Below are 142,130 nucleotides of genomic sequence, written 5' to 3'. Positions count from 1 at the left end.
CAGCTACCTGCTGATAAATGGTCAGGGGAGCCAGAGAGAGTCCAAAAGGCTAAGCACACGCTTTGCATGTGGGAGCCCCAGGTTCAGTCCTGAATACCACATGGTCCACTAAGCCTTCATCCCCACTTTGGAGGCATCCCTCCTCCACCAAAAAAAGAACAAGAAAAAAAAGAAAAAGAAAAGAGCAAAGGCAAATTTTGAAGGAAAAGAAATTTGCTTCTTTGAAACAAACTGAAATAAAAAATAATTAATAGAATTAATTAATAAAAATAATTAATAGAATAAATTAATTAATAGAATAAAATAATTAATAGAATTCCTTCTATTTTCCATCCCCCACATGGTGCATGATGAGAATGTACATCTGCTGATAAATGTTCTTCACGTTCTTCTGGGAGTGATGAGGTACACTAGGCTTAGCCCTGGTCCTGAGCTCAGGGATCATTCCTGGCAGGACTCAGGGACCACAGGAAGCACTGGGGGTACAAGCTGGTCAGCCACTTGCAAGACAAGGCCCTGCCTCCATCTCTGGTCCCTGGTGAACAAAAGCAATCTTAGATTCAGTTCATATACATAGTACAGTGGGTAGGTCATTTGTCTTGCATGCAGCCAACTGGGTTCGATCTCCGGCATCCCATATGGTCCCCCAGGCGCCACCAGGAGTAATTCCTGAGTGCACAGCCAGGAGTAAGCCCTGAACATCGCTGGGTGTGACCCAAAAAGAAGAAAAAGAAAAAAATCTGAGTTCATCCAGACTGAGTTAAAGTGTCAATGCCAGCACTGTGATTTGAGTTAAGCCAGGAGTAATTCCTGAGTGCACAGCCAGGAGTAACCCTTGAGCATCGCTGGGTGTGACCCAAAAAGAAGAAAAAGAAAAAAAATCTTCTGTGTTCATCCAGACTGAGTTAACATGTCAATGCCAGTACTGTGATTTGAGTTAAGCCACATCCAAGGGAGCCGCCAGCGGCGCACGCCAGCATGAATGCGCTAAATCTTCTGCTTCTGTTGATTCCCAATCCCCCAGGCCCAGAGGCCCCCAGCACCTCTCCTTCCCCACCCCCAAAAGTCATGTCACCAAAGGGGAAAGTTTCAGTTGTCCAGTTGTCAAACGGAGCCATCTGCATCAGAGGCCTCCGTGATGAGTCCAGTTCGAGGTCACAAGAATTCTCTTCCCTGTGGCTTTAGGTGATGGAAAAACCCCAAGCGATGGAGAATTTCTGAGGATTCCGTTCAGAAACGAGAACCCCACCCCCTCCCTCATCTCCAGGAGGGCGGGCTGGGCGCGGGGAGAGTGCTGGACCGGAAGGCCCGACGTGGGCAAGCACGCGCTGTCCCTGAGTCCTGGGCACCCTGCACCTGCCAGCCCAGCAGGTCCGGAGCAGCCCGAGAGTGTCCACAGTTCAAACCAGAGTCTAGGGGCCGCTGATGGGGAGTGGGGTTCGGAGCCGGAGTCCTCTGCGGGTTCTCCCTAGCGAGGTGCACCAAGGTGGGGAGGGTGGGAAAGCAGAGCAGTGTCAAGACTTAAAATATAAAGAGTACAGGGGCAGGGAGGTGGAAGGTGCAGAGCGATAGTACAGCGGGGGGGGGGGGGGTGCGTTTGCCTTGTACGCGGCTACCTGGGTTCAATCCCCACCATCCCATATGGTCCCCTGAGCACCGCCAGGAGTAATTCCTGAGTGCAGGGCCAGGTATAACCCCTGAGCATCTCCAGGTGTAACCCAAAAAGTAAAAAACAAACAAACAAACAAAAATAACTCTCCAGGGCCGGGAGGCAGCTCTCAGACCAAGCCTTGGCTGGCATCCATAAGACCCTGGTCAAGGGGCTAGAGCAATAGCACAGCAGGTAGGGTGTTTGCCTTGCACGCGGCAGACCCAGGTTCGATTCCCAGCATCCCATATGGTCCCCTGAGCACTGCCACGAGTGATTCCTGAGTGCATGAGACAGGAGTGACCCCTGAGCATCGCCGGGTGTGATCCAAAAAGAAAAAAAAAATACCAAGACCCTGGTCAAGTGTCACTCTCGAGTATCCCAGCACCGACCTGGAGAGTCCCTTCAAAAGCTTCCAAAAAAGATGCATCAGTTTTACAGGGGTGTTTTGGGCAACACCCAGCAGTGCTCCAAGGCTATTCCTGACTGTGGGCTCAGGGGTCACTCCTGGCAGTGCTCAGGGAACCATAACCAGTGCCCAGAATCAAAATTAGGGTCCCCCGAGCACTGCCAGGAGTAATTCCCGAGTGCAGAGCCCCGAGTAACCCCTGGGCAACAACAGGTGTGACCCAAGAAGCAAAAAGACACAGAAAACAAAATGGGGCCCACGGCATGTAAGGCAAGGATTTTAAACCCCTGTATGTTCTCTCTGGCCCCTGTGGGACTCATTTTTTGTTATGATAATTTATATTAATTAGAGCCCAGCAAGCTACCGAGAGTATCACCCCTGCACGGCAGAGCCTGGCAAGCTCCCTGTGGCATATTGGATATGCCAAAAACAGTAACAAATAAGTCTCACAATGGGAGACGTTACTGGTGCCCGCTCGAACAAATCGATGAGCAGCGGGATGACAGTTATATTAACTATAAATTTATTTGATTTTGAAGCCACACCTGGCACTGCTCTGGGTTCATTCCTGGTGGTGCTCACGGGGTCATATACGGTTCTGGGCATCAAACCCACATACAAGGCAAGTGCCTTTCCCTGGACTATCTCCCGGGGCCCCTCATTTCATTTGTTGTGATGCCGGGGACCCAACCCAGGGCTGCACACATCACTCATCACTTGTAACCTCTTGAAGCCTTATGGGCGAAGACCTAAAGGACCGCCACGCTGAGCTTGCCTCTGTCCCCACCACGAGCGCTCGAAGCTTCCTCTCCCCCAACTGCAGTCTTGTGCCCCCTAACCACCCCCTGTCTTGCCACCAGCAGCCACCATGTGCCACCAGGTGAATACCGACACTTTAAATTGTCCAATCAGGTTGGTCCTTCTGTGATGGGCTGATTCTCCGGCTACAAGGACCTGAAGCTCATCCGCACTGGAACACGTGTCAGTATATCCTTCCTTTCATTCTGTATATTCATTTTAGATGGGGGGAACCACACACAGCAATGCTTGGGGGCTGTTCCCAGTGGGTGTTGAGGGGAATGAACGTGAATCCAGGGTTCCCGCATGCAGAGCCGGGGCGTCAACCTCTTAATCTATCTCCCCAGCCCAGAGTTTCTTTCCTTTTTTTTTTTTTTTTGCTTTTTGGGTCACACCCAGCAATGCTCAGGGGTTACTCCTGGCTTTGCTCTCAGGAATTGCTTCTGGCAGTGCTTGGGGGACCATATGGGATGCCGGGGATTGAACCCGGGTCAGCCGCGTGCAAGGCAAACGCCCTACCCACTGTGCTATCACTCCGGCCCCTCCTTCCTTTTTTTTTTTTTTTTTGCTTTTTGGGTCACACCTGGCAATGCAGAGGTGTTACTCCTGGCTCAGGAATCACCCCTGACAGTGCTCAGAGGACCACATGGGATGCTGGGAATTGAACCTGGGTCAGCCGTATGCAAGGCAAACGCCCTACCTGCTGTGCTATCGCTCCAACCCCAAGAGTTTCCTTCCTTTTAAAGGCTGAATCCTGGCGCATTGTTACACACACGTTATTTTTAGGGAATTTATCTCTGTAGGACATTGCCCAGGATCAGCAGTTTCGGGGCACAGATGAGGGTCAGAGCAACTGAGAACGCAAGGGATGGCTTAAATAGGGCAAAAGTCACTCCCTTAATGAGACTCTCCTTTTCACCTGGAAATGACCCAGTGCCCAGCGGCCCTGACGGAACCAGTCTTTTCCCATTTTATACTGGTTAGGAAATCCCCGGCTTGAAGCGGCATCATTAATGACACTACGTTGCCAGCTGCCCTGATGACGAAGCTCAGGGCTGCTGGGCCGGGCCCAGAGGGGTGAGGTCCCCTGGGAGCCGCTCACGTGCTCCACGGCCACGTCAGGGTGATGGAGAGGCTTTCGGTGGAAATGCCTTAGTGACACCCCTAAAAAGGCGTGTAACCGGTTTTGTTTTGTTAGACTTTTTTTTTTCCTGGTAGAACTGTACACCTTCCTTAAATAAAAATAATTTATTTCCCGAAGGAAATGAATAGTGAATTCCTCTCTGGACCCAGAAAAAAGGTTGACATCACAAAATAAAACAATGCAAGAAAATTCCAAAGGAAATACTCTGTCTCTGTTCGGAAATATGAACCCTGGCTTGAAGCGAACCAGTAAGAAACAAACTGACAACTTAGGAGCGCTAGGAAGGGGCAGGTTTTCTTGTGGCATTTTTTTTTTATGGGTTTCAAATGTCAGGAAGCAGTGGTAGGTCCCTGCTCTCATCCCCTGCGCTCTGAAGCCTAGGTTCATGCTTTTCCAGCAGTGTGGATGTGGACTGGAGGTTCTTTCTGTGCTTTGTTAGCATTTGTCAACTCTTGAGGCAATGCAATTTGTGCTCTTGCTTCTAGAAAATATCCTGTCTTCGTGGAAATAGCTTAAAACCGTGAATTCAATAAGCGTGGGATAGAATTCTCCTCTGTCATTTACCAGCTTTGGACAAATTATTTATTTATAATGGCTCAGTGTCATCGATCTCATTGGTAGAATGAAGCTGACATTACACAGCCGCAGAGGATTCTTGTGAGGATTCCCTGCGAGAGCGTCTGTCAAAGTAGCTGTTTAGAGGGACACCGTACGTGCCGATCCCTCCAGCCTTTCTCCGTGTCTAGCCCAGGGTCTTAGGGAGCCCCGGGAGACCCAATACAAGACGGAGGCTCACCCTCAAAGAGCTTCTTGTCTCTGTACAACTGCAAATGTCTAGTTGACCCCTGTCAACCTGTACGGAGGAAGCAACAGGATGTGGTGAGAATGAGTGGGGTGTGGAGGTAGCTGCTGGGGTGACCTTCTCTTGGCGGGGCTGGGCTGGGATCTGCAGGACAACCACAGTCAGTAATATGGGCTCTTGCTGGAAGAGCGTCTCAGGCCAGGATGGTGAAGCGGGAGGGAGCACTGCCCCAGTGGGCAGCCAACAGGAAGATGCTGTTGACCACACCCAGTGCTTTTCTCTTTATTCTGAGGGAGAAGGAGGCCATGGGAGATGAGCAGGGTGCGGCAGGCTACCATTTCCCTGGAGGAAAATTCCCTGGTCGAGCACACGTGGCAGACTTAGCACGAAGTGGGATGAAGATGGACACATGGAAATGAACTGGAAAGTTTTTTTGGGAGGGACATAAGACTCAAGACATCCCAGGATTTTCCCCACATGTTTGTAGAGCAACTCAATGAGCTGGTGGTGTTTTCAATGCTGCCAGCCTGAAGCAAGTGTGGAGTGGCCTGTGTGCACAATTTGGAAAGAGGCTTCAAGGGGCTGGCAGGCAGGGCACAGGGCGGGTGACCTTGGAACCAGCGGAGAAGTAGGTGCCGCAGGAGACCACTGGGGTTCCATGAGGAAATGCGGAGAACAAGAAGAAATCTGTGGACCAAAGCTAGTAAAGGGCAGCAGGGCCAGAGAAGAGAGACATTGGTGGCCGGCAGCTGCCGTACATGGGGTTTCTATGGGAGAGTGGGGGAAAGTTCTAATAGAATGATGAGGTGCTTGTCAATTAGGTGACTATCAGAGAACCTCTGAAATTTCACCTTTCAATGGGTGAGTCCAGTGGTCTGTAAACCATAAATCAGTAATGCTGTATTGCATATAGATGGTGCGCAGAGGGTGGGGGCGCAGGGGGTGTTAAGAAATTGAGGTATGGCATCTTTGGGAAGAAATGCATCTGGACTGAACATTAAACTATGGTCCCGTGCCACCCAGGGTGGGGAAAGGTGTTTGTCCCTTCCGCCTTTTCTCCTTGGTGGCATGGTGGCTGCCACCTTTTCAGAGCATATTGGACAGCCAGGTATGAGACTGCAGTGATGTGACACGTGGGGCCTCACAGGATGGGGGCTGGAACCGGCCCCTCCCCTTGCCCCAAAGAGGCCCCGAGTTGCCGCCCCCAAAAGGCTCCTGGCTCCTGAACGGCCGTGATCCCAGAGGCACACAAACCAATCTTGGAACCCGGAGGCTTTTGACAGAAATCCTTCCAGACTTATTACTAAAATATCAGAAATCCAAAATCGCGTGGCCGCTTTGTGGCTGCATGACATCATATGCTCTTCATAATCAGCAACAGAAAACAAATTATATAATGATGCCTTTTCGGCAGGTCTGATTGTTGGGAGAAATTCCAAATAATAATGGTAGGTCAGGGATGGAGCAATAGCACAGTGGGTAGGGCGTTTGCCTTGCACGCGGCCGACCCGGGTTCGATTCCCAGCATCCCATATGGTCCCCCAAGCACCGCCAGGAGTAATAATTCCTGAGTGAAGAGCCAGGAGTAACCCCTGTGCATTGCCAGGTGTGACCCAAAAAACAAACAAACAAAAAATAATGGTGGGTCTTTTGTCGAAATATTGAATGTGATCAACATGGAGAGAGAGTAAAGTGGCAGTGGGGAGGGATGGAATGAGGGGTATACTGGGGTTCTTGGTGGTGGAAAATGTGTACTGGTGAAGGGATGGATGTTTGATCATTGTATGACTGAGACTTAAACTGGAAAGCTTTGTAACTGTTCTCACGGTGATTCAAAAAATAAAAATTTTAAAAAAAGGAAAAAGAAATTGAGGTATGATACTTACACAGGACACATGCATCCCCCTATAATTTCAGGCTTATAATGAGTGAGAAAGTAGAGATTTGACAATGTCTGGGCAATTGAACTCAAACGAGTTCAAATGACACTGTAGGTAAAACAATGTTCCCCTTTGGGTTGTGCTGGTAACACCCATCCTTATGTTCTTCAACTCTGGTGGTTCTCTGGTTCCAGAATAAAGGACCTCTATGAAGGAAACAACATCAAGAGTACAAGGACCTTTGACTTGTACCTCGACCTTGGACTTGACTGCAGTCACTGCTCTGATTTCACCACTAGTGAGTTACACCACTCACTGAGAGAAAAAACACTAATTTCTATTTATTTTTAACTTATTTAATTTTTGTAATTGAATATCCATGAGATCATTACAAAGCTTGTCATGACTGGGTTTCAGTCATAAGAAGATCCAGCACCCATCTATCCACCAGTGTATATTTTCCACCACCAATGTCTCCAGTTTCCCCCCATCACCCCCATCACCTCCGTCCCACCCCCACCCTCTATGGCAGGCACTTGTCTTCTTTCTCTCTCTCCTTTTGTGCTTTATGGTTTGCAGTACAGGTACTAAGAGGTCATTGTGTTTGTTCAGGGCATTAAGTATTTTTATCAGGAAGATAAGGCTGAAGTATTTTTTTTAACTGGGTGGCAGATTTGGGGTATATTTGGGACATAATTGCAGAGGCTTCCAGAAGTACAGGGAGGTGGGGGGAGGTGGCCCACCCCATGCCCGAGAAAGCCTGGAAATTTCAGTTGCAAAACCCACATTTTTCAGCAGATAAATATCTCCCTGAGGTCCTTCCCCAAATGGTGGAGTCCAGCTGGGGGCATGGTAGTGATTTCGGGCTGTGGAAGTAAGCAGCTACCAGGAAGTAAGCAGCTACTTGGGCAGGCACCAGGCTGACCCACCCCACTCCGATTCACCCCAGTCTATTCAGCCTTGCATGGGTCCAAGATTAACTGCAGCTTTTAATCTCTTTTGAGATTTATTTGTGGGTCTCTGAAGCAAGGCTGATAAATGAGTTTGTATAGCTGAGCTGGTGGTGGCTTGTGGGAATGGCTCCCACATTACCTAACTTTTGGGTGTTTAATTTCTCAGGAAACTTGGTCCCAAGTTGTTGGGGTCCGGTCAAAGGCACAGTGGCAATTTTTGGGTATCTGGAAGCCTGAAGGCACCAGTAGGCTGCTAATGCACTCATTTTGCGGGTACAGATTAACCTGCTGATGGCACCATACCCCCCCCATTCATTTCTATTTAAAATGCAGGTATTCTTGGAAGGGTTGGCACAGAGAAATTCCCTTCATTTCTGTCACAACTGAGAAGAGCGAATGGTGACGAGATAAGAGAGCAGTTCCCTGAGTGACGGGAGAGGAGTTGATCCTTCACTCCCCTCAGGATCTCGCCATGTGATGGGGCTGGGTCCAGGATGTCAGAGAAGTCAGTAGTGTGAGATTTTACAGCACCTCAGCCAGGAAGAACATGCAGGAAGGGAAGTTCTAGTGAGAGAATATTGGAGGAGACCCCAGCAAACTTTGAAAGGGATCTCGTGGACCATCTGGTCACAGCCTTAAAGCTGAAGAAACCAAGTCTGAGGAAGGTCAACCGGCTTGGTCAAGGCGACAGACTGTTGGTCACAGGCTCTGGCCTCAGGTCTCCCTTCCCGACTCCTCATCTAGAAATTGTGCCAGTGTAGACATCGGTTTCTGTTCATTTTGTTTTTGTTGTATCCGAGATCGAACCCAGGGCCTCCTGGGTTTTACTACTGAGTCACATCGCTGTCCAAATGAGTTGCTTTTTGATAAAGAAATCCTTTCCCATCAGGACTGGGGTTCCCTCTCAGTATCTGTATTGCAAACCATAATGCCAGAAGTAGAGAGAGGGGTTGGAGCAATAGCATAGTGAGTAGGTGTTTGCCTCGCACGCGGATTCCCAGCATCCCATACGGTCCCCTGAGCACTGCCAGGAGTAATTCCTGAATACAGAGCCAGGAGTAACCCCTGGGCATCGCTGGGTGTGACGGGGGAAAAAAAAGAAATAAAAGTAGAGAAAGAGTATGGAGGAAATTGTCTGCCATGGAGGCAGGGGGAGGGTTGGAAAGGGGGGGTATACTGGGGACATTGGTGGTAGAGAATGTGCAGTGGTGGAGGGATGGGTGTTTGATCATTGTATGATTGAAATTAAAACATGAAATCTTGTAACTGATGATTCCATAATAAATAAGTAAATAATTTTTTAAAGGTCATCTGTCACTGTCATACTATTGCTCATTGATTTGCTTGAGCGGGCACCAATAACGTCTCCATTATGAGACTTGTTGTTACGTCTTTGGCATATAGAATACATCATGGGTAGCTTGCCAGACTGCGGTGTGGGCAAGATACTCTCGGTAGTTTGCCAGGCTCTCTGAGAGGGGCAGAGGAATCAAACCTGGGTCGGCTGCATGCAAGGCGAACGCCCTACCCGCTTCGCTATCGCTCTAGCCCTAAAAATTTTTTTAAAAAAGGATTGGGGTTCCTTGGAGAAGATGTGAAGAGGGAGAGGTGCTGGGATAGAACCAGGAATTATGGGACTGGAGCTAGTACAACAAGTGGTAAATTGTCTCTTTTACAAAACCTGCAAATATTAAATTCCCAATTTATGCTAAGAGGAAGAAGCCTTTGACACAAAATTGGAGAGTATGGTTCAATCCTAGACCAGAATACTCTTTTGAAGTGTGCATCAGTTTGGAAAACCCTGCATAGAAGCCCAGCCCTGTATAGAAAATTTTATATTTTTCTATATTTTAACTATCTCATATTTTTTAACTGGAACATGCTGTACTTTATAACCATTCGCTGGTGATCAGGTCCAGATATATGAGAAATACTGTTCTCTGAGGTTTGAGCCCTGGACTTCGCTGTGTAAAATAGACATGTTAGTACTGTTGTCCCGTTGTTCATCAATTTGCTCGAGCGGGCACCAGTAACGTCTCCATTGTGAGGACTTGTTGTAACTGTTTTTGGCATATCAAATATGCCACAGGTAGCTTGCCAGGCTCTGCTGTGCAGGCAGGATACTCTTGGTAGCTTGCCGGGCTCTCTGAGAGGGACAGAGGAATCAAACCTGGATTGGCCGGATGCAAGGCAAATGCCCTACCCGCTATGCTAGTAGGACTAGAGTGATAGCACAGCTATCAAAGGATCAACACTTGGGGCTGGAGCAATAGCACAGCGGGGAGGGCATTTGCCTTGCACGTGGCCGACCTGGGTTCGATTCCCAGCATCCCATAGGGTCCCCTGAGCACTGCCAGGAGTTAATTCCTGAGTGCATGAGCCAGGAGTAACCCCTGTGCATCTCTGGGTGTGACCCAAAAAAAGAAGACTAGGACACTTAAGTTTTAACTTGTATTGTCATCACTTGTATTACTTGATTTTTTGTTTGTTTGGATTTTTTTAGTTTTTTTTAAATTTAACTTGTAATTAAGAAAAATGTTTTAAAGCATATACTATGGGGCTAGAGCAATAGTACAGCGGTAGTGCACCTTGCACGAGGCCAATCGGCTTTTGTTCCTTTGAGTCCCATGAGGAGTAATCTCTGAGCACAGACCCAGGAGTAAGCCCTCAGCACTACTGAGTGCGGCCCAAAATAAATGAACAAATAAAGCATATACTATGTGTCTTTCTGCCCCTTAGAGAAGGAACAGTTCCAGTCAATAAAAATACTTATTTTCTGGTTTTAGGGCCACACCCAGTGATGCTTAGGCATTACTCCTGGCTCTGCACTCAGGAATTTCTCCTGGTGCTACTTAGGGGACCAAATGGGATGCTGGGGATCATACCCAGGTCAGCTGTGTGCAAAGCTAGTACCCTACCCACTCTACTATTGCTCTGACTCCCAATAAAAAATATTTAAAATTTCAAAATTATATACAGATTTTTAATTTCTTGGAGAGTCCCTGAAATATGACATTGATTTCATGGAATGCCTGTCTTGGGGGCTCCCTTCCCAGTTAATTACACGGGCCAGCCCTCAGCCTTTGTATCACATGAGATTCTCCTGTTTGGATAAGGGGAAAATTCAACCAAAAGCTGGGGCTTCCTCACCCTGCCTATGACCAGCAATCAGTACCAAATGGTTGGCATTACCACCAAAATCTTCTGCCAGTATCAAATTGTCAATGTTTTTAAGAAAGGAACTGATTCTAAGTGAGTCACAGGACGGAAGTGCGGAGTCAGGGAAGTACAGCAATCTTCGACTCACGAGATGAAATCTGAGTAATTCTTGACCAGGTGCCCATATGCTCATGTCAAAGATTGTTTAGACTGCGTGATATACATGGAGAGCGAGATGGTTTTCCGATGAAGCAGAGCTGTAATAACCCATGGGGGGGGGGTGCGTTAGGTGGGAAATGTGTGTTTGAATTAGTTTCTTTAAGGATAGGGAAGAAGATTAGCTAGAATTCTCCATCCATAAAAGCATGAGGACTATCTTAAGTACATCTGCCTCCCAAGGAGAGAGACAGGAGAGCAAGAGGGAGCCACAAGCTTGGTGCTGGCTCAAATCTTAATAACCAAGAAGATGGAGTGATCCTGAGGGTCGTCTGTTAGCTCTGTCTCCCACATCCTGTGGGACTGTTCTTGGATGCTGGAAAAAGCTGTAAGATGTTGGAGTCTGATGTCGTGCTCGGGACCCTCTCCAGTGCAAAACAGGACAGGCAGAGACACATATCTCCCACACACTCAGGGGTGAGTTTCTTGGCTTTGAAACTCAAGGGAAGTGGGGGTGGCTGTGTCTGAGAGAAGACTAACTCCTTCTATTTGTTTGTTTGGAGGTGGGAGGACCACACCCAGTGGTGCTGAGGGATCACTCCTAGCAGGCTCAGGGGACCCTATGGGGTGTTAGGAATTGAACCTAGGTCAACCTCATGCAAAGCAAGCACCTTACCCACTGTACCATCTCTCTGCCCGTCTCCCCACCCTGTTCAAAGATTCTTACCAGATGAAGAGCCAGTGGTGGTTGCAGAGAAGAAAGGGTGGATGTGCCTGGTAATTAATAAGACTTGTGTGGAAGTGCTGACAATCACCTAAGTCTCTCTACAAACTCCCCCTCACCCCGCCTCTCAGCGGCTGAGGGTCACACTGGGACAACATAGAAGACTTTCCTGCCACTTCAGATTGAAATTCCACTGGACCAGTCAGATCCTGTTCCAAGGGGAAATATGAAAGGAAATAGTGCTACACTTTCAGAAAAACATTTATCCAGTCCTAGTCAAGAGACAAAGCACCATCGAAACTTCTTTCAATAAAGTAATTCCTGGGAACTCGAAGGAGTCTAGTTATTCCTAACCTGCAGGATGAGTCAGTCACATATGCACCCAAAAAAAGTGTTAAACAAACATAGGAACAAAGACATCACACAGAAAGGTTTTGAGAGAGGACCAGCTTCCAATAGATATGAAGTAAAACTAGAAAGTCTTTTGACTTAATAGCATAATACTGGTGACTCTGGAGGCAGACAGACCAGTGAGACAGAAACAGGTGTATCTCTGAGAATAAGACAAAAGCATCATCTCAGATCACTAAAGCAAAAGCGCACTTATAAATAAATGATGCTGAAGGGCTGGGTTAGCCATTTGAAAAACATGAAGTTAGACTAATACTTTATTCAATATATAAGACAGAAATTTCAATTGGATCGGGATTGAAATGTTAAAAAAGAGAGAGAGAAAAGAGATGATAGTGACAGGGAAGGAATTGATGAAATCTTGTGACTAGAAAGAATGCCCCAAAGTATTTTAAGTTATTGACACCACTTTGTGAATCAGTGTATTGGGTGTGTTGCCCTGGTGATAAAAGTGCCGGGTTTTGGTGAGTTTTGAATGTGGAGAGTAGGCAAAGAGGACAGATTGGAACCAGGCAGTGAGGGGACAAAAGGTGACGTCCAAGGCCCCACAGAATGTGAAGTATTACAAAAGGTATGGTCCAGAAAAGGTGTTTGTCATTGTCATTAATACCATATCTCACCACATAATCATCACAGATTTTATACCAATTTTTTTTCCAAAAAAATGAGGGTGGCCATTATGGCTTTTTTTTTCTTTTCTTTTTGGGTCACACCCGGCGATGCACAGGGGTCACTCCTGGCTCATGCACATAGGAATTACTCCTGGCAGTGCTCGGGAGACCATATATGGGATGCTGGGAATCGAACCCGGGTCGGCCGCGTGCAAGGCAAACGCCCTACCCGCTGTGCCATCACTCCAGCCCCTATGGCTTTTTTATAGACCAGCATTATAGGTGTGATGCTTATGCAGTGAAATATGATGCCTCAGACGGATCCTTATTGAACAAAAATTAATTAAATTGAGAAAAACAAATTATATACTAAATTTTGAGTGGCTGTTTACATTTTATTTATTGGGTGGTACCAGCAATCAAATCCTGGGCCTCATGTGTGCAAGGCAAGTGCTCTAGTGCTGAGCTGCATTTCTGCCCCTTGTTCTTGTTCTAAACAATGCACACATTGAATAGATGGTGAGACCCGCAGTAGAGTACTTGCCTTGCATGTTTGAGGCCATGGTTTCAATTCCTGTCACCATACGTTCCCCCAAGTACCACTGGGAGTGACCCCTGCACACAGCAGAGTGTTGCTGAACTTTGGCTGGTATGGCTCAGTAAAAACAAGCATACTCAAAAACATGCATTACCGTTTTGTCATTACCTGGTAAGTTGAAACATAATGTGTACCCACACCAAGCCACATTCCAGTGAAGTTTAGCATGAGAGAAATTTTTTTCCCAGGGTGGAAAGCTAGATATATCATACAAAAGAACTTGTCGTGAGCATAACACCTGAACAGTGTCAATGCAACCTTTACAATTCTAAGGGGAAAAACAAACTTCCTAGAGTTCTACACCCAGCCAAATTATGAAAGTCGACTACAGGCATGCTCCACATAATGATGTTTTGATCAATGGTGGATTGCATAATCAGTGGTGGTTTCTGTATATAATGGAGCTGTGTAGCAGTCTATGACACCTAAGTGTATCATAGCACATCTAAATTTGCACAATGACAAAAATCACTAACAATGCATCTCTCAGAACACATCTCCATTGATAAGCAGTGCATTACCATGAGGACATTTTCAGACATGCATTACGTACAGAACCTGTAAGTCACACATCAAACCAACTGCCCCACCTTTCTTTGTCCATGTAAAATGAGACCAGCTCCCCAAAATAGATGCCAAAGATATCATAAACTCCAGGCCAGAGTAAATTTTGTTTTGCAAAGAGTAAGGAGGGCATTCGCCTTGCATGCATCTGGCCTGGGTTTGATTCCTGAAACCCCATATGGTCTCAGGAGCCTGACAGGCATGTTCCATGAGTTAAGAGCCATGAGTAAGCTCTGGGCACTGCCAGGTGTGCCTCCAACCTACCCCACTCCAAAAAAGGGGGGGAATGTCATAAACTCATTCTTCTGGCTATCCACCAAGCCAGGATTGCTCAAGGGTCACTTTATAGAAAATGGAATTAGCCTGCAGTTGTGTCTTCCTCTGCTGTGAAAGCTGTGTCTCCCTCTGTGACTCCCTTCATGGAGAGGGAAACAGCAGGAGCACGAGAATTATCTGGGTCCTGATGATGTCACTGAACCACTAATTAAATCTTGAATTCTCCAACTCCAGAGAGTTATGGTCATCATCATTAACTTCAAGAATCTATTTGTTGGGGCTGGAGTGATATAACAGCAGGTAGGGCATTTACCTTGCAGGCGGCCAACCCGGGTTCGATTCCCAGCATCCCATATGGTCCCCCAAGCACCACCAGGAATGATTCCTAAGTGCAGAGCCAGGAATAACCCCTGAGCAATGCCGGGTGTGATGCTAAATAAATAAATAAATAAATAAGAATCTATTTGTTATTCCAGGATTTTATCACTCACAGTTGAAGGAATCTTCACTGGTACAGTAAGTCTCACAGATAGTTCTCTCTCTCAATCCCTTTCCCAAATGGACTCTGACAGAATTAGCAAGTGCAGCAAAAAAAAAAATGTGTGGCGAGGACAGGTAAAAAGGACTCTTGAATGACCATGGAGGTAAGAGTTATAAGACAGCGGCAATCAGAGGACAAAAGGAGACGGCTGAAGAATGTCTTGGGTAGGAGGAACTGCGAACCAAGTAATTCCATGTTTGGCTTGACCTTCCTGAGACTGAATTATGAGGCTAAATAATGATACTGATTGGGGGACAGTGGATAAAGTGTACTAAAAGCAATCATTAAGACCAAAAATCTTATGGGAGCATATGCAACATAGCTTAGCCACAAGCACTATTCCCATAGTCCTAACACAGATTCACTGAATAACAATGACAAACCGTGATGTAATTATGGTGGGAGAATGAATGGAGGAGTCCATGCTAGCAGGGAATAGAAAATACATCATACAAGGAGCATCCCTTCCTCCTCCATAATGGAAAGTCGGGATACAAGGCTTGAGACAGAAAAGCACCCCCAAAAGTAATTAAAACACATTATTAATTATATGAATGTAAATATAAGAACCAACTGAAAGTTTACAAATGATTGTCTCCAGGAAACAGTATTTGAGCTGGAGAAGCCTGAGAGAGGGTGATTGGTTTTTTATTGTTGTTGAACTTTTTTTTTTTTTTTTTGCTTTTTGGGTCACACCTGGCAATGCACAGGGGTTACTCCTGGCTCTGCACTCAGGAATTACTCCTGGCGGTGCTCAGGGGACCATATGGGATGCTGGGAATTAAACCCGGGTCGGCCGTGCATAAGGCAAATGCACTACCCGCTGTGCTATCGCTCCAGCCCCCGAGAGGGTGATTGTTGACTTTCATTAGAAACTCTGTAGTGCTACTTGAGTTTTGTTTTGTTTTGTTTTGGGGCTACACCCGAAGGTGCCGGGGGCTGCCCCAGCTCTGCGCTCAGAGGTTGCTCCTGGCAGTGCCCAGGGCACCGTATGAAGTGCTGTACCTACCTGGACCACCCTCACGCCAAAGCATGCTTTGTTGATTGGGTTATAGTTCCAGTCCCTAGTTTTCAAACTGTGTGGATATATTTACATATGCATTATATGTATACTTATATTACTATGACTAAAATCTATTAATTCTATTAAAATTTACACAGAAACATAGTAAAATAGTTTCAACGGTATAAAGATATGTGTAAAAATTATTATTTTGGGGCTGGAGTGATAGTACAGTCGGTAGGGCATTTGCCTTGCATACAGCTGACCCGGGTTTGATTCCCAGCATCCCATATGGTCCCCTGAGCACTGCCAAGAGTAATTCCTGAGTGCAGAGCCAGGAGTAACTCCTGTGCATCACTGGGTGTGATAAAAAAAAGTGCAAATAAATAAATAAAAAAATAATTCTTTCCCCTAGAAGTAAATACTATAATCAGTTTCTTATACAAACTATAAGTCCATTCTATTACCTATTACCTAAATACATAACACATCTATATTATTCACAGGTTACATAAATAGAGAGCATCAAAAAACATCACTCACATTTACAAACACTCTTCCATACCTGGCATTTTCTCACACAGCTGAGAGAGGGTCCAATCAAGAGGTCATCTAGATCTCCCTAATTGATTTCTTTTCCTTTTTTCTGGTGCTCAGAGATCAGGTCCTGTGTATGTAATGAAAGAACCTGAGGACACAGCTCCATTCAGGCCATACCTGTGGTGCCTCAAGGTATATCTCCTAAATTATTTTAAAAATAGCTGATTATTACCCCATTCTATGGGTGTTGTATTCTTTATTTCCTTTCCATTTTATTTTATTTTTATAAAGTAGTTCACAGTAATTTATTACATTCACCATTCCAACACCAATTCCACTAATTCCACCACCAAAATACCTTCTCACCATCATTATTTCTAATTACCCCATTACCACCCAAGCCTGTCACAAAAGCAGGCCCTAATTAATTTACTTTGTATGGTTTGTTATGAATAATGCGTTAAGATCCAGAAAATTTCCTTAAGGGAAAATGTGTGAAAATGTGTGAAGATTTTTTTTATCCCACCAGAGTCATTAAGCCTTTTATAAGAGATTATTAACAGGGTTAGTAATCTATTACTAATCTATTAGATTACATGGCTAGTAATCTATTACTAATCAATTAGATTACTAATTTGGTGATCTAATTGTTACATATTGGTAATCTAGATTGTTACATGGTTGAGCCTTGTGTGCTAATATTTATTTATTTATTTAATGTATTTATTTATTTTTGAATCAAGATTGGTTGCCTTCTTCTACCTTAACCCCATCAAATGTGGTGTGCTACTCTTGGTACAACTGTGGAGTAGAGTATGAAATCTTGCACAGCCACAAATGCAGCCGCGTGCTCCAGGGATTCTGAAATTTTAAATAGAGTGATATCACTGGAGATGACTTTGGGGTCCAGAGGCATGTCTGCAGTTTGGGGCTCTCTTGAGAGATTTGTGAGTCTCAGGATCATGGCCATTAATGAGTTTATAAGGCACCGGACGCAGTTCATGGATGTGGCCACCAGGCTCCAAGGTAGACAGGGAAATAGGGGGAAGGTTGCCAATTCCCAACTCCAGGAGAGCCTGGAGAATTCCGTCACAAAAGCTGGTTTTTAGCAGGTTCATTCTCATGTGTCAGGGGCTCTTCCTGAGCCTGTGGAGATTGGCTGTGAGCACGGGCGGTGATTGGGTTCTGGAGGTTTTTTGTTGCTGGGATTCTGTTGAGGCAGGTGGAGGGACTTGCCAGCCCCCACTCCAGTTGTTCCAGATGAGGTTCGGCCTGGCGCAGTATCTGGAGACGTCTCTGCAGCTTGTGGCTCTCTTGTGAGATTTATTTGTTGGGTGTATCCTCTATTGAAGCTTATGTGATAAATTGTAAACAGTGCTGCAATGAACATACAAATGCAGATGTCATCTCTACTATACCTTTTTGCCTCTCCGGGATATATTCCCAGGAGTGATATTGCTGGGTCAAATGGAAGCTCAATTTCTAATTTTTTGAGAATAGTCCATATTGCTTTCCAAAAGGGCTGAACCAGTCGGCATTCCCACCAGCAGTGAAGGAGAGTCCCTTTCTCCCCATATCCATGCCAACACTGGTTGCTTTTGTTTTTTGAGATGTGGGCCAGTCTCTGTGGTGTGAGATGATATATCATTGTTGTTTTGATCTGCATTTCCTTGATGATTAGTGATGTTGAACATTTTCTCATGTGCCTCTCAGCCATTCGTATTTCTTCTAGGCAGGGTGGGAAGCTGGGGATGTGAGGGGGGGCGGGGTGGAGCTATACTATGATTCTTGGTGGTGGAATATGTGCACTGGTGAAGGGATGGGTGTTCAAGCATTGTATAACTGAGACTTAAACCTGAAAACTTTGTAACTTTCCACATGGTGATTCAATAAAAGAAAAAAAAAGAAGGGAAAAAATAAAGCTTATGTGAACAACTCTAGTCTCTTGCAATGAAAACCTTCTGCAGTGAATATCTCTGTTCCTTTGGGAACATATTCAAGTACGATTTTGAGATAAATTCCTAGATGTTCATTTGACAACATAAGGCACATGCACTTAAAATTGCTGATCCCTGCTTCTGAATTTCCTTCCAAAGAAGTTGCATCATTTGCAAAACCACAAACTGCATATGAATGCACAGACAGTGACAATAAATTTCAATCCTGGACTGGAAAAGAAAACACAACTTTGCAGTGTGATTAGTGAAAATTATGTCTTACTGATTTGCATTTAATTTTCCTTAACCTGGAGGGATGACCTGTTTAGGAAAATGAAACAAAATGAACCAGGCTCATAGCCAGCATTATTTGTTCTAACTTTGGGGAAGACTCTAAGCATAATTCCTTTTTTTTTAAAACTTTGTGGAGTGTGTGTGTGTGTGTGTGTGTGTGTGTGTGTGTGTGCTCAGAAGCTACTGCAGGCATTATGTTTAGGGATCATTTCTACCAGTGCTCAGGGGACTTTATGTGGTGCAGGGGATTAAACCAGGTCTGGCCGTGTGCAAGGAGATGCTTTAACCTCTGGACTGTCCCTCTACCCCAAAGACCATTCTTTCCATTGCTCCACTGACATCCTCAAAGGCGTACCTATGCCTCATCTCCAAAAAAATAAAACCTTTTCTTGTAATAGAGGCGCACTGTTTCTAGAGTGGGAAAAAAAAGGAGGCAAAACCCCAACCTCATAAATACAGAATCAACAGAGAAATGAGATGTTTCAAAGCACTTAAAATAGCTGTGAGTCATTGGATATTTCTGGAAGCTGATTTGGGAGGGGCAGAAATATTCAACAATAGCAAATGATTAGATAAATCACCAACAGAAGAAAATACTGTCAACGACAGACGAGGACTATGACCCATTCATTCATGTTGCAAGAATTCACGGCACAGAGAACCCCAGCACAACACGCAAGGCTGAGAGTAGACACAGCCCGCACTCACGGGGTGGTGGGGTATGAGACAGCAAAGTTCAAATCCAGGGGCGTGAGGGCTTCCCTGGAGGTGAGCACCCTGCAGGGGGAATCAGGAAGCAGACACCGGGGCCAGGCTTATCTGTAAAGTCCCTTTGGAGCTAGAGATGAGGCAGACAGAGCAGGACATCTCAAACAGAGGGGCCGTGGAGAGTTGTTCAGAAATCAGTGAATGGCAAGCAGCTTGGACGGGGCTTAGATGGATCTCTGGGCAGGTCCCCATATTTTCAAGACAGAGGTAGAAGAGTTGCAACAGGGCATGGATGGATAGTACAAACTTCTTCAGTTCCCTGAAAACACAGAGGAACAAGGATCACAGGTAAGCTGGGAAGCTGTTGATTAAGTTAAGATTAAATGTCACAGTTATTATATGAATTCAGTTCATGGGGCACTATTTTGTCACCATCACTTCAGTCATGTTCATTACCTCTCTGTGCAGGTAATATCTCTCTGAAATCTCTTCCTTATAGTGGGATGGTAGACTAATCCCACATGTTTACATCACCAGGAAATGAAAGAGGTACATTTTAATCACTTTTTCAGGAAGAATCGCTCTCCAAAATACTTTTTTAATTATTTAGGGCCAGACTTGGAGGAGCCTAAGGCTTACTCCTGGCTTTGTGCTCAGGGATCACTCAGAGAACCATATGTGATGCTGGTGAATAAACCTAGGTTGGCTGTGTGCAAGGCAAGCACCATACCCTCTGTACTATTGCTCCAGTCCACCCCTAAATCTCTTGCATGTCCAAAGTAATGTGAAAGTAAAGTAAAATTTACCAGTTACACATGCGGGGTTGGGGGGAGGTATACTGTGATTCTTGGTGGTAAAATATGTGCACTGGTGAAGGGATGGGTGTTCGAGCATTGTTTAACTGAGACTTAAACCTGAAAGCTTTGTAACTTTCCACATGGTGATTCAATAAAAGAATAAATTAAAGAAAATCTCTTGCATGTCAAGCATGGGTACTGTCAAAATAACCAAGGGACACTTGGCTACTGGTATTAATGATTCTTTTGCAAGTGATTTTTTTTAGTTTTAATTTTTTATTAATGAATCACCGTGGGGGTACAGATACAGGTTTACATATTCTTGTGCTTGTGTTTCAGTCATATACAGCTTGAGTATCTATCCCTCCACCAGTACCCGTTCTCCACTGTTGACCCCATCATTCCTCCCACCCCCTCCCACCCCAAGCCCCTTCCCCCCCCCCCGCCTTATTGGCAGAGCATTCCCCTCTGTTCCCTCTCTCCCTTTGGGCATTGTGGTTAGTAATGGAGGTCTTGGGTGGCCAATGCATTAGGTCTATAGTCTGCTCCGTGCACGCCTCTCCCATCCCAAACGGGTCCTCCCACCACATTTTTGCTTGGTGTTCCCTTCTCTGTCTGAGCTGCCCTTTCCCCCAGCATGTGAGGCTGGTCTCCAAGCCATGGAGCAAATCTGGTACTTATTTCTGTTATTCTTGGGTGTTAAGCCTCCATTCGTTTGTTTTATATTCTGCAGATGAGTGCAATTCTTCTGTCTGTCCCTCTCTTTCTGACTCATTTCACTTAGCATGATACTTTCCATGTTGATCCACTTTGCAAGTGAATTTTAAAAAACTTGGGGAGGGACGGGCACACACAGTGGTGCTCAGGAGACCACGAGATACTGGGTACAAACTGGGCTCCCGCATACAAAGAGAGCATATACTCTAGCCCTTAGAGCTATCTCCCCAGGCCCCCACCCAAAATTTAAATGTCGGTCAAGAGAATAGATCACTATAACGGAGGTAGAAATCAGAATCAGTCAGAGGTATTTAGAAAATTATTTTTACAGACAACAAAGTGTATCATCTTTAGCTGCTTAAAATTCTATCAATTTTAAGATAGAATTTTATCTGGGCCTGGAGAAAGCTCAGTGATAGTGCACCTGAGGTCTTGCGTTCCAACCCCAGTGCCGTCCCCCGTCAGGTGTGTACCTGGTGGCTCTGCTGCTTGGGGGTCCCCAGGATCACAACAAAGTGTGTGAACTCCAGCATATGGCAGCCAGGTATGTGCAAGTGCCACAATAATGCACGGCACCCAACAAGCCCGGTGACCAAAGGAGCATGATCCCTGTGAGCAGCACAGTGGGGGAACTAGGGCACTGCAACCAACGTGAGCATTGCAGACAAGCGTGTGAGAACCACGAACAAGGGTGCAAACATCACAAGCAAGTGTGCAACCACTGTTAGCACAATCACAACTACAAAGAGGAAAGAGAACGGGAAGTAAAGATAAAATAAAGTTCTATTTTAAAAAAAAAAAAGAGGGCCAGTCATTGGAATTCCCAGTTTTCCTTATTGCAGACAAGCTCACACATTTGTTTACCATGTTACCATCTTCTTTACCATGTTCCAAAGTCTGGCGTTGGGACCAGAGAGATAGTAGCACCGGTAAAGCACTTGCCTCGTATGCAGCTGGCCTGGGTTCCATCCCCAACGCCCCCTGTGATCCTTAAGCACCACCAGGAGTAAGCCCTGAGCAGCCTCCGGGCCAAAAATATCATCATCATCATCATCCCGTTGATCATCGAATTTCTCAAGCGGTATCAGCAACGTCTCCATTTGTCCTCGCCCTGAGATTCTAGAAGCCTCTCTTTACTCATCCTTCCCAATGATGCAGCGCTGGAGGCTCTTTCAGGGTCAGGGGAATGAGACCCAGCATTGTTACTGGTTTTGGCATATGAATACGCCATGGGGAGTTTGCGAGGCTCCCCCATGTGGGCAGGAAACTATCAGGTAACCTGCCAGGTTCTCCAAGAGGGAGAACTAGGCCGCAAGATGTGGCTTCCGGGAGCTTGGTTTTAAGGCCAAAATAAGAAAAACAAAATCCTGGAGCTGATCTAGGCAGTGGCAGTGAGGAATTTACCTTCCAGCTGAGTTCCTCTTGCCTGCCAAGCCCAGCTACAATAGCCCATAGGGCGGTAGAGAATCTTTCCATTGGCGTTAAACACTTTAGCTTAAATGACCGGGCTTAGTAAGACGGGCATTCTCACCTCGCTTTCAACCCATCCTTTCTCTCTTAGAGCTTATCTTGTGGAAAAATAAATAAATAAATAAAAATTCTGGGAAATGAATGTTCAGTCAAGTGGAGCTTGATTTCTTGGCAGCCTCTCCTCCCTTCCTGCCCTGATCATGGAAATGCGCACAAAGGCATTGCCAAGAAGGGGAGAAAAGAAACAGTTGGAGGAAATGACCAACTACGGCAGCTGAGAAAAGTATTGTTCTCCCCTTTTAGACAGGGCTGCGCGTGTTCACAGTGTCCCCCAGTGAGGGGAGGGGATGGGCGGCTGTATGTGGTGGGTTGCCACTGAAACCTGGGGTGCTCATTAGGTCCTACCTAGGACCCTGGGAAGGGGCGGCTGCGTTGGGGCGGGGGCGGGGACGGGCTGCTGCTGCGATGGAGCAGACCTCTCCTGAGTGACTCATGTCAGCGTGAGGCAAGTTGATACGTCAATCCTTGTCGCATGCATGAGGCACTTTCAGTGACTGACCTGACAGGGCACCATAGGGTGGCATGGTTTCGGCAAGGCCAGGAGTCGGGAGGCCCGGGTGAGCCACACTGCCTGTCTCTGCAGTATCAGACCATGTGCTTCCAGGACTCGCCCTCCCGCCCAGCAGGAAGGTGCAGGAGGCTGGCGAGAAGGCGGGACCCCAGGCCAGCGGGGCTCAAATGCACCCCAGGCGGGGGCTCCTAGGTGAGAGAACTTTTCTTTTTTTTTTTAATTAATTTTTTGAATTGAATCACTGTGAGACACACAGTCACAAAGTTCTACAAAGTTGTCCGCGATTGAGGTTTCAGTCATATAATGTTCCAAAACCTGTCCCTTCACCAGCGTACATTTCCCACCACCAAGGTTCCCGGTTCCCAGCCTCCCCTGGCCCCCTCCAGCCCCACCCCCTCCTCTCTAGCAGACACTTTTTCCTCTCTCAGAGGACTTTTCAAAGAATACCTCCAGCTTGGGAGGAGACTTCTCCCTTCTTGCTAGTCCTTTGCAAGTGCATCTCCTCACACTTCTTACCCACACAATTCTGTCCTCCACTCCTTGTCTCTACCCCTATTCTATTTTTTTAATTTTTTAATTTTTTTTCTTTTTGGGTCACACCCAGCGATGCACAGGGGTTACTCCTGGCTCTACACTCAGAAACTACCCCTGGCGGTGCTCATATGGGACCATATGGGATGCTGGGAATCGAACCTGGGTCAGCCACGTGCAAGGCAAATGCCCTACCTGCTGTGCTATCGCTCCGGCCCCTCTACCCCTATTCTAATTTTTTTTAATTATTACTATTATCTGCTTCATTGTTTAATGTTTAAATCCTCTTAAGTCTGTTTGTTTGGAGGCCACACCTGGCAGCGCAGAGCCTAGGGCTGGCTCTGTGGCTCAGGGATCACTCCTGGCAGTGCCAGGGATCCAACTGGCAAGCACCTCAAGCCCTGTGCTATCTCTCCTGCCCTCATGTTTAGCTCCTAAGTGTGTGGGTCAATGAACTCTTAGATAGCTTGGCTTTCATAAAGCCACCACCCAGATGAAGATACTGAACTTTTATAACACTAGAAGGGACCTTCAGAGACCCTGCCCCCCAATGCCCACCCCCCGCTGTCCCTCTTCTACTTTTTTCCCCAAGCCTTTGTTACCTTGTCGGTACAATGAGCCTGTCTGGTTAGATTTAGATAGATTTAGAAATGACAACAGTGCCTCCCAGCAAGGAGTTGCACACTCTACAAATATTTGTTGAATCTTTGAAACAATATCCACGGTGTGGCTTTTTCCACACTGCTCCCTCCCGCTGCATTGTGGCCCGTCAGCGCTCAGGGTTGCTCCTTGGTGGCCGGTCAGGGCACCAGGCGTTGCTGAGAATGGGAGCCAGCACACATGTGCCCCCAACCCCTGCCCCATCTCCCTGGCACCAAGGCACTGCTTTCTGGAACAGAATGAGCACTTCTTGGTGGAGCAGCCAGAAGGGGTCCAAACTTTTGGACCAAACTCCTTGTTCTGGCCATTTCTCCTCCCCGAGCCTCTTCCCCGCCTCCACTCTCACTTTCCCTGCCAACTACTTCAGGCCCTTTGTTCTACCTTCCAAGTAGTCCCCTACTCCTTCAGTCCTATCATCTTCCGGATGATCTCAGGATAGCCCCTAAATCACAAGGGACAGTTTCCCTTGCCCTGATTAAAACAACCAATGCCTCCACATGCAGCCCAGAGCAAGCCTGCGCTCCCAAGCCTGCGTGCCAGCACTCCTGGGCCGTCAGACCCTTGCTGGGCTCGGCCATCCCCCCCTCAGCAGACCCCCCAGCTGACTACGATGCCAGTGGATTTTCCTGCCCCTGTGTTTTCTCGCTTCTGTACCCTTAACCGGCTGTTGGTTTCAGAAAATTTTCCATATTTGAGATCGTCTTGTCCAATCTCATTTTATGATCAAGGAAACTGAGGCCCAGATAGATTAGAGGACCAGCCAGTACCGCGTGGTCAAAGGTCAAGCCTGAGTAATGAAACAGAAACCAGGCGGGCCTTTGGTTTAACCCTCTTGGTTGCTATATACATGGGTAGGTGACGCTCACACCAGCTCTGTGCAACCCTGGTCCTGAAAAGGTGGGTCTTTGCGTTCCACCTTGAACATAGCTCCTCTGCACGGCCTCCAGATGGGAGTCCAATGCCCAGGATATTGGATATGCATGTATTTGCCCCGTCTCCTTAGTCAAGCGAACTCCCATACATCTTGACGGCTTCCTTCTCTCTTCCTCCTCCTCCTGCAGTGGTGCTTGGGGTGCTTGAGAGGACACGCGGTCCCTGGGCTCCAACTCTGGCTGCAGGTACCACAATTCCCGGCCATCACCTCCTCTCCTTGGCCCATTGTTATTACAGCCTATTGGGCATGGTGGATAAGCAGGAGGAGCTATGGGGTCACCGGCCCCGGCAGGAACTCAGTAACTCTTGAGATTCACAGCTTAATTAGACTCCAGTTCTCAACTACGTGCAATTTCCACTCATACCGGCCATTCACCACACACACACACACACACACACACACACACACACACACACACACACACACACACACACACACACTACCTTAGCTCCTTTTGATGCCAAAGGGGTGAGAAGGGGTTTGTTCTCAGGAATTACTCCTGGCGGTACTCAGTACTCAGAAGACCATATGGGATGCTGGGGATTGAACCCGGGTCGGCCGCGTGCAAGGCAAACGCCCTACCCGCTGTGCTATCGCTCCAGCCCGGGGTTTGATCTCAAAACCTAACCAAAAACTAAACTACAATAGAACCCCCCCCACACACACACACACCCCTCCCCCCGCATGCTGCAAAGACAGCGTGAGCTTCTCCGAGTCCTGGCGCTCTCCCTGCCCTCGCCCTCCCCGCGGCGAAGCGCCACGCTCCTCCGGTGACCTGGCCCTGAACGTGACTTGGCGCCGACGGCTCTCGGCTCCCCTTACCGAGGGCGCTCAGGTCCCGGGCGAGAGGCGGCCCCGCCAGCTTTCCGGACTGGCTCGATCCCCGACCCGGGGCGGCGGGAAAGAGACCCGGGGCGGGTGGGCGCGCCGGGGCCCGCGGGGGCCGCAGGGCCGGGGAGCCGAGGTCGCCGCCACCACGGCGGGGCGCGCTCGGGGCGCGCTCGGGACGCCGCCGCGGTGCCCACCTGCGTGCCGGGCGCGGTGCCCGCCCCGGGCTCGCCCTCCAGCCCCTCTCCGCCCCCGGGAGGGACCGGGGGGAGGGCGGACGGCCGGGCCCGCCCCCAGCCGCAACCCCTGCCGCGCGCCGCAGCGGCGGCCGCCGGAGGGAGACGGCGGGCACCACCCGCGAGCGGAGGAACCAGTTTGGCCGGTCCCGGGGAGCGGAGAGAAAAGGGGCGGCCGCGGAGGAAGGGCGCGCGGACGCGGGGCGGGGGGAAGGCCGGGAGCCACTGCCGAGCCGCCGCCAACTGGACACGCTGCCCGCGGCCCCGGGCCAGCCCCCGTGCGCCATGAAGCGCTAGCGCGGCGGCGGGGCTGGGGCCGAGCGGCCAGGTGCGCAGCGAGCGCGCGGACGGGCGCGCACCCGCGGATGCCCCAGCCGGGGCCCAGCGAGCGCCAGGTAAGGAGGGGCGCGGCGCCGGGGTCCCCGACCCCCCTCTCGCCGGCTCCCGGCCCATTCCATCGACTCCGGGCACCCGGGATGCCGCGGCAGCAGCTGTCCGCGCCGTCGGGCTCCGCAGCCCGTGGGGAGCCGGGGTTCCGGGGGCGGGGAGGCGCAGGGTCCGGAGCCCCCGCGGCCTCGGGGAGCTGGGGTCACCGCGGGCGGGGACGGGCAGCGCTGTGCCATCCGGATCCCGACGCTCTCCACCGCCGGGAGCCTTCTTGGGGTGTCCGCCGCGCACATGCCGGGCATTGAGCCCCGAGGATCCGGGTCTGGGGGGACCTGGGGAAGAGTCGCTGAGAACCCTTGAGTGCGCGGTGCACCACCCCGTCAGACCTCCAGGGCCGCTTTTTGTGGGCCCTTCTTCGGAAGCCCGTGCCAGCGTGTCTGGAAAAGTCTTAAGGACCAAAGCACCTGGCCGCACCTGCGCGGAGGGATGGGCGTTGGGATCACCTGCTCCGGGACCGAGCTTCCCCCGCTCTCCTGTCCCCCCAGACATCTTCGAGAGCCTCAACCCAGTCGGGGAGGTGATGGGAAGAGGGACACTTTCGGGGAGAGGACGGTCGCCTCGCCCACTCCCTGGGCACTGCCACGGCCCACTCCCTGCCGCCCGGGGCTGATGCCCCGCGCTGTCACTGCTGCGTGCGTGCGGACAGGCCAACCTGGTGGGGTGACGGCGTCGCCCCCTTCCCCAAGTGTAAGAAGAGGCAGGGATCGCCGGCGGCTCTCCGGCTCCGCGCGCTCCGCGTCCCCGCCGGGGGTGGGGAGGCTCCGGGGAGCGCAGAGCGGAGCCCCGGGGATGGGACGGCGCGGAAGGGATGCAGTCGCGGGGCAAAGGGTCGATCGCGGCAAGTAAGAAGAAACTCGGGCACATTTCCGCCCGGGAAGGCCCTCCCAGCGCCGCCGTGTCCTCTGGCCCGCGCGTGGCTCCGAGTCCTTTTTGGGGAACGCGGGGCCGGAAACAGTCCGCGGCTTTGGCAGCCGAGGAGACTTTTCCATCTTCCCGGCGGCTTTGCCTCGCAGTTTCTTTCTGCGTCCTCTCCTCTTTGAAGGTGAGCTGGCTCGCCTAGGTGGGCGACGGAAGCCCCCTGCTTTTAGGGACAAGAATGTTCTCAAGATGTCCAGGGATAATCGATCCAGACGCTTAGCAGAGTAAACCGCAGGGCAACTAGACGTCTAATTTTCAGCGTCCCCGGAGCACTTCTGTGTTCGACCCAAAGTGCCATTCATTACCCTGGACCTGTTGTTAAAGACTTATTAAAACCGACACATGCACAAACTCTGCAAAAGATGACGAATGATTATTAGGTGATTGCTTTCCCAGAGAGAGCAGCTGCCTCTGCAATTATGCCTTTGAATTGCCTTAATGGTCTTCATTATGTGTGAAGGTTTCCTTGGTCTACGTGGAGGTACTAAACCCCAAACCGCTCCTCGCCTTTCCGGCGCTGCTTTGTAGCGGCGGAGTTTTAGTGAATTTCAGCACTTTTCTGCATCACTTACACTGGCGTGGCAGGTTGGGTCAGCCTCGCTGCTTCTTGGCAGAGTGACTCTGGATAACACCAGCCCTTTCTTTTGGTTTTGATTTTAAGCAAAATGCAGGCCAAGGGTGCCCTATTGTGAACTAGGAGGTGTTGGGTTGTTGATATACATATATATGTATATATATATATATATATATTTAAAAAACGAGGTTTTAAAGTAATGGTAAACCTGCAGGGGTGAGGTAATAATCGGGATAGGTTCTGAGGGGCCCCTGGAGTGGAGGAGATTCTGAACTTTCGGCTTATGGCAGAGACCAGATGGGACTCGAGAATGTTTCTTTTCCTGTGTCTCTGCTTTTGCTCCTTTTCCCTCTTTCTTCCTTTTAAAGCAAGGAGTCGAGAAACATGACTTTATTTAGGTTCCCAGGTTCTCAGGTCTTACTCCTGCCACTGTGCTCAGGGATCACCCCTTGCCATTTTACAGGGCCATGTGGGGTGCCGGTGATCAATCACGTCAGCCATGTTCGAGGCATGTGACTTACTGTACTATCCAGCCCTAAAATTCCAGTTCTTCTATTTACTTTTAATGCATTGAATTAAAAGTAAATTATCGGAGACAATACTTGGTGTGTGTTTGGGGGGGGTATACTTAGTGCTGGGGCAAAAGCAAGGTCTCACACATGAAAGGGTTTGTTCTGAACCATTTGAACGAACATCAGCCCTACAATTTTTTTGGGGGGTGGGGAGGCAGAAGTACTAGGGATTGAACTAGAAGCTCCCACATGCTTGCACTCGAACCCTTCAAGCTATCCTCACTATCACTGTCATCCCATTGCCCATCGATTTGCTGGAGCGGGCACCAGTAACATTTCCATTGTGAGACTTGTTACTGTTTTTGGCATATTGAATATGGCACGGGTAGCTTGCCAGCCTCTGACTCCTCACCCCCTAAAAATAAAGAGCTTATTTATTTTTTATATAAAAATACACTTCTTCGTGTATTTATGTACCTTTAAAATTGCATACCCTTATCCCTAAATTTACTGAACCTCTATTTAGTCTGTTGGAGGAAAATAACCATCAACCACCCTGGGTTGTTGAGTGAATAAGTGAGAACAGGTGAGTGGCCTTTATACAGAGTAGGTGTTTGAAGGTTTTCTTATTTTCTTTATAAAAATGATCACTTTGAAAAATAATCATCATACCCAGCATGGTTTAGTTTTTATATTTTATTGCTGTTCTGGGTTGTGTTCCATTTTAGTTTTTTGTGAACAACATTCATGCAATACAGGTGATCCTTGTAACCTGCTCCAGAGAGATTTTCATTAACCTTCTACCTTTGCTCTGTGATTCCAACCATTATAAAAGAACTTTATGCGCTATGAATGTAGAGAAACTTGCTTCTTTCCATTCCGGCCCCAGACTTTTACAGAGAAGTGCCCTTTAAAGTTTCTTAAGCCCTTTATTTTAGAACATGTTTCTAGACTAAGATCCTTGAAAGTTTTCCTTGTGATGTCTTTTTGGTTATCTTGTGAGTTTTCAGATCTGTTGTGGGCATCAGTTAGATTAATTGTATTCATGCCTGTAGGTGTTTTATTATTAAGATATGTTAAAGTTAATTTGCTGTCAGAAGAACTTTAATAACAAGATAAGTTATCCTTGATTCTGTTAATCAGGTTACTCCTGAAATCATATCCCTGTGTCTAATATCCTATTATCTATTACATATGTTATAATAACACCTTTTGAGATCCTGTGTCACTAAGGCCATTGTGGATAAGACTCTAGAAAGCATATATACATGCATATATATACATATATTCATATATGTGTATAGATAAGAGTCTGTTTTATTCTAAAAGAAAGAATGTTATCATCTGATTATTCAGTAATTAGTACTTGGCCTGTTTTTTTTTTCTTTTTGGGTCACACCCGGCGATGCACAGGGGTCACTCCTGGCTCATGCACTCGGGAATCACCCTTGGCGGTGCGCAGAGGACCATATGGGATGCTGGGATTTGAACCCGGGTCGGCCGCGTGCAAGGCAAACGCCCTACCCACTGTGCTGTCACTCCAGCCCCACTTTGCCTGTTCTAAATGCATCTTTCTTTAAGTAGGTACCAGGTGCAATCAGAACTTAGAGCTCACTGGCCCCAGGAGCCCCGAGCCCAGTGAACTACACGTTTGTGGCTAGCATGGGCCTTTGAGGCTACTTCTGAGTCCAGGCTTGGGGCCATTCCCGACAGTGCGGGGAAGCCATGCTGTGCCAGAGCTCGAACCCAAGCCTCCTGCATGCAAAGCCGGGGCTCCAGCCTGCTGAGCTAACCCCCCAGAGCGGGTGTCCGGGCTGTATCAGGAAGCAGGCTCCCGAGCCTGCCCCGTGGAGGGCACGGTGGTCCGTGGCTGTGCTCCAGGGGGAGTGTTCAGATAAGGAGGCCGAGCGCGGCCAGTCGCCCTTAGCGCCACTGCCCTGTGGTGCAGGTGGGGTGGCCCTTTGCTCCCCAGCAGCCTTCTCTGTGGCTGGAACAGGAATCACTCTCTGTGTCAGTGTTTACTTAGCAAACAGAAATGCCGGTTCGTGCCCGGCAGTGGCAAGAGCAAGTCCCCCGAATCGGGGCGAGGGTTCAACCTCGACGTTGGGGCCCTGAAGGAGAGCCAGGGGCGGGTGACCGGACCCGCCTGAGCGGTCAGGGCTGCGAGGAACACCCTGGCCACCCTTGTTGGGTGCTCGCACCTCGGTCCCGGCAGGCTCACATGGGGCCTCCGAACCCCACTTCTGGTCTGGCCTTCCCCCTCCCTCCGGCTCCCAACACCTGCTGCGAGCACGGTTCACGGGGCCACAGAGCTTGCCGGCCTGCGGTAGGCCCCGGCTTCAGCCCTGGCCCTGCGTGGCTTCCTGAGCACTGTGGGGTGTTGCCCGGAGGCCTCCGATGCTCCCCGCAAAGCACTGAGCTGTTCAGACCCCATAGCAGGGCCAGACATTGCCAGGAGTGGCCTCAGGGCCCTGTGCCGTGCTTGGGAGACCCCCCCCCGCCACGACCCCCATAAATAAGTAAACTTCCTCAGTGCTGGCAGACTGGAGCCCAGGAGGGAGGGTGCTTACTTACATGTAGCTCACCTGGGGCCAGGTGTGGAGGTGTGACACCCCCTCCCTTGCCCCATAATCAAAACCTCCTGCAGCCATTCCTCCGGGCCTAGCCCTCACACATCCTGGCCAATGGTCCACTTCCCAAACGGTGCTCACATCTCTCCCGGGGCCCGCGTGGGGGTTTCCTTCTTGGGAAGAGAGGAGGGCGGGGACCCTTCCTCCCGCTCAGGGTGTGGCCGCCTGACACGGTGGAGGGAAGTTCGAATCTGGCACCTTAGACTGTGGGCATGGCCACACGTGCAGCTCTCAGACCCGGAAAATGCCTGGGGCTGGGGGTGCCCGGGGTCATGGTGGGCCCTGCTGGGAAACTGGGACTCAGCACCCGGGCCAGCTCTGGCCTCTGCTGCCGACTTTCCTCTCTGTTGACCCCCCGGTGTTGATGTCTGTCCTTTAGTCGAGAGGCTTTGTTCCCCCAGAGTGGAGGTTTGTTTGCTATTGAACAGCTGGTGTTTGAAATCCGTTTTCCAACTTTTTAATTTTGTTTTGGGGCCACACCCAGCAGTGCTCAGACCTAACTCCTGGCTCTGTACTCAAGGATCACTTTTTTTTTTTTTTTTTTTTGCTTTTTGGGTCACACCTGGCAATGCACAGTGGTTACTCCTGGCTCTGCACTCAGGAATTACCCCTGGCCGTGCTCAGGGGACCATATGGGATGCTGGGATTAGAACCTGGGTCGGCCGCGTGCAAGGCAAACGCCTTACCTGCTGTGCTATCTCTCCAGCCCCAAGGATCACTCTTGATAGGGCTTGAGGGATTATCTGGGGTGCTGGGGTTGAACTTGGGTTGACTGGGTATAAGGCAAGCACCCGGCCCTCTTGGCTATCTCTCTGACTCTCCATTTGCTCATTTTCCTTCACAGGGGGCTGAGCTCAGAGAGCCTCCAGGCCATGCCTCAGGCCCCCAGCATCCATCTCCCACATCCCCTTCCTTCTCCCCTCTTGAGGTGGGTTGGATGAGTTCTCCATTTTCTGAACGGGGTGGTGGCCCCAGTACATATCCCTTTAGTCTCCTAAGGCATGAGATGTATTTTGTAGGACTCTGGATATGATCCATTTGTGGAACCTTGGGCCTATAAGTGCTCACTGAGGCCCAGAAGTTGTCGAGACAGGAGAACTAGCCCGTAAAGGCAGTCTTACTCACAGACTGAGGTGGGGCTGTGTCTGCCTTCCATGGCGGAAATACCATCTCTGCTGCCATATTGGGGGAAAACGGTTGTTGGAAAAGAAAGTCAACCAGATGTTAGCAGCTGTTGTAGGAAGCGTTGCGGTTTTTGATGAGACGAGCAAGCCAAGTATGTGGGACTCACCACCAGCAAGATTGTGAAGATGCAGGAAAAATCTGTTTTCTTGGCTTGTGCCAGCATTTGGGGGAGGAAAGGAGGTTTCTCTCAGAATTTCATGGGAGTCTTGTTTTGTTTTGGTTGGACCGCACAGTTTAAACAAAGCAGTCCTCAGGGCTAACTCCTCGCTCTGTGCTCAGGAATCACTCATGGTGGGACCATATATGGTACCGGGGATTTGAACTGTGTCAATCTCAGATAATGCAAGTGCCCTGAGTTCTATTTCTCTGGCCTGGAATTTTGTTTTCAATGGAATAATTTTCTTCTTCTCCCTCTCCCTTTCCCTTTCCTCCTTCCTCCTCTTTCTCTATCTCTTTCTCTCTCATTAATTTTTTGGGGATTTGGGTCACACCTGGCAATGCTCAGGGGTTAGTCCTGGCTCTGCACTTGGGGATCACTCTTGATGGTGCTCAGGGACCACTTGGAATGGTTGGGATTGAACCCAGGTTGGCCATGGGCAAAATAAGTGCCTTACCATCTCTTCAGCCCTGGGATAACTTTTCTTCCTTCCTTCCTTCCTTCCTTCCTTCCTTCCTTCCTTCCTTCCTTCCTTCCTTCCTTCCTTCCTTCCTTCCTTCCTTCCCTTTTCTTTCTTTCTTTCTTTCTTTCTTTCTTTCTTTCTTTCTTTCTTTCTTTCTTTCTTTCTTTCTTTCTTTCTTTCTTTCTTTCTTTCTTTCTTTCTCTTTCTTTCTTTCTTTCTTTCTTTCTTTCTTTCTTTCTTTCTTTCTTTCTTTCTTTCTTTCTTTCTTTCTCCCATGGATCAGTCCTCCTGGCCCTTGCTTTCTCCTGTCCTTGGATATTAGTCTCATACATGTTTTTTATCCTACAAATGAGTGCAATTATTCCATCTCTGTCCCTGTCCTTCTGACTTGCTTCACTCAGCATGATACTCTCCATGTCCATCCATTTATAAGTGAATTTCATGACTTCATTTTTCCTGGTGGCTGTGAAGGTAACTTATTTCTAAGATAAAGCTTATTTTGTGTTGGGGCTAGAGTGATAGCACAGTGGGTAGGGCGTCTGCCTTGCACGCGGCCAACCCAGGTTTGAGTCCCAGCATCCCATATGGTCCCCTGAGCACCGCCAGGGGTGATTCCTGAGTGCATGAGCCAGGAGTGACCCTTGTGCATTGCCGGGTGTGACCCAAAAGGCAAAATATAAATAAATAAATACATAAAATAAAAAGCTTATTTTGTGTTGTGTGGTGTCAGGGATTGAACCTAGGCCACATTCCTGGCCCCAGACTCTTTTTAACTGTCTCTGAGTGTTAATTCAGTGGCATTGAACGCACCCTCCTTCCCAATCATCCCATCTGAAACCCTGAACCCAGTCAGCAAGTGCTCCCCATTTCCTCCTCCCTGCAGCCCTGGCCCCGCTCCCCCGGGAACCTGGCTATCCTAAGGCATCTTCTGTAAGTGGAATCACAATAGCACCCTTTTGTAACTGCTGATGTCACTTAGTGTCCTCGAGGTTTACCCACATTGTAGTGTCAGAATGTTCCTTTACCTACTTTCAGCATGCAGTTCTTATCCAGAGTGACATTTCCAACCATTATGGTCTTAGTGGCCCCTTCTCTATCCCAGCTGCCTTTTCCCCCAGCAACTGAGGCAGGCTTTTTTTTTTTTAAGTGTTTTTTTGTTTTGTTTTGTTTTTGATTTGGGGCCACATTTGGCAGTGCTCAAGGCTTACTCTTGGCTTGCTTCCAGGGTTCGTACCTGCTGGAGCTCAGGAGACTGTATGGGGAAGGAAGGTGGGCTGTAGATCACAGGGTATTGGGACAGAGACCCCTGATCTACGGGCTGCCCCATCCTAGTCTCGTTGGGAAGGCCCCTCAGATACAGGCCGACCAGGCCTCCATGTACAGCTTTCTGGAGACACCACTTCAGGACTTTACAGTCCTTCCTTTTATGGTATATGATGGTTTTGGTGCATGAATATATCCCCATCACCTCGTATGTTCTAGAATTTTCTTCACCCCCGCCCAAGAGAAACCCCATTCCCTCTAGTCATTTCGCCCATTCCCCCTGCCACACCGAGTCTACATCTTGCCTCTCTACACTGACTCATTCTGGATGTTCTATGCATGTGGTACCAGTCCACCACTAGTGGTTGTATGAGTGACCTACTTGATTTAGAATCATGACTTAAAGTTCTTATGGGTGGGGGAGCTGGGAGGGGTGCCATGGGCCACACCCTGTGATGTTTAGGGGCAGCTCTTGGCTTTTTTTTCTCAGAAATATTCCCTTGCAGTGCTCTGGGGACCAGAGGCAGTGCTGGGCATCAAACCCGTGGAAGACAACATCCTTACCACTGTGCTATCCAGTCCTTTAGAATCATGCTTCTAAGGTTCATCCATGTTTGTGGCATTTCTTAATTTCTTCTTTAAAATGCTGAGGACATATTGCTTGGGCATATGACATATTCTTGGAAAGAATGGAGGAAATTAAAGTGTACTTGTCACAGCATTTCGCCAATGAGACTGATGTGTTACAGGGGGAATAGTCTATACCCAGAGCTGTGTGTGTGTGTTTGCATGTGCCCACAAATGTTAATTTGAATTCACATTTAATTTGAGAGGCTAGGCAAGACCTCTCCCCCACCTCTGCTACGCATGCAACCAAGGGCCAGTTTGAGCTTCACTGGAACTGGCAAACAGCAGGGGACGTCTCTTGAGAGACTGGGTCTTTTACATGGGCCTGTGTGACCTCTCCTGACACCAGTTGAATTCGCTCTCTTTCCCAATGGAATGCAAAGTCCTGTGGAATTTGTGAGTCACTCTAAACTTTCTGGTGGCCAGATGATTTTCTTGTATTCAGTAATTCAGCAATTACTTATTCAATAGCCAGTGTGTGCTCCAGGCCCCGAGCCAGGTACAGGTGATTAATACAGGCATGAACAAGACGCAGGTGAGTTCCTCCCTCCAGGAGCCTACAGGTGTGCGGGAGCCGCTCCGTCAAACACAGGGCAGAAGAATTGGGGAACAAACGGAGCTAGAAGTGCCTCTGTGAAAAGTCCTTGGAGAAAAATAAGGCCTGAGTAGGTAAAGGTGAAGGGGCTACCATCAAAGGTCCAGGATCGAGTCCAGATGGCCACTGTTGGCTGGACATGTGACACATGTTGGCTGGACAGCATGGTGCATCCATGTCACAGAAGATGCTGCAGCCTCAGAAAGGAGGAATTCAGGTCCGGATAACATCTGAATCGGGAAGGCACTCTACTCACTTGAATAAGGCCGGCACAAGGGGACAGGGGTCCCATGAAGCCACTGATGGTGACACCTGCAAAGTGACAGAGACAGGAAGTAACTCTACCCCTGGCTGCCAGGGGCTGGGAGGGTGGAGAATGGGAAACTGTTTCCTGGGTACAGAATTTCCATTTGGGATGATCCAATAGTTCCAGACACAGAGAGTGATGACGCTTATACAGCGACATGAATGTACCTCACTCCGGAGAATGAGACTCTTGGAAATGGTTACAATGTGCATCAGTTGTGAAAGAAATGCTTTACTGCAGTCAAGCAGTCTTGGCCTGGAAGGCTCTGGTGGAGGAGGCGGCCCTAGAATTGAGGAGCTGAAGTGTAGCTATTGGTGTCTGCATGTGCAAAGGCCCTTTGTGTGGGGTGGCCTTAGGACCAGCCAGAAGCTGGGAGGAGGCAGAGGAGGTGGCCGTCAGGCTGTGCAGCTGAGTGAGCAGAGATGTGGTGAAGAGCAACAGCGAGAGCGGGAAGCTTTGCCTTCTGGCAGGAGAAGGCCAAGTCGCCAGACGCCCAAAGCCTCAGAATCTCAATGGGGAGACACAGAATTCCCAGGGCCCGGGAGACTGGAAATCCAATGCCAGCAGCGCTTCTGCTCCTTAGGGCTGGCCTTGCTGTTCCAACCCATACATCCCCTGTTATTTGCACAAGGGAAACCCCCTGTTTTCATCTGAAGGCACCTGCCCAGGGTGGGGGATGCAGAAGACAGCAGAGGCTAGCCAAGACCTCTCCCCCACCTCTGCTGTGCATGCAGCCAAGGGCCAGTTTGAGCTTCGCTGGAACCGGTGAACAGCAGGGAACGTCTCTTGAAAGACCCCTGGGTCTTTATCTGAGCCTGTGTGACCTCTCCTGACACCAAATCACTCTCGGGTGTCAGGGACCCCGTGGTGCTGCCATGCTGGTCACACACTGTTTGCGTTGGCAGGACTTGTCCACTGGGTTCTGGGGGGACCGATAGGCTGGCCACTTTCTCTATGTGAAAAAGCTGGGACTTGCCCGCAGATGCAGAACTAGGACTGTCAAAACCCCAAATTGTAGGCAGATTGTTTCAGAAACAGCATTGCCGGCTGGAAGAACAATTACAAAAGGTCCAGAAATAGGTTAGTGAAGTGAAAAAAAAAGTGCATAGTTAAATTTTAGTCATGGCTAAGCCTTCAATAAGATTCTTTTTTTTTTTCTTTTTGGGTCACACCTGACGATGCACAGGAGTTACTCCTGGCTCTACACTCAGGAATTACTCCTGGCGGTGTTCAGGGGACCATATGGGATGCTGGGAATCGAATCCGGGTCGGCCGCGTGCAAGGCAAACACCCTACCCGCTGTGCTATTGCTCCAGCCCCTTCAATAAGATTCTTATTGCATTCTACCTTCCAGCATACGGAACACCTGTATGTGCAGGGAATATGGGACACCCATGGAAATGACTATCGTTCTCTAGTTGACAATTTAGAAGTTCACACTTAATGCGTGTCCTGAATTTGGTGTCCTCACCCAGCGGAGACTGTTTGGGACTTAGAGCTATGGGTACTGTGAAGACTACCTGGATTTTCAAGACCAGAGCTGGATCTTTCATGCGTTTTGTAAAATTTGAAGATGTGAGTGTGAGCAGAGCAGCTTTGGCGAGTGTCTCAGATGGACTGTGATGCTTTCCTGGTCTTGAATGACTCTTCAGAGCACATGAGAAGCAACTGCCTGGGCCTGGGGGACTTGGTGCCTGGGCTCAGGAACCCAGGCTGTGGCCTGACCGCCTCCTAGATGTGACGTTCACAGGCTCCACTTCCCGTGTGGGGTGGGTGAGGTTAGGGAGGAGAAACACCATGTGGGTGATGTTTTCGTTGGCCCGAAGATTCCAGCTTTAGAAAGTTACATGATGTCAGAAGCCCTGGCAGTCAGGAAGACAGGGAAACCGGCTTTTCTGTTCTTTGTTTTCGGGCAGCGCTCAGGGCTGACAGCTGGCTCTGAGCTCAGGGCTGGCTCTTGACTCGAAGCTCAGGGATTACTCCTGGCAGGCGTGAGGAACCGTATGTGGTGCTGGGGAGTGAACCCCAGTTGGTGGCTTGCATATCAAGTGCCCTGCCTGGAATACTGTTGCTCCGGCCCCCAAACAGGCTTTTCTGAAATGCTGGAGAGTCGTTTTATGTTTCATATTAACTTTATTTAATTTTTTAAATTTTTTAATTTTTGAGCTATGCTTAGATTTGACTCTGTGCTCAAGAATCACACCTGGTGATATTTGGGGGAGCATATGGAGTGAACCCAGTTGGCTGTGTATAAGACAAGTGCTTTAACCCCAATCCTGCCTCTCCAGCACCCCCTTTCACCTTTAGAATGGGTTAGAATATGCTTTGAGGTTTGCCCAGTGAATACTATACATCTTTTTTAAAGGTTTGTGACATTATGAATGCGGCTTTTTGTATTTTGAAGGGGGTTTTCCCTCTGTTTGGAGAGAGGGAAAACCTTAAATATAACAGCTGTTGGGGCTGGAGCAATAGCACAGCGGGTAGGGCGTTTGTCTTGCACGCGGTTGACCCGGGTTCGATTCCCAGCATCCCATATGGTCCCCTGAGCACTACCAGGAATAATTCCTGAGTGCAGAGCCAGGAGTAACTCCTGTGTATCGCCGGGTGTGACCCAAAAAGAAAAAAAAAAAGCTGTATTATATCCCTACCCACTGAGGTTTCACAATATCTAGAGAATTTTGTTTTTCAAGTTGGAGATCAGTAAAGCTGTTCAATCAATAATGCACCAGAACAAGCTTTGAAAGGAAGTTGGTGGTGGGGACCAAGCCAAAATGACAAGGAAAAAGGGTGCATGCCCCGTGGGACCCTGTTTCAGTGTGTCAGGTGAGACCTAATGGCATCACTTTATCAGCTGAAGTTCTGTGTAGGTGCATTTAATATGTTGCATGCATCGTAAGGAAATCAGGGTGTAGAGTGTGCCTTGCATAGCCCTTAGGAGTAAGGGAACATGAAGACTGGCCACCATTTCGAGAACCAAAATATGTTTTATTTGCCAGCAAGTTTGCTACCTCAGTTTAGGCATTGTGCAATGATTCCAGTTGACTTGTCTTGCAAATGAACATTAATATCACGGTTTATTTGCCTTCAAATTTTATATTTGAATATATTTATATAGTTTTTCATTTGGGGTCACACCCAGAAATACTCAGGAATTTCTCTTGGCTCCTCTGCACTCAGGAATTACTCCTGGGAGTGTGTGGGAGACTCTATGGGGTACCAGGGTTCAAGCCCCAGTTGGCTGCATGCAAAGCAAGCACCCTACTCACTGTAGTATCTCTTCAGCCCGGCCTGACATATTTTTAAAACCTCTTTTCTTCTGAAGCTGTTGGGCCATCTGTGTATGCATTAAGCTCTGTCTGACAGAAGTTAGGGATCATTTCTGTGTTCCACGTCATTCAGAGTCAGAGCTGTCCTTCATTTTTGTCTGCAAAGTTCAATGCCCTCTATTCAACCGAGATGATGGAGTCTCTCCTCAGTACCAAGCAAATCTTGATTTTTTTTTCAAGACTCTCTTGTCTGTCCTAGTTAGTGGCTATGTTATTGTTAAAAGACAAAGGGTAAAGATGCTCAAGATCTTCAGGGAATTCTAGGTGTTGGCAGAATGTCGATTATTTCCTATGAGAAGAGCCAAGGGCTGCTTTTCTGCCTTTCTTCTGCTTGTCTGTGAATCAGGGCAGGAGTGAGTGCCACTGAGTCTGGGATTCTTGCCCCAGGCTGGCTATACATTTTGTTTTTGTTTCTGTTAATTTTTTTAAGTCACTCTGAGATACAGAGTTACAGAGCTGATCATGCTTGGGTTTCAGACATACAGTGTTTCAGTATCCACAGCTATATGCATTTTGACACAGAAGACCAGAACTAGGTTTATTGATGACTTGGCAAAACTCTTGAAATGAGGGCGCTTAGATGAGAAGAGTATACTGTAGCAAGGGGTTTTCTCTCTGGATCGGGGAGGGACGGGGTGCTGGAACATAGCTGTGGGGGTGGTAGGAGTCTGGGGTGCAGTTTACAGGGAGGGGGGATTGAGGAGGAGGCAAATCAGTCTGGGAACCCGCAGATTAGAAGATACGCAGCAAACCCTGGCTCTAATTCCCCTGCTTTGCCTCCCTCTAGTGTGTGCATCCCCCACCCACCCGCAACCTCCATCCCCACTCGAAACGCCCGTGCTGCTTGCAGGTCGAGTCTGTTCCTCTGTCACGGCCACCGCCTGTGGCCTCACCCGAGCAGCCTATGTTTGCACACCGTCTTACTGACACAGAACGTGGCAAGGGGATGGCGTTGAATAATGCGGCTATTGTGACAGACTCTTAAAGTGTGACCTGTTGTTTAAGGAAATGAGTATCCAGCGCCCGGAGAGAAACGATGGCTTTGAAAGTCTTGGGCATCCCCGTGCTTTCGGTAGAAGGGACGTTTTCCTCCCTGCGGCTGACGACCTGGGAGCTGCTGCTTTGTGCAGTGTCGAAGGCCATTTCCCTCCTGACCTGGCATCCCGTTGGCACCGAGAGTGTGCCCTTCGTCTTGGTGTTGCCTGTTTGCTATGTTCTTCCTTGTGACTCTCCCCTTATCCCCCCCAAACCAGGCACTGCTGCTTCCTGGAAGGTTTCCTGATTTTCTCTCTTTTAGTGGATGTGGTGCTTCGTGGGTTCTGTCCCGGTGATGCTCGGGGGGCCTCCAGGGCCAAACCCCGTGGCAAGCAGGAGATCATCTGAAACCGGGGAGTCAGACCCAGTCAGGTGCATTCAAGGCATGTGCCTTCCCCCCACCACCACCTCTGCCATCTCCCAGCCCAATTTCCTGATTCTTTGCCCGGGCACCCTTCCGCCCTCCCTCCCAGGTGGAAGAGAGAAAGAGAGGTTCTGCCTTTTTTCACTTCCCAGCACATTCCTGCCGGAGCTCAGATCGTGCCATCTCAGAGATGGAAGGAATAAAATAGCTTTTATTCCCACCGCCAGCTCGGTTTCATTCATAGAAGTCGAAGCAGTTGCCCAGACTCTGATTTTCTAAGTCCGGTTCCCTGGATGGTCATCAGCCCAGCAAGAACCAGCCCTGGATTTTCCGAATCCCCTCTCAGATCTGGTGGGGATGGGGTCCTGCCATCGATGAACCAGCACAGCTTCTGTGTAAGCCAATGCCAACTCCAGAAGCACCTTCTCCAAGGAGTGCATGACCCCCTGGGACCCTGATTCCGTCTCTAGGTGGAGCCCCATGGCATCACTTTATCAGCTGAAGTTCTCTGAATGTGCACTTAATATGTTGCATGCATCCTATCCTCTCATTGCAGGCCCTGTGAGCATTTCATGGGACCTTCCTCTGCTAGGGCCAGGCAGAGCAGATACACATCCCTTCCACAACCACCCCCACCCAGGGACTGTGATTACCGTTTTGTGCCTGTGCTGGGCTGTGCCCTTGGGGAACACTTCTGAAAAAGGTGGTTTGGCTTGTCAAACTGACTCATTTGCTCCCTGTTTCCAGAGTGAGTGGGGAGAAGCACAGGGATTGTTTCCATGTGGACAGTCACTATCAGGATTAAGAGGCATTCGAGGGGTGGGGCCCGCATGCAGTGGCAGAATGCAGACTTACCTGGACGAGGTGATTGGGGCTGTTCATCTGCCATCCACCAAGGCAGAGTGATAGGCTTAGCTCTGTCTGGGATGAGTCTGCTGAAAAGAACACAGGGTTGCCTGAGCAAGGGACATCTCTGGCTTTCATCCCTTTAGGAAGGTGCCAGAGAAGAAGCACACTGTTCTTAAGCCTTGTCACCTCATGAAATTGTCACATACAAAAATAGACATTTTAGAGTTTTGTGCTGACTCTGGATATGTTCTGTGATGCCTTGAAAATGCCACAAAATACCACAAGTTTCGGTCTGGGGCCATACCTGGTGTGTTACTCAGGGGTTCCTCCTGCTAGTACCGGGGTTCCTGCAGTGCTGGTGTCCAGGGTGTGAAGTCTGTGCTTCTGCCCTTTGAACCAGCTCTCTGGCCCATGCTAACTATTTTCTAGTTCTTGCTTGGGGACAGTCAACTCTCAGCACATCTCGTGTGGGTTAGAGGTCTTCATCATAGTGAACTTCTAGATCATTCTGTGATATGGTCTAGAATATTGCATGCCGAGGCAGTAATGGGGGCTTCCTGTGACTGTGGTTGCTTTGTGTAAGTGGGATATTGGAGGGGTTTCTCCCAGAGCTCTCCAGAGGGGTGTGAAATGGGTCTCACACATGAAGTCAAGAATCTGCTGGAAGGAGCCGGGTCCTATTGGCGAGAATGGAAATTCACATTTATATTTCCCGGGAACAATAGCCCCATCCTGACCACGCCTTGGGTGTTGGAGGAAGCAGCAACTGTGGGGTCCAGCCTGCTTTCTCTTTCTGAGCTTCCCCCAGAGAGTGGGAGCAGCCTGGTGAGGCTTTGTAGCCCCCTTTGAAAGGTGCTCTGGAAAGGGCCCGTGGGGAACAGCCCTCACCCACCGCAGCCCACACTGGCTCCCAACTCCACTGGCCACCAGGGAGTTGTGCCGTGGCCAATCCAGGATGGAATCTGAGATGTGACAGCCAGGATGATCTCCTGGCCACGAGAACCCTTCTTCTAGCCAGTCAGCACCTGGGATGGGCCAGACACACAGAAAGGAAAATTCAAATCCCTTTGCAGGGGCTAGCCTTTCATCAGAAAAATAAGGGTTTCAAACACAGGCTTCCTTGTACCCTCACCCTGGAATCCTTTTGGTTTGGGGGTGACAGAGGGCGGGACACAGTAAGTCTGAGAGGAATGATGCTCTCTGCGGCCAGGACCAGGACTGGCAAGGCTGCAGAAAGTCCTGGCCACCAAGGCCACGGTCATTCCCATCCCCATCTTCCTGGAAGCTTGCTCTTGCTCTGTCTCCCCAGCCCAGCCCTGGACGCTGACCTCCCAGGGTGTAGCAGCGTGATAATATCTGACTCTTAACTGTGAGATTCCTGAAGCTGCTGGGATATGGAAATAGCCCACAGGATGCGTGTGACAGCTGTGCGGGTCATCGGGAGCCCAGCCAGAGAGCTTGGCAGTCGAAAAGTCACCCTGATCTTACAGGAAGCTAATGGTGTGCTCAGACGGCTTTGTTCTATTTCATTTTATTATTGTTTGGGGGTCATTCCTGACTGTGTTCAGGGACGGGTCCTGGCCTTGCTCAGGACTTGAACTGGGATTGGTGGAATGGAAGACGAGCACCTCCCCCACTATTCTCTCTCTCCCTCTCTCTCTCTCTCTCTCTATCTCTCTGTCTCTCCTCTCTCTCCTTTCTCTCTCCTCTCTCTCCCTCTCTATCTCTTTCTCTGTCTCTCCTCTCTCTCCCTCTCTCCTCTCTCCTCTCTCTCCTCTCTCTCTCTCCGTCTCTCTCTCTCTCCCCCTCCCTCATGTCACTGTGCTTTCACAACTTGTTGAGGTGTGTGGGAGATCACATGCTGTTGAGCTTTAGGGGACCCAGAGAGCAGAGCCCCTGGGCCCGCCCTTGGCCTTGGTGGTGTCTTGGATTCTACTCTCGGTTTCGTTCTTGCCGAGCACATGCGTTGGCCCTTGAACTCTCTCCTGGGCCCCTGCTGTGCTTTTTTCAGAGGTTCTGTTCTATCCTCAGAGATCTTTCTGATCTTTGGGGGTAGGGGAATAAACCTCACCTCATTTCAGGAACTGCCCCAAGGAGCGATTTTCCTCATACTTTCCAACTAACATCTCCCTAAGAATCCAGCAGACTGTCAAAATTCTGCATTTTAAAAATTAAATTGCTGGGGCTGGGTTGCCGGCTGGGCCTCGGGGGGGTTGCTTGGCGTGTACAGTGCCCCCCAGTTCCATCCCATGGCCTCCTGATTGCTGCCAGGCTGGCTCTGGTGGACCCCAGCATTGAACCGTCCAGCTCAGCTGGCCAGATATCGCTGGTAGTAGTTCCCCCAGGCCCTCTGAGAGCCCCTGGGGAGGCCCAATCAATCATTCGTCAATCAGGAGTTTCCTCTGGGAACAAATCCCCTCCTGAGAGTAAGATGGCGGGGAGCTGAGCAGACTTAGAAGCTGCTCGGAGAACAGATGGAGGTTCCTTGCCCTCCTTTCCTTTGCCCCAGTGCCCACGCGTCAGCCACGGTGGTTGGCCGTGTGGGTGGGGTCCAGGCTGCCAGACAAGAGTTCGCTCCTCCGCCCGCCCCTAGACCTTTGCCACACCGCGTTCCTGCGTGTCCTTTTTGCACGGCGGAAGGGATTTAACCACCCCGTTGGGATCAGGGGAGGCTTCAGTAACGTGCCGGAGGAAGGCTGGGAATGCCGCAGAAGGAAGGTGCCTGATGAACCGGAGGAGGCGGTGTCATCGCTGCAGTCATTACCTCCCAGGTCCTGGCGGCGTGCCAGGCAAGCTGAGCACACGAGGAGGAGCTGGACGGAGCTCAGGGGAGCGCAGATGTGAGTTTTTGTTTCCCTGGTGTGGAGTATCGGCTCTCCATTGAATCACAGCGCCAACTCACCTGGTCTGTTGGGCCGGGCCGCAGGATTGGCCAGTGGCTTGCGTTTATTGTGCAGAGGCCCACAGAAGCAAGCAGCCCACAAGGAGGGTGATTGTTAGGCAGTAATGCGTGATTCCTCTGATCGGAATCCAAGGACCTCGTCGGTATTCCTGTCCGGCCGTGTCCCCGCAGGCTCCTCTTTGAAAGACGGATTTATGCTTACTTCAGGCGACACACCTGGGATGCTGAGGACAGGGACTGGGCGTTCATTCCGTCCTCTTTCCCTCTCCCTCCGTTCCTTCTGCCACCCATTCACTCACTAGGTCTTCGAGCACCCACCTTGCCTTGCCGCGGGCCCTGTTGGAGAGCAGGAGAGAGGGGGCGTGGCCGGCTCTGGGGCCGAGGCGGGGCTGTGGGCGGGGCCAGGGCTGTGGGCGGGGCCAAGGCGACAGTGAGAGGGAAAGCTGTGAAGGGTGGCTCAGCATGCGACTTTTCACCCAGCCAGTGCCGTGGACCTTCCCGCTGGGTGGCAGCCCCCCTCGGTGCTGGGGTGAGAGCACGCGCCTATGAGGAAGGTGGAGCAGGGTCCTTTGGCTTCCTTTGGGAGAAGGCCAGCGTTTTCCAGCATTTCACGCAGCGTGAAAACACTCTGGAGCTGCCACGCCCCTTTTAATTGGCCGCATCTGGGCAAGACCCTGCGGGAAGGTACAACCAGTGTCCCCCATGCTCCCTCCCAAACCCTTTATCCCCAACAGATTGTTGTCCCTTGACACCCCCCCCACCCCCGCCCCCAACCCTGCCCCGAGGCCTTGCCTGACCCAACGCCCCCAGACCACACTGCCGGGTCTCTGGGAACTGCCTGTAACCTGGCCCGGGTCACAGATTGACACAACCTGGAGGCTGGGGCCGGGTTCTCCCGTCGCAGTTGCAGCTGAAATGCTGTAAGCGCAGCTTCGGAAGAGGCCCCAGGCTCTTGCACAGACTTCTAGAACACCACTACCCACTCTCCCTGCTCATGCTGTGCTCTCTGGGTCCCACACCTTCCCCGTCCCACGCCTGTCCTCCGTGTCTCCTTCTCCATTGCAGGCTAGACACTCCTGTCTCTCCCCCTCTCCCTCCCCCCCCCAAGCTGCAGAAGGACAGAAGCCAGCCTGGACAGACAGTGCCGGGGGTAAGGCTCTTGTCTTCATCAGAGTAGTGGACCCCAGTTCCTGGCACCGAATACAGTCCCCTGAGCACTGCTGGGAGCGGCCCAAACGCCACCCACCCGCAGAAGGACAAGGCTGGTGGCCAGGCACCGGGAACAGAAGCAGCCCGTGGCCGTGGCCCCTCTGTGGTGGCTGCTGCCTGTGGCCCCTGCTACCCCTGGACATTGCTGCCCCCTGGCTGCTGCTGCTCAGTGGCCACAGCTGCCCTGCACACACACCCACATCCTCCATCGCGGCACCCTCAGCTCTCTCCCAACCCTCTGCCTGCACCTGCCGCCCTTGAGTCCCTCCCAACTAGCCCTGTGGACCCCTGTGCTCCAGAACCTTCCCTCCCTCTGTGCTTTCCCCTCCGGAGACTCCCTTTCTCCTCTCCCCTCCCATCTCCCAGCCAGACCACAGCCCCGTAGACCCTCAGGGGCCAATCAGATCACCTCCTCTCTACACTGCCTGACATCCCTGCCCTCCGTGGGCTCCTGCGGTAGCACCTGTCACGCTGACTTTTGGTGAGAATTATCGGCCACTGGTGCTGTCTAGACCATGGGTATGCGAGGACCAGATCGGTACTGTCATCTCACCATACATTATGGGAACTTCATAGGCTCCCTCTATCCAGTGTAACTCCTCCCTGTAGCTCTTTACGTGCTTTACATATAACTAAAGGCTTGTTTGTTGCATGGATTTTCTGATTGACATGGAGGGAATGTTGAATTTTACGTCTAGGCACACATGGTCGTTCTTCTAAGACAAGTATGTTTCAAGACCGCCAGTGCATTCCTGGAGCCGGGAGTAGTGCGAACCCCACAATTGCCTTAGAGGTGCAGACTTGGGATAAAGTTGGTGCAGGGACTGGAGCAATGGCGGGTAGGACGCTTGCCTTGCACGCGTCATCTCTCAGTGTTTGACCCTCGGCGTCTCATATGGTCTCCTGAGCACTACCTGGAGTCATTTTCTGAATATAAAGCCAGGAATAACCCCTGAACGTTGCTGGGTGTGGCCCCCCAAACCAAAAATATAAATGAAAAGTTGGTGTAGTCAGAAGTAGCAGCCACTGATAAGCTAGAATGATTCCAACCGCGTGCTGTGATAAACACCATGCGCACGTGCGCCTCACACGCTCAGTCTCTTGTCGTCAGAATAGCAGGGGCAGTGGCTGGGACGGTGCTACGGGAGAGAAACAGGCAGGGTGAGATTAGGAGGAGTGCGGCCCTAGAGGAAAATTCCTGAGACTGGGCGCAGGAAGGAACCGCAGACCAGACATCCTGCTCGGCCCGCCCCTCTGCCGCACCCCGTGACGTGTCCCACCCCACCTCAGGGTGCTCAGCGCCCCCTCAGTAAAGAGAATACAGAAAGTGTTCCCACCTGTCCCCGCGTCCGACTTAAAAACACCCCCGTGGCTCCTCATCTCCTCGAAATTCCTCCTGCGCCTGGCTATCTCAGCCAGGGTCCTCTGCTTCACTCTTGCTTCTTTTTATTATTATTATTATTATTATTATTATTATTATTTATTTTTTGCTTTTTGGGTCACACCCGGCAATGCACAGGGGTTACTCCTGGCTCTGCACTCAGGACTCACTCCTGGCGGTGCTCAAGGGACCATATGGGATGCTGGGAATCGAACCCGGGTCGAACCCTCCCCGCTGTGCTATTGCTCCAGTCCCACACTCTTCTTATTGTTTCTATTTGGGAGCCACACCCGCAGTGCTCAGGGGAGACTCCTGGCTCTTAAGGCAGGATGCACTCCCGGTGGTGCTCGGCGAGCGGTCCGAGATGCCAGGTCTGAACGCTGTTGGGTTGCAGGCAGGGCAGACAGTGGGCCCACTGTCCTGCCGCCCAGCCCTCTGCTCTCACGCGAGGGGCTGAGGACAAGGCTCCAGTGCCCCGACAGCTCCCCGCCTGGGGAAATGAACTGGGGGTGGATGGGGGGAACTGTCGATGGGGCTGTCGGGTGAAGCAGTGGCTGTGACACAGACCCAGGACTGTGAGTGTAGGAGGGTGGAAGACCACCAGTCTGAGACTGCCCGAGGGGGTGTCGGTGTGCAGGATATGTGCTTGTGAAGCTTGGCTGTGCATAACCCCAACTCCATCTCAGGACGTGCAGGGAAGAGCCTGGGGGGTGGGCAGGAAGGACGGGGCAGGGGGGAGGGTCTCCCACCTGACAGTGATCTCAGGATTTCCGGGGGACCCTGGTGGGCTCTTTGTGTGCATCTGGCCCAGCTCCCTCCTGGAGGTGGTTCAGGTGGTTCTTTTGGTTCTTCCAAGAAAAAGCCTCTTGATGGAACCAGAGCAATAGCACAGCAGGGAGGGCATTTGCCTTGCTTGCAGCTGACCAGGGCTCGATTCCCAGCATCCCCCCGAACACCGCCAGGAGGAATTCCTGAGTGTAGATCCAGGGGCCACCCCTGAGCATCGCTGGGTGTGACCCAAAAAGCAAACAAACAAAAGGCCTCTCCACTTCCCTGGCAGACTGCCTTATCTTGCTGATGCCCCTCAAACCTCGGGAGGAGGGTCTCCACCTTAAAGAGCCACAGGGAAATTTGGAGGCGCCACCCTCCGCCCCACCCCAGCTGCTGCTCGTGTGTGACTTAGTGAGTATTTAGACACATGTCGTTGCTTCTGAGGAATCCCGCAATGTGAAGCACGAAGCCGCCCCCTCTCTCGCCTCATCGACTCAGATCCGAGAAAAAGAGAGTGTGAGGCGCAAAATAAGGCATCGGAGGAAAGTTTCTCCAAACAGGAGATGCTGAAGCCCATGGCGGGGGCAGTGGACTGGGCCAGTACCACCTTAGGGGAGAAGGACAAACACAAACGGACTGACCACATTGCCAGGTCATTTGTGCCCGTGGACACTGCTCACTGGCTGTTAGAAGGGAGCACGGAAGCCCTTGACCAGCTGTGACCGCTCCAAGTCTGAATTCCCTCCTCTATCTCTGTGAGTGGCCCGTAGCATCCCGGGTATCTGTGCCTCTGTCTGTGGCCGCACCCTGAGATCCGCAGGATGGACCCACGTATCCCTGACGGTCTGTCCCTGAGTTCAGGCCCCCGCCCCGGGCAACTTGCTGTTCATCTGTTCACCCACCTCCTGGCACCCCAGTCTCAGGGTCTCACGGGGTTGGGGGGCCGCTGGAGAGGGTGGAAGGGGGCTTTTACTTGGATGGGTCAGGGGTGGAGGAAGAGAGTGCTGGGTGCAGCCGCTCTGCCGGAGACCGTTGCAGGCACGGAGCCAGGCCCGGCCCAGAGGGTGCAGGCTTTCCCGGCTGGCGGCGAGGCCCGTCCAAGTTACTTTTTCTTGTTTTTCAGACCACACCCTGCAGTAGTCAAGGGCCACGCCGCCTGGCTCGGAGCTCAGGGGTCACTCCTGGGACCCTCTGCCCTGCTGGGATGAAGCCCGGGTCGCCTGCACGGCAAGAGTGCGCTCGGCCTGGGGACTCTCGCCCCCGCGGGCTAGTTTCTCCACCTTAGTGTCTTCACCAGGAAAACGGGGAGGACAGGACCCCCCGTGGGCTTTAAAGATGCGTCATGTCCGGCACCTGGCACAGGCTTGGCCCAGTAAGCGTTGCCTGGTGTTATCACTGCTGCCTGATTGCTCGAGCACGGGCAGAGACTCCGGGCTGGTATCAGTCGCCTCGGAGAGCCGTGGCTTCTGCTCAGAGCCCCTGGTGTGCCCACTTTCCTCTCCCGCCGTCTTCGCTGTCTTTTCTGGGGCCCGTTTCGGCTGTTTGCTTCTTTGGGGCAGGGGGCACACCCCGAGGTGCTCAGGGCTGGCTCTTGGCTCTGCACTCGGGAATCAGTCCTGGTAGACTTAAGGGACAGTCGGGGGTGCCGGGGATCAGACCCCGATCAACCACACAGGGGTAGTGCCCGGCCTGCTGTGCTAGGGCTCTGACCCCCGCTTGCGGCTACTCGGGAGAATCTGCATTCGAAACTGCTGCTTTTTAAAAAATCTTTTAAATTTTAATTACTTTTGGCTTTTTGAGTCACACCCAGTGATGCTCAGGGTCTTGGGTCTGCACTCTGGAATCACTCCTGGGGGCTGGAGCGATAGCACAGCAGGTAGGGCGTTTGCTTTGCACGTGGCCGACCCGGGTTCGATTCCCAGCATCCCATAGGGTCCCCTGAGCACCGCCGGGGGTGGTTCCTGAGTGCAGAGCCAGGAGTGACCCCTGTGCATTGCCGGGTGTGACCCAAAAAGAAAAAAAAAATGGAATCCTGGAGGTGCTCAAGGGACCATATGGGATGCCCGGGATCAAACTCGGGGCAGCTGCATTCAGGGCAAACACCCTACTTGCTGTACTATTGCTCCGGCCCCTAAACTGCTTCTTGATTTTCCTCAGCTCCCCAGGGAGCCTTCTGTTGAGTGTCTTGCTGGTGGGAGGGAGGAAGGCTCCCCAAGCAGTGCTCACTCCAGGCAATTCTTCGCTCAGTGATGAGAGGCTGCCTCTGTCTGCCTTTGGGTGCATCCCTGTCCAGAATGCGTGGACAGCATCCTGGGAGGACACAGCTGCTGCTCCTACACCCCAGCCCCCTGTTGCCGGGGACCAGCAAGCCACACTCTGCAGTCCTGCGGAGGGAGCCTGCAGTTCCAGGAATCAAACTCAGGACCCTGGGAGCTGTTTTCTGATCTCCACCAGGGCTTGTAAAGCAACACCCTTCCTCCCCTCCGGGGCCCTGGAGCAGAGGGGCATGCAGGCATCCCTGAAACCACAGCCAGCGGAAGAGTCTGTGCTCTCCAGTCTGCCGTAATCATAGAACTCCAGGAGGGACTGCGAGATCCTAATCATCTCCCCTCCAGGCAGATTCTGGCAGTGATGAAACCCTGGGAGCTGGAGTTAAACTCTGGCCACAGATGCATGGCCTGGGGCTAGGGCTGCTTCCCCCCCCCCCCTTCCCAGGTGTGAGTGGTTTCCGGACACCTGGCTCTTGTTTCTTTCTAACATTAGTATCTCTCCCTCACCCTCCTGAAGCCGGTGGAGTCAGGAGGCTGCCTCTGCCTGCCTTTGGGTGCATCCCCTTTGTCCAGAATGCCTGGGCTGCTCCTATGCCCCCCTCACCGCCCCCGCCCCCATTCTGCAGAGGGAGGGGTGGCCCCCTCCCCCCCAACTCCCTCCCCCTGACAGGGCTGGTCAGTGATTTCCTGAGCAGCTGGGGAGAAAGAAACATCTGGATTTTCATTGGCCAGCATCATCACCCACCTCTGGTTTCCTGGGCGTTTCAACCAGCTAAAAATAAAAGCAGAGGCGGCGCCCATGGGCCAGGGGTCCTGGCATTCCGGCAGGCGTGGGCCTCATGTCTCATTTGCTCATTTCCTCCCTCTGGCCTTGGCCTGGGGTTTCTTACCAGCTTGGCGTGTGATCCACTCGCTGGTGATGTTCAGGACGTGAGGGAGGAGCGCAGAGATTTTGTGAGTCCACGGATTATATTAGGTAGGGAAAATATCACTGGGAAAAAAGCTTTAGGAATTTGGCAGCATTGCCCCAGCTGTATTGAAAATGGCCTTTGAGAATATTCCTCCTCCCTCGATCGCCTTACACAGATATTTTTGGGGATTTTGAAATGGCTCTGGAGGAAAAATGTGATTCTCGGGGAGGGTCTTCACTGTCATCCCATTGTTCATTAATTTGCTCGGGCGGGCACCAGTAACGTCTCCAATGTGAGACTTGGTACTGTTTTTGGCATATCGAATACGCCACGGGGAGCTTGCCAGGCTCTGCCGTGTAGGCGAGATACTCTCGGTAGCTTGCCAGGCTCTCCGAGAGGGGTGGGGAAATCAAATCTGGGTTGGCCACGTGCAAGGCAAATGCCCTACCCGCTGTGCTGTTGCTCCGGTTCCCATGGAGTTCTTCTTAGGGACTTGTTAGCCACTGTGTCATCCTATAACAGTGATATCTACGATGTATGTAGCCTGATTGTGTATTAGGAGGAATTGTCAGTTGTGTAGGTTTATACTTTGTAGTTTCTTATTGTTGTTGTTGTTTTTGTTTTTTGCTTTTTGGGTCACACCCGGCGATACACAGGGGTTACTCCTGGCTCTGCACTCAGGAATTACTCCTGGCAGTGCTCAGGGGACCATATGGGATGTTGGGAATCGAACCCGGGTCAGCCATATGCAAGGCAAACGCCCTACCTGCTGTGCTATCGCTCCAGCCCTTACTTTGTAGTTTTTTAATTAACAAAATAATTTCTGATTTGGGGGCTACACCCGGCAGTGCTCCAGGGACTTGCTAGCTCCGTGTTGGGGCATTGCTCAGTGCTTGAGGAACCACACAGCACCCGTTGAGTTATCTTCCAGACCCAATGTACTGTGGTTTTAAAAATCAATTTAGGGTCTTCTGAGCACTGCCAGGAGTAAGCCCTGAGCACCGCCAGAAATGGACCTCCCCCTCCAAAAAAAAAAAAAATCAATCTAGGGTCTAGAGTGATAGTACAGCAGGTAAGGCATTTGCCTTGCATGCAGCCGACCCTGGTTCCATCTTGGGATCCCCATATGGTCCCCTGATATCCCCCCCCAGGAGTCATCCCTGAGCACCACTAGGCGTGACCCCAAATGAAACACAATTTAATTTAGGGGTGTGTGATCATTCGTTGAGAACCAAAGGCCCAGATCCCTGCATAAAACCAAGATACCTGGCGGGACTTAGCTCAAATTCTGCCCATCAGTGTGACCCCACAGAACAATGATGAAAGTGTCCTGTTGTCCTTGGGCATGTGGGGCTGTATTGAATCATGACCAGTGCAAGGGAGGACCGACTGTGCATTCAGTTAAAGTTAAGTAGCCTCCTCCCTGAGTCCTTCCCGCCTGATCCCCGCTGGCTACCGCAGCCTCTGTAAGGTCCTCGTAAGCCAGCCCTCCTGGCTCCCCTCCCACGCCCGGCTCTTTCCCCTCCCTCTTCCCTCCTCCCCGGAAGACTCACTCCCAGAGCGGCTGTGGACACACTTTCCTCTTGGCCTCCGTGACTCGGTACCTCCTCCCATCCCTGCCCGAGGCTCAGGCCTCCACGTCTCAGGAAAGATGACAGTTCTGGCAGCATCTCCTCGGGGAAAACTTTCCTTGAGCCCCCTCAGGGCAGCAGGTGCCCCTCCTGGCCCCTAGGCGACCCCATCCTCACACCTGCTGGGCTTGAGTGAAATGACTTACTTGCCCTCCAGTGCCCCGTGGCGCCGGAGATACTCACAGGGCCGGCCCTGGTCCACAGCTTCACCCGGTGTGGGCGGGAGCTGGGCGCCTGAGGCCCGAGCCAGGTCTCTGGGGATTGGGCACACAGGGGATCTCAGCAGGACCCTGGGGTTCCCCCTGCTCTGGTGTGAGCCCCTCTGTGAGGGCCGAGTCTGCGGCTTCCTCTCCTGTGGGTCCAGCCTCTTGCACACGCTCTGGCTCAGAGCCCCACACCATCAGGACCCGCCTTCCTCCCAAAGCTATTCTTTGGGCAGCTTGTCCAGTGGGGAATTTGTAAGTGAAACCAGTTGGAATCGCTTCTCTTTTTTTTTTTCCAGTGGAGATAAAGAACAGCTAAATGCTTTTTATGTAGGGATGTAGATATTACATAACATATGCCAATCTTAACTTTATTTATTTATTTTTTGCTTTTTGGGTCACACCCAGCAATGCACAGGGGTCACTCCTGGCTCATGCACTCAGGAATCACCCCTGGCGGTGCTCAGGGGACCATATGGGATGCTGGGATTTGAACCCAGGTCGGCCGCGTGCAAGGCAAACGCCCTCCCCGCTGTGCTATCACTCCAGCCCCTGCCAATCTTAACTTTATGTGGGAGTCAGAGATGCTGGAGCCAGTGTGGTTAAGGGCGATTCATCTGCGGGTGCCACCCAGAAGGGGGGGGGGAGTGGCTCAAGACCCTGTGGACACAGGTCCCAGGCACCTGTCTTCTGTTTCCTTAAAAATTTTTTAAAGGAGAAGTCAGCAAAGCACAGACTTGCTTTCTTGACCTGGAGCAAGTGATAGTTTGACTTGCAGCTTCGGTCACCTGGAGGGGCAGTGCGGGAACTTCACGGAGCACCAGCAGCACCACGACGCACCAGCCAGCAGGCCCCGAGGGGCAATGACCGTGGCTGGTTTAGAGCAGCGCCAGGGGCTGGCGCTGTGGTGCAGTGGGCAGGGTGCTTGCCTTGCATGTGGCTAGCTCGGGTTCAGCCCCCGGCACCCCACACAGTCCCCTGAGCACCTCCAGGAGTCATGCCTGGGCCTCCCCAAAGGTGGCCCCCAAAACTGAAACAGCCCTAAGAGCAGGCAGGGGAGTGGCGATGGATTCCTCCAGACTGTCAGTGTCACAGTTGACCAAAATAGAAAAATAGGGCGTGGAATGTTCCAGAAGAAGGGATGTGGCCAGTGAAAGCAAGATCAGGTTGCATCATGTCCAGGAGGAAAACGCTCAAAAAACATTCCTGGAGAGGCCCGAGATGGGTGGCTCTGGGGTAGGCCTCGCAGGCAGGGGACCCTGGGCCTGGTTCCTGGCATTACTCAGTAACCAAATAAATCAATCACTAAAAGGCACGATTGGATTAACGATAAAGTGAGGCTGCCGGGTATGCTGGTGGTGCTGTATGAATATGGTCTGCAGCTGGCCATCCTGTGAAGGGTACGAGACGTCATTGAAATGTGTAGCGTGAAGAGGTTTGATGCACTTACCCTCAGCTGGTTCCGAGGAGCCCTGCCCAGGAAGTGGTGGGGTGGGGGCGTTAATAGGGTAAGATGCCCATCACAGGAGCGCAGGTGGCCGGGCTTTCAAACACCCTCAGGTGGGGGTGCCCCGTGCTGTGCAGTCAGCAGGAGCGCCTTCTCCCTTGGTGGTCGTGCGGTGGGTGGCTCTGTGCCCAGGGTGTTGAGGTGAAGGGGCACCCGTATGTAACACTGCGGATCAAACCAGGATCTGCCACAGGCAAGGCACACGCCGTAACCCCTCTCCCATCCCCCATACCTGGCAGCCCTGTTCTTCCTCCTGGGATGTTCCCGGAGAGTGCCTGGCTCTGGTTCATTCTGGTTCTGCCTTTTTTTTTTTTTTTTGCTTTTTGGTCACACCCGGCGATGCTTAGGGGTTACTCCTGGCTTTGCACTCAGGAATCACTCCTGCTGATTGGGGGACCATATGGGATGCTGGGGATCGAACCCGGGTTGGCCATGTGCAAGGCCAACGCCCTACCCGCTGTGCTATCTCTCCAGCCCCCTCATTCTGGTTCTGAACACGCGTTGTGGAAGGACGCTAGAGGTGGCCGGGTTTCCGCAGAGATTGCAGACCCGGTGCCTTCTCTCTCTTTGCTCTTTGGCATGCTGGTTGGCGAGGCACGTGGCAGGGTTGGCTGACGTCACGGTTTGGGGGTGAAGCACGTCTTGACTGTTGCTGTTTGACTCTGTGGAAACCGTGGCCCTGCTTGATGCTTCAGTTTCTGCCCGTAAGATGGGATGCATCTGTGGCTCGCGGTGTCTGAGGAGTCTCAAGTCCAAGTTCCTGTGAGAGCTGGGATGGGGCCGGGGGCGAACGCACAGCCTCTCAGCGGGACACTGGCCCTCTAGCCCCTTCTCATGGCTGTCTGGCCCAACTGTTGCCAGACTGTTCCAATGTAAAAACATATGTGGAGGGGCCAGAACCATAGCACAGCGGGTCGGGCGCTTGCCTTGCATGTAACCAACCCAAATTTGATCCCTGGCATCCCATAGGGCTTCCCCCCCCCCCCAGTACCACCAGGAAGTGAATCCTGAGCACAGAGCCAGGAGTCAGCCCTGAGCACTGCCAGGGGTGGCCCCCAAAACCAAAAATATAAGAGAAAAAGTGAAAAACCAGGTTTTTATGAGCAAGCAGCTGATATTTAAGTGCAGTGAATGAAGCCGCCACTCTGCCAATCTCAGCGGGCTGGCCCCGAGCTGGCCATGCTCGGCGGCGAGGTGTGGGCAGTGGCACAGGAGGGCAGCAGGGAGTAGTGCTGTGCCGCTCGTCCCCTTAGCCCTGCTCCTGATCTGTACCAGGAGGCCGGACAGTTCTAGCATCACTCGTCAACGACCCACAGGGACTGTGGGCGCCTCTAGGAGTCCCGGCCTTTAGCCTAGAGTGGTGGGGCCAGGCGCCCCGGCTGCCCACTCCGTCGATGGTCAAGAGCTCAGCTCCTCGGAGCTTGCCTGCACAAACGGGCGAGACTGAGCTGCTGACCACAGAGCGAGCTTGGCCTCGGGTCCCCAGATAGTGGAGAAATCAATCATTACATATTGCAAATAACCAAGGACTAGCTTGATTAGCAGCATGAAATCAGCCCAAACCCTTTGAATCAGGAAATTTTGTCCCGGGGTAAGAAAGAAAAGAAAAGGAGACGTTTCCGCCTCAGAATCACCTCCCTTCTGGGGGCTGGGGGAAGAGGACGGCAGGGAAGGTGCCGCTCTGGCAAACGGCCGACTTGGGCTTGATCTCCTAGCACCCCTCCTGGTCGGCCCAGCTTGCCAAAAGTGACCCCAGAGTCAGGAATAAGCAGAAAAAATAAAAGAAGGGGCCGGAGCAATAGCACAGCGGGTAAGGTGTTTGCCTTGCACGTGGCCGACCTGGGTTCGATCCCCGGCACCCCATATGGTCCCCCAAGCACCGCCAGGAGTAATTCCTGAGTGCAGAGCCAGGAGTAACCCCTGAGCATCACTGGGTGTGACCCAAAAAGAAAAAAAAAAAAGAGAAATAGTTACTCCCCTCCCAACTGCTGATGTGGTTCTATAATGGAGGGTCCGAGAGCCCTTCGCTCCTGAGAAGCGTGGTCTGGGGAGGGCCCTGGAAGACGGCCACTCCCGGAGAGAGTGGTGGGCCTGAGGAGAAGCCCTTCCATGCGGGCTCCTCCAACGCAGTTACACGTTGTTGATAAACAGCCTGAGACTATTTTTGGCGGGTCGGTGTAGCATGTCCGGGGGCGCTGGCAAGGTCCGCCCCGTCTATGGTGACAGAGGTGTCAGATAGAAAGACAGTTTCTGGTTCTGAAAAATAACACCTTCGCTCCCCGAAACATCCTGGTGGCTTTTGCGACGTCCCTCCAGGGACCATCGGAGGCTTCCTGTCTCTGGAAGCCCACCGAGGGGCGTCGGGGGTGGGGGGGTCGTGCTGTGTTTTCCTGGTGCGGGAAGCCGCCACACCAACAGGGAGGGGTGGGTCCACTGCAGGCTCGGTGGTGAGCTGCAGGGGGACGAGCGGGCATCTCTCTCTGTTACGGGAGAGGTATTCCCTCGCCATCAATGATTCAGCGCGTGTAGGGACATCCGAGCCCCGACCTGGGCCGTAGTAACTTCTCGGCTGTTCCTCGAGTGTCAGTTTCGTCGGGCACTTGAGAATGTCAAAGGCTGACGCTGACCCTTCGTGCCGGCGTCCGGGCCGATTCCGAGGGTCAGTTCGTTTCACCTGGACAGCAGCCCAAAGACCCTCATGCTTCCCTGTTCTACACATAGGTACACTGAGGTGCAGCTGTAAGACCTGGGGGGGGCGTTGTTCTGGTCCCCCCCCGCCCCCCCCTACAGCAGGACATGTAGCTCTGAAGCCCGTCCTTGGTGCCACTGTGTAGGAACAAGGCGGGAGCATGGCCGGGAGCCGTGTCCGGGCACCCAGAGATGACCTTGGCAGCTGGAGAGTTTGCTCTTGGTCCGCCTCAGCCCACAGCCACTAACGGTGTGGCCTTGCCTTGTACCAGGGCACAAAGCAGCCTGCTTGCCCTTCAGACGGGCACAGGGACAGTGTTTTTTGTTTTCCCCCATGGGAGGGAAATGTGAATGATGAAGGGGGGGCAGTATTTGAGCATAAAATGATTTGGGGGTGCGGGAAACTGTGTCTGGGTGCCCCCTTGACCCAGAGAGCGACTTGTTCGGGTCCCTTTGGGTTCAGGGTCCCCCCACACCCGGAACAGGAGTCTGAAGCCGTTTCCTGTGACATGGTCCCTCAGTGATAATACTGAGCTTCACTTTTCTCTCATTTAATGTTTGTTTTGATTTTGGACCCGGTGGTGCTCGGGGTTTATTCTGGGCTTTGCACACAGGGATCGCTCCTGGCGGACTCCCAGCACCATATGAGCCGCCTGGGATTGAACCTGGGTTGGCCGCGTGCAAGGCGAGTGCCCAGCTGCCGTTCGACTGTGGCTCCCAGTTCCCTGGGAGAAGTCTCTTCTTTACCGTATCCAGAAGTTGGCTGGGTATGAGTCTGCAGGACGGGGGTCCGCTCAGCCCTGCTGGGCGCTGCAGACATCACCCCCACTGTGGGGCAGAGGCTCACCGTCGTTTCTTTGACGGCTTGTCTTCTTGGTTTTGCTTTTGGGGTTTTTTTAGGTTTTGTTTTTGGGGCCGTATCCAGCAGCGCTCAGGACTTACTCCTGGCTCTGCACTCAGGAATTACTCCTGGCGGTGCTTGGGGAGGCCATAGGGGATGCTGGGGGATCAAACCCCAGTCAGTTGTGTGCAAGGCAAGTATACCAATCACTGTACTATCTCTCCAGACCTTCATCTTCTTCTTTTTTTTTTTTTTGCTTTTTGGGTCACACCTGGCAATGCACAGGGGGTTCTACACTCGGGAATTACTCCTGGCGGTGCTCAGGGGACCATATGGCATGCTGGGATTCGAACCCGGATTGGCCGTGGGCAAGGCAAACGCCCTACCCGCTGTGCTATCACTCCCGTCCCTGACCTTTATCTTCTTATTTGGGTTTTTGGGCGACATGTGGTGGTGCGCCGGGTCTACTCTTGTCACAGTGCCCAGGAGTTGTTCCTGGTGGTAATTGGGGGACCAGGTGGTGTGTGGGGGGGGTGGGCGGGGTCAAACCTGCAGAGCTTCCTACACTCCAGCCCATTGAGCACTCTCCTTGCTTTTTCTTTTTTTTTTTTAATTGAGGACTATTTCAAAGACATAAAACTAGGAACAATAGATAGAGCCCCTCTTTGTTCTTGGCCATCACCAACGTTCCCACATCTAACCTCCGTGTATTTCCTCCTCCTCCCATGACACTTCAAAGTCAGCTTGCACCTGTGTCTTTCCCTGAAACCTGGGCTTGAAATTCAAGTTTGTTTTGCTTGTTCATACTAGGATATAAATTGCAGTGTAAGTTTGTTGCCAGTGCTTTATACCATGACAAAGATGGAGACACAAAGTTTATTTCAATTGTCCCTACGTAAACAAGATTATTGCCATGCAGGCTTTGAGGAAAGAAAGGGCTACATTTATGTAGATTCGTGATGGTCAGTTGGCCTAGAGGAGTGTTAGTTGTGTTATTTAACTTAAGACACGGACACGTGGCATTATTATGCTTAGCAAAGTGTCTTGGATGAGTGGCTTCCTCTGAAACCCCGCAGTCCTGTGCGGGGCACTGAGGATGATGTGATGGTTCAGAGACTGCAGGATTTGACTTTGCAGACAAAGACCCGGTTCTGATCTCCTGCCTGTTCTGAGCTCCGAGAACTGGGAGCAGGTCGGCCTTGAAGCTCGAGTCTTCATGTGAAAGGTGCGTTTGTTCAGACGGTGACTTAGGAAGGGGTCACTGTGTGTCAGGAACTCTCTGGACCACGGGGATCGCCCCGTGCATAAGGCAGAAAGAACGCTGGCTCCAAAGAGCGTCGTACGTGCAAGCCTTCCCTGGAGTGAAGTGTACAGGCTTAGTCTTGCTCTGCTTTCCACTTGAAAACTGTAGTTCCTGAGTATTTAGGCTTGAAACCATTTCTGTGAGAGGGTCCAAGTTGATGGAGGAGGAAACCTGTGTCCATGCTCTCGTCTGGATGCATTTGTGCCAGCGCCAACGATTGGCAGTGCTCTCTGCAGTCTTTGAGGCTCGGGTGCCGTATACCCTGGTAAGGGTTTCTCACGAATTTAAGAGTCTGCTGCCCAGGGCCCTGCAAGGTTATTCTCTTTTTGTTTTTCCAGGAGGGAGCTTCATCCTTTTTCCCAGGGGCTCGCGCGGGCACTGAGAGGTACAGCTGAGACGGCCCGTCTGTCTTTCTCTTTGTCTTCGAGCGGGAGCCAGGCCTTAGTTTTTGATTGGGCTCTGCTGGGGAAATAAGAGAAACAGGGCTTGGTTCTGGATCTTTTGAATTACTGTTTAGAGAGAAAAATAAGCACCGTTCAGGCAGAATGCAGAGATGGGGTTGGGCAGCCAGTACAACTGACTGCAAAGGGAGAAGCCGTCAACTGGGACTCAACACTGGCAAAAGAAGGTGCTTTGTTGCCACTGGGAGTGTGACCCTGTGTGTGTGTGTGTGGTCGGGGGTGGGGAGGAGGGAGGAGCAGCTGTGGGTGGGGCAGACTGCCACCTGTCTTCCAGGTGAAACGGGCAGCACTGTCCCTGAAGGTGTCAGGGTGCTACTGGGAACCCCAAGAGCACTCAGGCGCTAAGCAGCCTATTCCTAAGTGGCCTTTTCCTGAGTCCCCGAATCAGACTTCAGAAAGATGGGTTTTGTTTCTGTGGGGATGGGGGTCGGACCCAGGGCCTCTCGTGTGCAAGACATACACATTCTGCTGCCGTGCCATGCCCCCAGTCTCCAGATTTTGGGCTCTGCTGAATGTTGGTTGTATTTTATATTTTAACCTCACTCCGGTGACTTCTCTCTGGGGATCTCAGCATGGGAGCTAACTGGATCACCACAGTAGGGAAATCCCCTGAGATCCAGACATATGCACCCCATGGCCTATGCACACATGTGCCCCATTATCCATGCACATATGTACCCCATGATCCACACGCACACACAGCATGATCCATGTACATACATGCACCCCATGATCCACACACACACCCCATGACCCATGTGTACACACATGCACCCCATGATCCACACACACCCCCCCATGATCCATGCACACACACAGTGATCTTGCATACACATGCCCTCCATGATCACACACACCATGATCCACGCACATACGTGCATCCCATGATCCACATACACCCATGATTTATGTGTACACACATGCAGCCTATGATCCACACACCCACCCCATGATACACACACACACACACACACACACACACAGTCAGTTCACTGTGTCTCAAGGGCATCTTTTTCTCCTATGCATGGTTTTCAGCTTCGGAAAGCTAAGGTGCAAATTCAGCCTCACTAGCTCTCTGCGACGAAGGAGGAGGAGAGGGAGAGGCCTGAGGAATGTGGGGTGAGTCTAGGGGCTGACCTGCTTGGCTGGCCGGGCTTGGAAGTAGCTTGTTGGTGCCTGAAGTTCTCACTGGGGGCCTGGGGCGTAGACACTGGCTTTGCCGAGTGTCTGACGATAACCTCAGTGTCCGTCGCAGCCAGGACAGCAGGTAACCCAGAACTGTCTTCCCGGTGTACTTTCAGAACAAGCTCTGATGAGATTTTAATGAGTTCCAGATAGTTGAAGTTCAAATCCACATGACTAAAGCTTTTCGGCTGTTTTTTCCTTGGGCTGTGCCCCGTGAACACATTATTCCTGCCGTCTCAGACCGTTCACGGGCAGTTGAGCCTTCACTCATGCCCGGTGCTCTTGGTTCTCACTGTGGTTTCTCTCCTCCCCATTCGTTGCCGTGATGACCCGGGGTTGCACACACTTGGCTGAGATGCGTTGAAGATCACAGTCTTGTGATCTTGGTGGGGTGCTGGGGACCCCAAGCAGCAGAACCACTCGGATGGCATAGGGGGTGGAGCTAGGGAGAAAGAGAGGTCAAGGTGCATGTCTGTGAGGATACACCCCTCCACCTTTCTCTCCTTTTTAAAGAGCTTTAAGAGTCAGGAGGATGAACATCAAAATATCAAGCCCGGGACAGATTTGCTCCTGGCTGGGGAGTCCCCGGACACAGAGTGATCACTGGGCATTGACTTAGGACAAAGAGCAGGAGAGGGTTGCTCTGAGGACAGAGATAGAGTGAGGTTGGACAGGCAGAGGAGAGGGGAGCGCCCCCGCAGCCATTCCCCCTGAGCCTTCTTCTTTCCCAGTCTTCAAGGGACAAGGCCCCTCTGCCCTTTTTCCCTGTGGAAAGGACTTTCTTGCCTCAACTTCGAGTCCTGCCACAAATCACAGTCACGTGTTAGCTATTACAGACGTTCATCAGTGTTAGTCATAGGATGATAGACGTTATAACTAGCACCTGGCAACACAGGAGTGGAGGAAACCATTCTCCTTGGTCATTACAGTCCAACTGTGATCAAGAGAATTGTTCTCACTTTGCAGAGGACAGGGGTGGGGGGTTGGGGGGAGGGGCACTGGGTGGATCTGGGGTGGATGCTGCAAACTAAATGCACACCTTGATCCCCACATGCTCTCTTCCCAAGGGAAGTACCCGGGGATTTTAAGCAGAAGCAAATATCGACCAAGAGGAGAAAAGATCATGGCAGAATAATTTCTAGAATAAATCAGTATTTTTCTTGTCAGGTTGTATAAGAAAACTTTCACTGTGTCCCTTCTCTCCTCTCCCCCCAAATATAAGCTATTTAAGAAAGTATCTTTTTAAGCACATTGAATGGGCATTTCTTTAAAACCTTAAAGCACTTTGAAAATGTTTTAATAAATGTGGGCCCTTCTATGGCTTATGTTTTCTCTTTAAATGCAAATTAGAATAGATGTTTGGACAAGGTCTGATTAGTCATTCTCTATTTGAGAAGCCTGTCCTTATTTGCATGAAATACCAGTTGTTGTTTCTTCTGCTTTCTCCTTGCAAATAACTCTTATAACCAAATTAAATAGAGAGAGAGGAAGAGAAAGGGAGAGGGAGAGAGGGGGAGAGAGAGGGGAGAGGAGAAAATAGCATGTTTCTCTCTGGAAATTAGAAGAGAGGAAGAAACAGTCATTTACCTCTTAATTAATATAATTTGTTAGTGAACTAGCCACAGCTTTCCCTCTTAGATACACAGGGCAAGGAAGTGAATTCTGAATGTGTTGACAGAGATAAATTCATGCTGTGTGGCTGTAACACTTTCTGGTAGAAATTAAGACCCGGGAAGGGCCTTCTACACAGACAGCTCTGCAGCCAAAGCATCTTCGTTTGCTGGTCTGCGCCAGTAAGTACCATAAACTCAGTGCCCCACATGGCAGAAAAGTATCGCCCCTCCCTTCTGGGGCGGGGGAAGGGCAGATGGCCCAGAACAGGGTCCTAGTTCCCTCTGATAGGAAGGATCCTTGCCATCCCCCTCTCCCAGCTTCTGGGAATTCCTTGGCAGGGTCAGCCCGACTCCAGTCTTCACGTGATGTGCGTCCCAGCCGCATCTGTGTCCAAATGTCTGCATTTCAGAAGGACACAGTCATGCTGGATGGGGCTCGTCCGAATGACCTCATCTTCACTGAGTATATCCGAGGCGACCCTGCTTCCAAATAAGGCCATGTTCTGAGGAGCACTGGGGTGTCAGAATCTGGGAGGAACACAATCGAACCAGAGGCAGATGGACGGCGTGATGGGGTGGGCGGGGGCGGGGCACCAGCAAAGCCTGGGATTGGGGAGCTGGCGGCAGCGCCCCCCCCAGGAGTGTCTGTGCAGGGGAGATGGTCCAACAGCCGCCCCCCCCCCCCCCCGTCCAGCTCACAGTCCTGGAACAAAATCCATAATAACGGCTGGAATCGGAACACAGGCCCTGGCACTTGCTCCGGCGGAAACTGGCTTCCCTTGGGAGCTAAGTCAGAACTCACGTGTTGCACTCTTTGGAAGCCCCAGGAAGGCTGCAGCCGCCACGGAGAGTGAGGGGGCGCGGGGAGTCTGCTCTGCTGAGAGGGGGGTCCCGAGAGGTGGCTTTGCATCCCGACCCCTGAGCAGAGGGTCGGGAGTAAGCGCCGAGCATCTCCAAGTGTGGCCCAACTCCCAACAACACCCCTTCCCCAAAAGAGTGTTTAAAGTTTTATTGAAACTGAGCATAAACTATAGCAAACCAAACCAAACAGAACAGCCTGAGAGGAGAATTTCATCTCTTCATGGGATAACAAAGTCATCAATGATAAATTTGTTTGGGTTTGGGACCACACCTACACAAGTGCTCAGGGCTGACTCCTAACTTGGTGCTCGGGGATCCCTTCTGGTGGGGCTTGGAGGACCGTCTGGGATGTGGGGATCAAACCTGGTTGACCGAATGCAAGGCAAGGGCCCGACTCACTGAACTACTCGAACTTTGAATGTTTTAGTGTTTTGCTTCAGTTCTGGATTCCTCTCGAAGGAGGAGCCCCTCCCCCAACTCTGATGGCTGTGTTGCCCCTCCAACCCCCAGGGCAGTGGCAGGTGCTCCTGACTGGCCTTTGGGCTCTGGGTGTGTCCTGGTCACCATTCTCTCCCCAAGGGGGTGCATCTGGTCCCAGCAGCGCTGCTGGGACCCTGTAGCGTCCCCCTCCAGACACCGTTGAGTGGTTGGCATCTGCAGATGGCCAGTGCCAGGACCTTTTGCAGAGAGTGATTGTAGCGCAGGGTCAGACACACATTTCCTAGACCCGTTTCAATGAAAGGCCCCGACTTGGAAGCGGCCAGATGGTTGGGAAGGGGCAGAGAGGGGCTTGGAGCTTCCCTGCCTGCACCAGGATCCCACACTCCCTTCTCTTGCACATTCACCGGAAGTTCTGGACCCCGACCATTGGGGTGTGTACGTGTGCGACTGAGCACTGGATTCATGCTCTGGGGAGAGGGGTCAGCACCTGCCAACTGTCCAGCCTCCGTGGGTCGCTGGCCTACTCACAGTCCAGAGAGGCCCTTGCTGTCGTGTCTGCTTTGAGATCCCCACAGTGTTGGGGGGTGTTAGGCACTCGGGCAAGGACATGACGGAGCCCAGTGGCTATTGCTGTAGTAAATGCGTCCCAGGAAATTCGTCTCAGCACTTCGTTTGTCGTTCCCTGGGTGCATGGGCTAAGCCAGGGCTCATTATGTCCTTGTTGGACAAAGCCCTAATTTTCAGCGAGAAAAATTTTATTCCTCCATCATCCTCACAGCAGCTACTGGCCGGGCGGGGACCCTTGCCCAGGGCGCTACTGATGGATGCCTTTGGGAAAACCCCAGTCCTGTTCTGTTGCGGAGGCAGGATTGATGGACAGGGGCTATCTGGGGTAAGCAGGAGAGGGTAAAAGTTTGCAGAAGACAGATGGCAAAGCCTTTTTTCTTTTCTTTTTTTGAAGTAAAAGATTTTACTTGAAGGGTTTTCACAAGGGAAAGGAGGGAACAAAAGTGAGAGAGAGTAATGCACTCAAGAGAGAGACTCTCACACCCCCCAGCACTACATAGGAAAACATGAAAGTCCATATGTCAAGAGGGGAGAGGCAGGCAACACATGTGCTCGGCCACGTGGGCACAAGCAGCACACGGGCTCAGGCAGCATATGCGCGCCCTTTGGCAAAGGCATTTCTTACCAAGTCAGCAGCCTGGGTTCCAGGTGGTAGTGGAGGAGTTTCCCTGCGGGAGGTGAGAGCAATGGTACGGCAGGAGGGCATTTGCCTCACACACAGCTGACTTGGGTTCCATCCCCGGCATCCCTTAGGGTCCCCAAGCACCACCAGGAGTGATATCTGAGTGCAGAGCCAAAGTAACCCCTGAGCATTGCTGGGTGTAACCCAAAAAATGAAAGGAAGAAAAGAGAGAGAGAGAGAAGAGAGAGAGAGGAAGGAAGGAAGGAAGGAAGGAAGGAAGAAAGAAAGAAAGAAAGAAAGAAAGAAAGAAAGAAAGAAAGAAAGAAAGAAAGAAAGAAAGAAAGAAAGAAAGAAAGAAAGAAAGAAAGGGGCTGGAGCGATAGCATAGCGGGTAGGGCGTTTGCCTTGCACGCGGCCGACCCGGGTTCGATTCCCAGCATCCCATATGGTCCCCCAAGCACCGCCAGGGGTGATTTCTGAGTGCAGAGCCAGGAGTAACCCCTGAGCATCGTCGGGTGTGACCCAAAAAGCAAAAAAAAAAAAAAAAGAGAGAAAGAAAGAAAGAAAGAAAGAAAGAAAGAAAGAAAGAAAGAAAGAAAGAAAGAAAGAAAGAAAGAAAGAAAGAAAGAAAGAATTCTGCAGGAATGAGCTCACGCGTGCTGCGGGTGACCTCTGCTCTCCGCCCCTCCTTTCTCCTGGTTTTCAGAGAGGCCAACCCCAGGGCAGAGACCAGAGGCTGCCAGAGGGCCGAGCACCCACTGATTCCAGCTCCAGCATAGATTTAACTGCCTGTCTCCTGCTTACTTGTTTCCTCGGATGCAAATTGGATTAATTATCTCTCCCCAGCTTCCCCTACCATGTTATTAGAGACAATTAAGGCTCAGAATGTGGTGGCTATGGGTAGAGACTTTTGCGAAGGAATTTTATCCTGGTTACCAGTGGTATATCCTTGGGCCAAGAACTTAGCCTCTTTTAATGTCAGTTTCCTCTTCTGTGGAACAGGGATAATGATTTGACCCTCAAGCAATGAAATAAGGTGGTATGTGTCAAGTTCTTAGCTTTGTGTCTGGAACATAGAATGTCTGATTAGCACCCTAAAAAATTGTAACCAACCCTGGAAATCATGGCTCCCCGGTGAAAAAAATTTAGTATTATAAAAAGTCTTAACACCCATAAGACATGTAGAAGCTTAGACACTTCTGGTCCTGCCCCATCTGAAATCTGAAAACTGGGAGCTGGAGATATAGTGCAGCGAGTAATGTGCTTTCCTCACATGTGGCCGGCTGGGGTTCAATCCCCAGCATCCCATACGGTCTCCTGAGTCCTCCAGGGGTAATCCCTGAGTCAGAACCACAACTAACCACCTCCAGATTCCCTTTCCCTCAAAAAAAAAAAAAATCGAAAAGCTGGATCAAATAGAATCACTTCTGGCAACCATTCAAGCTGAACGCACCCGTTTCCAAGGAACATATAAAATATTAAGCATGTGTTTGCAGCATGCTCTGGGTGCAAAACTTCAGGTGTGAACTCCGCTCTCTGGGAAGAGTTTGTAACCTAAGTTGAGTCCACTAAGCTGGCTTTAAGTACAGCAGAGGAGACAGTGATTAAATATCTGGCACGGCCCGCGTCCATACACTGATGGAATCAGAGACCCCAAGACTCTACCAAGGTGCCTGAAGGTGGGGTAAGAAGTGGGGCTCTGCTGGTCAGTCCTAGGCAGTCCCCCAATCAGGTTTGAGTCTAGAACCATCTCTGGGAGATGCACTGTGAGATGATTATACCTGGTGTACCACCTGACCCCGACAGCATTTTCCCCAGGGGCACGTGGGAGAGGGAGAAAGTTATTTCCAGGCAGAAAGATACCCTGGACTCACTTTGTCAATCCCTTTGTCCCTGCACCCACTCCCTGGTGGGGGTCTTGAGGACTTCGTTCTTGTTCACGAAGTCCAGAAGGATAGGAAAGACCACGGCTGGATTTCCTGCGTTACATAGGTCAGAGGTGATCAGGCTGTGAAGGGCTCAGAGTCACATGAGGTTTTGTGGCTCTCATGGTTGTCAGGAAGCTGGACTCCTGTTGTCACAGAGCACCGAGAAGGAGCACATAGTCACTTTCTTGTCACTATGCAAGAAAGGCTGAGCCTTACACCCAAATCCCCCAAGGAAGCAAGCCAGCTCACCGGGAGCCTGCTGAGGTGGGCTCAGTAGGAGAAGGGAGAGAGCAAAGGAGGGGGAGAAAGAGGGAGAGGGATGGAGGGAGAGAAAGGAAAGGAGAGGGAAAGGAGAGGTGTGGACATGTACCTAAACCCAGGGCAGCTTTGCTTTTCCCCGCTTCTCAACAACACTGGGACAAGTGGTAAAACATCTGGAGGCAAGTGAGCTTGGTAGGAACCTCTGTGTGAGATTTGAGAGAAGGGGCTGAGCCTCTGAGAAGGGGCACATTCAGAGCAGTGCTGTGGGGGTCACCCAAGGGACGCAGCATAAATGCTCAGGCTTCATAGTCTTTGGGTACCAGGGTAGCGAGGTGCTGCCAGTCATTGGTTATCTTGAAAAGAGAAACACAGACACACACACACACACACACACACACACACACACACACACACAGAGTAGGTTTCTTCTTCCAGAGGACATGAGTGTGATTTGCAGGAGGTGGCCACAGCACACACATCTGCCATGTCTGTCTTTCCCGCTTTCGTTCCTGTTTCTCTGGCTGTTTTTGATGGCTACACTGAAATTGTGATCTGCAAAACGTGCGTCCTGCTGGACTTTTGGGTGATTTCTAGTCCTACTTTTTATAGCAAATGGGAACAATTTGCGAAGGGTTATTTTTCTTGTTGAATTAGTTATGTTGGAAGAGTTTATTTGACTGAGATTATTGGGTCAAATATTGTAAGCACCTATAGTTATTCTAGAGAATGTCAAGTGTTGATGACATTGCTTGCATAAGGAATGTGTCCACTTCACTGCCTATAGCAGCAGTGGTGTGTTTGTGTGTGTGAGAGAGAGAAGGGTGAGGAGAGAGAGACAGAGAGACAGAGAGTGTCAACTTTAACAATCAATAATCAATATACATTGAGTATATTCATGGGATGGTGTTAATGGCTATAAGACACTATCTTTTGCTTTTCTTTGATTGAAAGCAAGAATAATCTTTTCCTGAGTATTTACTGTTCTCATTTACTTATATTATTTGCCCCCGCCACTAAACTTTTACTCAGACAAGCAATTCTAATAGAATCTGATTAGGGAGTCTAAATTGTCTTTCCAGAGTTTGACATGTTAAGTTTTTTTTTGTTTGTTTAAGGCCTGGACAGAGAGTACTAGTGGTTAAATCACTTGCCTTCTATGTAGCCACCCAAGTTTGACCCCTGGTAGAGCTTATGGCTCCACAATACACCACCAGGAGTGACCCCTGAGCATAGAACTAGGAGAGGAGTAAGCCCTGAGTGGCACAGGTGGGTGCATTCCCCCAAAATAAACACGCGGCAAAGCCATCCTGTTGAAGGCGTCCTTCAGCACGTAGGGTGGAGACTGTCCCCACTTTCAAATGGGTTCAACCATCAGACTTCCCAGAGGTTTTGCTACAGCTGTGGGATCACCGTGATTGTAGAGTCCCGAAGCGTGCGCGCGGTTGGGAAAGCCCTCCCCACGGGGACACAGAGATGGTGTCCACATGAGCCCATGGTCCCTCACCAGAGCGCGAGGCAGAAGCGCAGAAACCGCGAAGCTTCTCGCCTAGTAACTCCCGGTATTTGTCATCAGAGACATGGTGAGTGGCGGCTGTGTCTCCAAAGCAAACATTTGGGAATTCTCACATTACTGCCTGATGGGAACTAGTTCTAGGCTTTTCTATTTTTTCCCCCAATGTTTTCCAGACAAAAGAAGGCAACCCCACCCAGCCCTAATGCGAAACACATTTTTCTCATGGCCACCACCCTCAGTCCGCCCCATCCTTCTGGCTGTGGCGACATCCAGGGTCTGAGCGTTACTGCCGCAGATGGAACACATCCCAGTGCCTCGTGTCTGGGTGAGACGCTGGAGTCCACGGCACCCTCTGACAGCCCCCGGCCCCTCTTCCTGGAGAGCGGTGCTGTGCACATTCCTGTCCTTTTAGCCACCCCGGGCTGCCACCTGCTCCCCGGAGTGCAGTTTGGTCACGCCCTTCTGCCCAGGGACGGTGAGTCCTGATGACCTTCTCCCCTCTCAGACCCCAGCACCCCAGGGCTGCTCTGCTAGGCTGGTGCCTGGACCTCTCCTTGCACTGGGTTTTTCCCTCTAGCTCTTCCTCCTGCCTGACAGTCTCTGCCGTTCTTGTGCCTCTGGAACCCCATCGTCCATCTGTAGGCACCTGGCACAGCAGGATGGGCTTAGGGGGATACGCATGGAGCTGGAGTGATAGCACAGCGGGTAGGGCGTTTACCTTGCACACAGCCAACCTGGGTTTGATTCCCAACATCCCATATGGTCCCCCAAGCACTGCCGGGAGTAATTCCTGAGTGCAGAGCCAGGAGTAACCCCTGAGCATCGCCAGGTGTGACCCCAAAAAGCACTGTACTGTAGCACTGTTGTCCCGTTGTTCATCGATTTGCTCGAGCGGGCACCAGTAACATCTCCATTGTGAGACTTGTTGTTACTGCTTTTTGGCATATCAAATATGCCACGGGTAGCTTGCCAGGCTCTGCCATGCGGGCGGGATACTCTCGTTAGCTCGCCGGGCCCTCCGAGAGGGACTGAGGAATTGAATCTGGGTTGGCTGCATGCAAGGCAAATGCCCTACCCACTGTGCTGTCGCTCCAGTCCCAAAAAGCAAAAAAATAAAAAAGGGGGGGAATACACATGACCGAAATTGGGGAGCCCCTGGAGTCACAGAAAGGGGTTCCTCTGACTGCTCCATTCTCCCTATCTTTGGCTGAAGTCTTTCTGGTATTAATGAGGTTTCTCGTGATGGGGGGTGGGAGGGGGGAATGGGGAATAGAAGCTGACAGAGGTTGATGCTGTTGTAGGAGCATGCCCTGTGCCCACGCTGCCAGCTAGAAGCCATCCGGCTGCCCAGTAGGTGCTGAGTAAGCCTGGGCAGGGCCTCGCCACTGTGGTTTGCTCACTGGCCACCTACCTCCGATCCCACAATCGTGGGTAAAGCCATGGGTGTGGAAAATACTCGGTTCCTGGTAGGAACCGGAGTCCTTCTCGGTTGTATCAGGGAGAGCATGACAGAATTGAACTACGTCACCAGAAGTCCTTTAAGCGTCACCCAGGAATGGGGCTGGGGAGATAGATAGTCCCGGGGTAAAGGCACTTGCCTTGCATGTGACTGACCTGGGGTAACCCCCCGGTGCCTGGTATGGTTCCACCAGCACTGCCAAGCCAAGGGTCACTCCTGAGCACTGCTAGGTGTGGCACCCACCCCACCCTCCCTCTCCCTTTCCAAAAGTTTCATTCACTAAAGTGAGAACATTAGAGCCATAACCTTGGTCCTTCTCTGAAAGGTCTAAAGTGTGTGGATTCTGCCCTCTCGCCCTGGCAACCTTGAAGTCAGGTAGGATGGGGCAGTGGTCAGCCCGCCCCCGAGGCTAAGGGCAAGGTCCTCTGAGAATTGGAGGGGGAAGCTGTTCCCCAGAGAAGCCCAGCTATCCGTGCTGGGGCGGGAGAGGTCTTCGCTGCTCGGTCCCCACAAGGACAACCTGATGGAACCCGGAATTTTCTCCTCATAGATTGCAGCCTTCTCCGCTCCCTGCCATCGGGGACCAAGTGGCAAAGCTCGGCCTGTTGGCTCCAGGAGTGGCCCCGCTGTTGTTCCTGTGACCGTGTAAAGTTTAAGTTTAATCTAGATCACAGATACGGTTTATGACTCTGGCTCCGTGCGATGCGTGTGTAATTACAGCTGTCATCCAGCTTGTCGGATTCGGCTCTCTGGAGGACTGGGCGGGTTCCAGACGGGGTGCGGCGAGTGTCTGGAAACCGGCCCACGGTGGGGAGCCAGACCCCCTCGGGAGGGGGTACTTGTTGGGGTCCCTGGGATGTTTCACCGGCCATATTGGGCGCCTCGCCATAAGATGACGAGCGTGTGTGATAACTGCATATTTCGCATCTGTCCCAGTCCCGCGTGCCGTTCCCAGAGGCAGCTCCCGAGGCCGATGAGTGGTTGCTGTCTCGAAGTTCTGTGGGCCGGACAGCTCAGTGCCTGTCCCCGCCCCCCCTCCATCCCCCGGTTCTTGGACAGGGCTGCGGTTCAGGGGTCTCCTGAGGGCTGGACCCTGAGGCTCCTCTCCCGAGCCCATGGGGAAAGGTCTTTCCAGTTCAGTTCGCTCAGACTGAAGTGCCCTCTTCCTCTGTGGCATTCGGCCCGACACCCACGGTTTCTTGCCATAGGAGTCTGCACAAGGCAGCGGCTTTATCAAGGCTGGAAAGGGGAGCGAGCTGGCTGGCTGGAAGGAAGGGACTGTCTCCCGTGACCTAACACGGGTGGGGCCCCCCATTCGCCGAGCCCTGCTGGATTGGTCAGTAGCAGCACCCTATGTCCAGCCCACGCCCGTGAGAGAAAATGATACAAGGACTTGAATGCCGGGCAGTGGGAGCATGGAAGGCGTTTCCGTGCTGCCAGCTAGTGTTGTCATTTAGCACATGTGATGTAGAATCTATATACAGGACAGAGGTATGAGGCGCAGAGATAGTAAGTTATATCAGGATCAGTGTTCACTGTTTTGGGGATTGGAAGGATAGTGCAGTGGGTAGGGCGCTTGCCTTGCATGTGACTATCCCATAGAGTCTCCTGATCCTCACCAGGTGTGATCCCTGAGTGCAGAGCCGGGTGTAAGCACTCAGCACTGCCGCGTGTGGCCCCCAGAGAAAACCAGTGTGAAAGATGGCAGAGAATGAGCAAAAGTGAGTTTGGGATACCTCACTTCCTGTCTCATCACGGATCGCCTTGGACACAAATCAAATCACAGAACAAAAGGGTCATTGATGAGGACCTTGGCCTCTGCAGCCTCTCCTGTGTGTGTGTGTGTGTGTGTGTGTGTGTGTGTGTGTGTGTGTGTGTGTGTGTGGCCGGGCCCAGATCAGATTTTGTTCCTACTTTCCCTTAACTGAACCTCGCAATCTTGTACAGCAATGAAACTGTGTGTGGTAAGACCTTGGTCTCTGCAGCCTCTTGTGTGTGTGTGTGTGTGTGTGTGTGTGTGGCCAGGCCCAGATCAGATCTTGTTCCTACTTTCCCTTAACTGAACCTCGCGATCTTGTACAGCAGTGAAACTGTGTGTGGTAAGACCTTGGTCTCTGCAGCCTTGTGTGTGTGTGTGTGTGTGTGTGTGTGTGTGTGTGTGTGTGTGTGGCCGGGCCCAGATCAGATTTTGTTCCTACTTTCCCTTAACTGAACCTCGCGATCTTGTACAGCAATGAAACTGTGTGTGGTAGCTTCTCCTTTTGCCTCATTTTTCTTGTTGCTTCTCCTATTTTATGTTATGGCAAAGGTAGGAGGGTAATTTTCTCTTTTGCTGGACTTCCTTTGGACACTCTTTCTTCTGCATGTCCTCCCCCACAAAGGGAAGACAATTTTAGGATCCATTTGTGTCATAGGGAGTCGGGGCCCGCATGGGAGATGACAGACAGGGGTTGGCAGGGCAGCAAGTTGGAAGCCCACGTGACCTCCTCTTCTGCGGTTTGTGATCATGAGGCCAGGATAGGAAGCAGGGTGGGAGAGAAGGGAGGCGTGACGGTTGAAAGTTAGAAATGCCCCCAATTGAGCTCTGACCAGAAATGATGCCTCTGGGTTCCTACCCTGCCCCCTACCACCCTCTTTCCTCCCTGGATTCTGTCAGAAGGCCTGTAGGAAGACCTAGAGGCCACCGCCACCAGGTCACTGCTGTGGCTGTGGGTGCAATAAAATAGGAGTTGCAGAGGAGACTGCGCTGGCCATGGTAGAAGACAGATGTCCTTCTGAGGTTGCTTATCACAGGGGGGGCTTGAGAGAAAGGGGTGTGGGAGGAGGGAGGGAGGGAGAGAGAGAGAGAGAGAAAGAGAGAGAGAGAGAGAGAGAGAGAGAGAGAGAGAGAGAGAGAGCCCTGTCAAAGTTAAGCTTGTAAGATGCAGTAATGTGACCCCTTGAGGATATAGACTGACTGATACTCTATCAAGTCACTTCCTTCTTCCTTCTTCCGTTCTTCCTTTTCAGTTTTGAGCCACATACATTGGTGTTCAGGACTTACTCCTAGTTCTCCACTAAGGGATAATTCCTGGCGGTGCTTAAGGGGCCTTATGCAGTGCCAGGGATCAAACCTGGATCGGCCGTATGCAAGGCCAGCACCTTACCCCTATCCTATCTCTCCAGCATGTTTTCTTTATAGCTTTATTTTAATTTAAAGCATCTATTTTTTTTTAATGTCACTTGAAAGTTCAAGCACCTTCAAATATATTTTTCAGTTTGCTAGCAGGTGTGTCCCCAGACCCCTTGGTTACCTCAGTTCTGTCGTCAGAGTGCCAGGACTGGCTTCCATTGGCTATTGGCCATTGATTTACTTTCTTCCTAAACCACAGATGAGAGAGATCAGCTGTGTTTGTGCTTCTCCCTCTGACTTTCTTCACTTAACATGACTCTCTAGTATCAGTCAAGTTGCAGCAGCAGCGAGGATTCCATCTCCGCAGAGCTGAGTCATATTCCATGGCATAGCCAGACCACAGCTCCTTACCCGTCTGTGGCTGAAGGCCCCTGTCTTTTTCAGTCTTTTTCAGTTGGACGAGGGCTTGGGACCACACCCAACAGTGCTCAGGAGCTACTCTTGCCTTCTAGGCTTAGGAGTGACCCTGGTGATGCTCAGGAGACCAAATGTGGTGCTGTGAATTCGAACCCGAGTCATGCCTGTCACAGCCTCATGCATGCAAGTGCCTCACCTCTTGTGCTCTTTCTCTCTCTCTCTCTCTCTCTCTCTGTCTCTCTCTCTCTCTGTCTCTGTCTCTCTCTCTCTGTCTCTCTCTCTCTCTCTGCAGTCCTGAAGGCTGCTTTCTTGAGGATAATTAAGTCAGAGGCAGAGGAGAGGGTGCAGAGCAATTCTCTCGCTGTATGGCAGGGAATTTCAGAAGTTTCTGTCTTTCAAGAGCGGGAGTGTACAGGAACAGTATCATGGGTGTTGTCTCTGCTCTCTTCACTATTGCTCGACCTCTAACAACGTTATTATCTAAACTTATCCTTAAAAAAGTTGGAAAGTCACTTTCTCCTTTCCCCAGCCTTTTTTTTTTTAACATATGGAAAATACAGATTTCTGGGGTGTTAGAAACCTACATGAGTTGTAGGGTAGTGGAGAGAGTAGAGCCAGCTTTTTTTTTTAATTTAATTTTATTTATATAAAGTTGTTCACAATAATTTATTATATTCAATATTCCAACACCAGTCCCGCCACCATTATTTCGAATTTTCCCACCACCACCCAAGCCTGCTCCCAAAGCCAGTCCTAAGTAATTTATTTTGTATTGCTTGTTATGAATAATCCACCAAGCCAGAGTTTTAACTTGATCCCCAGTTCTTTCCTTGTATGGTTCTGCTTCCCAGGCTCGGCAGGAGCTTATTAAGAATATTTCCTAAAGCACCTCTGACCTGAAAAATACTTGGATGTGTTGTGTCATCATGTTACTGAACTGAAAACAATTTTTCAAGACCTTTCTGATAAATGTTTGCCCACTTCCTCTGATATGAAGTGACTTTCTTTCGATGCTGTGATTCTGAGCCTGTGCATTTGAGGTGACAGCTTCACTGGACTGGTCAGGGTGGGTATGGACACAGCTTCTTTGTGGGACGTGGCTGTGTTATCATGCCTGCATCTGACTCTGTGTGTCTTCTGCCTGCATCTGATTCTGTGTGTCCTCTCTCATCACACAAACAGGCAGCAATCGAGACGCTATTTCTAGATTCTGGGGCAGCCACTACACACGGTCATTTATGTCAGATTTCCCCACGCAGGCCTGATTTACCGAAGTCAGTAGAACTTTATCTGATTTGGGGCATTTGAGTTTGGACATGTGATGGGATGGTTGATTTGTTGAGTTTTGGGTGCCAGCCAGGGATAGAACACAAGATCTCATGCACACAGGGCATATGCTCTACCACACAGCTTTATTGCCAGTCTTTGACCATGCAATTTTGGTGCTTCCTCTTACTGTCTCTGCCTTTAGTCTGGGACTCAATAAACCTTCTGTAAAGGGCCAGATGGTAAATATTTATGACATTGAGACTTTGTGGCATCTCTTGTAACTATTTCCTTCTACAAAGGTGGTGCAAGTATACCATAGAAGATATACAAAGGAATAAGTATGAATGTGTTCTCATAAAACTTTATTCACACATGGGGCCAGAGTGATAGTACAGCGGGTAGAGCATTTGCCTTGTTTGTGACCAACCCAGGTATAATCCCTTGTCCCCCAAGCCTGCCTGGAGTGCTCACTGAACAAACAAGTGGTCAGCTGTATCTGGCCTCAGGCTATAATTGTTGACTTCTGTCTCGACTGCAGTCCTCGCAAGGACAGAGGAAAGGGGAGTCCTGTGTGGTGGACATTGCCAAGTTTAACTATTTTAAGAGCCATTCATGTGGTGAATGTGGTGGGGGGAGGCAGAGTTCAGACCAGGAGATACGAAATGGGTCTTCGCAGGAATGTGGCACGACTTGGTTACCTCCCGGGTGTTGACTGCAGGAAGACCAGTTAGAGCTTGCTGGTGACATTTCAGAGAGAGAGAGTGGGGTCCGGTTAGGATGGCAGCCAGTGAGAATGAAGAGGTGCAACTGGATTGGTGGCATGTGCTTGGGCAGAAAGGACCACCCTGCTCTGTCTCTGGGCGCTCACACCTTGTTCACATGCCAGACATCTCAGTGCCTGGGCTGCGTGTCCACACTCATAATAGATGAAAAGTGCACACGTGGCTGCAATATGCTGGAGAGAAAGTGAAAAACCTGAGCAGGTTTCCAAATCTGGATTATTTCCAGAACTTCTACATGCAAGGGGTGCATTCCAGTCCTTTGAGCTGGCTCCCCATCCTTTTGTCCTAATTTTTCTCTGGTTGTCCCAAAAGGACAGAGAGAACTCTTCCCAAGTGTTCTTGGGAACATTTTGCTTGGAGACCCCAGCCCTCACTTTCCGAGTCCACCTCCCCAGGTCGCACTGTGTGGATACGGGGTTGAGTTGGTTAGGGAATGCTCTGCTTACTTTGGATCACACGTGTGTAGCTGTTAAATCTGAGTCTATTTTGTTTGCTCACTCCCTCCCTCTACCTCAAATGACTGGTCAGAGTCTTAACTTACAGTCATAGATGGATGTCATGAATGATTGTTCCCAATAGGTCTCTGTAAAAGTCACTTACTGCCAGTGAGCTTGGCTCTTAAAATAGTTAAACGTGGCAAATTTTGTTAGTTATGTTTTCTTGCAATAAAAGCTCCCTAGGGTCACAGAGGTTAAGTACTTGCCTGGCATCCTGCTGATCCCAGTTCGATTCCTTGGCACCACACATGTGACTCCCTGAGCACTGCCAAAGGTCATTCCTGAACACGGAAGAGCCTCTTGGCACTGCTGGGTATGCCCCCAACCTCCCTACCCTTCCCCAAACACAACTTTGTTTCTCTCCATTTTGTTTCCTTTTTTGGTTTTTAGGGCCATACCCAGTTCTGTTGAGAAGATCTCAGAGTTATTTCCATGGGGGATTGCATCATCCTTCGCTTTGCCTTTTTATACTCCACATATGAGTGAGATCATCTGGTACTTGTCTTTTTCTTTCTGACTCACTTCACTAGCGTGACACTCTCCAGTTGTCTTCAGGTTGCAACCAACTGCGTTCACCTGCCCTCAGAATCCACGTGTCTGTGTCCTGCAATTTCTTTATCTGCTCGTCTCTATGGGACCCTTGAGTTGTTTCCGCATCAGGGTTTCCAGATTTAGAAATCTTTGAGAACAAAAAATCAGTGGTTTTCATTTGTTGAACACCTACAACTCTGGGAGGGGACATTATTTCCTTTCAGATAAGGGAAAGGCAGCCGTGCTGGCAGATCGAGGTCCTAATCTATGGGCAGGGAGGAAATCAACAAATAGAAACTTGTTCATGGGGTCAGGGAGATAGGGTAGTAGGAAGGGCCCTTGCCTTGCATGCAGTTTACCCACAATTAATCCGTGCCACCTCCTAGGTGTGATCCCTGAGCCAGGAATAAGTCCTGATCATCGCTGGGTGCGGCCCAAAACCCAAAAATAAATAGAAAATTTTAAAAGATTTTCTTGTGAAGTTTTTTGCCTTTAAAAGTTTGTCATTGTTTTGCTGTCGGGGCGAGGGGGGACTCAAAAGATCTCATGGCGTGCTAGGGATTAAACCCTACCAGCTGCGTGCAAGGCAAGTGCTCTACTTGCTGTTGTATAACCCCTGCCCTGGTAACTGTTTTTTAAAGTGTATCACTGTATCGCTGTCACTGTCATCCCATTGTTCATCAATTTACTTGGGTGCCAGTAGCAGCTCCATTTTAAAGTGTACTAAATTTAAATATTACTCAAACATAGGTGCTGCTCTATTAACAAAATATAATACATGTAAAATCCCAAGAAAAAAATTATGTTTTATACTTGGGACTGGAGCGATAGCACAGCGGGTAGGGCATTTGCCTTGCAAGTGGCCGACCCGGGTTCAATTCCTCCATCCCCCGAGAGTATCCCACCCGCATGACAGAGCCTGGCAAGCTCCTCGTGGCGTATTTGATATGCCAAAAACAGTAAGAACAAGTCTCACAATGGAGATGTTACTGGTGCCTGCTCAAGCAAAGTGATGAACAACGGGACGATAGTGCTACCGTGCTACTTGGGAGAAGGGGAAAGTTTACCTGTCTGTGGATTATTTGCATTTGTAGAAAAATAATACAGATGAACAAAGTTAAGCTCAGAGAGTAAAAGATATGAAAAGTGTGTGTGCTTTTGCCCGAGCATATCCAGGAAGCCCGCTGCTGCTCTGAGGGAGATAGCATCTGATATTTTACCTCCCGGAAGGGATGATGCATTTCATAAGTGATGCTGGAGATTAAAATGCAGAAGGGGTGGCTTTCCTCACCCTTGCATTTGTGACTGCAAGTATATTTTCCTTACTGTGAGAATGATTGTTCCTAATAGTGTTTATTGAGTACATACTGTAGGCTATAGACAGAACCAAACATTTTATTTTTAAAAGTTAGGGTTACTGTTGGGTTAAGATTAGGGCCAGGAGAGGGCTGGAGCGATAGCACAGGGGGTAGGGCGTTTGCCTTGGATGCGGCCAACCCGGGTTCAATTCCCAGCATCCCATATGGTCCCCTGAGCACCGCCAGGAGTAATTCCTGAGTGCAGAGCCAGGAGTAACCCCTGTGCATCACCAGGTGTGACCCAAAAAGAAAAAAAAAAAAGATTGGGGTCAGGGTTAGGATTAGGGTTAGGGTTAGAGTGATGTTAGTGGTGTCAAGAAGACAGACTTGGTTGTGGTGCCTTTGTTGTGTATAGAAGCTGTGGGGACTGGAGTGGCAGATATTGAACACTCTGTGGGGTGAGAGAGGTTGAAATCCTTGTGGTGCTGAGTATTGAATCCAGGGTGTCACATGGGTGAGACAGGTATGGTCCTGCTGCGCCGTATCCAGTGCTTTATTCGCACCCTGTCACTCAGTGTCAGGCATGGCAGCCACTGACATTTCGGAAGACAGATAAATGTACCTGACGAATAACCAGGACAGTTCTGGACATGTGGGTTGTTGACTCACCTTTCAACTCTCTGTGCACGGATGTTGGAAACCCCTCTCTGGTCACGGCCTACACTGTTGTACACAGACTCATTCTACAAGGATGCATGGTTGTGTTGACTCAGCCATTGGACACCCAAGTTCTTTCTGGGTTTACTGTTTAAATAAGAGCAGAACAAATCCCCACAGAAATATTTGGCCATTTCCTAGGGTTACACTGTGGTCACGAGCATTCCCCTGTCTGATTCGCCAGCCTTGCCACCCGGCCTCAGAACACCCAGCCGCACTCCTCCGCAACTCTCGCTTCCAGCGGGTCTACAAGGCGCCTCCTTGGGAAGCCGTTGTGTTTTCTACAGATTTTTTAATATTGGATGTGCAAACAATACAGTGTCCCAGAGTTGGGTTTTCCCCCCGCTCCCTTTTTCTTTTCTTTTTTTATTTGCAAACCTGGTGATGCTCAGGGCTTACTCTTGGTCATGTGCTCAGGAGTTCCTCTGTGGTGCTGGGGAGCAAAGCCAGGAGAGCTGTGTGGAAGGCAAGCTCCTTAACCCCCGTACTATCTGTCTCACCCCAGTAGGGGTGTTAGCATTCTCCCCCAGAGAGTGGGAATTGCTCTCATTCCTTTACACAAGTAGAGATTCACAGAGCTGGTGTGTCAGGAGAGCATTTTGTGCGAGGCCTGGCATGCTGTTACCGTGAGATAAATGTGAGCTGTCTCTGGGGACAGATGGAGTGCTTACGCAGAGTGCTGCTGCGTGAGTAATGTCCTGCATGTCTGTCCTCACCTAACTTGAGGTGTGTTGATGTAAATATTTCCCTAATCTAAATTTAACTCCGGCTGTACTTCTGACCTGTGTTAGTCCCCTCATGCAGTGACTTGCACACAGAGACTGGAACTTGGAGTGTGCCCAAGAAGCCCTGGTTGTAACAGGGAGGTGAAAGATGGAGCTTCCTGAACAGCACAGAATGACGCTGAGTGGCAGCGTCGGCCGAAACCTGGCGTCTCGGGGCAGTGGTTTTCGGACTCTGCCAGCGGGCCTGGCAAGAAGCTTAATCCAGGCCAGAGCGACAGTATAGCGGGTAGAGCACTTGCCTCAGTGCACACCGCCAACTGGGGTTTGGTCCCTGACATCCCACCTGGGCCCCCAAGCACTGCCCAGGAGTTAATTCCGGAGTACAGAGTCAGGAGTTACCCCTGATGAACACCCATGGGTGTGGCCCAAAGAAACAAAACTAAACAAAAAGCTTAATCCTATTAAAACCTGTGTGCAAAGGTAAGAAGTTTCTGTTTCCACTTTGTCAAGTTGTTTCTGAAAGAGGGCTAGTTCTTACTGCACGGCCCAGTCGTGTTGGGGTCTCTTCCAGCATCACGTGAAGGGTGACCCCGAAGTGGGTTTTACTCAGACAAGAGCCACCTTTTGAACGACTGTCCTCAAATTTTGTCTATCTCTTTTTTACACTTGATCTTAGCCAAAAGGCCAAGAAGCGATATCTATCTCTTTTTTTCTTTTTTTTTCTTTTTGGGTCACACCCAGCAATGCACAGGGGTCACTCCTGGCTCATGCTCTCAGGAATCACCCCTGGCAGTGCTCAGGAGACCATATGGGATGCTGGGATTTGAACCCGGGTCGGCTGCATACAAGGCAAACGCCCTACCCGCTGTGCTATCACTCCAGCCCCTATCTATCTCTTTTTTAAAAAGAAGTTTGTAGTCCCGGGTGTATGTACATGCATGCATGCATGCATGTGTGTGTGTGTGTGAGTGTGCGCGTGTGCTCGTGTATATGTGTGTGTGTGTTGCCAGGGATCAAACCCAGCGTCTCACATAGGCAAAGGCAAGTGGGGATTTACCATTGAACCAATCCCCAGCCCCTATATTTTAGGTTTATTAGATATTCTCGCCCGAGCATTTTATCCATGATGAATGCCTTTGTTCTGGTTGTAAAATAATTTGAACTTTGGGGTCCTCATTCCGAACTGCTCACATAAACTTGTGTTCTGTTAAAATTCGTTGTCGCTTTTAAGATGTAGCTTGGTGTAAGTGTTCCGTGGCCTGTAATGCTCCGTTTCGCCCCGTGAGGCAGAGGAACGGCGAGTTGGCCTGAGCCCTCACAGCTATGCTCCGCTTTTCTTTCTGTGCAGAGAGTTCCCGGTCGCCGGCAGCATGAGCACAGAGAGAGACTCAGAGACCACCTTTGAGGAGGACTCCCAGCCCAACGATGAGGTGGTGCCCTACAGTGACGACGAGACGGAAGATGAGCTTGACGAGTCAGGGCCGGCGGTGGAGCCGGAGCAGAATCGGGTCAACAGAGAGGCGGAGGAAACGCGGCGGGATACCTTCAAGAGAGGTGGCTGCAGGGACTCTCAACAATAATCAGCCTGGCAATGCAGGCCTGGTAGTTCAGTGCCCGGGGTACCCTTTGGCTATACCCAGTCGTGCTTAGGAGAGCTACGTGGTACGGACAGTCAGACTCAAAGCCTCCTGCCTGCTGGGCACACACTCCAGCCCTTTGAGCTGTCTCCTAGTCCCTAATGTCTATATTATTATTATTATTATTATTATTATTGGGTTGGAGCGATAGCACAGCGGGTAGGGCGTTTGCCTTGCACGCAGCCGACCCAAGTTTGATTCCTCCATCCCTCTCAGAGATCCTGGCAAGCTACCAAGAGTATCTCGGCCCACACAGCAGAGCCTGGCAAGCTACTCATGGCATATTTGATATGCCAAAAACAATGACAAGTCTCACAATGGAGACGTTACTGGTGCCTGCTCAAGCAAATCGATGAGCAATGGGATGACAGTGATGACAGTGATACAGTGATGATGATGATGATGATGATGATGATTTTCAGTGGGCAGTGGGGATGGTGGCTGGGGGCTCTACACAGCAGTGCTCATGGGACCATATGCAGTGTTGGGGATTAAACCAGGTTAGCGGCCTGTAAGGCAAGTGCCCGGACCCCTGCACTAACGCTCCAGCCCCAATGTCTGTAATCCAAAGAGAAGTTGTGTGTGAAAGGAGTTACTTACAGACGTACCCAGGAATAGGAGAAGAGATGGGAACTTGGCTTTGTACATGTATGTGTGAGCCCTCACCCCCACCCCCCACTAATAACGGTTGAGGGTCTCCGTAGGAAACTTGTCAGGGATCCCTGATCAGCAGGCCGCCAGCAGGGAGCCCAGGCGAGGCCCCGGGGAGCTCGTGGTTTCCATGTGGACTCCACGGCCTGGCATACCCCGCCCCCCTCCTAGCAGCTTCATCTCCCTGTTTCTCCGAAAGTACAACCTGCTTGGCCCGCCGTGCCTTTCCCTGCGACTTTTCTATTTCATTTCTTTTTCTTTCCTTCCTTGTGATGCTTGTGATGCCAGGCATCAGGCCCCCCTGTTCCATTTCCTACTCTGCTGTGGCCAGCAAAGAGCCTTAGAGTTCCCTGCTGCACAGGGAAGGATGAGCCCATTGGACCCCGAGGGCTCCCAGCTCCAGGCCGAGAGTCCAGCCAGTGTCTCCCGTGGACGGCAGGTGTTGGTCCCCCTCGGTTCCAATGACCCACTCTTCTCAGGGTCCCCAGGGACCCGTCCCTGCCCATGGCCGGCTTCCCCGCTGTGGTCACTCCCCCTCTTGAGATGTAGACTTTCGTGTCTAGTGCTGGGGTGCGTGTAGGGGTGCTCTCCGCCCCGGGGGGAGCCCAGGTTCTCTCTTGAGCACGATACTCTCCACTCTCGTGCTCACTTTCCCTCCTTCCCTTCAAAACCTCCAAATAAAACACTATAATTAAAAACAAAACACCTGCTGCTCTGTCTCTCTGGGCTCTGCAGTGGGTCATACCAGGGTGCCCATGCCCGCAGGCGCCTCTCACTTCCATTTTATCGTAGCTGCCCCTTCTCTCCTGCCCCTCTGCACTCAGCCCTGTGTGGCGGATGGTGCCTCTCTGAGCTGGGACCCTGGGACCCTCCGGGCTATACAGAGTAGCTGTTGGAAGGGGCATGTGGTACCAGGGGTGCAGCCCAAGGCCTCAGCCAGGATCTTGCTTGCGGCTCACCCGGGGTTCGATCCCAGCCTCCCACGTGGAAGCCCTGAGCACCACTAGGTGTAGCCCCCAAACAAAATAATTAAATAAAACTGTAGTTGTGGGCCGGGGCGATAACACAGCGGGGAGGGTGTTTGCCTTGCACGTGGCCGACCCAGGTTTGATTCCCAGAATCCCATATGGTCCCCCAAGCACCGCCAGGAGTAATTCCTGAGTGCATGAGCCAGGAGTAACCCCTGAGCATCGCTGGGTGTGACCCAAAAAGCAAAAAAACAAAATTGTAGTTGCTCCCCTAAGGAAATTTGAACAGCAGAGATACACTGTGGCCGTGGGGGAGCCCGTGACCATCCTCACGCGGTAAGAGTAGCCAGCCTGTATTTGTTAAGTTGCCCCGTTGGGCGCGGGGTGCTGCTCCCATTGAGAACTCTTGGATGAGTTGAGACGAAGTCTGTGACTAGGAGACCTAAAAGGAATGGACTCTGGGGCTGGAGCCATAGCATAGCGGGTAGGGCGTTTGCCTTGCACGCGGCCAACCGGGGTTTGATTCCCAGCATCTCATATGGTCCCCTGAGCACTGCCAGGAGTAATTCCTGAGTGCAGAGCCAGGAGTAACCCCTGTGCATCATTGGGTGTGACCCAAAAAGCAGAAAGAAAAAAAAAAAAGGATGGACTCTACCCTCCCGCCGGTGTGAGGCCGTAATAACGAGGGTGAGAGAGGAACAGCAGATGAAAGGACAGGGTTCGAGGAACTGACGATGCTCGTGAGGATCTAGGCTAGGGAAGACCATGGTCAGCGCTGTGGCCTGGTCAGGGTTGAATGCCCATTTTCTCTGCCTACACCTTCGCAGTATCCGTCTTCCTAACCGGGTGTAAAGTTGGGCAGCTCTGATTTATGCTGGTGTCAGCTGTAGCTTGCAGAGCGCTTAGGTCCTCTTGGCTGGCCTGACCCCACCTCCAGCCCCGGGGGGAGGGGGTGTCTCCCCAGCCCTGAGGCACATTTCCAGCATCTCCCTCCACCCCCCACCCATGCTGCAAGCTCAGACCCCCTCCTGCTTGCCGCTGCTCAGGTCGTCTGATGCCATTTGGCCTGACACCCCCTTCCTGGAGCTGGGGTACATCCCCCTGCTCCAGGCTGGGCCCCTCTAACCCCCTGCTCCCGACTCAACCCTTGTCCTTCCTGGGGGTCTGTCCGTGCCCCCCAGCTCTTCCCCCGGCAGCCCAGGCCGTGCTGCTTCCTGCCTCTGCCCCTCCGTTGCTGTCCACTGCTTCCTGGAGGCCCCGTTCCTTGCTGGGCATCACTGGGGGGCTTGTTTGTCTGCTCAGAAGGCCCAGAGGCACCCCCCACCCCAGTCCCACCTGCCACATCACCACTTGCTCCTGCTGCTCCTCCTTCACTCCTCAGACCCAGAGAGTTTATCTTAATCCAGCCTTGTCGCAGCATTGTCGTGGGTCTGTGCTGCAGGGGGACTGTCCCTCCCCTTCTCTGGCCAGACAATGGCTCCTTGCAAAGATAGATCAGTTTCCATCAATAGATGTGTCAACCTCTCTGTGAATCGGGTTCTAACCCTGCCTTAGAGCAGATCAGGGTGAAAATCCGCCTGGAGGACTCATGCCCCCAAATTGGCTTTTTTTTTTTTTTTTTTGCGGTTGATCTGCAAAAATCCCTTGGCTGCTCGGAGCAACCATCTCCCAGCTGAGCTGCCTCCACCCAGGTTCAGGGACTGGGCACAGGTAGGGGTGAGCCCCGTCTCAGCACCCTCGTCTGGGACACAGGAAGATGAGTTCCCGGCGCCCCAGGCAGGTTTATGGGGCGCTGACCCCCAGGTGGGAAGGAAGGCTGTTCCCGATGCTCAGAAGGTCAGACAGCACGTTTTCTGGCTCCCTCTGAGGTGGCCCCTCTCCCAGCCTGCCACAGTCGCCTATCCCTGGGGTCATCACGTCAACTTCCTCAGTGTGCTGTATCCAAGTTCCCTCTTTTCACTGATTTTTTTTTTTTTTTGCTTTTTGAGTCACACCCAGCGATGCTCATGGGTTACTCCTGGCTTTGCACTCAGGAATTACTCCTGGCAGTGCTTGGGGGACCATATGGGATGCCGGGGATTGAACCTGGGTCGGCCGCGTGCAAGGCAAACACCCTACCTGCTGTGCTATCGCTCCGGCCCCAAGTTCCCTCTTTTCAAAAAAGAAAGGCATCCATCTGGCCCTCTCAGGGGCCCCCCGCTGAGGTCCTTGCTTCCAGTTCGTCTCAGCTGCCAGGGGCTTGTCTCCAAAGAAGGTCAGAATCGGGGGTGGAGGGTGGCCGCCGGCCGCTGTCTGGGACCCAGAGGCCCTCGTTCAACCCAGAGCAACACGCTCGCTTTCCACCTGATGAACTTAACCCCTCCCTCTTCTTTTTTAAAGATTGTACCTGGCAAGTTAAAGCCAATGACCGAAGCTTCCACGAACAACCTCAATTTATGAACACCAAGTTCTTCTGTCTGAAGGAGAGCAAATATGCGGTAAGTTGGTTTCGACTCCCTAAGTTCTCCTCAGTCCCGGCCAGGTGCTGATTTTGCCCAGTTGCCTTCCTGCTTGCTAGCTGGGCGCTACACTTTCTTTCTGAGTGAGCCCCGGCCCAGAGCCTTTGATCATCAGTGTGACTCTCTACACTGTCACCTGTATATCCTGGGAAGTGATGACATGAAAGAAATGAAACAATGGGGCCAGAGCAATAGTACAGTGGGTAGGGCGTTTGCCTTGCATACAGCCAATCTGGGTTTGATCCCTGGTATCCCATATGGTCCCCCAAGCACCGCCAGGAATAATTTCTGTGCAGAGCCAGGAGTAAACCCTGAGCATCACTGGATGTGACCCAAAAGCCAAATAGAAAGAAAGAAAGAAAGAAAGAAAGAAAGAAAGAAAGAAAGAAAGAAAGAAAGAAAGAAAGAAAGAAAGAAAGAAAGAAAGAAAGAAAGAAAGAAAGAAAGAAAGAAAGAAAGAAAGAAAGAAAGTGAAACTATGTCTCAATTGAGAAGTGTCCCTCTGTATGCACAGTCTTTTAGAAGGTTTGTGGCACTGGAGAGATAATAATAGGGTCTTTGCCTTGTATGCAACAAAACTGGGTTTGATCCCTGGCATCCCATATGGTCCCCTGAATACCACTCAGGGAATTACTCCTGGAAGCAGAGTCTCAAACCCCTGAGCATTAACAGGTAGCATCCAAAAAAGCAAAAAAAAAAAAAAAAAAAGTGTTTGTGAAAGAGGGGCAGAAAGATAGTACAGCGGGGGTAAGGTGCTTGCCTTGCATGTGGCTGACCCAGGTCAATCCCCGGCATCCCATTAGTCTCCTGAGCACTGCCAAGAGTGATTCCTGGGCACCATGAGGTGTCATCTCCCCCCCCCAAAAAATGTTTGTGAAGTATTGTCCGGCAATTAATGTACCAGAGGCCAGAATCTGAATGAACTGTTAGCAAGTATTTCCACTTCTCTGCCCATAATGGATTTAGAGACACTGAAGGTTTGTTCACCTCAAGAAGGTGAGCTTCCGGGGCTGGAGCAATAGCACTGCGGGGAGGGCGTTTGCCTTGCACGCTGCAGACCCTCGTTCAATTCCCAGCATCCCATACGGTCCCCTGAGCACCGCCAGGAGTAATTCCTGAGTGCAGAGCCAGGAGTGACCCCTGTGCACTGCCGGGTGTGACTCAAAAAGCAAAAACAAAAAAAAAAACAAAGAAGGTGAGCTTCCTACCTTTGAAGTCCGTTTAAGAACCTGTGAAGTGTGACTCAAATGCCACCCGCAGGCTGGCAGTTGTCCCCATGAACAGGAGACCATGAACACAGTGGTGTCAGGCACAGACATTTATTCTCCTAGAGTTCAGGTCAGCAGGTTGGTTCCATCTGAAGAGAGTCTGAACAAGTTGATTCCAAACCTCTCTCTAGCCTTTGGGTGACACCAACTGTCCTTGTCACACCTGCTGAGTAAACACGTCCCTACCTCTGCCCCAGCCAAGCATCTCATCCCCTTCCTTCCTGTGTCCCACCAGACTTCCTCTTCTCCTCAGGAAGCAGACCGTGGTCACCTCCCCACCATTTATTCGTCCTCTCCCACACCCGCCCTCCGCCAGTTTCTAAACCTCACCCAGCGATGCTCAGGGTTTACTCCTGGCTCTGCGCTCAGGAATTACTCCTGGCAGACCCTCTGGGATCCCAGATATAGAACCTGGGTCAGTCGCATGCAAGGCCAGTGCCCTACCCACTGTACTGTCTTTCCCCCTTAATCCAGCAGGACACCAGTTTAACTCGGTGACATCAGCCAGAACCCTCTTTGCAAGTGAGAGGGCACTCCCACGCTTCTCTTCTGGGGCCCACAGTTCAGAGAGTGAAATTGCCCTTTTGTACATAATAGCCACCATCCCTCCTTTACTAAGAACATTCCTGGGCGCTGGGCCCCGGGCCTGAGCTGTGGCTTGGGGGTAGAGCGTGTGGCTCGCCTGGGTAAGGCCCTGCTTGATCAGTGAAACTGTAAAAACAAAAACCAAGCCGGGAAGCGTTCCTGACTTTGCCTGCCCGTGTTGATGTCTGCCTTTGCCCCATTACCGAAGAGGCAGGTTTCTGGGTGAAGGAATCCAAAGGAAGGATCCATTTGGTCAAGTCAGGTTTGCCACAAACCCTCTGAAGGGATATGTTGCCACCAGCTCTGCTATCAACAGCCTCGATGGCTGAGGGATCCGTCTCTGACACCGTCACGGCGGCTGTCTGCTCCTAAGACAGGTGTGGCTTTGATGACTTTTGTGTTTTTGCCCCACAGGATAACGCGATTAAAACCTACAAGTATAATGTCTTTACCTTTCTACCGATGAATTTGTTCGAGCAGTTTAAGAGGGCAGCTAATTTCTATTTCCTGGTCCTTCTTATCTTACAGGTAAATGCCCTTTGATATCTTAAATCTGTTTCCAATTGTGGTGACTCACTAACGTTTTAATTTCGAAGGCTTCTCAGGTGAAATGTTTCTAGTAAGGGGGGGGGGGGGTTTCTGCCCCCAAGGAGCAGTGCCTCAGACTCAGACCCAGTTGGGACCGTGTGCAGTGGATGGGGGCTAGGTGCAAATGGGGGACAGGAGTGTCAGTTTGCATTTTCAAAACGTTTTCATTCTGAGGTGAGTGTTAAAAGTGATTTCCCTGACATGACTGAAATGAAGGTCTTCTTCGTTTTGTGAAATGGTTTGTTCCCCCAAAATCGAACCTGTTTTTATACCCTTTCTTAATTAGAGATCTCATTTCCTCAAGAATATTATTGATGGGGGCTGGAGCAATAGCACAGTGGGAGGGCGTTTGCCTTGAAGGCAGCTGACCCGGGTTCGATTCCCAGCATCCCATATGGTCCCCTGAGCACTGCCAGGAGTAATTCCATAGTGCATGAGCTAGAAGTAACCTCTGTACATCGCTGGGTGTGACCCAAGAAGCAAAAAAAAAAAAAAAAAGAATATTATTGACTGTCATCTACCTAAATAAGATATTTTTGTGAGCTGGGAAAGACCTGTTTTTGTCTGAGTGGTTTTTTTTCCCCTCTCCTTAATTCTGGTGAATAAGTTGCTTATCCAGAGTCATTTTCCTTATCACTGTATCTATTTATGGGCTATTCATAAAATCGGGGGTTGTGGGACCACCCAAGGGCAGTCTCTACCATCAGCTGTGTGGGTTTCCGCGGATCTCCAAGCCCCTGGGTTTTATCTCCACATCAAGCCCTGGAGTTTGAAAACAGTCTCAGCCACTGGTACTCGGGAACGGGTAGCACGTGAGTCTGCGTGGGGAGTGAAGCTACGAGAAATGGGTTCGGAAGCGATCCAGGACTTTCTAAAGTCCGGCTGACCCACCGTCCAGGACAGTCCCACAGTTATCAGCAGGGACCTTTGAGCAGGCCTGGGTGGAGATAATGATTCAAATTGTACAGCTGACTTCCTGACTTCCTTCTAGCAGGGAAAAATAGGGTATTTCTACCTGTCGACAGTTCGAGGGGGGGCCTAGCCACCCCCATTACCTCCTGCGAAGGTGCCACAGTCAAGAAGAAGCCTCAGCAGCCAGCCTGGCGCCAACCATTTGCTTGCTTTGTCGCCACACTTCAGACTGGTGCTCTGGAAGGTTCCAGTGGCCATAACCTCTCTCTGCAGGGACGCAGGGCGAGTTGGCATGTCTGCTCCCTGTCCCTCTGTGGCAGCGCTGGGCAGCCCTTGGGTCTAGGTTGCTCATGTAATATCCTACCATTTTAGCGACTATGTTCCACAGTCCAGGGGTCTAAAATATGATGGTTACAAGAGGCTGCCACTAAACTTGCTTCCCCACCTTCTGTGCCAAGTCAGAGGCCGTGTGGATGGAGGCGGGCCTTCCTGCACAAGGCCCGCCTCCTCCAGGGCTGGGGCGATAGTGATAACTGTACAGGAAGCACCTTTTTCTCGAGGTCCTGCCTCGTCACAGGCTTTCGAGGCCACCACCTCGGCTGCTCCCTCGACCTCTCCCATTGGGTCTCAGTGACCCCCAGTTTAGAGTTTGCTCTGCCCTGAGGTTGAAGCACTGTCTCACCCCGCACCTCCTACTGCTGTCCCCCTTGCTAATGAGCCTGTGCACAGAGATCTGGGTGTCATGATGCAAAGCTTCCTGGGTGTCCCGTGAAGGTGACTTCATGAGACATGGGCAGGGGCTTGTCACCTCCGAGCTCCGTTTCTCCCAGAGCCGGGGCTGCTAAATGAGCTGGGCCGGATACTCCAGATTCTTCCTCCTGCCAGAGATGGGCACAGCGGGTGACGGGGACCAGATTAGAACCAGCCAGCTTAGAAAGAGGTGATAGAACCAGGTTAGACTCAGCCAGTTTAGAGCGAAACGATGGGGTTCAGATTAGACTATGCCAGCATCTGCTGCGACTTCCCGGACACACATATTGGCCTTTTTCTTTCTTCCAGGCCATCCCTCAAATCACCACCCTGGCCTGGTACACCACCCTGGTGCCCCTGTTGGTGGTGCTGGGCGTCACGGCCGTCAAAGACCTGATGGATGACGTGGTGAGTGGAGATTTCCGCTGCAGCCTCTCCCTCGCTGAGCTCTGAGGCACCTTTCCTGTGGCCCCCCCCTGCTGTCCATCCCAAGGTCGTGGATGGAGCCTTTCCCCATCTCTCCCCTGCAGGCTCGCCATAAGATGGATAAGAAAATCAACAACATGACATGCGAGGTCATTAAGGATGGCAGGTACGGGGCTGTGGTTCCTGGAGGTCTTCGCTGCAGGAGGGCCCGTGTCGAGCATCTGTAGAAACCTGCTTAGATGCACTTGCAGGTCTCAGAGTGCATCAGCCACTTCACAGGAAAGGGATCCTCACCCGGCACGGAGCTCCCACAAGGGTCACCCCTGAGTACCTCCAGTGTGACCCCCAAGAAAACCAAGGAAAGTGTTCTAGCGATGGCAGCAGTTTCATCATAGCTTCAGGATATCTTTCCTGCATGTGAAAAGCCTTTAAAAAGCATCCCAAATCAGGGCTGGTGTGATAGCATGGCAGGTAGGGCATTTGCCTTGCATGCGGCCGACCCAGGTTCGATTCCCAGCATCCCACACGGTCCCCTGAGCACCGCCAGGAGTAATTACTGAGTGCAGTAATTCCTGAGAGAGTAACCCCTGACCATTGCCAGGTGTGACCCAAAAATAATAATATTAATTTAAAAAAGCATCCCAAATCCCAAAGATCCTTGTTCAGGACTGAAATGGTTGTGTCCCCTGTTGTGTGATGTGGAAGACAGTGATACTGTTATATTTGATCAGCACTATTGAAAAAGTCATAGAGCAGAAAAGTGATGTGTCCTTTGTAGGAGGAATTTTGAGTCAGTGGGGCTGGAGGGATAGGGCAGTGGGTAGGGCATTTGGCCTGCATGCAGCTAACCCGGGGTTCAAAACCTGACATCCCTTATGGTCTCCTGAGCATGCCAGGAATGATCCCTGAGCTCAGGACCAAAAACACAGAGTAAACCCTGAGCATCGCTGGACTTAAGAGGAAGGGGCAGGCTCTAAGGCTCTCTTGTGGGTGCTGGAGCCCTCGGGTGCTCCTGGGCTCGGACCAGTACAGAGCAGGTGACAGGGAACCGAGTGGAAAGAAGAGGAATGAGGGATGCCCGGGATCCACGCGCACCAGGGGGCTTCCCATGCCCATGGTCCGGGCAGGACCGAGAGGGCCAGGACAGTTGGGTGTAGGTGCTGTCCTCACGGATGCTCCCCCCCGCCCCCGAGGCTTTTGCCAGCATTCAGGGCGTGCTCACCCTCCTGAGGCCAGCAGACACCCTCTCCGTGTGGCACGTGTTTCCCCAGAAACCCTGGCTTCTGGAGAGAGTGACTGCGACCCTTCCCAGTCACTTCACTCTCACGCTTCTTAACCCCCAGATTCAAAACTGCCAAGTGGAAAGAGATTCGAGTGGGAGACGTGATTCGTCTGAAGAAAAATGACTCTATTCCCGTAAGTGATCCAGTGCCCCTCCCCCTCTCTCGGGCCCCCTCCCACTCTCCCCTCCTCACCACCCTGAGTCTTTGCCGAGTGTGCTCTGGTTTGTTCCCAACAGGCCGACATCCTGCTGCTGTCCAGTTCCGAGCCCAGCAGCCTCTGCTATGTAGAAACGGCCGAGCTGGACGGGTAAGAGCCTCCCTATGGGTCTGTTTCCTTGAATGGAATGAGTGCTTACTTGGGGGCCACTAGGTACAGTATGAGCATTTGCTCCTGGCTGTGCTGGGGGTGGGGGATGAGGCACAAGGCTTGAACTTGGGGCTCCCTAGTAGAGCACCTGTTCCAAGCTTCGAGGAATCCTCCAGCCCCTCCAGGGGCCTAATTTTAAGCTCACTGGGTAGGTGCATTGGTTGCACTGGAAGTGTACACGATCCATAAGAATCCCCTGGATCTCATCCTGCTTCTCACCCTCCCTGGTCGTTACTAGCAGCCATACTTGTCTCCTTTCTTAATTCATCTCCAACCTGCCTTCAGGGAAGGTAAAAGAGAATAAGTCTCAGAGGCTTCTGCAAATGTCTGGGCCGGGCACAAACACTTAGGATGACCATGAATATAATCTAAGTCCAAAAAAGCAATTGGTTGTGTGAGTCTTTGCCAGGGAAGCCACTGTTGGTTTCGGTTCTCATGGGCCACTCAGAATCCTCCAGGGTCCTGATTCAGACCAGTTCCCAGACACCCATACTGAGCAAGATGCATTAACTTTATTTGTTGGTTCATTTACCACTGGTGGCTCACACTTGAACATGGCTTCATTAATACAAATTGCAGCGCTGGCATCAACATGTTTCTCAACAACCCCCTGTGACCTGGGCACTTCCCAGGAAGAAGAAACTGTCCAGGTCACAGCAAGTGGCTGTTGGGACTTGCTTTTGAGCAGAACCTTCCTTAGTGAACTCTCTTGAGGAAACTAGTTCTTTCTATATTCAATTCAGTGGTTAGTTGGTTGTTCAATCTGAACTATAAAGCATCTTTTTTCTCATGGGTATGAATTCTAGATTTCCCCCATCATTATGAAATACTCCCTCTCATTGCCCCCCACCCACCAACTTAGCTCCCTCCTCTACCCCCTTTTCATCCCTGACTCATCTCAACTTTGATGTTTCAAGGTGAATAAAGAGCTAAAAAAAAAAAGCAAATATTTAGTTTTCACTTCTAAGCATACCTAATCCTTTGTATAATTTCCTTATAGTCACTTGTTCCTTTAGATTTTGTCCCTTTAACTCTTCCCTCTCTTTCTCTCCCTTTTAGGGAAACCAATTTAAAGTTCAAGATGGCCCTGGAAGTCACCCACCAGCATCTTCAAGAAGAAAATTCACTGGCGGCTTTTGATGGTTTGTGCCTAAGTATCTTTGTTTTTCTATCTTAGTTGTTTGCTTCAGTCCCTATTAATTCAAAGCATCAAATCTTAATTTTGGGGAGTACTTCACATGTGCTCTCTCTTTCTCAAAGGTTATATTGAATGTGAAGAGCCCAACAACAGGCTAGATAAGTTTACAGGAACGCTATTTTGGAGAAAATCCAGTTTTCCTTTGGATGCTGATAAAATTTTGTTACGTGGCTGCGTGGTGAGGAATACTGATTTCTGCCATGGAGTGGTCATTTTTGCAGGTACTTCCAAAGTTTCTTGAGAAATTGGCCTGATTTTAAAGGAGGGGATTCTTTTTCCGTCTTCTCTTTATCAAACTCAAAAGAAGAGTGATTTCATTGGCTTCCTTGTGAAATGATTTTTCCCAGCCATTGACTGTATTGAATTGTCTGTTTGTAGGTGGTGACACTAAAATAATGAAGAACAGTGGGAAAACCAGATTTAAAAGAACAAAAATTGATTACTTGATGAACTACATGGTTTATACGGTATTTATTTATTTTCTGCTTTGGTAGATGGGAAACCAGGCCATTATGTTGGGGTGAATTTTTGTTGTATGTTTTCCAATGCAAAGAAATTCCACCTTTGTAAGCAACAAGAGTGTGTGGGGCCCCCGGTTGGATAAAGGTTGGGATTCCCCGTCTTTTTCCTCAGAGATGCTGCACTTCTGCACTGTAGCACTGTCATCCCGTTGTGCATTGATTTGCTCAAGTGGGCACCAGTGAAGTCTCCATTGTGAGACTTGTTGTTATTGTTTTTGGCATATCGAATACGCCACGGGTAGCTTGCAAGGCTCTGCCATGCAGGCTGGATACTCTCAGTAGCTTGCCGGGCCCTCAGAGAGGGACCAAGGAATCAAACCCGGGTGGGCCATGTGCAAGGCAAAAGCCCTACCTGCTGTGCTATCGCTCCAGTCCAGGCCGCACTTCTAGGAACTGGAAATTTAGTTCTCAGATGCTCTGAGGGGCTGAATATTTTGATGGTTAGAGTCAGCAGTTGGAAAGATAGGGAACCCCCATTCAGCGTTTGGGCTGCATTCCTGAAGGGCAAACGAGTTGGATTTCTTACTGTCTGCTTCCAGTAGGGGTAGTTCTTTATAAATCATCTTTTTTTTTTTTGAATGGGGGGTGGTGGATCAACAAACAGTGCTTCACGGTCCCCCAGGGTCACTCTCAGAAATCCATGACCCAACCAGTCAGACCGTTCGAGCCACAGCACAATCCTTTTTTGTAGTTTAAAACGTTTTTCCTGGACAGTTAGCTTAGTCTGACCCCCATGACCCACCCCCGCCTCTGTGGCAAGCACATTCCCTTTCACTCTCTCTCCTTTTGGGTGTTGTGGTTTGCAAAACAGGTATTAAGTGGTCATCATGTTCGGTCTGTAGTTTCTCTCCAGCACACAGTGTGTTGTTTTTATGGACTCCCTCATGCTCCGAAACATAGAGAAGTATGGGATAGGGCCAGTTAGCCTCTGTGGAGTGCGTGGAGCTCTAGACCATCTGCAGAAACCCCTGACACATTTCCTTCCTTTCTTCTAGATCTTTGTTGTTCTCCTCCTGCTCTCTGCTGGTCTGGCCATTGGCCATGCTTACTGGGAAGCCCAGGTTGGCAATTACTCTTGGTACCTCTATGATGGAGAAGATGCCACCCCCTCCTACCGCGGATTCCTAACCTTCTGGGGCTACATCATTGTGATGAACACCATGGTGCCCATTTCCCTCTACGTCAGGTAAGACCTTCCTCCCTCGGGGTCTCTTTGCTTTTAAGGAAGAACCCGAACGCTTCCCCGACTTAGCACCCTCTTTGCCAGCAACGACTGTTTCAAAGGTCACAAGGCACAGATAAGATAGTGACTTTTGTTTCAGAATTGGGGCTCATAGAGGGGAAGGAAATGAGCCTTGAAGTATCTGCTAGGCCAGGCAGAGCAGCTCATATATTTGTTGTTGTTTTTTTTGGGGGGGTATACCCAGTGGTGCTCAGGAGTTAGGGAGTTGCTCTTGGGGTGCTCAGAGACCTTGCAAGTGCCAGGGATCAAACTTGGGGCCCCCACTTGTGCTCTAGCCCTTGTGGTCTCTCTCCCGCACCTGGTATCTTAGCGTTTTTCATAGACTAAGTTCCTTCTTGGGGAAGTCAACCCTCCACCCCAGCTTCAGAAAGACTCTCGGAGAAGAGAAAGATGAAGAATGTTCCCCAAAGTTGCTCTCGTGGTCACCGCGATAGCACAGTGGCTAGGGTGTTTGCCTTGTACCTGGCCAACCTGGGTTCAATCCCTGGCACCTCCTAGGCCCTTTGGGTGCCCCAAGCCTACCAGGGTGATCCCTGAGCACCGCTGGCTGTGGCCCCCAAACAGATAGGAACACAGTTGCTTCTGTTCTCGTTGTTTGGCTTTCCTTTCCTTCCCACTCCTCTCCTCTGTGTCTTCCATCTCACCAGCAGCCTCGCCCGCTGCTTGGCATGCTCAGGGGGTTCTGAGATGGGGAAACTGCTCCCGTTCTGGTGCTCTCCCATTTCTCCCCCAAAGGTTCAGTCTCTCAGCTCGGGGAGTCAGGATCATGCCACTGACAAATGGGAACCACCTTGTGCCGTACACCTGCTCCCTGTTACTCTTGGTCTGACATCAGCGCTCAGCCTCCCTGACTGCTGCCTTTAGGGTGGTCCTGGGAGATGCCCGCGCCTGCTGAGTTCTAAGCAGTGATGCCCCGAGGTGCCCGGGCTCACGTGCACACCTGCAATTAGGCGCGTTTAGTTCATTTTAATTTTATTACATGCACATTCGGGCCGCTCCTAATTTCATTACATGGACTCACCGTTGTTCTTTTTACCGGAAGCAGACGCCCCGGGGAGCCATCTGTCGGAGGCCACTTTCAAAACCCAGATGCGCTCTCCCGTCATCAAAGGAATAGTGCAGGTTGTTTGGTTGGAAGCGAATTGTGTGTTACAAAACAAACTCAGTCTAAGGGTCAGGCTGCAGCTCAGTGGCGGAGCACTTGGCATACAGGGGTGAAGCCCCGCCTGGGAGCCATCCCCCATATTGCAAAATAAAATGCAAACAAAAAAGTAATAAGTGGCTTCATGTTGAGGTGGCAGATGGCCGGGATTCCATGATTTGCTTTAGTCTGCCCGTCTCAGACTAAAGCGGGACCGTGTGCATGGCCCAACAGTATAAACGGGCAGGGGTGTGGCAAGACCGGGGAGGAATGGACGCGTCCTTCACAACTACATGGGTCAGGGAGGGAGGTTCCACCTGCAGGAAATGTAAGAGGTGCCATAGAACTGTGAATGGAAGAATGTTCTAGAAAGAGAAAGAGCCTGGGAGGTGGTTGTGGTCAGGAGCACATGGGGCAAGGCCCCAGACCACACTGAGTGTGGCCCCCAGTGTGGTTTGTCGTGAACATGAGATCGAGCACTGCGGTCGCAGAAGGATCACCAGGCAAAAATACTGTCTGGGATGACCAACCCCAGGACACACTTGAAAGAAACCTTCACGCCTGAGAAGTGATGAGGTTCTGTCTTGCGTGGCTTGACTTGTGCACGTGTATGCAGGAACACGTGTGTGCAGGGTCAGGATCGAACCCAGAACCTCACATGTGAGGCAATTGAGCTGCATCCCTGCAGTTTCATCTTGAGCCAGTGTGGGTAGCCCGGAAGTACAACCCGTGGTACCTGCAGGGGCGCAGTTGGCATCTGGAATGTTTGTGGGCGCGGGCAAGAGCGGGTTATTATCCCATCCGCTTATCTTGTTATAAAGATGCCCTTTGCCCACTTGACAGCAGCCGGATGGGTAAGCAGCTTCCTTATCAGTGAGAGATGTAATCCCTTCACTTTTCAAGACAGCACGGATCCTTTGGGCCTGTCTTATTTTAGACTTTCTCTAGCCTTGTGAGAACTTGAGGCAAAGCTGCCTTTTCATGGTGTGGAGTGCCAGTTCAGGGGGGATTTGCCAGAACCCAGGCCCTGTGGGAGAGCTCTTGGGGCTCTGCCCACCAGCAGACCCTCCGCCCCCTGCAGACCCTCAGCAAGCAGAGACAAAGGTGAACTTAGCTATTCTTTGTGTCCCGGAGTGAGAGAGTAGATGAGAGAGCGCAGAGGTACCACTGCCTGTGGGGTCCTAGCCCCTGGGCTCCAGGGCTGCGTGTCCAGTACACAGAAGTCCATGGCCAGGTGTACCCCCAGAGTGAATGGGAGCCCCCTAAATAGGGAGCTTTGAAAGCAAATAGCTAGTGTAATGAGCTTCTCCCTAAAGCTGGAGAGAGGAGTTTGGGACAAAGAGATGGAGGTCTAAGGCCAGACAGCAGGTCAGGGACATAATTGCCTTGCATGTAGCTGGCCCCAGTTGGGTTCCTGGCAACACATGTAGTTCCCCTGAGCACCACCAAGAGTCACTTATGCGCAGAGCCAGAACTGCTGGGCAGTCTGAGAAGTAGCTGTGGAGACCCCACCAGGCTAACTCTGCAGGGCCAGGACCAGCCCAGCCCTGGCCTTGCAGATGGGAGAACTCAGCCTTTCCCTTCACAGCGTGGAAGTGATCCGTCTCGGCCAGAGTTACTTCATTAACTGGGACTTGCAGATGTACTACCCGGAGAAGGATACGGCTGCCAAAGCCAGGACCACCACCCTCAACGAACAGCTGGGGCAGATCCATTACATCTTCTCGGACAAGACGGGCACGCTCACGCAGAACATCATGACCTTTAAGAAGTGCTGCATCAATGGGCACATCTATGGTAAGTGACCGGGGGCTCGGTCCTCTGGGGGCTGGTGGGGGCTGCACCTCTACCCCGGTGAGTGCTGAAGCAGATGACAGCCAGTGGTGGTACTGGGGATGCTAGGCTGGGAGAGACCAGATGTCAGAAATGTAAACATAGGACTGGAGTGACACTACAGTGGGTAAGGCATTTGCCTTGCACACAGTCAATGCTAGTTCAATCACCGGCATCCCATATGGTCCCCTGTGCACCACCAGGACTGATTCCTGAGGGCAGAGCCAGGACTAACCTCTGAGCATCACCAGGTGTGACCTCACCTTCCTTGCCTTCCCCCCCCCTAAAAAAATAAAGAAATGGAAGTATAGACTTGTAGTGGGATCCAATAATTCTGAATCTGAGTCTGTGCCCAGAAGACTCTAGAATATCTGGGAAGAGCAAGTCAGACACCTGTGTTCATGGCAGCATGATTCACAATGTCTAAAGTGCAGAAGCACTCGTACCTGCTGGCTGATGCTCAGATAACAGGTGGGACCCAGGACAGGCCCAAAGGGCTGCAGAAGCTGTCAGGAAAAATGAAGTCATGAAGTTTGCCTATAAGTGGATGGACATGGAGGGTATCGTGCTGAGTAAAATGAGTCAGAGGGAAAGGAACAGATATAGAATGACTTCATTCATTTGTGGCATATAAAAAATATATGTAGTAGAAGAATAATATCCATAGCCAGGGTAAAGGGGTTAGGAGAATTGGTGACTGAGGGTAGGTAAGATAGAGAAGAGACCACTATGACAATAATAGCTGGGAATGATCACACTGGACAAGATCTGGGGGTTAAAATTAGGTAAGGGATATTCTTGATAAACTTTCAGTATCAATATTGCAAACCACAGTGCCAAAAATGGGGGGTGGAGAGAGAGAGGGGGAGAGAAAGAGAGAGAGAGAGAGAGAGAGAGAGAGAGAGAGAGAGAAAAAAAACAGGCAAGCAGGGGATGGGAGGTGAGGGGTCAGGGGTGATGGGAGGGAACCTGGGGACACTGGTGCTGGGAAGTGTACACTGGTGGAGGGGTGGGTATTAGAATACTATATGACAGAAATCCAATCATGAACAGCTTTGTAAGGATCTATATCACAGTGACTCGATTCACTGTATCACTGTATAACTGGCATCCCGTTGTTCATTAGTTTGCTTGAGCGGGTACCAGTAATGTCTCTGTTAGTCCCTGTCGTGTGCTAGTGTAGCCCGATGGCGTGTTGGGGGCTCTTTCAGGGTCAGGGGAATGAGGACCATCATTGTTATAGTTTTTGGCATATTGAGTATGCCACGGGTGACTTGCCAGGCTCCACATTCTTGGTAGCTTGTTGGGCTCTCCGAGAGGGATGGCTGCAGAAGCCACAGGTTTGATCCCCAGCACCACCTGGTCCCTGAGCATCACCAGGTATGTCCAAAAAAAGAATGAAAGTGTCACATACTTTTTCTTGCCTTGAGTCTTCCATCTGTGAGGGAATATTATTTGGCCTGGGGAAAAAGGGCCTTGTGATCCATGAGTGAATCTGGAGGATATTATACTGTAGGGAGTACGCTGGTCACAAGAAGACAGATATTATCTGATCAGCCTATGCCGTATTGTATCATGCCCTCCAGTGTCATTCATGGACATTAGAGGAATGTTTGGGGCCTTGACGTGCTGGATTCATAGACAGGAAGAAGGGTGGAGGTGGGAGTTGGGGAAGAGGACTGAGGGGTTACGATGCCAGGAACAGAAAGCTGTGGTCGATAGAACAACCAGATAGGAATAGCGATGGAAAGGGCGTGTCAGCGAGGCCACGGCAGCATGAACAGACAGATGCCCCTGAGCTACACGTAGAAATAAATGGACAAGATGGTACTAGTTGAGTTGTGTGGATTTGGGGACCACGCCCAGTGATACCTAGGGGTTACTCCTCTCTGCGCTCAGGAATTACTCCTGAAGTACTTGGGGGCCCATCTGGGATGCCAGATATCAGACTCATACAAGGTCTGCCTCATACAAGGAAAGCGCCTTTCCCGCTGTACTATCCCGCCGCCCCCCAGATGGTATATTTTTAAGTTCTGTGTATTTCACGACAAACATTTTTTTAAAAGATTGGGGTTTTTTTTTCTATTACTTTGAGGTGTGCTGTTTTTCTATTACTTTGAGGTGTGCCTCATTTTTATGAAAATATGAAGACTTGGGGTCTGGAGAGCTAGTAGAGGGGTTAGGGTGCTTTCCTTGCTTGCTGCCAACCTAGGTTCGATCCTGGGCACCTCACATGACCCCTCAAGCACTTCTCGGCGTGATCCCTGAGCACAGAGCCAGGAGTAATTTCTGAGCACCGCTGGCTGTAGGCCACCCCCAACTCCCCCCAAACTCATACTTGACTACGGTATTAATATTAATGTCTTTGTGGGAGTACAGTTTGGGGGCCACACCCAGTACAACTTTGAACACTCTATAAACTGCTCCCCCTCCGCCACCCCTATTTTCTACCATACAGCAGGGCACTCGGGTGCTGGCTGCAGTGCTTGTGGGATCTGGCTGTAGTGCTCACAGGCTCACCTGCACATCCTGGGGAACTCACGCACCTCCTGGCCCGGGTGCCTGTGGGGCTCCCATATATGCTCAGTTGGGGGCTGCACCATGGTGCAGCCACATCTTTAACCCTGGTGCTCATGTACACCTCCCCGTAGTGCTCCAGGGATGGCCTGCTCAGGTGTGGCACCCCGCCACCGCCAACAGGTATCAAACAGCACAGCTGCCAGGGCCACCTTTGGCACCTGTGAGGGGGGCCTCGGGGATCCAACTCACAGCCTCACACTTGCAAGACGAGTGCTTTCCCACCATTCCTCGTAAGAACCATTCTGAACTCAGGGGTTGTCCACACACAGAGATGCTCGTCATCATACCAGTGCCAGAAACTCAGCCTGTTTCGTCCTGTTTGTTTCTCAGGAGACCACCGCGATGCCTCTCAGCACGCTCATAGCAAGATAGAGGTGAGTCTGTGCGTAAAGAAGCGTGTGGGGCGTGGAATGGAGACCAACGGTTATGTATCCTGCATATCTGGAATCTGAAATTCTGGTGATAGGAGAATCAGATTCCCTCTGAGCATCGTAGGGAAGAACCTTCATCTTCTCTTCCCAGCCTTTGGAGGTGGCCACTATTCTTGCTTCTCCTTAGTTTGCAAATACAGTGCTCTGTTTCCATCTCCCACTTCTGCCATTCTGTGGGTCTGAACTTCCTGCTTCTTATAAAGAATCCAGTCATCAGCATATGATCCACCCTGTCACTGTCACCCCATTATTCATCGATTTGTTCGAGCGGGCACCAGTAACGTCTCTCATTGTGAGACTTATTGTTACTATTTTTCGGCATATCGAATATGCCTTGGGTAGCTTGCCAGGCTCTGCCATATGGGTGCGATATTCTCAGTAGCTTGCCGAGCTCTCCGAGAGGGGCGGAGGAATCGAATATGGGTCGGCCGCATGAAAGGCTAATGCCCTACCGCTGTGCTATCGCTCCAGCCCAGGATCCACCCTAATGCCCAAATTCTCTGTTGTCCCATTGATTACATTGGCAAAAACCCTGCTTCCCATTAAGGTCCCCTTCACAGGGAGCAGAAGATAGAACTTCAACATCTTTTTAAGGGTACACAATTCAACCCACCATCTTTTGTTTTAAAGCAGTAGATTTTACGACAAAACAAAAAGTGTCCTTTGGTGGTGAGAACTGTGCACTGGTGAAGGCATTGTTAAAACATCATATGATTGAAGCTCAATCATGCACAACTTTGTAACTGTGTATTTTATGGGGATTCAATTCAGAAGTAAATAAATTGTAAATGGAGTGTCTTTGTTTAAAAGCAGATGTGAGCCTCGTGGCAATTCAGACGGTGTTTGCGTCTTGTGTCCAAGACAAGTTTCTATATTTAAGTCTCCCCTTGGTTGTTATTAATCAGTGTTTTCTTTCTCTGCTGATCACAGCAAGTTGACTTTAGCTGGAACACCTATGCTGACGGGAAGTTTGAGTTTTATGACCATTATCTCGTCGAGCAAATCCAGACAGGGAAAGAGCCTGAAATTCGACAGTTCTTCTTCTTGCTGTCCCTCTGCCACACGGTCATGGTGGAAAAGACGAATGGTGAGTGTTTCTCACACATTCTAACACGCTTGGACCTCAGAGTCCTATAAAGTAGTGTGCATGACCAGTTTGTGTCACTTTTACTCTGAACAATGAGTGTTTATGAGCACTTCTGGATAGGGTGGCATAGAGGGGTATAAAATCTGAAACAAATTCCTGGTATCTGAAATGGACATTTGAGCCACACTTATAGCTTCTGATATAATGATCACTGTGTAAATGAAATCTCACCAGAAATAGAAACGGTTACCTCCTGAATTATATTGTAGAAGAATCAAAATCCTTCCCACTGAATTATCATTAACATTTATTGAACGTGAAGAGTCAAACCTTATCTGTATTCTAAGTGGACTTTAAACTTGGACAGTCCTTTGTACAGAAGATCTTCAGAGATAAGGGTTTATATGGCAGATTCAGATCAGTTAGGGCTTTGAAACAGTGACCAGTCAAAACCTAAGCTCAAGTACCATTTTCACTGAAAGGTGTGCGTTGGCCTGGGAACCAGCAAAACAGATCTGTCCATTCCTATACAGGAAGCCTAAGTGCTTTGCACGCAGCTGACCCTGGTTCGATCACCTGCATCCCAGATGGCATCCCATATGGTACCCGAGCATCTCCGAGAGAGATTCCTGAGTGTAGAGGCAGGAGTAACCCCTGAGCACTGCTGGGTGTGGCCTAACAAACTGTCGCTGTCACTGTCACTGTCATCCCGTTGCTCATCGATTTGTTCGAGCGGGCACCAGTAACATCTCTCATTGTGAGACTCATTGTTACTGTTTTTGGCTTATCCAATATGCCATGGGCAGCTTGCCAGGCTCTGCCGTGTGGGCACGATACTCTCGGTAGCTTGCCGGGATCTCCAAGAGGGGTGGAGGAATTGAACACGGGTCGGCCGAGTGAGAGGCGAATGCCCAGCCGCTGTGCTTAACAGCAAACAATCAAAAAAAAAAAAAAACAAAGGAAAGAGCAGATTTGTGAGTGGGCCAGGCTCCTGCTCTGAGGTGGTAGAGTGACAAGGACAGACCAGGGCTGCCGAACCCCCGGGGACCAGAACAGAAACCAGTCTGGCCCACGAGCACACCTTTTACTTGTATGATAAGGATCGAGGGTGAGATTATATAAAGCAGCTGGCTTCTCTTAGGTTTTGCCTCTTCATAAAATTATTGAACTTGTGTTTGAGTGTGTGGGTATAATTCAGAAAACTATCCAGCCGACTTCAGCCACTGAGCATTCCTCTCAGGGGTCCTGTTCTCGCCCCACCCTGGGGAGTGGTGGGGAGGGCTGGCGTTTGCTGCTGGCGCTGTCTGTTCCGGATTGGCTCCTGCTGTAACCTAACAGAAGCTTCAATATCTTTTTAAGGGTACACAAGGGTGCACAGAAGGGTGACAGGCAGAAGGGTGACACCAGAAGCCTCCCTCCGAGCTCCAGTTCACCCTGTGCAGCTGGAAAGGCTGGAGTTAAGGTCCCTCTTGGACCCAGGCTGTGTGGCGTGCAGCTTCGTCCAGGCTGAGCCAGACAGCCCACAGTGTCCTTCCCAACATACTCTGTGGCACGTGTCTGCTGCAGCCACTGATGCTGGACATGGTTGCATTTCTAGGGGTGAGGGGTGGGGGGAGAGGATCAAGGAAGAATTAGGTGGGGTGATGGGTTGATTTGGGGCAGGGGAATCCCAGGCAGTGCTCTGGGGGTACAGAGGCCACTCTTGGTGACAGCTGTCCATTTCCCGACCATTTGGTGTTACTTGGGCCCACCGGTGCTGGAGGACCCCAGGGCTCCCCCCGCAGTGTCGGGGATGGGGCTGGCGTCCTGCAGTGTCGTGGGGCCTGTGGCTAGGGGCCCAGGGGGTACCCAGGATTGAACTCAGGGCCTTGCACATGCTGTTTGCTCTTCTGCTGTTTGGAGTCGGGTGCGGGGGTTGAACCTCTTTTTTGTGGGTTTGCGCTTCACAAACCACACTCGTGTGTGGAAGCAGCGATCTCACCACGTGTGCAGTGCATGGGACAGTTTCTTCTGAAAGCTCCCAAGGCTGGGCTGTGCCTCCGTGGTTGGCTACACGCTCTGCGTGTGTGGGACCCTGAGCACGGCCTTCAGTACAGTACCCCACCCCGACAAAAAGCAGAGGAGAATGGTTTTGGGGGACCATTTGGAGGGGCCCCATCTGGCAGTGCTCAAGGCTTAATCCTGCCTCAGTGTGCAGGGATCACTGGGGACCGTGGGGGGTGCCAGGCACTGAACCCAGGTGGGCTGCGTGCACGACAAATGTCCTGTCCTCTGTGCTGTCTCTGTGGCCCCCAGGGACTGTTTTTCAGTCTTTCTTCAAGGACGCCAGGGTGAACCCAGGCCTTGATGGGTCCCCATCTCTGTGTGCATGTAGATCTGGGGCTCTGCCACTGGCACAAAGGAGGGACTTTCATTTAATGATTAAAAATATCAATGTTTGCACCAGATAGGATTGTCTCCCTCACGGGAACTTTACCACCTTGGATCATTTTGTTCCCTTTTCTGGTGGGTCTGTTTGCCCACATGATGCAATCACATCGCCTGGCGGAGCCAGTGCAAGGCAGCGGCCGACCGGGAGGGGCTGTGTTCTCACTGCACCTGGGTGAACTGGTTAAATATTGGGTCTGCTGGGGCGTGTGGATGCACACGTGTGTGCGTGTGCATGTGCGTGTACATGTGTGTATCTCTATGTGTTTGCAGAGTGGCCGGATTGAGTAAGTTTATTCCTGGGGTTACTTTCTGGGTGAGCGAAAAGAGGGAGCCGAGGAAGCTGTGACATTCTCAGTACTAACCTGGCGGCGTCTAACGCTGCCTTCCCCGGGGAGACTCCTGAGCCGGTGTGGAAGGAGAAGGGCAGAACAGCTGGAACACCCCTCCCACCCCTGACACCGCACAGAGGCTGACTAGCCATTCTGGCCAACTTTCGGTCACACCCGGTGGCGACTAAATGACTTTTCCGGTGACTGTCTGACCATAGAAATGTTTCTCTCTTCATTGGGGCAGAAGAGCTGGAGGCAGAAAATAGAAAATTTCGGATAGGCAGATGATTTGTTAAGGCTTTTTATTGAAGCATAACAGGCAAACTAGAGCTCTGAATTTTCATCAAATCCTCTCTCATCATGCTTAGAAAGCCACACAGAACATTCCCAGCCTCCCGGGAGTTCCTTCCAGTTGCCCCCAAGTGTTGCTATGCTGGGAAAAACCTGTCCCAGCTGGGACCAGCACCAGGGAGATGCATCATTCAAGGGGCTTCGTAGGTGAAACCTGGCTACTCCTGCTCAGCTTGTGAGATCTGGTCCTTATCCAGGGCCACTTATCCACAGACAATCATCTCTCCTGGCCTCACTTGTAAACATCAAGATACTGACAGACTGGTGAATTTTGAGATTTAAAAAATTATATTAGAGAGGCTGAAGAGATAGGACATGAGCAGGGCGCTTGCCTTGCACATGTCTAACCTGAGTTCAATCCCCGGCAGCTCATGTTGCCCCCTGAGCACCACTTGGAGTGATCCCTAACTATAGAACCATCATATGTGCCCTCCTGCCAACAATTATATTAGAACATAGGTCTGGAGAGATAGTACAGGGGTTAAGGCAATTGCCTTGCACGGTGTCAACCCTAGTTTGATCCAGCACCACATAATGGTCCCCCAGGGACTTCTGGGAGTGATCCCTGGGCACAGAGTAAGCACTGAGAACAATCGGACATGACCCAAAAGAGGGCCCAAGAGTTTGAGCACATGCCTTGTATGTGCAAGTGGCCAACACAGGTTCAATTCCTGGCATCACATTGTCCCAGGCACTGTTGCATGCAGCTCTGGGGCCCCCAGGGGGCGTTCAGGTAAGTTCTAGCAGCACCGCATCCTTGGACCCAAGCTCTGGACTGCAGGTGCGAACACTGGGATGGGCCCTTGGGCCTTCTGAGCACCAGTTGGGAAGCCCCAAAATGAAGTAGAGGGGCTGGAGCAATAGTGAGCAGGCAAGGTGTTTGCCTTGCATGCGGCTGACCCAGGTTCAATCTCCCACACCCCATATGGTCCCCCAAACAATGCCAGACGTGATTCCTGAGTGCAGTTAGGAGTAACCCCTGAGCATCGCCAGGTGTGACCCTAGAAGCCAAAAAAAAAACATAAAACAAAACAAAATTAAATAGATAAATAAGCATTAGAATATGGCCACGGTGAAGTAAGCGCACCCTCCTAAGAGGAAGCTAAGTGGACACAGCCTTTTTGGAAAACAAACGAGTACTTTGTGCCAATAGACCTAAAAGTGATCAGGATCCCTCAGCTCACTGTTTTCACAGCGAGGAAGCTGCCACTGGAGCACTCAGGGGTCAACTCCTAGATGTGGGGGTTCTCAGAGGGAAGGGCAGCGGGGGTGCAGGTAGGAGGGATGAATTGTGGAGTCTCTTGGGGAGTAAGATGCCGCCAAGACTTCTGTGGGAGTGGTGAGTAGCGGTGCTTATAGAACTGTGAGGCCGGGTTGGAGCAGTCGGACAGTGGGCAGGCCTTGCACACGGCTGCCCAGGCTCAATCCGGGGCACCCCCTTCCTCTCCGAGCACCGAGTCAGGATTAATCCCTGAGCAGCAGCTTTGGCCTAAAAAATAATGAGGGATCAATGTGAGGTCAAACCCCTGAAATGCCATAAAATGGTAAACCAATGGTAACTTGATAAAGTAAGAAAAAAGAAAGCTTTATAAATGTACACTGGTCACTACAGTGTTATTTCTGAGAGCAAAATTTTTTGCCAATAGAGTGCCTAGAGGTGAAAATAACAACTGTTGACATTCATGAAAATAATACTTAGGGGGAATTGATACCTATGGCAACTTTTCTCAAGATGTTACTCAACGTCACTCAAAATATAATGTTAAAATTATCCGTGTATAGTGAAATTCCAGGGGCTGGAGAGCATGATCGGTGGGGGGGGGTCTTGGGCGGGACCCTCAGCTCCACAGGTCCCTGGTACCACCAGGAGTCCAGAAGCGAGTAGTCAGTATAGAGCAAGAGAGAGACTTTTTTTCCTTCGAGGTTTTGTCATCGTTGTTGTTGTTGTTGGGGTTAGGCCACACCTGACAGTGGTCAGGGGCTACTCCTGGCTCTGGACTGAGGTGAGACTGTGACCATTCTCGGAAAACCACAGGCAATGCAGGGGGGTGAAAGCAAGAGCCTCAACCCCTGTATGATCTTCCTTCCGGTGAACTAGGGACTCTGAAGGGGCCAGGAAGGAATCCAGCCTGGCAGTGTTTTTCTTTTGGATGATGTGATTATGAGCTTGTTGTTTTTGTTTTTGCGCGTCTTTTTCCCCAACCTTCCCTTAATAATGCGCTTTGTCATGAGAAAAGTTTGAAGTCGGAAAAGTGTTCATACTGGCATTCCCCTCAGATGGACCGGCTTGCTTTCCGGGAGGTGGTTGTTGGACTTGGCAAGATAGCCCCACCCTGGATATGTGCCTCCCTGCCTTCAGGCCTCTCACGTTTTCTCTCCCGTTTGGGAATCAGGTCAGCTCAACTACCAGGCTGCCTCCCCTGACGAAGGGGCGCTGGTCAACGCTGCCAGGAATTTCGGCTTCACCTTCCTCTCCAGGACCCAGAACACCATCACCATCAGTGAGATGGGCACGGAGAGAACCTACAATGTGCTGGCCCTTCTAGACTTCAACAGTGACCGGAAGCGCATGTCCATCATTGGTAGGTTGCCCACAGCCTGGGATCACTCATGCCAGACCTCCCAGGGCATGCTGGGCAAATCTCACACCAGGCTACCCCGTGCATGCTGGGAAAATCTCATATCAGGCCTCCCTGTGCATGCTGAGTAGATCTCACACCGGGTCTCCGCATGCATGCTGGGTAAATTTCACAACAGGCTGCCCTGTGCATGCTGAGTTAACTCATGTCAGGCTGCCCTGTACGTGCTGAATAAATCTCACACCAGGTCACCCTGTGCATGCTGGGTAAATCTCATATCAGGCCTCCTGGTGCATGCTGGGTAGATCTCACAACAGGCCGACCATTGCATGCTGGGTTAATGTGTCTAGCATCAGGAGAAGAAAGCAATCAGTGATCGAACCCCTTGTCCCCGGGAATATTTCCTCTGATTTATCCAAACCTGTCTTCTGCGTGATATCCATGAGCTGAAGGGATCCTGGCTGTGTATTCTGAATCTGGCAGGCCAAAGGGGTGACCCTCACTGAAACCTGGAGGAGGAGCAGCAGTTGGGGGGGGACCTAAACATATTCTCTGAGAGCCCCTGCAAGCGCAACTGCCCGTCTGTGGTATCAGAGGAGAGAGGATGAGGGCAGTACCGAGAAAAGCAAGGCTGTCTTGAGGAATGAAAACATTTCCCCCGTCCAGATGCATGTCACTCTGTGAAACCAGTGATGGCATCCTGATGTGGAGTGTGGGATGAGCCATAATTTCAAACCTACAGAAAACTGCAGAATGTTTTTGAAGAGCTCCAGTATTTTCATCTGTTATGAGCCAACTGCTGGCCTTCGCCGTAGTTTCCGTTAGACTCAAATTAAGCTTTTCTGAGCCATTTCCACAGGACACTGACACTCAGATAGAATTCATTCACACTGTGTTGGTCCAAGTGAGAAGAGTTGATGGGATACAGTGTTACTGTCCGGGCTAGAGAGCATGTGCTGATGGTACAGGACTTGTCTCTTCTGCTTCTTTTCGTGGTTCAAGACCCAGCCCAGGGTCACTAGCTGCCTGCGGTGATCATTACTTGGATCAAATGTTGTCTCAAACAGCTCCTTTATTGTTTTACTTTTTTTTTTTTTTTTGCTGTTTGGGTCACCTGGCGATGTTCAGGGGTTACTCCTGGCTCTGCACTCAGGAATTACCCCTGGCAGTGCCCAGGGGACCATATGGGATTCTGGGAATCGAACCCGGGTTGGCTATGTGCAAGACAAATGCCCTACCTGCTGTGCTATTGCTCCAGCTCCTTCTTGTTCTTGATTTTTGGGTTGACTTTTTTTTTTTTTAATTAACTCACTGTGAGATAGACCTTTACAAAGCTGTTCATGATTAGGTTTCAGTCATACAGTGTTCCAACATGTAGCCCTCCACAGTGTACATCTCCCAGCACCAGTGACCAGTGTCCCCACTTTCCCTCCCATCATCTCTCTCTCTCCCTCTTCTCTCTCCCTCACTCCCTCCCTCCCTCTCTCTCTCTCTCTCTCTAATACAGATACTGGAAGGTTATCAGGTATATTCCTTTACTTTCAATGCTCAGTTTAACACTCAGTTTTTGCCCAGCTTGATCATTTCCAACTATTCTTGTCACACCGATCCCTTCTCTATCTTACCTACCCCCTGCCCCACTCACACTTGTGGTTGATTCCAACCATTGACCAGTCCTCCTAGCCCCTGTTTTCCCTGGCCATGGATATCAGTCTTCTGCTATCTATTTTTCAATATTGGGTTGACATTTTTGGACTGTCAGTTCTTCAAGCTTGCATTCTCTCTGTGTGGCAGGAAAGTACACACCTGACACCAGCTCCTTCCCAGCGTGCCACATCTGAGAAACCTGCTCACCACTGAGGCTAGCCAGACGTTCTCAGTTTGGTGGTGTCCGCTTGATTTCCCCACAATGAAACTGAGTTTTTAGCCAATAAAAATATGCACCTTTTCCTGTCTTCTTAATTCTAAAGAGACACTCTTCACTGAGTGCTTTGCATGTTCTGAGCCCTGGTCTAGGTTTATCATGCATTGGAGAACTTAAAATTTAGTTAGCTGTGAGGAGCTTTCTATAATTAAGATACTGCTCCAAGAAAGTCGTCATATGGAATTGTGTTAGCAGTAGAAGCAGCAAATGTTATACATGTGTATGCTGAAGTCACTGGTATGAACACTCTGAAGTCTTCATGGAAGAATCTAACAAGCATAGAAGGTTGCGTCCAGTAGGGCATCAGTAAACATGAGCTGAAAGGTAAGCAAGGCTCTGGGAAGCTGAGCTGGACGAGGGAACCTTCATCTTTCACTCCCACACTGTATACAGATATCGGCTCTCTTGAGAGCAACCTTGCCCCAGGAGAAGCAATGACTTCACACAACAGGGAGTGAGAAGTACAGCAACACTTCCCATTAACTTCATAAGTAGAGTTTCCTATCAAACAACCAAAGGTAATTTTACTGTTGGCTTCTCTTCCCCTTGCTGCTAGTAAGAACCCCCGAAGGCAACGTCAGGCTGTACTGCAAAGGTGCCGACACCGTCATCTATGAACGGCTGCATCCAATGAGCCCGACCAAACAAGAGACACAGGAAGCCCTTGATGTAAGTCTCACGCCTGCTCTCTATGCTGCAGATTCTAACGTGTTTTCTGGGACTCTTGAGTGCTCACGTGAAAGACGTATTGAACTGTTGCCCCTTCCTTTGCCTTGCTGTTGCCGTGTGGAAGGAGTGCAGATGTGGAATCAGGACCAGACCTGATTCTGGCCCGCCAGAATCAGGATTCTGGTTCCTCTTGCCCTTAGAGGAAAAACCACAGAGGTCTCTTTTGTTTCCAAATTGATGATACAAGGTGCCTGCCAGACTGGCCCAAGAGAACTGCTGTTCTCTTTTCCAGTGACCTTGAGCAAGATTCTTAATCGTACTGAACTGTGATCTCTGTCTCTGTGCCCCCCCAAGGACCCCACCAACTGCCAGTGGGAAGGACAGAAATCATTCTTTCATGATGAGGCGAGGCATAGCATTGTGTTGGGTGACTGAGTTTTGTTGCCTTGGTAGAGAATGAGTTTGGTCTTCGTTATTTCAAATTTGTTATCTTGGGCCTGTGTGCTTGTTTCGGTGACATTATGATTCTCCAGAACGCTGAGGCTCACTCTTTTGGAGTTGCCTTGTTACCAGTCCTCATGTCACTCTGGCTTTATACAGTGACAACAGCAAAATTCATAGGTGATATCCATCAGACCTGTGTTCCAGTTCTAATCCTTTGCATGTTGAGTGGGGGCCGGGGTGATGATTCGAGGGATCATTCATCACCCCTGTGAAAAGGAAAGATGCTAGATTGCGTTCCTACTACAAAGGCAAGGGAGAGCATCTCACATAGTTATCAATATTTAGGTGGGTATTTCTTCTCTTTCCTGTAAGGGTCTGAGATTTGGGGCTAGCCCCAGGCCCTTCAGAAATAGGCCTGATATATGTTCTGTGAGTGCTGAGTGAGACGGTGACTTGAGGTCATGACTCACAGATCAGGAGTTTGTGAACAGGGGCAGACTAACCAAATCCAGGCAGAACGCTCCATGGAATACGGCATTGCGCCATGTTGGCTGGCCAAGGAGAATGGGAAGTAATAAACATCCTTCCTGGTTCTTATTGAAGCTCTTCGAAATGGCTTATGTTGGGGAACAGTTTTGTCCCAACAGCACCCGGACACATTGCGCACCGGGTCTAGACAGATGTGGGTGAAGGATGACGGACTCACAGAGAAACACCCTCTGGGAGCAGCTGATGGCTGTTCACTTTATTGCCAAATACACACACATTTCATAGAGGGTCTCGGCTTACAAGAAAGTCCAATCACAGGAAGCTCAGCATTATTGGCCTCTCACCGCTCCTTCTCTGCTATGCCCCGGTCCAATCCCAGTCGATGCTAGATGCTGCAGTTAGGATAACTTGCTAAGCGTAAGTAGCAGTTTCCATGTCTCGGGCTCATGTGACTAGGAGGTCGAGTGAGGCTCAAGGCCGAACACCCGCTGCTGGCTGGCACCCTGTTCTTGCCAGCTTTGCCCAGACACTCCCTCTTGCAGGCTTTGCTTCTGAGCTGCTTTGCAAGGTCGGGTCTTATCTGCACCAGTGTCTGTCACCATGCTCCACAGGCTTAAACCCGGTCACTATGATTCAGTTGTTCAAATCGTCTTTTTAATTAAAATATTTCTTTACTAGTAATTCATGGATTTCAGAATTTGTTTTGAGGGAATAATGGTTGGCTGGTTTCTGTTGCATTGGCCGGGAATCGAACCCGGGCCTCCCGTGTGGCAGGCGAGAATTCTACCACTGAACCACCAATGCCCAACAGCGGAAGGGCATTCGCCTTTCACGCGGCCGACCCGTGTTTGATTCCTCCGCCCCTCTCGGGGAGCCCAGCAAGCTACCGAGAGTATCTCGCCCACATGGCAGAGCCTGGCAAGCTACCCAGGCGTATTGGATATGCCAAACACAGTAACAATAAGTCTCACAATGAGAGACGTTACTGGTGCCCGATCGAACAAATCGATAAGCAACGGGATGACAGTGACAGTGAACGGTTGGCTGAGAGTTCCTGGTTCAAGGGGCTTGTAAGACAGTCTGTGAGAGCAACTTCCAACGTTGTCACCCCTGCCACCTTGCAGCTCCTCCTTCCGTTGTTTCCTTAGTCATTATGGAAAAAAAGGGCTTTCCTCATTCTAGAAATTTGATTTAGAATGAAAAGTGTGTTTCCCCTTTCATATGGCAGGCACCGGTATGGCCATAGGAGACAGAGAACACTTAGCCAAACAAAATAAAATTGTCCCCAATCCATCATCTTTCAGTGTCTATTGTCTGATAGTAAGAGGACATCTGGAGTCCAGTAAAATTAACTCTTTATGTGGATGCTGTGTCTTTTAAATCAGGTCTTTGCCAGTGAGACTTTGAGAACGCTGTGCCTTTGCTACAAGGAAATAGAAGAGAAGGAATATGAAGAATGGAATAAAAAGTTCATGGCTGCCAGTGTGGCCACCATGAACCGCGATGAGGCTCTGGATCGAGTGTACGAGGAGATTGAGAAGGACTTAATAGTGAGTCTTCACTTTCACTGCTGTCTCCTTGCTTGTCTGAAGAGAATCGGAAGCTTCGTTACGTTCTGTAACAGTTTTGCCCGAAAGATCATCTTAACTGGGGCTGGTGCAATAGCACAGCGGGTAGGGCGTTTGCCTTACACGCGGCCGACCCGGGTTCGATTCCCAGCATCCCACATGGTCTCCTGAGCACCGCCAGGGGTAATTCCTGAGTGCAGAGCCAGGAATAACCCCCATGTGTTGCTGGGTGTGACCCAAAAAGCAAAAAAAAAAAAAATAATCTTAACTTTGGCACTCGGAATTGGCACAGAGAGTCGAGGTCATTTGAATTTCCTTTGTTCAGAAAGCAGAATGGAAGCTGCCATTATGAGGTACACAAAGATGGGAAACATTCTAAGAGACGCTCGTCTGATGCTGCTATTTTTATATTGCTTATTAAAATTCATTGTGATTTTTATACAGTAACAAACCAGCGTATGCTTATAAGCATGGTGAGAATTACTCAGGCCATAGTTTGAAAACTCTAATAACAAGAGACGTACCATTTGTAAACAGCATTTTCCTTTTTTTTTAATTTTATAATTATTATTTTGCTTTTTGGGACCACACCCAGCGATGCACAGGGGTTACTCCTGGCTCATGCACTCAGGAATTACTCCTGGCAGTGCTCAGGGGACCATATGGTATGCGGGAATCGAACCCATGTCAGCAGTGTGCAAGGCAAATGCCCTACCTGCTGTCTATTTCTCCAGCCCCCAGTAAACAGCATTTTCTAAAAGTTATGTACTTACTGTTTATAGAGTTAAATTAAATGGGGAATGTTCAGTAAATAGTTGGTCTGACCTTTCATAAGCTGGATTTGCTTCTATCCTTATAAAGTAGCATATAGGGCTAAAGAGAGATGAAGAGTTAAGATGCGTGCCTTGCATGCGGCTCACCCTGATTCGATCCCCAGCACTGGAAAGGGCCTCTCTGGCACCAACCAGGAGTCACTCCTGACCACACAACCTCCAGGCACAGCCAGGTGTGGCCCCAAAACCAAAATAAGATAAAGCAACATATACAACAGAGTCTTTGCAGCGTCCTTGATTTTGTACTTGCATTTTTGTCTTGGTAAGTTGCTGCAGTACATTAATCTGGCAAGTACCACCAGGGGTTTACACTTGGATGTGGTTTAATTAACACGGATGCAGCAGTGGCATCAACGTGTTAAGAAGAAAGCTGTCGGCTCTTTCGGTTTACACTGAACATGCAACACGGCGGCCTTTGCTGTTAATGCCAGTCATGAGCCCTGGTAGAACACCAAGTGGAGTGTAAATGGATTCTCTGTATATTAGCAGACTACCGCTAGCTAATGCCGCAGGACCTTTGTGGCTTATGTGCTAATTCCTTTCTCTTTACTGTGCATTCCAGCTCCTGGGGGCAACAGCTATTGAAGACAAGCTACAGGATGGAGTCCCAGAAACCATTTCAAAGCTTGCAAAAGCGGACATTAAGATCTGGGTGCTTACTGGAGACAAGAAGGGTAATTTCTGGTGTCGGAGAGAATGCCTGTTAGTTCCCAACCATTCACAGCCTCAGTTTCCCTTGCCCAAAATGACCTCCGACTTAGCTTCCTGTGCAGACACTCTCCGTCTCTTTAGAACAGAAACACTTGCCTAAGAAAAGCTCCTCTGTTATTCCATTCCATCCTGACCCCCTCCTTCCAGAAACGCCCTTAGAGCAGAACTGATTCTGTGTGGGAAGTTCCTGACTGTGGTCAGTCTTGTGACTCGGGGGGCTGTCATCCAGCAGGAACCCCTGTCCCTTCCGTCCCCCCCCCAAGACTTGTCCATTTGCTGGGCATAGGTTAGAATGCTACAGAGACTAGTCAACAAAGTCATTTTCAGTTCATCTATTGAAAACCCACTAAACTTTCTGTTTCTGTTATAGAAACTGCTGAGAATATAGGATTTGCTTGTGAGCTCTTGAACGAAGACACCACCATCTGCTACGGGGAAGACATAAAGTGAGTTGGGGGCTTCCGGTGAGACTTCTCGCACTTACAAATGCAAGACCCTGTGTCAGCAGAGAAAAGGAGTCACCTCGGTGCTGCCTGTCACTTGCCAAAGTTCCTATGAGTGGAAATTAAATGAGAGAATGACAGGCCGCGCTAAGTGCTGGGTTCAGCTTGACCCTATTGGAAACTGGGGTTACTCTTTGCCTTTTCAGGGTGCGTCTCTGTTCCCCACAGGGCCACACAGAGAGAGCAGTAGCTTGAGACCTCTGTAAAGGATGAATAGGAATTTCCTTCATGGGGTGCCTTTCCTAGGAATTTTACTTTTAGAAAGAGGGGTCCAGGGCTGGAGCGATAGCACAGTGGGCAGGGCGTTTGCCTTGCACGCGGCCAACCCGAGTTCGAATCCCAGCATCCCATATGGTCCCCTGAGCACCGCCAGGGGTAATTCCTGAGTGCAGAGCCAGGAGTAACCCCTATGCATCGCCAGGTGTGACCCAAAAAGCCAAAAAAAAAAAAAGAGGGGTCCAGAGAAGTAGTATAGGAGGTAAGGCGCCTGCCAGCGCAGACTCCATCCCTGGCATTCCAGATAGTTCTCTGAGCCCCTCCCGGAGTGAACCCTCAGCACGGAGCCTGCAACACTCTCCATCCCTGAATCGGAGTGGAGCAGAGCTGGGGTGTGGAGCAGAATGCCCCATCTTGGTGAGGAGGACAAGGGTCCTGCTTGTATGTGGCTTGTTCTGTTTATTCCTCAAGCCTGAACCTGTGGCCACTCCCTCAGGCTGTCCGGAGGCCAGGTTTAGCTGCTAGGGGGACACCCTGGCATATCATCTGGGGAGGGAGGAGATGGGGCTTCTGCATCTTCTTTCTAATGATGACACTTGAGCTTTTGTGAGTCTTTCTGGAGTCTTGAGCACTCTGCTAAATTAGACAAAATCAGGAGCCTAACCACGTCCGATCATCTCTGCAGGAACAGCAGTGTGTAAAGCATACGTCTTGGTGCTCTCGGGTTTTAAAAAATTGCAATAAGCAGATAAGTACTAAAATGTCAACTTAAGGGGCTGGAGCAACAGTACAGCGGGTAGGGCATTTGCCTTGCACGTGGCCGACCCGCGTTCAATTCCCAGCATCCCATATGGCCCTCTGAGCACTGCCAGGAGTTATTCCTGAGTGCAGAGCCAGGAGTAACCCCTGAGCATCGCCAGGTGTAACCCAAAAAGAAAAAAAAAAGTCAACTTAAGATGTGTCATGGCTTCAAATGACTTGATTAATCACCACATGGCTTTATTTCTCTTCTGTCCAAGACCTTAATAGATTTCTAGTTTCTCTCTTGAAAGGGTTCCGAGTCAGGAATGAGCTAAATGAGAAGATAAAACTTGTGCAAGTAGCTCAAGTTTATGTAGCTGCTCCCAGCTGAGTTTACTTAATTCAGCTTTCTAGGAGATTTCTGCAGACTGTTTCTATAAAACTCCTTGAGTAGAAAGCTATCATTTCTCTCCTTCTTGTTTACCCTGAGGTCACGCCTTGTTTTCAACTTGTAAAAAAAGAGACTGCATGTGGAATAATAATGGTAGAAACTGGCTCCCGAGTGCAGTGGTTCTCAGTGAGATCGAGTTGAGCCTTCAGGGACACTGGCAAAGTCTAGAGACAGCGTGGTGGTCCAGGGGGAGGTGGGCGGCGGTGCAGGTAGTGGTACTACAGGTGCCAGTGGGGAAAGATCCTACAATGCCAGAGCCAGGCACACTCGTCAAAGAGCAACCTGGCCGAGGTGGAGAAACCTGCTCCTCAGGAGGAAGAATAATGGGTCTGTGTGTATCATGAGAGCGGACAGAGCTGAGAGCCTGAGTCTCCATCCCACTGTCAGCTTGCTCCAGGCAAATCACATTCATTCTCTCTCTTTCTCTCTCTCTCCCCCTTTAACCCCCTCCTTCCCCCTCTCTCCCCTCTCTCTTCCCTCTCTCTCCCTCTCCCCCCTCTCTCCTTCCCCTACCCCCCATCCCAAGCTCGATTTCCTTGTTCATAGCACAGAGAGCTTGGATAAGATAATCTAAGGTCACCTCCCACTCCAACATTCCATGACTCGTTCTCCAAGCACATGAATGCATTAAATGTGGACTTCCCGATAACTTGTTGATCACAGTGCTGAGAATTCTACAAAAGTAGCTGGACCTTGGTGTGGTGTGAGCCTCTTTCCTCTGCCCTGTTTACAATACGCTACTATTTATTATGCGTCGCCTGCACTCAATTGCTGGTGAGCGTATTTCCCACCGGCTCCCGTTAGCTATTTCTGGCAACCTCTGAAACACCTAGAACGTCCTCTGTAGTGGGCTACTTGAGGCTGAGAGAGTCTCCCTGGGACATGCTATCTCGCCTGCCTGTCTCTGTGTCTCTTGGCTTGCTGTTTCTCCTACTGGAAAGTATGTGTTTTCTCGTGAACATGGATTTCTTGTTTTTCTCTCCTCTCACATCTTTGCAGGCAAGTTTTGTTCAATAAAAATTATCTTGCATCATAGTAACAACAAAAAGATTAGTAAATCACCGGATTAAAAAATGGGTTAAGGACTTCAGCATTCTTCTGACGAGGGTATACAAAGGCTAATCAGCATATATCAGGCCTTAATATCAACTTCAGAAAGCTAGCATCTCTCGTTCATTTAGGATTACAAGAACAAAACCAGTAAACCCAGAATGTACCAAGGGTGGGGAACGATATGGAACAAATTGAAACCCTTGTTGGTAGAAATGGAAAATGCTGCAGTTCTGTGGGAAACGGCATGATGATTCCTCAGAAAGAGGAAAGATAGAATCATTGGGCTGGAGAGAGGTGGGCGGGCTGGGCGTGTGAACTTGTGGGTTCCCAGCAGTGCATGGCCCCCAAGTACCAGTGAGTGTGGACCAAAAACACAAAGGAGGGAGGGAGAGAAAGAAAGAAGGAAAGGAAGGAAGGAAGGAAGGAAGGAAGGAAGGAAGGAAGGAAGGAAGGAGGGAGGGAGGGAGGGAGGGAGGGAGGGAGGGAGGGAGGGAGGAAGGGAGGGAGGGAGGAAGGGAGGAAGGGAGGAAGAAAGTAGAGAGGAGGGAAGGAAGGAAGGAAGGAAGGAAGGAAGGAAGGAAGGAAGGAAGGAAGGAAGGAAGGAAGGAGGGAGGGAGGGAGGGAGGGAGGGAGGGAGGGAGGGAGGGAGGGAGGGAGGGAGGGAGGGAGGAGAATTTGTCACTCCACTTCCTAAAGAGACCGGGTGCCCACAAGTATGTCACAGTCCGTCAGGGCTTGGCTCTGCTCCTGTCCTTCAAGAACTCACATTTGCTTCCCCAGTGCCCTGATTCACACCAGGATGGAGAACCAGAGGAACAGAGGTGGCGTCTATGCAAAGTTTCTCCCTGCGGCACAAGAACCTTTCTTCCCGCCTGGGGGAAACCGAGCCTTGATCATCACGGGCTCATGGCTGGTGCGTATCGTATGTCTGTGCCTCTGATGCAGAACAAAGCAGCCCATTGTGAACTGACTTTAGGTGGATCCCACAGGACTCCCACCCTAAAAACCCTCTGAGCCCAGCAACGGGCAGCTGACTTCCAAAATTTCAGACATGATATTATACTCTAGCGGCCAGGGCAATAGTATAGCCAATAGGGTGCTTGCCTTGCACACGACCGACCTGGGTTCCATCCCCAGCATTCCTGTCGTCCCCTGAGCCCATTGGGACTGATCCACAAGTGCAGAGCTAGGAGTAAACCCTGATCACTGCTGGGTGTGGCCCCTCCAAAAAAAGAATAATGTGTGCTATTCCAGTTGTAGGTTATGCCTAGCTTTGCTATGAATGATTTAAATCTCCTTCCTTCCTGGTTCATTTCTGTATATCTGAATCTCTCTCTCTTTTCTCTCCCTCTCTCCCTCTTCTCTCTTTCCCCCTCTTCTTTCTCTCTCTCCTCTCTCTCCATCCCTCCATCCCTCTCCCTTTCTCTCTCCCCCTCCCTCTCCTCTCTCTCTCTCTCTCTTCTCTCTCTCCATCTCCCCCTTCCTACCTCCCTCCATCTCTCTCTCTCTCACTCTCTTTCTTCCCTATCTCTCTCTCACTCTCCTTTTGGGCCACACCCAGGGCTTCGCTTCCAGCTAATGGGTTCAGGGATCTCTGCTGGTGGAGCTCAGGAGACCCCCGTGGAGTGCCAGGGGTCAAACCTGGCTGGACCACATGTGACGCAAGCTCCTGCCCGCTATACTGTCGACCCACTGGCCACTTGTCTGAATCTTCCTCATCAACTAGGCTGTGCCCCGCTCGGCCGCCTCCTCCCTGCTTCGCACCAGAGAAGGATGCCAGGGCCCGGGGGCCTGGGCCCCTCGGTGCTGAGCATCTCTCTCTCCCTCTCTTTACAGAATGAGATTCTGCACGAGAAGAAGACGAAGAGGAGTAAGATCCTGAAGCTGAAGTTCCCGAGGACGGAGGAGGAGCGGCGGCTGCGGACGCAGAGCAAGCGGCGGCTGGAGCTGCGGAAGGAGCAGCGGCAGCGCAACTTCGTGGACCTGGCGTGCGAGTGCAGCGCCGTCATCTGCTGCCGCGTCACGCCCAAGCAGAAGGCCATGGTGGTGGACCTGGTGAAGCGCTACAAGAAGGCCATCACGCTGGCCATCGGCGACGGCGCCAACGACGTCAACATGATCAAAAGTGAGTTGGCGCAAGCGCACGGACACCGGGAGTCGCGGTGGGGGGAGGGGCCCTCCCCCCACAATTCACTGCTTAGGGTTTGCCTAAAGGTCAGGTTTCACCCACGCACTCAGCCGGGGGAAGCCCCTGGGGACCCCTTGTAGGATGCTCAAGGCGCCCCCAGACCCTCAAGGCGCCCTCAGCCTGGGAGAGTGGGTGCCCCAGGGAAGCCCGTCCCAGACAGGTGAGCTGATCCCCGTCCAGTTCATCTTTTTACACATCTGGGCGTTTCTTTCTCTTTCTCTCCAGCTATTTCTCCTCCCGTATTTCTTTTGGGTTTAGCAAATTCCTACTATTTAATGAATGTTTGGGGTTTAGGGGTTGGTTCAGGGTTTTGTTGGGGGCGGGGTGTGGGCCTGGTGGTGTTGGCTTGAAGGCTCTTCCTGGCAGTGCTGAGGATGTGGGGTGCCTGGTTATGGAGTCAGGGTTCCTGCGAGCAAAGCTCGCACTCCAGCCCTTTGAGCCTTCACCCCAGTTTAACTGTTGAAAAAAAAAAAAAACGTTTTGCTAAGCTTGACATAACTTGATGGATTCCCTCCAGTATTTGAGAATATTATTCCTCCTCACCTAAATACTTATGTCTAGGCCTTGCCTCTTGCCTCTGTAGATCTGATGGGCCGTGAGCATGGGGGAAAGTGCTCACGTATGAGGTCAGAGTGACACATCAGGCGGCAGAGAGTAGCTTCCCCTGGTCTCCGCATTGCTGGCTGGAAGACTCCCACTCAGGACCCACAAACAGAAAGGACTGAGGTGCCTCATGCGGAAATGCCCTACACTGGTGCGAAAGCACGAGGAGCCCAGCCCTTGTCTACAGACCTGAATCCTGGTCCTTGCTGCGTGTCCCCGAGTTACTTCCCGTAAGGAAGTTTATCGTGCTGCAAAGGCCCAAACGCACACAACCTGAGTACTCATCCCCAGCCTTCTGCCAGCCATTAGGTCACCTCGAGCTCAGGTTCCGTTTTCTCCCTGAGCACATGGAAATGTTCTCTGATGTCACGTCCAGCTTCTGGATAACTATTGCTCGACTCCACGTGCCCACACAGGTCTGTGGCGTTGGGTGGCTGCCAGGCGTTGTGTATGACTAAGCCTTAATTTAGCCCCTCGTAACTCATGCGTGTCTTTCTTTTCTTAGAGTCACTTCCTCCTCCTCCTCCTCCTCTCCTCCTTGATATCTGCTAAGAATGTTCCAACTTTATCTGCTTCAACTCAAGTCTGCTGTCTGATGAGTGTCCTCTCCTCTAACCTGCGTCTGTCACCACTCCGGTTTGTTCTCACCGCTTTTGCCTTCTTGCTCCTCCGGCTCACAGTTCAACCTGTTTTCTTTCTGCACCAGCCCTAGTAAATTTCCCTCCATGTCCCATTGACCTAGTGCGCCCAAAGGGAACGAAGCATGAATTTTTCCTTGTTTACTTGGCTTGGGGGCCACAGCCAGCCGTGCTCAAGGGTCACCTGGCTCGGCTCTCAGCAGCTCTCCCCAGCCGTGCTTGGGAGACCGTGTGGCTGGTTCGGGGGTCAAACCCAGACCTCACACATCCAAATCATGTATTCAGCCCTTTAATCTCTCTCTCCCCCTACATACACACTATTGTTTTTTTTTAATAAATCAAGATAGTTTTTATTGAATGGAACTTAGAGTGAGCATGGGGAGAGGAAAGGATTGTGTGTTCAAGAGGGAACAGGAACTTGATGGAGCAAGCAAGCGAAGAGAGACATAGAGCCAAGCAAGCATAATATGTGTTCAAGGGGCTTGAAGAGTAAGCCTGTTGTTATTCTGTTTTGATGTGGACTTCTCGGAGAGCCCGGCAATCTACTGAAAGTATCTCGCCCACATGGCAGAGCCTGGCACGCTACCCATGGCGTATTCGATATCCCAAAAACAGTAACAAGTCTCACAATGGAGACATTACTGGTGCCCGCTCGAGCAAACCGATGAGCAACAGGATGACAGTGATACAGTGATGTGGACTTCTAGATGTTGGGGGTGAGGTGGGGGTTCTTTTCAGATTTGCCATCTGTTCGGGTGACCTGGGCTTGCAACTGGGTATTTATTCCCCTGGGCACAGAGAATGGCAGGAGGTCAAATAACCTGATTGCAATTGTTTTTTCCTAAGTTGTTTGAAGTATTTTGTCCATCTCTGTGACATGATAGGTACTTTATAGGGATATACTGTAGGAAATATCGATTTACGGCCCAAGTCAATGAAATTCTACTATCTTCTTGGAAGTTAGAAGATTTGGGTTTTGTTTTTTTTGTTTGTTTTTTTTTTTGGTTTTGTTCTTGGGGTTTGTATTTGTCTGTTCATCTGTTTGTTTTGGAGGGTTTAGGGCCACACCCAGTGATGCGCAGGGCCTACTCCTGGCTCTGGGCTCAGGGTCACTCCTGGTGGTGTCCAGGGGACCATGTGGGGTTCCAGGGATCAAACCAGAGCGATCTGCTCCAAGGCGAGCGCCTTCACTCGTGTTCCGTCTCTCTGGCCCCAGAAGTTAGAGGTTTAATTCGAGCTCTATCAAAGGCATCGTCTCTCTTGGTTGCCTGGACGCACAGAATTTGTTGTTTATGAAAAAGAATGAAACTTAAATGCTCACAGAGAGCTGCTCACCTGGTAACTTTCCACGTGTGGCAGGGCAGTCTAGACTAGCACTCTCCGACCTCCAGACCCCAGCTGGAGAGAGCCTGGGCACCGCTGGGCTGCTGGGCCGTGGCCAGGTCTCCAGGACAGGTGCCAGTGCGCAGACATGGCGAGGCTGAAGGACGCTCGCCGAGGAGGCCAACACCGCAGCTGCTAAGTCTGTGCCCGTCCTGCCCAGGCTTCCAGGACTCACAGGGCCGCCCTGGCCTCCTCGCAGGGTGCCTCCTGACGATGCCTCTGAGGTTTGGGGTCTGCGTCATCCTTGGTCTAAGACCCTGCGAGTGAATAAGCAGCCCGAGAGGTGAGAAGGAGGCAGGGGGGCTTGCTAAGGGGCAGGGAAGGACCCAGCTGCCCTGTAGGCATTTGGAACTGCACCGATGCAGGCTTCGAGTGGGGTCTGGGGCTGTGTGGCCATTTCAGTGCACCCGTTCAGTGGCCTGACTGCCTGTGGGCTGGGCTGTGTGTGTTGGCCCCAGTGTCCTGGGTCTGCTCAGAAAGAGGCTGCTGGACAGCCAGAGCCTGAGCTGGAGGGGCTGGAGTGATAGCACAGCGGGTAGGGCGTTTGCCTTGCATGTGGCCAACCCGGGTTCGATTCCCAGCATCCCATATAGTCCCCTGAGCACCACCAGGGTTAATTCCTGAGTGCAGAGCCAGGTGTGACCCAAAAAGAAAAAAAAAAAACAGAACCTGAGCTGGGGGGGAGGGGGTTGTTCCACAGCATCTCCCTCTGTGACTGTTCAGGGAAGAAGGCAGACAGGGCTTTGGAGGGAAGAGCAGCTTGGAGACTCCGTTGGTCCTCACATCGAGGTGGATGTTTTGACAGAAGCTCGTTGGTATTGAATATGGCACCGTTGCACCTGTCTGTCAGAGCTGTGAGGTGCGATGGAAAACACAGGTTGGGAGAGGCCACTGCCTTAGGCTTGGGATTTCCAGGCCTTGTGCCCTGCAGCTGGGGCCCGAGTTTGAAAGCTGCTTTCATTTGCTCGGAAGCCCCACTGAGTGGGAGAACGGGGAGGTCTTGGGGCCCAGACAGTCATGGGCTCTAGTTGGCTTCGTATTTTTCCTGAAGTTGCTCTCGGACTTCATGATTCCTAAGTTATAAGTGAAGTTCCTAATTCTTTCAGAGAAAATGTGTGGCTGAGGACTAATGAACGAACGGATAGAATTGTGCTGGAGAGAATGGCCTTGCGTGGGGTTCAGTCCCCCACATCGCATCTTATTCCCCAAACATGGCCAGGAGTGACCCCTGAGCACAGAGCCAGGAGCGAGCCCTGAGACTGTGGGTGTGGTGTAGAAACACAAAGTTGTGCTGCCTCTCATTTTTGTCCATCTTGTATCCCATCTCCTACACACACACACACACACACACACACACACACACACACGTATCTTTTTCCTTTAGTTTTTGGGAGAGTTGACATGTTAAAATTGCATCCACAAACCTAGCCAGATTATAATTCCATATCCAGCTATACTGATAGGCTACTCCAGGGGTTCAGGAGTTACTTCTTGTGGTACCCTGTGGTACCAGGACTTGATCCTGGGTCCCCAAATGCAAAGCAAGTGCTCCGGCCCATTGAGCTGTTTCCCTGGCCCCCAAATTCGGTATCTTAAAGTCTTAGTGGCCATGGGACTGGAGCGATAGCACAGCAGGTAGGGCATTTTCCTTGCATGCGGCCAACCCGGGTTTGATCCCTGGCACCTCATATGGTCCCCCAGGCACTGCCAGGAGTAATTTCTGAGTGCAGAGCCAGGAGTTACCCTTGAGCATTGCTGGGTATGACCCAAAAAGAAAAAAAAAGTCTTAGTGTCCATAACTGAACCTTTGAGTCTTGGTGGCCATAACTGAACCTTTGAGCAGACTGGATGAAGCTCAGCCATCTAGTCCCTGCCTTACATGTGTGAGGCCCTGGGTTCTATCCCCACCACCCTCTCCAAAATCACAGTCTGAAAATTGAATGGCATCTAGTTAGAAGTCCTTTGATTACAAGTGCTTGAGAACAATTAATTCAGCTTAAGGTCTTCAAATATAGTAAGTTTATACTGAAAAGATGCAAATATTTCCCCTGCAGCCCAAGAGACACGCCCTGGGCGAGAGGCTGGCACAGGACCCGTTGCTGCCAGGAACCCAGCGACTGTCTCTCTCTAGACACCTTGGTGCCCCTCAGGAAGAATCTACTGACCCACACCTCCAGAGTTTACCCATTAGGGGCCGGAGAGAGAGTACAGTGGGTAGGGTGCATGCCTGGCTCACAGCCAACCCAGGGTCAATCCCAGCACACCCCACAGGGCCCCTTAAGCCTCACCAGGGGTGGTCCCTGAATTATAAACCCTGAGCACTGCTACGTGTGACGCAAAAACAGGGAGGGAAATTAAGTTGCCATGTTAAAATTGCATCCACAGACATAGCCAGTTCTAATTCCAAATGCCTTGAAGTATTTGGAATGCTTAGGTCATCTGTGCGTTGAGGTATAGTTCAGGAAGCAGCAGTGTTAGTCCAGGCACTGGTCATCAGGAGCACTCAGGAGGAACTGAAGAGTCAGGCTGAGTCTCTAACGCCCATGCCCAGAGGATTTTCTGCCTTGGAGGGACTTCAAAAGGACTTTCCATCCCAGAAGCCTTTGCATGGTCCCTCAGCTTTCAGACACTACGAGAAGAGCTGGGAACCCTCCCGCAGAGATGCCCGAAGAAGGAGCACTTAGCTCCAATTTCCAGAGGCTTCCAAATGGGGGCAGACAGCGGGGCCCGTTTCACAAAGAGACCAATCTGCACAGAAGCCGTGCAACCAGACTCGCCACTGGACACGGGCAGAGGGGCAGAGCCAGCGCGAGCTATCAGCCCAGATCACAGATCGGCCGGTGGCTGACTCGGCTCTGTCCGGGAAGGTCGGGACACAGAGAGTACACATGGGTGCCCAGGACTCACCCCGTGGGTGGGAGGGAGAGGTTAGTTGCTGGCAGATCATCCACTAGAATCCACCACCCACCTGAGAGCTTTTACAGACATTTATGGAGGCCCAGCTGAGTGCTGCATAGGGGTTCCCTGCAGGGGGCGCCGGTGAGCGCCATCGCTCAGAGTGATCAGCCTGTGGCTGTCTCTGCTGTTGACGGTGGTGATGGTTTGTTGGGGAAACACACTCATCAACTTGCTGATGACCTTCAAGGAGGTGTAAGAGTCTAAGTGTCGGGCCGGAGTGATAGCACAGCGAGGAGGGTGTTTGCCTTACCCGTGGCCGACCCAGGTTGGAACCCCAGCATCCAATATAGTCCCTCCGTGCACAGCCAGGAGTAATTCCTGAGTGCACAGCCAGGAGTAACCCCTGAACATCCCTGGGTGTGACCCAAAAAAAGCCAAAATCCATAAAATTAAAAGTTGTGTATGTATTTAGAAAAAAAGAGTCTCAGTGTCTTCCCCTTCGTCCACAGCTGCGCACATTGGGGTCGGGATCAGCGGGCAGGAGGGCATGCAGGCCGTCATGTCGAGCGACTACTCCTTCGCCCAGTTCCGCTACCTGCAGAGGCTGCTGCTGGTGCACGGGCGCTGGTCCTACATCCGGATGTGCAAGTTCCTCCGCTACTTCTTCTATAAGAACTTTGCCTTCACCCTCGTGCACTTCTGGTACTCCTTCTTCAATGGCTACTCGGCACAGGTAAGGCGGCATGGCACCTACGCCCGTTCTTCTTGGAGGAGTAGCAACTCTTCCGGGGCACAGACAGAACTTGAGGAGCTGGGAAAAGACATGCACAAGTGCGCGCCCACCCCCCCAACCCCTCTCCCCCCGTTTACAGTTCGGGTGCTCTCAATAGGCACAGTTAGCAGACTTCTCTTCAGAACTGCTGTCTGCTTCCTTAAAAATGACGTATTAAGATCTGGGGGCTGCAGTGATAGCGCAGTGGGTAGGGCATCTGCCTTGCACGCGGCCAACCCATTGTGCTTCAATCCCCAGCATCCCATATGGTCCCCCAAGCACAACCAGGAGTAATTTCTGAGTGCAGAGCCAGGAGTAACCCCTGAGCATCGCCGGGTGTGACCCAAAAAGCCAAAAAAAAAAAAAAAAGTTGGGCATGTGCCTTGCATGTGATTGACCCAGGTTCGATCCCCGACTTCCCAGAGGGTCCCCTGAGCACCGCCAGGAGTAATTCCTGAGTGCAGAGCCAGGAGTCAGCCCTGAGCATCTCCAGGTGTGGCCCAGAAAGCCAAAGCCGAAATCAGTCAATGCATAAAGACCTGAGACATGTACTCTCCTCTTCTTCCCTCTGAAGAAGCCTGTGTTCGCTACAGAACATCTGTCCCTCTCCCTCATCTTTCTCTACATAAAACTATTTCATTTCCAAACTTAATAGAGAGCAGAGAGATTGAGTTTGTGCTGTGTGTTCAGGAAGCTCCAGGTTCAATCGCTGGCATACCCGCCCCCCCTTCCCCCATGAATCCCCAACCATAGCCAGAAGTCACCTCCGAGCACAGAGACAGGAGTAGTTTCTGAGCAGTGCTAGGTGTGACCCCCCCAAAGCATATATCAGATATAAACATGTTAGACTCGGGGAAGGCAGCTCAAGGGGCTGGGGCATATGCTTTGCATGCGGAGGCCCAAGTTCAATTCCCACCACTGCATGGTCCCTGGAGCACCACGAGGAGCGACCCCTGAGCATCAATCCATGGTGTGACCCCGGAAGTAGACCCAAGCGGAACTTTCAGGGCATCAGGGTTGTAGCTTGGTGGCAGAGTGTAGGTCTCCCAAACAGGAGGCCCCAGGCTTGATCCCTGGCATCCCCACCCCTCAGCTATGTTGCCTTTGGACAGGTAGAATTTCAGGGTTGGAGAGAAAGCTCAAAAGGTCAGCTTCGGGGCTGGAGCGATAGCACAGCAGGGAGGGCATTTGCCTTGCACGTGGGCGACCCGAGTTCATTCCCAGCATCCCACATGGTCCCCCGAGCACTACCAGGAGTAATTCCTGAGTGCATGAGCCAGGAGTAACCCTGGTGCATCGCTGGGTGTGACCCCCCCCCCAAAAAAAAGAGGTCAGGGGCTGGAGCGATAGCACAGTGGGTAGGGTGTTTGCCTTGCATGCGGCTGACCCAGGTTCGATTCCCAGCATCCCATATGGTCCCCTGAGCACCTCCAGGAGTAACCCCTGTGCATCGCCAGGTGTGACCCAAAAAGCAAAAAAAAAAAAAAAAAAAGTCAGCTTCTCACCTTGCACATGGCCACTTTGACCTGGTTTGATCCCCAGCAGCACCAGGGGTCACTCCTGACCTCTACTAGGTAGGACTCCAAAAGCTAAAAAAGAGAAAGTGAAATTGGGGGGTTCCATGTTGAGACGGTAGGTCACGTGCCCAGAATGCTTGAGAGCCGGGGTTTGCGCCCCGCAGCCACCTGGACACCCATCACCAGGTCACCAGGTCTAGGCCGCTCCTCCGGGCACTGGCCCAGAAGCGCCACTCTGCAGCGGGGCCACACTCTAGCCACACTGTCGGCGTGGTCCCAGGAGCTGAGTTCCACTGCCGCGACCCCTACTGAAAACAAAGGTGGAATCTGTTCCTGGTCCGCTGGGTGCTGTTTATGTGTCTTTGTTTTCACCTCAGGTCAGCATACCAGTAGCAGGCTTGTTCCACTTGGAAAGTAAAAAAACTGTTCTGTGACCAGGTTGTAAAGGGATTGTATAAATTATCGGTGCCCATTAGCACGTCACATTAGTATTTTTTTCTGTTTACTGGGGTTTTCACTGTTGAAATGGGAGTACGGGTGGCATGTCTGTTACAGGGGTGATACAGCAAAATCCATCATTAGTAAAACATTAACCGGAGTCAGTTCCTGGGCTGGTTGGAAGCTCTGTCCAGGCTGGCACTGTCTCTGGGTGAATGAATGGCAGCAGGAAGCCCCAACCTGGGCCCCGTGAGTCGGGAGCAGGGTGGGTCCTGCTTCCTGTCTCTGCAGAACTGGGTGCAGTGTTGCCGCTGGGTGCGCCCCTTTTCTCTGAAGCCCCCGCACCCCAGGATCTGTGTGTGTGTGCCGCCTTGCCTGCCCCTTCCCGAAGTTTCTTTCTGAGGGAGCCGGAGAGCTAGTACAGTGAGTAGGGCACTTGCCTTGCACACGGCCCACCCAGGTTTGATCACCAGCACTCCCTATGGTTCCCTGAGCCCTGTCAGGAGTGATCCCTAAGCACGGGCCCAGGAGCAAGAGCCAGGAATAAGGCCTGAGCACAGCTGAGGGTGATTCCCGACCTCGCTCACCCCCCAAAAAACTGAGAAACGAAACAAAACCAGCAAAGAAGGTTTTTTTGTTTCTCACTCAGACGCAGTTCATCTGTGTCTCAGCATGTTGAAATGGAAAAGGCCACCCCTGTCAGATTCACAGGTCTACTGGAACCATCTGTTCATGAGCTAACACCCCCCCCCCCCCCGCAAAGGGCCAGCGGGAGGATGAACACTGAGGAGCCTTTGACTGGCGGGGTGCGGGGGGGGGGGTGGTGTCGAGGTGCGGGGGGTGTCGAGTGCGTTGCTGACGGTGTCTCTCCCGCAGACGGCGTACGAGGACTGGTTCATCACTCTCTACAACGTGCTCTACTCCAGCCTGCCCGTGCTCCTCATGGGGCTGCTCGACCAGGTAGGCGCGCTGTCACTCAGAGCAGAGCGACCCTCCGCGTGCACTTTCACTGCTTTCACCGCCTGAGTCAGTTCGTCTCAGGTTCTGTGGTCAGGGGACGCAGCACCTGTTTGGCTGCTGGTCTTGATGTAACAGAATCTTTTGTCAGAAAAAGAAATTCCATCAGTCACAGCGGGTAGGGCGTTTGCCTTGCACGCTGCCAACCCAGGTTCGATTCCCAGCATCCCATATGGTCCCCTGAGCACCGCCAGGAGTGATTCCTGAGTGCATGAGCCAGGAGTAACCCCTGTGCATCGCTGGGTGTGACCAAAAAGCAAAAAAAAAAAAAAAAAAAAAAGAAATTCCATCAGGGACTGAAGCAATAGCACAGCGGGTAGGGTGTTTGTCTTGCACGTGGCTGACCCGGGTTCGATTCCCAGCATCCTATAGGGCCCCCCCCCCCCCCCGAGCACCACCAGGAATGATTTCTGAGTGCAAAGCCAGGAGTAACCCCTGAGCGTTGCTGGGTGTGATCCAAAAAGCAAAAAAAAAAAAAAAAATGTAATCATTTCTGAGACTGAGCGAATTCTTTCAGTTAACTTCTTTTTATTAAAGTACCGTGATTTTTCTTGCTATAACAATTCTGAGCTCCATCAAATATGGTGTGGTAATTATGAAAAATGGTTAGGAAGTGTCTTATAATGTGTCCAGAAAGCGGCCTGGAGCGTGGCGGTGGTTGGGTAGTGGAGGTCGGCTGCCAGGGCTGGGTCCCTTGGGGCTGGGAGGGTTCTCACCCACCCCCTTCTGGGGTGCCCCGAGTGAAAACAGCCTGGCGCGGAGTCCCGTATTTGATGGAGCTCAGATAGTAGGCAACATATCATAGAGAGTAACACATATTATAAATTATATATACATATATTATAAATTATAAAAATACATATTATAAATTATATATATACATACCTCTTGGAGAGCCCAGCAAGCTACCGAGAGTATCCCGCCCGCATGGGCAGAGCCTGGCAATCTACCCGTGGCGTATTTGATATGCCAAAAACAGTAATGATAGGTCTCAGTCCCCTGACCCTGAAAGAGCCTCCAATCATTGGGAAAGACGAGTAAGGAGAGGCTGCTAAAATCTCAGGACTGGGAGGAATAGACACATTACTGGTACCCGCTCGAGTAAATTGACGAAATACAGTGATACCATGATTGGGGCCGGAGTGATAGTACAGCAGGTAGGGCGTTTGCCTTGCACGCAGCCAACCCAGGTTCGATCCCTGGCATTCCTTATGGTCCCCCATGCACTGCCAGGCTGATTCTTGAGCACAGAGCCAGGAGTAACCCCTGAGTGTTGCTGGGTGTGACCCAAGAAACTAAAATAAAAATAATGATAACAATAAAGCACCATGATTTACTAAGTTGTTCGTAACAGTTGTTTCAGGCAGTTAGTGTTCTAATGCCACCAGCGTGACCGTCCCTCCACCAACATCCCCAGTTCCCCTCCCCCTCCAGCCTGCCCCCTTAGGCATGTAGCAGATTTACTTCATATGAGCAACGGGATGACAGTTCCTCACAATTCCCTCCCCCGTCCCCAGATGAATAAATCAAACAGTGTCCTAGGGTATGGAGGTCGAGAATGGTACATTATTCAGGGTTTATCATCTTGCTCAGTCCTTGCCTCGTGGTGCTCAGGGGGAGGCGGGAGAGAGTGCAGCCTCGCTCTGAGTTCTCTGACGCTGATGGAGGAAAATCGCTTTGTGCTTTCCCCTGAAGGATGTGAGCGACAAACTGAGCCTCCGCTTCCCTGGGCTGTATGTAGTGGGCCAGAGAGACTCACTCTTCAACTATCGGAAGTTCTTCATGAGCTTGTTGCATGGAGTTTTGACCTCCATGGGCCTCTTCTTCATACCCCTGGGAGCCTATCTGCAGACGGTGGGGCAGGATGGGGAGGCCCCGTCCGACTACCAGTCCTTTGCTGTCACCATCGCCTCTGCTCTCATAATCACAGTCAACTTCCAGGTACGTGCCTTTCAGGAGCTGCTTTCAGTGTGTGGGGACCTGTGTCCCTGTGTTGACACCATTGTGCAGGGCGCCCTGCGCTCTCCTCCACCCCGGCTTCTGCCCCCTTAACTGCCCGTCACTGTCACCCCTTCACCCAAGCACAGTTCCCTATTTCTTGGCTTCCGTTGTCCCATATTGGAGGCTAAGCAGACCTGAATTGCCGCATCTGTTCTCTGAACCTTGCACCCTGCATTTCTTGCTCACCCCCCAGAGTGAGTGGCTCTGATTTGCGTGTTTTGTTTTTCTTGTTTCCCAACAGATTGGCTTGGATACTTCCTACTGGACTTTTGTGAATGCTTTTTCCATTTTTGGAAGCATCGCCCTTTATTTTGGCATCATGTTCGACATTCATAGTGCCGGAATCCACGTTCTCTTTCCATCCGCATTTCAATTTACAGGTTGGTATTTGCTAAATTCTCAAAGTGTATAGAAAGCCATCGATGGTTTGGATAGGGAAACAACTTCTGAGTCCGTAAAAACACAGGGTGTAAATTATTGCCGGTGAAAATAATTCCCGTGGTGGCAGGCTGGAAGGGCAACGTGATGAAAAGAAAGCAAGTTAAAGTAACTTTACAAGGGGCTGCAGTGATAGCACAGCAGGTAGGGCGTTTGCCTTGCACGCAGCCAACCCAGGTTCGAATCCCAGCATCCCATATGGTCCCCCGAGCACCGCCAGGAGTAATTCCTGAGTGCATGAGCCAGGAGTGACCCCTGTGCATTGCCGGGTGTGACCCAAAAAGCAAATAAAATAAAATAAAATAAAGTAACTTTACAAGGGCCGGAGAGACGGTACAGCAGGTAGGGCATTCACTTTGCACGCACTGACCTGGGTTTGATCCCTAGTACCCTTTATGGACCCCCAAAGCTTCGGGAGTGACCTCTGAGTGCAGAGCCAGGAGGAAGCCCTGAGCATCACTGGGTGTGGCCCCCAAAACAAAACAAATGGGAAAAAAAATGAAAACTTTACGAGAGGCTAGAGACATATCTCTAGGAGCAGTGTGTAGGCCGTGCATGCAGGAGGCCTTGGTTCAGTCGCTGATACCTCACAGTCCCCTGAGCACTGTTGGGAGTCATCCCTGAGCATGGAATTAGGAGTACTCTCAAGCACCAAAACAGAACAAAAAGAAATGATCAACCTTACAATAAAATGATGAGGAAACTGAACAAATATATATACATATATATAAAACAAATCATGAACTAAAATTTATAAACCACATTTTAAGGCTTGGAGCCACAATAAAAAAAATAAAAGATTAGTTGTTGTTTTTTATGACCACTTCTTGGATTGTAAAAGACAGTTGCCAAGGTAACCCTTTTCTTTTGGGGATCAAAGCTCTTTTTTTTTTCTTTTTTGATGATGGTGTGTTTATTAGAATCTAATTACTTAGAATATTCCCCATAGATTGCAGTTTTAAAATTCACTCACTTTACAGCTTAAAAAAAAGTCATATTTAAAAAATAAAGATCAGGGGCTGGAGCGATAGCACAGCGGGTAGGGCGTTTGCCTTGCACGCGGCCGACCCGGGTTCAAATCCCAGCATCCCATATGGCCCCCTGAGCACCTCCAGGGGTAATTCTTGAGTGCAGAGCCAGGAATGACCCCTGAGCATTGACAGGTGTGACCCAAAAAGCAAAAAAATAAATAAATAAATTTTAAAAAAATAAATAAATAAAGATCAATATTTTTCTAAGCTTACAGTTTAAGTTCAGAAAACCTTGTGATAAGTTTGATGTTTTAAATGGTGTCATGCCCGGGGCTGAAGAAAATATGGGTATTAAAGAACATGCCCTGCCTGTGGTTGGTGTCAACCATGTCATGGTTGGTCCTAAACATGACATGCTCCCCAGGACACCAAAGAAGCGAACCCCCTGCCAGCCAGCAGCAGCCCAGAGCTGAAAACCGAATTAAACAGCCTAATACTGTGCATTCCTGATTCCATGATATAAAATGACATTTTTCTCACTGACTAGCAGCTGACCTGCAAGGAAGCCTGGCTCTAGAGAGATGGGTGTGATTTTCTTAGTTGGTGGGGAGGGGGCAAGGGGGCTCACCTGGTGGTGCTCAGGACTTAACTCTTGGCTTCCTGCTCAGGGGTCGCTCCCAGGGATGCTCAGGACACCGTCCAAGGATGAAATCAGGGTCATTGTCCATTGGCTAGTCAAACAGCCTGGACTATCCCTTCAGGCCCGGGTGTGGCTTTAAGCCGGGTGTCACCATAGCTGGTTCTGTTACCCTGGGCACGGGACTCTTCCCGTCTCCACCAGCCTCCTTCCGTGACAGAGAGGATGACTCAGGCGGGTTGAGCACTTGTCTAAAGGCTCATGGCACAGATGGTCATGCTAGTTGCCCTCAGTATTTTGAGTTTCAAAGCTACAGATGGTGGCATCAAAACCTTGCAGGCGGCCAACCCAGCTTTGGTCCCTAATATCCCACGTGGTCCCCCAAGTCTGCTGGGAATAATTCCTGAGTGCAGAACCAGGAGTAACCCCTGAGCATCACCTAGAGTGGCCCAAAGCCCGAAAAAGCAAACAAGCAAAAAAAAAAAAAAAAAACAAACCAAAAAACAAAAACCAGCAGATTGGATAGTGCTGTTTCTTAAACATAATTCTTGAGGGGAAATTCAATAGACCCAGTACTGTTTCTTAGCCCTGCCATGGGAGCAGACGCTTTTTCATCCTGATTTATTTGCTGTAGGCCACTTGCCTCCCGAAGATGGAGCCTTCCTGATCTTACTTAGTCTGATGGCAGCATTTCTGCCTGAGTGGTGGCAGGTTGCTTAGGGCTGGGCGCTAGGGACTCACTCTGGCATATTCACGCAGCCCGGGGGGAAGGTCCCAGCAATTCATTCTCCCTGTACTCCACAGGCACGGCTTCCAATGCCCTGAGACAGCCGTACATCTGGCTGACCATCATCCTGACGGTGGCCGTGTGCTTACTGCCTGTGGTTGCCGTCCGCTTCTTGTCAATGACCATCTGGCCGTCAGAAAGTGATAAGGTATGGAAAAGACTGTCGTCCCCTCTCCGCTTGTGTGACCCTTGCACAAATCAAAGCGTTTCCCATGCAAGTCTAAACTTGAGGGGAAGTTTGATGGCAACCATTTTCCTGGCCACTTCCCTTGGCGACTTCCCTGCGGAATAATTCCTTTGGGGCTGCCGTACTCCCATTTGCTCGCTTTTATTACAGAAGCTATTAAACTTCTGTGGCCAGGGAAAGGGGGGCCCCCAGGGCTGTAGCACATGCTTTGCCTGAGGCCGGGGTGGGGGGGTGGTTGATCCCAGGTACTGCTGGGTGTGACCCCAAAACAAAAAATTATCAAACATAAACCAAAAGGGAGAGTTGTGGGGCTGGAGTGATAGCACAGCGGGTAGGGCGTTTGCCTTGCACGCGGCGGACCCGGGTTCGAATCCCAGCATCCCATGTGGTCCCCTGAGCACCGCCAGGGGTAATTCCTGAGTGCATGAGCCAGGAATGACCCCTGTGCATTGCCGGGTGTGACCCAAAAAGAAAAAAAAAAAAAAGAGTCGTGTAACCAATGCCCCTTCTATTATCGCAGCGTTTAGCCATGCAGGTCAGTTGGGGGGGTTGGGGGGGGTTGCTGCTGCTGTTGTTCGTTTAAAGAAACACGCCACCCCTCAGAGTGGGACCCGAGTCCCGCATGGCATGGAAAGCTGACCCAGCTGTTCATCAGTGGCCGGACCCTTCCTCCCGGGCCACCATTTGCCCACTCTGGGCTCAGTGGGTGAAGTCACTGGGCTGCTCTCGCTCCCGTCTCTGCTTTCCTCATGACTGGCTTCGTCTGGAGGCCAGACAATGGCCGCCACCTGGCAGGGGGAGATAAGTGACAGGTTCCGCCAGAGTTTCCCCCTCCCTGGGGGCTCTTGACCGAAAAATTAGGTCACCCTCACAATCGAGGGATCAGTCAGCCCGCTCCAGGGAACAGCTGTGTGGAGGGCACGGTCGGGGGCCAGCTGGGTCCGCTTTCCATCAGGAGGCAGAGGGGGGCCGCAGGGCTGCCTGGGAGCGTCCGGAGCCCCCCTGAAACTTTTTTCTCTTAAGCCTATGTTTGTAAATGCGCTGATTTATCTGTGAGCATCATGGCCCTTGGCGGGAAAATGGGTCTCGGTCTCTCTCCCTCTCTCTCCCTCTTTCTCCTCTCTCTCTTTTCTCTCTCTCTCTTTCTCCTCTCTCCTCTCTCTTCTCTCTCTCCTCTCCCCTCTCTCTTCTCTCTCTCCTCTCTTCTCTTTCTCCTCTCTTTCCTCTCCCCTCTCTTCTCTCTCTCCTCTCCTCTCTCTCCTCTCTTCTCTCTCTTTCTCCTCTCCTCTCTCTCCTCTCTTCTCTCTCTTTCTCCTCTCCTCTCTTCTCTCTCCTCTCTTTCCTCTCCCCTCTCTTCTCTCTCTCCTCTCCTCTCTCTCCTCTCTTCTCTCTCTTTCTCCTCTCCTCTCTCCTCTCTTCTCTCTCTTTCTCCTCTCCCCTCTCTCTCTCCTCTCTCTCCTCTCTTCTCTCTCTCCTCTCTTTCTCCTCTCCTCTCTCTCCTCTCTCTTTCTCCTCTCCTCTCTTCTCTCCTCTCTCTCTCTCCTCTCCTCTCCTCTCTCTCCTCTCTCCTCTCTCTCCTCTCTCTTTCTCCTCTCCTCTCTCCTCTCTCTCTCTCTCTCTTCCCCCCCCCTCTCTCCTCTCTCCCTTCTCCCCCCTCTCTCCCTCCATGGCCTGGTGAATGTGGTGACATCAAAAAAAGAGGCGGGCCGTCGGGTCCCTGCCTGCCTCCAGAATGCCCCGGCACCCCACTACCCACTCCAGGCGCCAGCCCCACGGGTGCATCTTGCGCTGGGCTCAGCCCGTGTGTGTGTCTCTCTCTGCAGATCCAGAAGCACCGCAAGCGGTTGAAAGCGGAGGAGCAGTGGAAGCAGCGGCGGCCGGTGTTCCGCAGGGGCGCGTCGTCTCGGCGCTCGGCCTACGCCTTCTCGCACCAGCGCGGCTACGCCGACCTCATCTCCTCGGGCCGCAGCATCCGCAAGAAGCGGTCCCCGCTGGATGCCATCATCGTGGACGGCAACGCCGAGTACCGCCGGACCGCGGAGAGCTGAGCCCCGTGCGCGCCCAGGAAATGTCTATTTTTTTACAAAAGACTCTCAGGACATTCTATTTTTTTTTTTGTAATTGCATTTTGTCCCAAGGATGAAAATAAAAATCTTCCTCTCAAACTTACCTGGGTGGAGCCGTGAAGCCAGAGCGACGCCAACACTGCCTTTGGGACAGTCCTGTCCCTGCACCTCGCTCATCAGAGGCAAAGGGAACGCATCTGCCCACGTCTCAGCTCAGCAGAATTTAGAAGCGTCTTAACTTCAGTTCCACGTCGACCGCATTATGAAAATTGCAGTGAGATTTGTTTTTCTGTCTTCACAGATTTCCCCACGTTTCCTTTTTTTTTTTTTAATCCTGTGTGCCACTTGTTGACGGAGATTTTTTTCTTCTTTTATCATATCATGGTAACAACACAAGATTCAGGACTATCCATCATGTTCATGGAAGCTAAATGGCCTAAGAACTTTTGGTTTTGTTTTCTTGGCATCCCGGGCTTGCTCCTGGCTCTGTGCTCAGGAATCACTCCTAGTAAGGCTGTTCGCTCCCAACCCATGTGTGCCTTCAACCCAGGACAGTGGGTGCCTTACCCCAGGGCTGTCTCTGACCACCAGGCTCAGAGCTGATACTGGCTAACTGACTCCCCCTCACCTCCCCCCTACTGGTTTAATAACACAATTCAACGAAGGGCAATTATGTCAGATTTCCTGAGTATACCATTTCACCAGGTGAAAATACACATTACCTACAGTTTACTTGCACTATTCCTTTCATTATCAAGCTTTTCTTTTCATTGAAAAAAAAGAGATGTGTTTAAATATGCATGGGCTTTTAAAACATTTTTTTAAAAGCTGAGAATATCCGTGATAAATTGCAGAATATTTTGCAGAGCTTTCTTTTGAAAAGCAACCTTTGTGCCTGTCTCTATGTAAAGCATTGTATAAGGGACTTGAATTGCGACCTCACTTTTTTTTTAAAATGCATTTGTGTCTGGAGATCAAAAGGGGTAGTCACATTTCTAAGTCTCAGTAGCAGGATGCCTTTTTGGAACTGAAGAAAATTCCAGATGAGTTATGGAAACAACAGGTCTTTTGCAGCTGACACGGGCCTCTGATCCAATAAACCCACCAGAAGTTGAAAATATATTTAACTCACCTGCCTACTAGACATTAGAGCCTCGCCTGGCCGACCTTGACCGTGCTTGGAACACTTCCATTTGCCTTCAGCTGGACAGAGCATAAAACACTAAGCCCATTTCATGGTCAAGCTGAAGGTCTCATGTCATTGATTTCAATATGGTACTGGGAGTGAATACCAGCAGGCCCCACGCCTAAGTTTGCAGTCCGGTGTCTAAGAAATGAATATTGGTTTCCAGTCCATCATGAAGTCCAACGATTAGAAGTCAAATCATTGTAAGTCTACTCAGAGCTCTGAAAGTCATTTTCCCCAAGGCTTTTCTTGCTAGCTTTCATGTGCTTATTTCCGTATGTGAAGATCAATCCTGTCCCCGACTGTGCAGACTGAGAATGTTCATGCTATCTGTCCCTTGGAATTCCTCAGAGGAAATCACACCGTGTATATAGTTCATTTTCTAGTATGATGAAAGGGTGGAGAGCGCTCTAGGGCCCAGGGTGTGACTCAAAATCCCTGGCACTGCAAAAAAATAAAAAGAATGTATGGCTCTTCATGGAAGTAAATTTCTGAAAGTTTACAACTTTTCTTCATCGTGTACAAAAAAGAATTGTGGTTTTTTGTTTTTTGTTTTTAAGTTAGATCGCGTAATTGTCAGTTTCTGCTTTCTGTCCCATTGTGCAAATTGTGGGCAAGGTCGGCGATGCAAATGTGTCAAAACACTTTACACTGTTGGGTGCAATATTAACAATTTAAAAATGCAAATTGCTTTGAATAAATTATTTCTATATTCTGTAAATCTGAGATTCAATGTATATTTTTGTTTAAAAAAATAAATGCTTTAGTAAAATCTTTGGAAAGTCTAATCCTCCTTTAAGACATCTTTGACGTTCGCTTAAGTGGGGTTCTTTGCAAGTGGGGTGTCTGGGGGAGAGGAATCCAGGCCTGCAAGGTTGCTAAGAGAACTTAAGGGGCCTTGTGTGAGCAAGGCAGGATAAAGGAAGTGTTAGAGAAGAGGAAAAGCCACCAGACCCCAGAGGCGAGGATGTGAATCCGTGCTGAGTGAGATGGATTGTGTTCAGGGAGGCGCATCTTAAGATACTTAGATACAGGACACCTTTTCCAAATCACCCCAACTCGGCAGCCACAATCAGAGTCAAGGTAACTCTTACCCAAAAGTGAGAGCTGGGAAGGGGCAGGTGGCTGAAAGGAGGAAGTGGAAGGGCTTCTGACGGACTGCAGGAGAGTGGTCACTCCTGGACAGTAAGGAGGGTCATGACCCCACCATTGGAAATGTGACGATGCTAAAGGAGCTTCTCCGTCAGAGGACACAGATGGGCCACATCTCTCGGGGACAAAATTAGCAGGTGATAAGAAATTTACCAGTCTAGGGAGTTTCTTATAAAAAAAAAAAAAGTTTGGGGACTGGAGCAATAGCACAGCGTGCTGTCTTGCACGCAGCCGACCCAGGTTCGATTCCCAGCATCCCATACGGTCTCCTGAGCACCGCCAGGAGTAATTCCTGAGCACAGAGCCAGGAGTAACCCCTGTGCATCGCTGGGTGTGACTCAAAAAGAAAAAAAAATGTCTGGGGTCACACCTAGTGGTGTTCAAGGGTTATCCCTAGGTCAGAGCTCAGGTCAGGTGCGGGATTGAGCCCAGGCCTGCACGCAAAGCACGGCCCTAACCCCTGGAGCTCTCTGAAAGTGCTCTTGGAGGTTGGACATCAGCACCTCCACTCTGCTATTCCACAGCTGACAGCTGCTGAATTTCAAATCTCTGTCACGACTTCCCTTTCCGAATAGGGAGGAATGAGACCACGGCAGAGTACAAAACATTCTGGGCACATCTTAGATTATTTCAAAACAAAACAATGAATTTCACCTTTCTCCTAGGATATACGATTTATGTGGAGGAGCAATGTTTTTAAGCCAAAGAGCGCCCCCTAACGGTTCAATCTGGACACTCAGTAACAATATCCAAGGGGAATGAAAATCCGCCAGCGCCTTCAGTGGAATTGCAAAATTGACCCTAATTGCATCTAACTACATGTTAACAGTTGCTGCCTTCCTGTGATGCTACCGGAGCTTAGGAAAATGGCAAGGGAGCTTCCAAAACTCCTGTCAGAATTGGCTAGAAAGGTGGGGTAGTAGAACTCAATGGTGCATTTATAAATACAAGGGCTGCGGGGCAAGAGGACAGTTAGGTAGAGATGGGGCCGTTGTGACAGTGCTGGTTGGAAGGGATCACTCTGGGTGGGAGATGGGTGCTGCAAGTGGGTAAAGGACCAAACACGATGGCCTCCCAAGTGCAAACCGTAATGCTCAAAAGTGAGAGAGAGGGGCGGCAAGGCAAACGCCCGACCCGGGTTCGATTCCCAGCATGCCATATGGTCCCCTGAGCACCACCAGGAGTAATTCCTGAATGCAGAGGCAGGAGTAACCCCTGTGCATTGCCGGGTGTGACCCAAAAAGCAAAAAAAAAAAAAAAAGAGCCAAAAGATGAAAACAATCCAAATGCTCAGATAAACAAGATATACTTGTCCTGAAATCTTACTTAATCATATAAAAAAAAAAAAAAACAACCATGAGGCCAAAATGGTACAGGAAAATCCTTAATGCACCTTCTTCCACAGATACATGGAATCTACAGCTTTAATGGAACAAGCTCCTCTGAGGGGGAAAAAAAAAAGATGCTGAACAACCCCTACCTGGGGCAAGAGGCTGGTAGTCTCCTCTATGAGTCAGCTCCCAATCCTCTCTCTCTGTCTCTGTGAGTCTGTCTCTGTCTGTGTGTCTGTGTGAGAGAGAGACAGAGACTCTCTCTATCTCATTCTCTCTCTCTCTCTCTCTCTCTCTCTCTCTCTCTCTCTCTCTCTCTCTCTCTTCTCTCTCTCTCTCTCTCACACACACACACACACACACACACACACACACACACACAGGAGCAAGCTCAAAACCCCCATGGGCTCTCCCTGCTGGAGCCTGTGGTGGGCTTCATTCCCCTTGAGAGCCACCTCAGCACTCCAGCTCTCCAAAGCTGCCATGCAAGGACAAGGTCTTCAGACAGCGGCTCTGAAAGCCAACACAGTGTGCACCCACAAGGCTGCAGTGTCCTGAGCACTGGGTCTTGACAGGCTCACCCGCCCCATGCCCGTCATAAAGGCGCTGGTACCCACGCCTGGCTTCAGGGCGGCTGGCTGATCCCTGGGAGATGATGCCCCTTCATGGCTTGTGTCCCTGGAGCCTGTGGGAGTGTGACACCAGGCTGGTCTCTTCCCCTTGCTCTGCATCGCCCACGTCCGACTCAATCCCTGCACCTCACTCAGTCTGCCTGCTGAAAAGGGCCCCATCTTCTGGTCCCTGAAAATAAGCGAAGCCACTTCAACACCACAGGGTTTAACAGATAAGAACTGGGGCTGGAGCGATAGCACAGTGGGTAGGGCGTTTGCCTTGCACGCGGCCGACCCGGGTTCAATTCCCAGCATCCCATAGGGTCCCCTGAGCACTGCCAGGAATGATTCCTGAGTGCAGAGCCAGGAGTAACCCCTGTGCATCGCCAGGTGTGACCCAAAAAGCAAAAAAAAAAAAAAAAAAAGAGAGAGAGAGAGATAAGAACCACGGTGGAGGTTAAATGATAAGTTTCCTCTCCTCTGTGAGTCACAGGATCAAGAAGGGGAGGATGAATCTTCTGCACAGAAACTACCAGAGAGTGAAAGAAAACAGACAAACAAAGAAATATCCTCCAAACAATGGAACACAATAAAACCTACAAGACAGTGGGGCCTGGGGGTTGGCGGGGAGTGGGCTAGAGCTATGGTACTGCAAGTAAGGCCGGACTCCTACCATGCCAGGTTTGATCCCCAACACCCCAGATGCTCCCCTGAGCCCCTCCAGGAGTGATCTCTGAATGCTGAGCCCAGAATGAGCCCCGAGGCACAGCAGGTGTAGCCCCCAAAACACCCCTGTGGGACGGCTCAGTCGCAAATCACTGAGATTTGAGGGTGAGAGGCCGCAGGCTGGAACCTTGACTCAGATGCACAGGCAGGGATGCCACCCCCAAACACTCTTATACCGTGGTTCTTCGGCACCCCAGTCAGATGAGCTGCAGTGCCCTGTAGCCTTGGGTCTCAGGGGCCACCCCCAGGGAGCACACAGACATCAGCGCCCATAGCTGAAACGTGGGTCCTCGTGAGCATGTGCATGTGCAGTAGCCACAGTTCTGTGGTACCCTGGGTACCCCACCCATGCCACAGGCCCAGGGGCAGGGCACTCAGACCGTAGGTCCTTGGTGAAGGAGAGGCCTGACAGAGTTCCCGCGCACCTCTTCACTCCAGCACTGCTGCTCCGGAAGGATGCGAACCTTTACAGCTGGCCGGCTGGGAGCCACCTTCCAGTTTCCTGGGGGAAGAAGTCTATACCAGGAAGCCCAAGAGCAGTTTCCGGTTACACTGGGCCTGAGTCTACACATCTACTTCGAGTTCCTCCTCTATGACCAGAGTAGAAATGTGTGTTTGTTGGAGAATTTGACCAAGGTAACACTTAGGTGAGGGCTCTTTCAAAAGGGAGTTTGGGCTCAACTTTCTGGAACGCTTTCGTCAAGAGTCCGTTACTGCAAACGATTTCAGGACGTGTAGGCCCAGAAGAGGTCTAGTCAAACCTGCTAGATCCAATCAAGGTTGAATTATTGCTTAGGGTTCTGTAGCTTGAGGTGAAAATACTTTCATCATCTGCTCCAGCCGGAAAAAAAAAATCAGATAAACTAATAAATGGTGAGACTGGCATGAGACCCTCCAGGCCTTCAGAAGCCTTAACTCAGGCTACAGTGCTTGTTCTTCAAACTAACCTGAACACACCTTCCTCTGGGATTCCAGAGAATACTGTCAGTTCTCTGGGAGGACCCCATTTTTTTCTCCATCTGGCTGTTTCCACCTGTCTTGATTATTTTTTATATAGATACATATAGAATTTTTTTTTTTTTTTGCACGCAGGATCAGACCTACGGCCTCATAGATACAAGGCACCAGCTCTGGCTCTGAGCTTCACCTGTTTCCAACTCCCTTAGGGGCTAGTCCAACCACACACTGTGTCCTGGACAATTCAGCGAAACAGACTTTCCTGGCTGATACTGTCTTTTTGGAAAGCAAGGCCAAAGCACACATAACTCAGTGAGCCAAGAGGGACTTATTATTTTTTGCTTTGGGGCTATACTTCTCCGTGCTCAGGGGTAACTCCTGGCCTGTGTTCAGGAATTACTCCTGGTGGTGGTCAAGGGACCACACAGGTCTGAGTTGAGTACTTGCAAGGCAAACACTTGAACCGCTGTACCATTGCTCTGGCCCCGCCTACCAGGACTTCAGGATAAATCTGGGGACCACAAGTAACACGGGAAAATGGGCAGTGTTAAGTCCGATGTATAAATAACCTGTTAGATAAGAGGTCATCTTCTTGATAGAAGAATGTTATCTTCCCTATCTCTAAGTTCTTGGTTTCATCTTACTGGGGATTCCCACGTGTGTGCGTTTCTGGTGCTCAGGGATCCCTCCTTGCAGGGCTCAGGGCAACATATGCGGTCCCAGGGATGAACCCGAGTCGGCTGCGTGCAAGCCAAGCGCCCTACGCGTTGCTCTGTTTGCAGCGGAAATCTGAAACTTAAAAAAAACTTTAAAAAATGTATTTGTTTGTTTTTACTGCGACTTTGGTAGCTGGTGCTATTTGCTATTGAGGGACCTTACAGGGGCTCCCAACAGCACCCGCATCAGCCCGCACTCCGGGTCCCGGGATATACAAGGGACCGACCGGGTATCCAGAGGGACCAAATCTTCAGAGATGCTCTTGGATGTGTGAGTCTTATTTCTCCAGGGTTTGGAGGAATTTTTTAAAAAGCTGAGCGCAGTCGCGAGCTCCTAATCGTCGCCCACGCTTTGCGCTGGGAGTGCTAGGGTCCAGGGTGCCCCCGTAGGAGCCTGAGCCAGGGATGGAGCCACCCACGCCTGCGACACCGCACGGGAACTCAGAGGCTTGAGCAGGGCCGGAAATGCGGAAGATGCCCATAAACAAGATGGCGGCAGCGGCGTCTCTTGCCCTTACCTCCAGCCGACTACAGTAGCCCACAGGGGTCGAAAAAGACCCAGGCCTCTCTGTGGGCGCCGGGTGACGTGTAGGGGAAGGCGGTGCAGAGTGGCCGAGGAGGCGG

General features: G+C 50.8%; 1 protein-coding gene and 1 non-coding gene across 2 annotated transcripts; one reads left to right on the top strand and one right to left on the bottom strand.

Moving 5' to 3' along the window:
- Positions 1-26,182: 26,182 nt before the first annotated feature.
- ATP8B1 (ATPase phospholipid transporting 8B1) lies at positions 26,183-135,814 on the top strand. The gene is made up of 28 exons (XM_004601707.2): positions 26,183-26,295; positions 80,377-80,582; positions 84,664-84,761; positions 87,050-87,163; positions 89,195-89,293; positions 89,416-89,477; positions 90,655-90,727; positions 90,831-90,901; positions 92,021-92,103; positions 92,222-92,380; positions 92,538-92,626; positions 93,676-93,866; positions 96,653-96,861; positions 99,808-99,851; positions 100,839-100,995; positions 106,499-106,687; positions 109,165-109,277; positions 111,596-111,760; positions 113,174-113,285; positions 113,693-113,768; positions 117,067-117,199; positions 118,123-118,411; positions 124,506-124,729; positions 127,600-127,683; positions 129,436-129,681; positions 129,983-130,121; positions 132,592-132,722; positions 134,585-135,814. The coding sequence occupies exons 2-28, from the start codon at positions 80,399-80,401 to the stop codon at positions 134,807-134,809; spliced, it is 3,759 nt and encodes a 1,252-aa protein (XP_004601764.1). The 5' UTR covers positions 26,183-26,295; positions 80,377-80,398; the 3' UTR covers positions 134,810-135,814.
- TRNAG-GCC (transfer RNA glycine (anticodon GCC)) lies at positions 110,944-111,014 on the bottom strand. Its single transcript has one exon. It is a non-coding gene; the product is annotated as a tRNA-Gly (tRNA).
- Positions 135,815-142,130: the final 6,316 nt, after the last annotated feature.

Source organism: Sorex araneus, chromosome 2, assembly GCF_027595985.1.
Source record: "Sorex araneus isolate mSorAra2 chromosome 2, mSorAra2.pri, whole genome shotgun sequence".
Taxonomy (NCBI): Eukaryota; Metazoa; Chordata; class Mammalia; order Eulipotyphla; family Soricidae; genus Sorex; species Sorex araneus.
Note: the sequence above shows the minus strand (reverse complement) of the source record. Positions and strands in the feature narration are given on the sequence as shown.

What these genes read in the sequence shown, in the direction of transcription:
- ATP8B1 (XM_004601707.2), top strand. Translation starts at nt 80,399, where the DNA reads ATGAGCACAGAGAGAGACTCAGAGACCACCTTTGAGGAGGACTCCCAG. An exon ending in TGAACTACATGGTTTATACG is followed by an intron (nt 92,627 to 93,675) that starts GTATTTATTTAT and finishes CCTTTCTTCTAG; the next exon opens with ATCTTTGTTGTTCTCCTCCT. An exon ending in ACGCTCATAGCAAGATAGAG is followed by an intron (nt 99,852 to 100,838) that starts GTGAGTCTGTGC and finishes TGCTGATCACAG; the next exon opens with CAAGTTGACTTTAGCTGGAA.